This window comes from Lampetra planeri, chromosome 34 (assembly GCF_965212315.1).
Source record: "Lampetra planeri chromosome 34, kcLamPlan1.2.h2, whole genome shotgun sequence".
In the NCBI taxonomy this organism is placed as follows: Eukaryota; Metazoa; Chordata; class Hyperoartia; order Petromyzontiformes; family Petromyzontidae; genus Lampetra; species Lampetra planeri.
Window position 1 is genome coordinate 8,892,042 of NC_136140.1, and position 143,662 is coordinate 9,035,703.

Consider the following 143,662-nt stretch of genomic DNA (forward strand, 5'->3'; position numbering starts at 1 on the left):
CAGAGGTCAATCACTTGAAGAGATCTCAGAAGCAGTTCTGTGACTTCCACTTCCACGGGCCTGTTATGCAACATGAATGGCCGCGCTGCTCTGTGAAAGATCCTAGTGGACTCTTCGTCTCCCGAGGCGACGTCGGTAACAGTGGGGGTGAAACTGGGGCGGACATAGTCAAGGAGAAACAAGCAGCTGTCATCTTGAGCTTTCCAGATGGAGATCGGCGATGGGACGCCAGGCTCGTGAAGCTCGTGCATCCGACTTGGGGATCACGAGCACAGAGCTACGGCGAGACCGTGTGATTGATGTGGACGTTTGCACAAACAGGAGCGTACGATGAACCAGCGCGGGTTACACAATTAGTCAACGTTTTTATTGCTTTGGTCCAAATATTTTTGCTCATTTCCTTACATTTGAGTTTCCCCTACGACACGAAGCCAGCTTCCCTTATCCTACTTATCCGACAATCGCCCCCCCCCTTCCCAGACCCGGAAAACCTGGATCCACATTCACAATCCCCACACCCCTCCCCAGAAAACGCCACCATTCAAACTCGATCGTGTTGTCCACGTTATTATTTTTCACGATGCGCTACGGTAATACATCCAACGATGTAAGATTACTTATAACGACGACATCATATAACAACCGTACCGTCAATTTATTAATGGATAATTCCGAATTGCTACCACGAACGTCAGTTATTGTTATTCCAGACGTATTTTGTCAAGAAATAAAATACACATATATAAAAAGTAAAATGGACAAAAAATAAATCACCATGTGACGATCATTTTAAAAAGCGGACAATTCGACTATCGTTGATCTTGTACCGTACGATGTATCACAGTATCGCCATACCGCGGCGACCACAGTATAAACACAACTTCCCTCCTCAGGCTCCACAACAAATACAGTCCTAGGTTCATGCCTGTTTTTTTTCACATTTTAAATGTAAAAAAAAGTTGTGTTAATTTTAGTAAAAAAAATGTAAGATACAGATAAAGTTTTTTTTCTAAAGTGAGTATAGACGAAGGGCATTTATTTTCTCTCTTGCATCGGAGGGGTCGACGTAATCTCCCCCACTATCGTTGCACGTCGCTCACTCGCCCACATTGCTCACTCGTGTCACGGTCAAGGGCCGAAGGGACAGAGGGCAAGAGGACGGAGCGGATCAGCTGGTGGCACAGCGTGAGCAGTCGGACTCTCGACGAGAGACGCCGACGATCGTCGTAGATGGTTATTCGTCTGTCATGCACATCGACCCTCGGTCATGAGGATGACGCTAGATGGATGGATAAAACTCACCCCCCGCACCCACCCCCCCCCCCCCCCCCAGCGGTGATCGCGAGCACCAATTAGAACTTTTCATCCCTCTCCGGGTGGACAACTGTTGCTCTCCGTACACCCGAGCTCATCCCCGCGGCCTCATCCTCCCACATCCGACAGCTGCCGCCCCCCCCCCCACCTCATCCCCTAACCACCGCCGGGCACGGTGGACGGCTCATCAGAGAGCGACCGAGGGTGACCGGCCGGCTACTCCAGAAAGTACGTGGTGGTGTGCGTCGGGAAGGGGCTGGTGGTGATGAAGACGAAGATCTTGGCCACGAAGCTCGTGACCGTGCCCTGGCGGAAGAGCTTCATCTCCGCCTCGAGCAGGAAGTCGTGCGCTCCGCCTACGACGGGCCGTCGGAGCATCACGACGCCCGTGTGCGAGTTGAGCTTGCGCGTCGCGAAGTAGCCCAGCTCGTTGCCGGACGGGATGGACAACAGGATGCTGTCGCCCGCGAAGGCCGGCGAGGGCCCGATGCGGAAGATGTTGGCGGGCGTGCGCACGCTGTCGGGGAACGTGAGCGCGTAGTGGGAGATGCGCGCCGGAGCGTCGGCGCAGCCCAGGTAGTCGTGGCACGAGATCCGCTCGCAGCGCCTTTCGGGGTCAAGCATGGGAGGGTGGTGAGAGAACTGGTGAGCAGGAACGGCTACGTACGGTGCAAAAGAAGTTCAACGAGCATACATTCAAAATGTGCACCTCCGATTAGCACAGTTGGCTAGGTATGGTGCGAAAGAACTTCAACATACATATATACCTCGGAATAGTGCTTGGATGAAAAACTAGCACCGTGTGCACTTTTCTTAATGACCAAATGTCCTAACCTTTTTCCAAGCCTGTATCTGAACTTTAGGTTGCTCAGGGGGCTAAGGTGGCAGCAGAGGGCATTGCAGGAAAATACATCCATTGTTGCCCTGTACAGCGACACCTTGACTTTCGTCCACTTGACTTTCGTCGCTTCGCTCTTTCGGCCGTTTTCAACTATCACCACATTTCACATTTCGTCCACGCGGCTTTCCTCTTTCGTACGATTTCATCCCCAAACATTCCGCGACTTTCACGCCACGCGCCATCTCTTTTGTTTTTTAATAGAAGTCATTCAGTGAGCATCTCATATATTTGTGTTTATTCATATATTATTAATAATTTACTTATTTCTGTGATTATACTGGAAACAATGCATAGTTACTACAGTGATTACTTACGCAGGAATAAAAACATTTTAAGGTATAATTTTGTTTATATATTTAGTTTGGTTTATTTTTTTATTTTTGTTTATTTATTGTTAATTTTTATTTAATTTCTATTTATTTAGGTTTCGTGCGCATGTGTTATATACCTACTGTAGCTATTTGCATGTACGTTTCTATATTTACTGTAGTTATTTGCATGTACGTTTTTCGCCGGCCAAAATAAATTTGCAAGCTGAATAACGGCTCTGCTTTGATATTCGTCCATGCTCTGGTCCCTAACCAGACTAAAGTGCAAAGTATTGCTGTACTCTGTTCATCGCATACTGCTCCCTACATTTAATAACCCACAACGCCCAGCACTGTAAAGTGATGTGACCCCATGCGGTAGCGCGTTCGCCGCTTGTTCTAGAGGCTCGCGGTTCGAATGCAGCGGCCGGCCTCATGAACACAGCGGGGTGTACTATTCGCCGTAATACTACGCGCCGTCTGCTTCGCAGCAGGACATTCGCCAAAGTGGGCCATCGTCTGCTGGCGTCGCGGTCCGACGTTTTGCCAAGTAGAAGAAAAATTGACCCACGATGTACTCGATTGGAATATATACACGTAGCGATAATTATCATCAACCTGGACTGAAAACTTGGCAGCACCCTCCTGAGGACTTCCCCGGGTAAACACGCGTCAATAAACAGCCCCCAACGACCCGTAAGGCGCGGGGAGGCCCGCATGCCCCATCAGACTGACAAAAGGAGCCACAGATCACACAGGTGCACACGCACGTGCGCACGTACAATCTCGGGTTAGCTCGCACACTCACGTGTCCGACGCCCTGCGGTAGTTCGGCGGGCAGTCGTAGGAAAGGCACCGGAAGCTGCCCTGGATGTTGTAGCAGGTCTGGTCGGAGGAGCAGTTGTGGCTGCCCAGCGCGCACTCGTCCACGTCTGCAGAGCGGGAAGAGCGGCAGTGAGTCCAACGTTTTTTTTTTAAAACAACGGCGCTACGCCTCTCTAAATAAAATGTACGCTGAGCCGCTATCGCCTTCAAAGATTGATAGGTGAACGGGACACCCGCCCTGCAACCCGCAGACGTCTGGGAACGGGAAAGGGTTCAATGGGCCCCCCTGTCTCTGTCCAATTTCTATCTTTGTAGCCCTGCACCGGATCCCTTCCGGATCTCAGTGCAACCGGTTGCACTGAGATCACTCGGGAGGGACGTGCCGGCTGTGCCACCGGCCGACAGCAGGGCCTGTGCCACGCGCAGCCGAATTTTATCTCGGCCGATCGTTATCGTCTGCGATGTCATTCGTTCAGACTCGAGGCATTCGCCTACGTGTTAGGAGCGTGACGAGGCATCGATTCGTCGGTTGAAATTGAATCTCGCGCTCGCGGTGCGCTGGTCGAATCGCAAGCGTGCCAGCCAGATACTTTATAATGAATTCGTGGACTCTTCATGCAAACGTTTCGTTCAGAGCAAATTGCGCGAGCAAAATGTGCAAGCGAGACAGGGCAATAAAAACGCAATACAAATGAGAGGGTGCAAATGACACGAGAGAAAATGGAAGTCGCGAAAACGTGAATCGTGACCATTCCTCAACATTGCTGAAGACGCGTGGCAGATTGGAAGCTGCCTACTGGGAGCGTGGGAGCACGGACCATTCTACCATTGCACGAGGCAGACCTGGGAATAATCAAGGCTATCATCGCAGCTTTTCGGCACTGCAGCTAAATCGCTGGTGCTTGTCCACTTGCTCTCCATTGCTCGGCGCCTGAAAGCGTTTGTCTCAGTTGTCCAGGTGTGCTGCTGCAGCTGCTGCAGCTGCTGCTGCTGCTGTGCCACCTGCCGAAGGCGAAGAAGTCGCCCGATTATGAAATCCACCGTCCCCCCCCCGCCCTTCTGAGTAGTTGTCGTACCTCACGCGGTTTGCTTTATTACGTTTCTTTGAAGTTTCCTGCCCAAGGGCAGGTCCCTCCATCCTCCCCTCGCCAGCATTTATTGGACAACGCTGTCACTGAACGCAGTTTGACGTCATAGCCTCCATACCCTCAAGCATCCAGCTTGCTCTGGCTGAGAGCTAGAGATCATCATCATCATCGTCAGCCGTGTTGAATCCATTGCTAGATGGCGGCCGCGCCATTCCGTGTTGGTCACGTGCGCTCATTCGACCATACTTCCCCACTTTTGGGGAATGCACGTTTGTGAAGGAGGAGAATGGGGCAGCACAGGACCGGCGATGCAGAGAGCACCCGCCACTGACGTGATAGCCGTGGCTGGGATTCAACTCGGGTCACAACAGAGCGTTTCGTGAATCACGGGTGGTGACGTGGTCCCTGCTTGTTGCAGAGGTTCGCGGTTCGAATCCCAGCGGCCGCCCTGGCTATCACTGCGCTGTGTAATGACCGTAACAATACGACGACACGCCGTCTGCATCGCAGTGCCCGTTCAAGATTTCCCTGATTTCATTAGCCAAAGATTGTAACCATCGTGGACCATCGTGTGCCAGCGTCGGCGGTCAAATTTTTTGCCAAATTTGAAAATTATCCACAAATTACTCAACTGGGATTATACACAGCAGCAATAATTGCCTCCCTTATGAGTAGACTAATACCCCAGGTCACTGTTGCAAATTAGACTATCAGACATTCCTGCCCTCTGGAATTCTCACCTGGCTAATTAGCATAAACTTGGGAACTCAACTTTAACCATTGAACCACCGCTCCACCCATGTTCACATGTTCATATTAACCTTTATGAACAGCGCTTAACTCAATCAGGACTCCGATGCGCATTTGCCAGTGCGCGCCTGAACTAGAGCTAGCAAAGGTGCGTCGCACACAAACAGCTCGAAGGCAAGACCCTCACAGTGGGGCACCACGGTGGTGAGATGTTAAATACTTCACTTGGTATACAGGAGGTCGTGGGTTCCATCCCGACCCTGACGTCTGTATATTTCGAGTGGATATTCTCCCCCTTGATCGCATGGATTTTTCTCCGGGTTCTCCGGATTATCCCTCCACATTTAGAAACATGCGTTAAGAGTATTTGGTTGCTGTACTGTTCCACATGATAAGCCACTTCGTTGAGCTGTCATTTGTGGCCAGGCCATTTCTTTAAAAGAGAAAGATGACTCAGTGAAGCTTACCTAGTAAAATAAAAAAACAGTTTAGTTTAGTAAATAGTCATAGTTATTCGTTTTAGGACTCCCATCATGCTTTGCACGCGTGTGATCTGACCACCACATTGCGTGCACAATGCTTCCAGTCTTGTCTAGACCACCGACTCAAAAGAGTTTGTTTCCACAACCTGCACGTATTTTCCCAACCTCGCTGAGCTTTCTCATCATTAAACAGAGAGAGTGCCCGATTTGCATTTTGCGCGCAAACTATCTAGCTACGGCCACATTCCCGCGGCTGTAATATTTTTTTTCGTTTAACCGCGGACGTGCAATACTTTCCATCGCTGCGCGTCGTACGCGACAGCCACACCGGCGCATAAATCATCGCCCGTCTCGCGGCCAGGGGGGTGGGGGGGGAAGGCCAAGGACGGCGCGGGCAACGGGTGGCAACGACTTCGTGGTGTTGTGTCTGCCCACGACAGGTTTATTACGCCCTTCGCAGGGGCGCGCTGCGTCAATGGCCTTTCCAGTTCGCGGGGAATCTGGAATGCCGTGCAGATGTTGTGCCTGTTTTATCTCTCCGCTATCACAAGCCAACACTTCCTCTGATACCATCACAATGACAGGCTCTTTGGTTTCAGGTTATAATCTCAGATTTCGCACAATGCGTTTTTTTTTTACATTTTTTTTTTTGGACATGCTCAAGACGATGGCATTTTAAATAAAACAATGCCGTTAAGCGTGCGTTTTCAGTTTTCATTTAAACGTAAGGCAAATCAGCTCGATGTGTTGCGGATAAACTAACAGCATGGGTGTTACCGTTGTGTAATGGTTGGCGCACCAGACTTGCAATTCGGTGGTCGCCGGTTCGATTCCGTGGCGCAGTAATTGAAAGAACTTGCCGCAAGTTTCTTAAAAAGCCCCCCCCCTCTCCTCTGTCCACCCAGCAATGTTAATGAGTGTTAGGCAATCGGCAGATCGTATGTGGTGGGGTAAATCGTGGGTAATGTAACCGCTTTTATGATATCTGACAAGCGTGGAAGAGTAGGCCAAATACACACTAGAGGCCATACAACCATCAGAAGCATGGCCACGTAATTGCAGGGCTGCACCTTGACAATTTTTTTAAAAGCTAATCGTAAGTGTCGTTTTTTTCCAGCTTTTTAACGTATTATAATAATAACATTACTTTTTTATGAAGCTTGGCACACACACGTAACTTTCTTTGTATTCGCTGCGCGGGGGTATCATTACACTGCCAGTTACAGTCAGGGCAGTAAGTGACTCGGGCTATTGACACACGAGGAGGGCTTAATAGGGCGCTTAGGCAATTTACAGCACGTTGAACAGGGGGGGGGGCAGGGGGTGAGCTGAAGCGGGAGCCACACACGGCGCGGTGTATCATGTGGCAGGATCGCACCACGCGACGACGCTCACCTAGTCCATCACCTGCCACAACATCCTCCCTTTACCCCCCCCCCTCCTCCCCGCCGCCGCCGTGCCTCCACAGCCAATCTCTCAACTGGCCCTCCCCACACGCACACAACTCCCGTACAGGCACCATTATTACCACTCCTGCATCTAGCCAACACCCCCCCCCATCTCCTCCTCATCCCCACCGCCGTTCCAGCCACTTCACCCCAACACTAATCTACCCAAGCGAGCAACCCTCATGCCCCCACGCCACTCACCCGGCTCATTCCCCCTCAACCTCCTCCCACCCCCCAGCCTCTCCAGCTCCTCTCTGATGTTCACCTGTACTGTAGCTACCAGGGGTGGAAGGCAAATTACTCATTTGGGATTACAAGGGCAGCACCTCCGATTAGCTAACTCTACGGTGCGACAGAAGTTCAACATACATACATACTTATAGCAATCACCGCCGCCACCCCCCGTTACTGCTGGACTAGTGTCCACTTGCGGGCCAAGTCCATAGTCACCGTGTGCTGCGCAGGGACAGCTGCCACCGGGGGTGCCCTTTCGAATGCGATGTGAAGTCGCTTGTCGCGTGTCACCCGTTCTGATACGCCCCGGCGTGAAAGGGCATTTGATGAACCATCACGCAAAGCACAAACCACCACGAGAACTACCTGCATTCCCACAGCATCTTCTCGAACAAAGACGGTCACAGCATCGCGCGCTTTCAGGCGTATTTCTGCGGCCGTCTGGAACGCTCTTCCTTCCGACTTTAGGAAGCAACCGGAACTATGCACTTGTAAATCATCTCAATTGAAAACTCATTTGTTTAGAACTGCTTTTGAATTTAGTCTGTCCTTCCTCCCACACCTACGATTAGCACGGTTGGCTATGTATGGTACGAAAGGCGTTCAACATACATACATTGATAAAAAAAAACAATCATCTTAATTTTCATGAATGATCCACTGACTTCCAGCGATTCAATTGATTCGCCCCGATTCAGGGTCAAGATTCGATTCAAGAAAAACTATTATTTTACATTGTCGTGAATGTAGCAGCCACCAGTAGCTGCAGGGGTCAAGTAAACCTGTTGCTGGAGTGGAGAGTGTGTGGTTGAGAGGTAGAGTGAGATAAAAGGGGAGAGATAGGAAAGTGTGTGGTTGAGGGGTAGAGTGAGATGAGAGGGGAGAGGTAGGAGAGTGCGTGGAGGGGGGTAGAGTGAGATGAGAGGGGAGAGATTTGAGAGTGTGTGGTTGAGGGGTAGAGTGAGATGAGAGGGGAGAGATAGGAGAGTGTGGTGGGGGATAAAATGAGATGAGAGGGGAGAGATTTGAGAGAGTGGCGGGGGATAGAATGAGATGAGAGGGGAGAGGTAGGAGAGTGCGTGGAGGGGTGTAGAGTGAGATGAGAGGGGAGAGATAGGAGAGTGTGTGGTGGGGGGTAGAATGAGATGAGAGGGGAGAGATTTGAGAGTGTGTGGTTGAGGGGTAGAGTGAGATGAGAGGGGAGAGATAGGAGAGTGTGGTGGGGGATAGAATGAGATGAGAGGGGAGAGATTTGAGAGAGTGGCGGGGGATAGAATGAGATGAGAGGGGAGAGGTAGGAGAGTGCGTGGACGGGTGTAGAGTGAGATGACAATGGAGAGGTAGGCACGTCCGAGTTAATGTAGGTGCTTGCACACTGTGAGTGTGATGTAAGTTGATTTGATTGCTTTAGGAGCCAGTGGAGGGATCGGGTTATTGGGGCGACGTGGCCTCATTTCGAGGCATGTTGGGTCACACTCCATGGGCCCCCGCGTGGCAAGGCAGAGTGGCAGCGACCTCACCTCGGCAGCCTCGTCCGTTGGGAGAGTGGGTGTAGCCAGTGTCGGGGCACTCGCACTGGAAGCTGCCCTCGGTGTTCACGCAGCGGAACGCGCACAGCCCCTCCGCCTCGGGCAGCGAGCACTCGTCCACGTCTACATGGAGAGACGCCGTGCATGTTGACGTCGTCATCGTCGTCGTCGCCATCACCAACAGCAATAAAATCGCCTTCGTCGTAATCATTATCCTCTTAGTTTATACATGTAAATCTCAATCGTCAACACAATCGTATTGATCGTCATCACCACCACCACCACCACCCCCACCGACGTTAACATTTATCAACGTCATCATCTATCAATGTCATGATCATCAACACAATGATCACAATCATCATCAGTCTAATTATCCAACATCGTAATTGATCAAGATCATTTAGTATCGTCGTCATCGTCGTCATCAATCAACACCATCATGAATCTACATTATCATAGCTATCGCCCACATGACATGCCGGTTTGGAGCCACAGGGATCTCTGCTAGCTCAGCACGGAGGCGTCTCCCACCTGCCTGCAGGTATTCTGGGAAACCACGATCTGATAAGTGAATAATTTACAAACCCAGAGATCATCACAATACCTCCCTGATCTCATAAACCATCACGCGAACTCCGGTCATCCTCGCAGCGAATTTTGGCGAGCCATTGAATCAGGACGGTTACCGCATCGCGCGCTTTCAGATGGCCATCTGGAACGCTCTTCCTTCCGATATTAGGAAGCCACTGGAGCTATGCACTTATAAATCTACATTTAACATTTTTTTCCTTAGAACTGCTTTTTGTGTTTAGTTTGTTGTCCTTCCCCTGCCCGTCCGAGTAGCACGGCTGTCTAGGTGCGGTGCGAAAGAAGTTCAACGTACAGTACATCTCTCGTGGCCCCAGCCTATCCCGTTCACGGGCCCTGACCAGACGCTGACGTTGTCGCTGCCACTGGATTGTGACACAACGTTCGTGGTAGCAGCAGATGATTCGGCAGCATTTCATCATCAAAGTTGGCCAAACATTCCAATGTGGCAGGACCCTCCTGAAAGAAGAGTCTCAAGACTCGGCGAGCCTTTTCCTGGGTACAGGAATGGCAACACCATTGCTTCATCGGTGGGAGTGAATATAGATATTCCTGGAGGAACACATATTCTGGGTGGACAAACAGTACATACAGGGTGGTCCAAAAGTCAAGATGCATAGGGTTATTATAATAAAAAAAAGACAAGCTTAATTCCCTTAGTGTTTATGCATGCACGAATCCTATATTGAAATTAATTTAGGACTTTTTTTTCGTACTTGAGTGCACATGAGAACAAAGTGAATTTATTCCGTTCGTCTTTAGTCAATTCAGTTTAAAATTGTATATGTCATCTGAAAAGGAAGAAGAAAATATATATATACATCGAATAATGAGAAAGTATTAACTTAAGGAACAAACAATTAAATGTGCTAATACCAGTGTTAAAATAATTAAAGCAACCCTACTTGTGCTGACTTTTGGGCCACCCGGTACATTTCTCTTGAGGCTTGGGGCACAGAAACGTGCTCGGTGAGGAGTGCAGTGAGGGAGGCTGCGGTGAAGGAGGGCGCGGTGAGTGGGGGTGAGGTGAGTGGGGGTGAGGTGGGTGGGGGTTAGGTGAGGAGTGTGCGGTGAGGGGGGTGAGGTGAGGGGGGTGAGGTGAGGGGGGTGAGGTGAAGTGAGGAGGGTGAGGTGAGGGGGGTGAGATGAGGAGGGTGAGGTGAGGGGGGTGAGGTGAGGGGGGTGAGGTGAGAGGGGTGAGGTGAAGGGGAACACGGTGAGGAGGGTGAGGTGAGGAGGGTGAGGTGAGGGGTGGATGGGAAGGGGACGCCACGAGGACGGTGAGGAACACGCGTAGAGGACCACGCGGTGAGGAGCGTGTGGTGAGGCGGAGGGGGGGGGCGGCGAGGTGAGCGGTGGTGAGGCGGGGATGGGGGCGCGGCGAGGAGAGGGCACGGCTCGCGCGCCGGCACCTTGGCACGTGGTGTGGTCGGCGGCGCTGAGCTCGTAGCCCGGCAGGCAGTAGCACTGGAAGGAGCCGTACGTGTTGCTGCACTCCTGGCCGCACAGGCCGCTGGAGCACTCGTCAATGTCTGTGACACAGCGGTGGGGGGGGGGCAGGAGGAGGAGGACGACGTTCAACGGCGTTAAGGTCGTGGGAGTGGAACAAGAGGGCCACCTAGTGGCAAGGGAGGGAAAGAAGCGCCTGGACCCGAGATGGAAACGCGAAGGAAAACCGAACGTCCGCTGCATCTCAGTGGATGTATGTGCATGTTCGACGAACAAAAAGCTCTGCTAGTTTCCATGAAGAGCCACGCAAAGACAGGCGTTAGCAGGCATTGCCCAGTGAACAGGCAATGTCGAGCCAGCATCGGGTGACATTAAAGCAACGTTGAAATTTCGTACAGCTAACCCTCTACTCACTCAGCTAACCCTCTACACACTCAGCTATCCCTCTACTCACTCAGCTAACCCTCTACACACTCAGCTAACCCTCTACTCACTCAGCTAACCCTCTACACACTCAGCTAACCCTCTACTCACTCAGCTAACCCTCTACACACTCAGCTAACCCTCTACTCACTCAGCTAACCCTCTACACACTCAGCTAACCCTCTACTCACTCAGCTAACCCTCTACACACTCAGCTAACCCTCTACTCACTCAGCTAACCCTCTACACACTCAGCTAACCCTCTACTCACTCAGCTAACCCTCTACACACTCAGCTAACCCTCTACACACTCAGCTAACCCTCTACTCACTCAGCTAACCCTCTACACACTCAGCTAACCCTCTACTCACTCAGCTAACCCTCTACACACTCAGCTAACCCTCTACTCACTCAGCTAACCCTCTACTCACTCAGCTAACCCTCTGCTCACTCAGCAAACCCTCTACTCACTCAGCTAACCCTCTACTCACTCAGCTAACCCTCTACTCACTCAGCTAACCCTCTACTCACTCAGCTAACCCTCTACTCACTCAGCTAACCCTCTACACACTCAGCTAACCCTCTACTCACTCAGCTAACCCTCTACTCACTCAGCTAAACCTCTACACACTCAGCTAACCCTCTACTCACTCAGCTAACCCTCTACACACTCAGCTAACCCTCTACACACTCAGCTAACCCTCTACTCACTCAGCTAACCCTCTACACACTCAGCTAACCCTCTACTCACTCAGCTAACCCTCTACTCACTCAGCTAACCCTCTGCTCACTCAGCTAACCCTCTACTCACTCAGCTAACCCTCTACTCACTCAGCTAACCCTCTACTCACTCAGCTAACCCTCTACACACTCAGCTAACCCTCTACACACTCAGCTAACCCTCTACTCACTCAGCTAACCCTCTACTCACTCAGCTAACCCTGCACACACTCAGCTAACCCTCTACTCACTCAGCTAACCCTCCACACACTCAGCTAACCCTCTACACACTCAGCTAACCCTCTACTCACTCAGCTAACCCTCTACTCACTCAGCTAACCCTGCACACACTCAGCTAACCCTTTACTCACTCAGCTAACCCTCCACACACTCAGCTAACCCTCTACTCAATCAGCTAACCCTCCACACACTCAGCTAACCCTCTACTCACTCAGCTAACCCTCCACACACTCAGCTAACCCTCTACTCACTCAGCTAACCCTCCACACACTCAGCTAACCCTCTACTCACTCAGCTAACCCTCTACTCACTCAGCTAACCCTCCACACACTCAGCTAACCCTCTACTCACTCAGCTAACCCTGCACACACTCAGCTAACCCTCTACTCACTCAGCTAACCCTCTACTCACTCAGCTAACCCTCTACTCACTCAGCTAACCATCCACACACTCAACTAACCCTCTACTCACTCAGCTAACCCTCCACACACTCAGCTAACCCTCTACTCACTCAGCTAACCCTCTACTCACTTAGCTAACCCTCCACACACTCAGCTAACCCTCTACTCACTCAGCTAACCCTGCACACACTCAGCTAACCCTCTACTCACTCAGCTAACCCTCCACACACTCAGCTAACCCTCTACTCACTCAGCTAACCCTCCACACACTCAGCTAACCATCTACTCACTCAGCTAACCATCTACTCACTCAGCTAACCCTCTACTCACTCAGCTAACCCTCTACACACTCAGCTAACCCTCTACACACTCAGCTAACCCTCCACTCACTCAGCTAACCCTCTACTCACTCAGCTAACCCTCTACTCACTCAGCTAACCCTCTACTCACTCAGCTAACCCTCTACTCACTCAGCTAACCCTCTACACACTCAGCTAACCCTCTACTCACTCAGCTAACCCTCTACTTACTCAGCTAACCCTCTACTCACTCAGCTAACCCTCTACTCACTCAGCTAACCCTCTACTCACTCAGCTAACCCTCTACTCACTCAGCTAATCCTCCACTCACTCAGCTAACCCTCTACTCACTCAGCTAACTCTCTACTCACTCAGCTAAACCTCTACTCACTCAGCTTACCCTCCACACACTCAGCTAACCCTCCACACACTCAGCTAACCCTCTACTCACTCAGCTAACCCTCCACACACTCAGCTAACTCTCTACTCACTCAAGTAACCCTCTACTCACTCAGCTAACCCTCCACACACTCAGCTAACCCTCTACTCACTCAGCTAACCCTCCACTCACTCAGCTAACCCTCTACTCACTCAGCTAACCCTCCACACACTCAGCTAACCCTCTACTCACTCAGCTAACCCTCTACACACTCAGCTAACCCTCTACTCACTCAGCTAACCCTCCACACACTCAGCTAACCCTCCACACACTCAGCTAACCCTCTACTCACTCAGCTAACTCTCTACTCACTCATCTAACCCTCTACTCACTCAGCTAACCCTCTACTCACTCAGCTAACCCTCCACACACTCAGCTAACCCTCCACTCACTCAGCTAACCCTCTACTCACTCAGCTAACCCTCTACTCACTCAGCTAACCCTCCACACACTCAGCTAACCCTCTACTCACTCAGCTAACCCTCCACACACTCAGCTAACCCTCTACTCACTCAGCTAACCCTCTACTCACTCAGCTAACCCTCCACTCACTCAGCTAACCCTCTACTCACTCAGCTAACCCTCTACTCACTCAGCTAACCCTCCACACACTCAGCTAACCCTCTACTCACTCAGCTAACCCTCCACACACTCAGCTAACCCTCTACTCACTCAGCTAACCCTCCACACACTCAGCTAACCCTCTACTCACTCAGCTAACCCTCTACACACTCAGCTAACCCTCTACTCACTCAGCTATCCCTCTACACAATCACCAACTCCGCGCGTCACCTTTTTGCTCGAGTCCACACATTTTTTCTCAAAACACAAGCACCATAACACGAGATCACACACGTCGCCTAGTGCGCGCACGCACGTACGCGCGCGCGCGTGCGCGCACGCAACGCCACGAGGCTATCTCGTGTGTTTTCGAGTTGTATTTTTCTCCCCGCATGCTCCTTGAGCGACGCGCGGCAACGTCGGCGCTTGGAGACCACGATGTTTTCCTCAAACAACTCGTGCGGTGGATGGCCATCGCGACGGGCCCCAGCCGCCGGGTCACAACAAGGCGCGCGAGCCCGAGTCACCACGGCGGCGCGGTTTTACTCACAATGAAATGGCGAGGCTTTTAAGAGTTTAAAGACAACCGAGAAGTCGCCCACATTTAGTTTAGATATAAAGCAGCGCCGGGGCGGACTAAAAGGTCACGATGATTTACATCTAAAGGGGATTTTCTTTCACGCAAGTTGTAATGCCGCCTAGAAGCCAGCTGATAATATAATGGTGTCGCTGCGAGGGCACATTGGCCCCGCGTGTGACCTTTACCACGGCGAGAATTTTCTCGCCAAATGAGGGCATTTTTTTTTCTTCCGACAGGTACGCACGCGATAATAAAAAACAACGTTTTGCTGATCTGCATTAATGTTAGAGAAAAGAAAAAAAACCTCGCCGCTGATCTTCCATCGTAGAAAAAAAATGTATAATGCCTTAAATTCCGTATATGTTTCGCCCTGTCGCTTCGCGGTCACTCAAGGCTCGTTGACCGGGCTAGAAAGTGGAAAGTGGCCTGGGGTCTCAGGGATGACAGGTCAGAAATGCTCAGAAATTGACTGAAAATATCTTGAACTAAAACAAAATGCAATGCAGAATCCTCCTGAAAAAAAGCCCTAGGACTCAGTGTGGCAATCCTGGATAATCAAGTTATTTTAATATTGCTAGGGAGACTGAGTTCGGCTTGTGTGAGGATAAGTAAGTAAGTGATGATGCAGCGATTCATTGATCTAAGTCAATTATTACGCCTATGATGCTCGCGTAAAATTGTGCACGTAGCACGGAACAAATTAAACGATGAGTTACAAACGAGTCTGAACAAAATGAAAAACAATATGAAAGAGAGAGTGAAAATGAGACGCAAAAAGGTATTCTTGGATCATATCGCGGCGCTGAATTGTGTCGATCCATCGAACTTCTGGGGGAGGAGTGGTGAATGGTTACATACGTAGAGGGTGGTGTGGTTCAGGGTTGGGCGGCAAAAACCAGAGTGACCCAGTGATAGCCGAGGAGTGACCAGGATTGCAGAATTGGAGTACCCAGCGTTAGGTGAAAACAGAAAAGAGTACTCTTAGATTTTTTCGGTAAAGTCACGTAGGTAAAAATTAAAATTAATAAAAGCAAAATAAAAATCACGACGTTTCGGAGGCAACACAAGCTTCCGTCTTCAGGTGGAACCGTCACAGCACGATCACCGTATCTTGATACAGACGGAAGCTTGTGTTGCCTCCGAAACGTCGTCATTTTTATTTTACTTTTATTAATTTTAATTTTTACCTACGTGACTTTACCGAAAAAACCTAAGAGTATGAATCCTTGCAGTCACGAAAGCTTCAAATCTAGAACAGACAAGAGTAGCCCAAGCTGGGCTAGGGGTGGCGAGGGTTTAGTGTCCCAGGGTGAGGTGGCCCAGGCTGAGCTAGGGGTGACTAAGGTTTAGTGTCCCAGGGTGAGGTGGCCCAGGCTGAGCTAGGGGTGACTAAGGTTTAGTGTCCCAGGGTGAGGTGGCCCAGGCTGAGCTAGGGGTGACTAAGGTTTAGTGTCCCAGGGTGAGGTGGCCCAGGCTGAGCTAGGGGTGACGAGGGATTGATGGCCGAGGGTGAGGTGGCCCAGGCTGGGCTAGGGGTGACGAGGGTTAGTGTCCCAGGGTGAGGTGGCCCAGGCTGGGCTAGGGATGACGATGGTTTAGTGTCCCAGGGTGAGGTGGCCCAGGCTGAGCTAGGGGTGACGAGGGTTTGATGGCCGAGGGTGAGGTGGCCCAGGCTGGGCTCGGGGTGACGAGGGTTTAATGGCCCAGGGTGAGGTGGCCCAGGCTGAGCTAGGGGTGACGAGGGTTTGATGGCCGAGGGTGAGGTGGCCCAGGCTGGGCTCGGGGTGACGAGGGTTTAATGGCCCAGGGTGAGGTGGCCCGGGATCGATCTGGCAGGGGTTCCTGGCCCCTCGTGGAGAGTGTGCATACCCTCGCAGTTCTTGCCATCGGCCGCCAGCCTGAATCCCTCGCCGCACGAGCACTGGAAGGAGCCCTCGGTGTTGTCGCACGTCTGTGCGCACAGCCGCCCCGGGTACTTCCAGCACTCGTTAACGTCTGATGGGCAAACAAACACAAAGATAAAAATAACATTTCACAGACTGCTGGGGCCTGGGCTGCTAGCGAGCACGTAGCGAGCACCTATGATGGCCAACATGGCACACAAGGGGGTGGGTGGCCAACACCATGCCCGGCCGCCGTTGTCTCCCCAATGCAAATGTTTACACAGTGCCCCTGGTACTCATTTAAGGCTGAGTTGACCTAGGGGGAGGCCCAGGATCAGTTCAGATATCCATCACCGTTGTTGGCTGTGAGCGGGAACTGAACTCGGGTCGGTGGATACAGGGGCTTGTCGATTATGCTGGCAGGAAGGGTGCCGGTGGTGTGTAGGTGCATATCGGTGGCTTGCCAGGGACACATAGGAGAAATCCTGATGGCTTATGGGTGCATTTGTGAGTCGGGCCGACAATAGCAGCAGTGCCGGTTGGCATCAACGCGGGCGCCCTCACCGACGCAGGCGCGCGTTCGCACGTCGAACTCGTAGCCCGTGCGGCAGTCGCAGCGATAGGTGCCCGGAGCGTTCTGGCAGAACTGGTCTTCGCCGCACGTGTGCACGCCCGTCGAGCACTCATCCACATCTCCGGAAAGAAGAAAAAAACAAAGACAAAATAAATGCGCAAATAAAAAAATTTCCGTGGATGCCGGTTCTGCAACGCGACCCCACGTACGCTTGTGCTCGGAAGTGTGTGTGCGTGACACACGGTCACCGTACCCAAGCATCTGGCCCCATGTGTGTGGTGTGCGTGACACGTGGTCGCCGTACCCACGCATCGGACTCCATCGGGGGAGGCGTGGTATCCGCGCCCACACAGGATGAGCGTCCTCTGGCAGGTGAACGATCCCACCGTGTTGATGCAGTTGAAGCCAGGGCGGCACGGCGCCGAGCCGGATGAGCACTCATCAATGTCTGAAGCGAACGATGGTGACGATGAATAATAATATTAATTATTATGATGATCATTTGCAGCCCATTGTCAATTCACTGCCGGACGAGGGCCTCCTCAATCCTATTTCAGCCGTGGTGGTTCTTTGACAACACTTCACCAATCTGGGTTTGGTGAAACGGGAGGCCCAGGACGGGTTCAGATGTCACTCGCTACTGATTTATCAGTCGAGGCCAGGAATCAAACTCTGGTCACCAGGTTCATAGCGCAGTACGCTAACCACTGTGCCACTGCTCCATGATGCTGCTGCTGCTGCTGATGATGATGACGATTAGAATATCAATGGTGTTAACAGTTTTGCAATGATGGCAATGATGATGGTGACAACGATGGAACACTGGCGCACTGCTCACCGGCACAGTTGCCCACGAGGTCCTTGGTGAAACCTTCTCCGCAGTGATTTCGAGGTCGGCACAGGAAGGAGCCCTGCGTGTTCTGGCACTCGTTGCTGGGGCCGCAGCTGTGGCTGCCTGTCAAGCACTCGTCCACATCTGCGACGAGAGCAGCGGCAATGATCACAATCACTTGCTCAAACTCAATGGCATAGCTATCAAGGAGTGTGTGCAGGCGGTGCAACTGCCCCGGGCCCGCAGACAAGACAGAGGCTCAGGTCTAGGGCTACGAAGAGGAGCACTAGGCAGGGGTGAGTGCGAGCGGTTGGCTGGAGGCACACATTGATGTCGTTAGTGACCAGGCTAAAACCATTAATTCACTAGAGCAGAAAACCCGATTAAATCGCACTTGGTTCTGGATTCGAACCCAGAATCTCAGCAGTGCCAGATCAGCGCTCTGACATCTAAGCCACCTGGCCACCTCCACCAAGCATCATCTTAAAACTTTGGTTAAACATCGGTGGCTGCAACAACATCATATGGCTGGATGCCCCATAATCCAATATATATTTACACATATACACAAAGCGTGGTTCATGCAAACTGCACCTCAACACACCGTATGATACGAGCAGGAAGGCATCAACATTTTTCCAAGCTTTATGGTCCTATATCTATTAATACTACTTAAAAATATTGAATATTTTTTTTATTTTACCAGGTGAGGCCCACTGAGCTATACACCTCTTTCTTAGAAGTGACCTTGCCACAAAAAAATAGCTCAACCAAGTGGCTTATCATGTGGAGCACGCGGATAAAAATCCATGGGACCACGGGGAGAGAGCAACACGCAAACGCCAAATATACAGGAGTCGTCAGGGTCGGGATTGAACCCACGACCTCCTGTATACCAGGCGAAGGAGTTAAGATCTCACCATTGTGGCACCCATATCGCCATGTTTGGCCAACCGCATTGGGGAGAGAGAGAAATATAGGAGGCTGTGGCTCCGGCCTCTGGCTGCCGTACCTGTGCACTGGTTGTCGAAGCCCATCTGGAAACCGGGAATGCAGGGCACGTTGCGCTCGCACAGGAAGGAGCCCACCGTGTTCACACAACGCTGGCCAGGCAGGCACGTGTGTGACTCCACCAGGCACTCGTTCACGTCTGGCGAGACAGAGGAAGGGTGAGTAGGTGGCTGAGTGCAAGCACATCTGTAAAAAACAGCATTATAGCTCATCGGATTTCTCCAGAATAAATAAATATTCTGATTCTGTTGTCACCTGTCCCTGCTTTTCCCCTGCCCTCCTACCTCACCTTTCACTTCTCAACATCGTCTCCGGTTCCGCCTCTTTACAAAGCCCACGGTCAACCTTCGTTCCCTCGGAGGTCGCTCCTTCTCGGCTTCTGCTCCTGAGGGTCTGGAATTTTATTTCCCTAGAACTCCGTGCGGATGAGACTCTGCTGCTGCTGCCCTTGTCCAAGTCACGACTTTAGAGCCCATCTGTATTTTTTTTTCTTCATATGAAGCACCTGCAGATGCGGTTAAATTTAGATGCTGCTATATGAATGTAAAATGTATGGTGTAATTGTCCTGGTTTTCCAAAGTATCGTCATGTGGTTGAGGTATCAGCTGTCCTGGGAAATCTGTATTTCTTCACAGGACCCGGGGAGTTCAGTGCTGGATACAGCAGCCACGATTTCAAATGTGATTTGTAACTTTGATCCTTACCTGTATGTATCGATAGTTCACTGTTAATGTGCCATTCTACCGAGGGACTACTGCTGTGTATAGTCATGTTGTGGTATGGGTCTGTTATTTTGTTGTTTTTGCTGCCTTGCCCAAGATTGATAAAGCGGGGTTATATAATGTATTTATTGTGTATTTTGATTTTAGTGACCCGCTTACCTTTTTCTCTATTTTGCACTCCGATCGTTTTTTTTTTGTATCGTTTGCTGTTATTACCTGCTTGACCTGCCCATACTGGACACGTGTGAAAAAAAAAGCTTCACTGCTCATCGGATTCCTACCCGTGGCCTAAAGATTCCGATTCGAGATTCTCCGTTTTGTTTTGCCGGCCGCGAGGGGCCTGCCGTACCGCTCAGGGTAAGAATTGCACGGGGAATTTAGATTTTTTCACGGCTGAGTGCCGATTGGCCGGATGCCAGTCACCGGGGCAGTGCGGGGTCCAGGTTGGGCCCGCCACACTGATTAACTCATATTTGTTAGTTCCCTTGCTCAATTTGACTCCTTTTGTCAGCGCCTCCACCGGCCGCCTTGGAGAGATAGCATCGCGGGCGCGCTGAATGGCATCCAAATCAGCCTGCAAAATGCGATTTAATGAGTCGTGTGGACAAAAAAAAATTCAATTGTCGTTCCGTGATCAGAGTGAAGGGGTGTGGGGGTGGTCGCCCCTCGGGATCGGTGTTCGTGGCTGGAAAGGTCACCTTGGCAGGTGTGTCCGTCCTCTTTGAGCTCGTGGCCCGCGAAGCACGAGCACACGGCGGCCAAGCCCGTGTCGTGGCACTGCTGCGAGCAGGGGCCCCCGCCTGCACGCGCCGCCCACGCAAGCACGCGGAGTGAATACAAAGACAAAGAAGCTGCCGCGGTGGCGAGATGTTAACAACCCCGCCCGGTATACAGGAGATCGTGGGTTCAATCCCAAATCTGATGCTTGTATATTTGGAGTTTGCATGTTATCCCTGTGGTCGCGTGAATTTCTCCAGCTCCTCCGGATTTTCTCTCCACATTTAGAATCAACATGCGTTTAGAGTGTTTGGCTGATATCAATGTCCACGTGATAAGCCACTTTGTTGGGCTATCATTTGTGGCCAGGTTGCTTCGGAAAAAGAGCTGTATAGCTCAGTGGGCCTTACCTGGTAGAATACAAATAGTTTAGTTTTAACCCCCGCCCCCCTAAATAACCGAAACAGATTACTGGCATAAGTGCTGTTAGCGAGCACCTATGAAGGCCAGCATGGAAACACGAGAGGGTGGGTGGCCAGCACCACGCCCGGCCGCTTTTGTCTCCCTAACGAGGGTGTTTTCTTTTCTGTACACACCCAATACTCATTTTAAGGTTGAGTTGACCTCGGGGAGGCACAATACCAGTTTCCAATAATCGTCACTGGAGAGAACAAGCCCAAAGGGATGTTCCCTGCGGAGATGGAGTGATGAGATAATTCCCTGGGCAGGAGAGAACGTGGATCGTGGCACTGCAGGGTGCTAAAGGATGCAACTGGTGTGAGGAAACCTTCATCCAGCAGTGGATAAACCCATGGATGATGATGATGATTATGTGTGTTCTGAACTACCGGACATCTGTGAAAAAGAGCTGTATAGCTCATCAGATTCCTCCAATACAAATAGATATTCTGAATGATCTCCCACTGATTCTGAATGAGATGTGTGCACCTTGGCATCTGTCCACGTGGTTCTGCCCCTGGTGCAGCTCCAGTCGGTCCCCCCGATCCTCATTGTCTGCAAAGAGGGGGTCCTCTCAAACGCGAGCACCGGGTATTCTCTCATCGCACACAACCCACCAAACGCCGATCGTTTGAACGCTCTCCAAATACTCTAACTTCGAAAGCGTTAGTGCACTAGCTCTCCGTCCGTCTCTAACGGTGAGACATTGTGACTGCATGAAACAATGACCCGATATGAACAAAACCTCTCTGTAGAGTGGCTTTGCTATGAAGGACGTACCACATTGATAAAAGGGGGATTGGCCTCATACTTGGAAGACACAAACAACACAGCAAAAATAACTATTTGCAAATATGCGAATGCGTTGTTCCCTGACAGCTGGCCGTCGGCTTGCGTTACTAATTAAATACTTCCGAGGGCAAACACACATTGGATAACATTATGTAACCCATGCTTATCCTTAATTGATTAACAATTATTCATAGTAAGGAGGGTTAGGGGGGAAGCGGTGGAGCGGCGGTTAGCACACTTTTCCGTGTACCCGGCCAACTGAGTTCGAACCGCCCCACCGCCACCACCCCACCATTCACGACGTCGCGGCTCACCGGGCAAGCAGGAGCGTCCGTCGGCCTGCAGCCGGTGACGAGGGAAGCAGGCGCAGCGGAACGATCCGGCGGTGTTGACGCAGAGCTGCTGGCACAGCTGCCCCGGGTAGAGCGTGCACTCGTCCAGGTCATCGGCCGCCCCCGCCTCCGTCTCGCCGAAGCCGGCGCCGCCCGCCAGCGCTGCAACCGCGGAGGGAGAGGAGCACGCCACCACCAGAGGTTCATTGCGAGGAGCACGAAGACCGCGTGAGCCACAACACCGTCGCCTCGCTCCGTCGTCGTTGATGAGAAATGTAATTTGCCGGCCGCTGCCAGGGATCTTAATTCATTCGTTAACGTGAAGTAAATTTAACTCTACTCTTTGGTTCTTTTGGTAAAGTCACGTAGGTAGAAAAATAATAGATCACGACGTTTCGATCGCAACACAAGCAATCGTCATCAGGTGGGACAACCACAGCAAGAAAAAACTGCTGAAGTCAGCAGTTTTTTCTTGCTGCTGGAACTATTTCTGCTGGATAATCGCCTCGAGGTGGAACGCCTCGTTAGCGAGCGTGCCCGGTATGTGGTATGATGACGCATAGCAAACGCAACGGCACGTATGCACACATTTTACAATTCATAACGGATAGAGAATGCATTTATACGTATTTATATTGAACTTCTTTCACCCCGTACATAGCCAACCCTGCTGATCGGAGGTGCGATATACAAAGAAGATCTTAAAATTCCTCCGGTGTGCGACTGTGGTCACCCAGGAGTATGTAATGACTCATTGGACAATTCACAAATACGAAGGAGGCATCACAGCGATACAATCCGATACTCCTGACACAATTATCTGGCCCATAACCGCCTCAATGTAAAATTACAGCTGTTTTTCACTTCATCAGCGTCAGCCATATGAAGAAGACTGAAGATCAAATCCAGTCAGATACGTGAATAAAGTAAATAAATACGAATTTAAAGTTGAGAAAAACCACTGCTCTGGTGAATGTAACCCTTTCCCAGTCCGAGAGGTATGCAAGTTGCAGCGTGGGTCCCATTCACCGCTGAATCTCGGAATGTGCAAGATGTTAGCGTAAATTTCATCGAGAGAGGCATAGCTCCACTGTTTTAAAATACATTGTACTCACCACAGCGAACTGTAGCGACACGACCGCACTCTACGCTAGCTGGTGCCAAAACTGTGCCACACGCCCTCCCGCGTGGCCTTTTACGAAAAATTACGACAAATGCGTCCGTCAATCGAAACGGGTAAAAGGGTTAAGTGGTGCCCGCCGGCGTTAACACGCGAAGGCCCCAATAATCGCAGGGGGACGTTGCGCCAACTTCGGGGCCAACGCTGACGTGTTTCCCGGTGGGGGGCATCCGCCGAACCGCACCTTGCGCGTCCGTGGCGGTCTCGGGCTGGCGCGGTCGGCGTGGCCCGGCGCCCTCCCCCGGCGGGGGGATCAGGTTCTGGGCCTCTTCGCAGCAGCTGCGGAACACGCGGCTGCACGCGTGGCCCAGCGCCAGAACGTCGCCGCAGCCGTGCCCGCGGATGCGCGCGCGCATTCCCAGCGAGCAGCAGTCGCAGCATTGCTGGTGACCGGGGGGACCGGCGTGATGGGGGAAGTGAGGGGCCAGAGAAGGCAGACGAACAACGCGGACGGTCAGCCGCAAGGTGAAAGCGAGCGTCAAAAGGCAGCCATTAGCACAGGTGAATGGCACTGGGCAAGGGCTTGGACGTGTTCGCGTGTCACCCTTTTTAAAAAGGCGGTGGTGGCTGTGGTGGCGGTGGTGGTGGTGAAGGTGAGCATCGTGCTATAGGCGAAAGTGGTGGAGGTGTCGGTGATGAGGTAAAGGTGGTGGCTGAGGTGGCTGTGGTGGTGATGGTTAAGGTGATAGCGGAAGCACACGTGATGGGGTAAAGATAGTGGTCATGGTGATGTAGGCGACAGTGGTGTTGTTGTTGATTAGGTAAAGGTTGCCGTCACGTTGTCGTGTTGTAGGCGATGAGGTAAAGCTGGTTGCTGTGGTGTTGTTGATGAGGAAAAGCTGATTGCTGTGGTATTGTTCATGAGGTAAAGCTGGTTGCCGTGGTGTTGTTGATGAGGTAAAGTTGGTTGCTGTGGTATTGTTGATGAAGTAAAGCTGGTTGCTGTGGTATTGTTCATGAGGTAAAGCTGGTTGCCGTGGTGTTGTTGATGAGGTAAAGTTGGTTGCTGTGGTATTGTTGATGAGGTAAAGTTGGTTGCTGTGGTGTTGTTGATGAGGTAAAGCTGGTTGCCGTGGTGTTGATGAGGTAAAGTTGGTTGCTATGGTGTTGACGAGGTAAAGTTGGTTGCTGTGGTGTTGATGAGGTAAAGTTGGTTGCTGTGGTGTTGATGAGGTAAAGTTGGTTGCTGTGCTGTTGATGAGGTAAAGCTGGTTGCTGTGGTGTTGACGAGGTAAAGTTGGTTGCTATGGTGTTGACGAGGTAAAGTTGGTTGCTGTGGTGTTGATGAGGTAAAGCTGGTTGCTGTGGTGTTGACGAGGTAAAGTTGGTTGCTGTGGTGTTGATGAGGTAAAGCTGGTTGCTGTGGTGTTGTTGATGAGGTAAAGTTGGTTGCTGTGGTGTTGATGAGGTAAAGTTGGTTGCTGTGGTGTTGATGAGGTAAAGTTGGTTGCTGTGGTGTTGATGAGGTAAAGCTGGTTGCTGTGGTGTTGTTGATGAGGTAAAGTTGGTTGCTGTGGTGTTGATGAGGTAAAGCTGATTGCTGTGGTGTTGATGAGGTAAAGTTGGGTGCTGTGGTGTTGATGAGGTAAAGTTGGTTGCTGTGGTGTTGATGAGGTAAAGTTGGTTGCTGTGGTGTTGATGAGGTAAAGCTGGTTGCTGTGGTGTTGTTGATGAGGTAAAGTTGGTTGCTGTGGTGTTGATGAGGTAAAGTTGGTTGCTGTGGTGTTGATGAGGTAAAGTTGGTTGCTGTGGTGTTGATGAGGTAAAGCTGGTTGCTGTGGTGTTGTTCATGAGGTAAAGCTGGTTGCCGTGGTGTTGTTGATGAGGTAAAGTTGGTTGCTGTGGTATTGTTGATGAGGTAAAGCTGGTTGCTGTGGTATTGTTCATGAGGTAAAGCTGGTTGCCGTGGTGTTGTTGATGAGGTAAAGTTGGTTGCTGTGGTATTGTTGATGAGGTAAAGTTGGTTGCTGTGGTGTTGTTGATGAGGTAAAGCTGGTTGCCGTGGTGTTGTTGATGAGGTAAAGTTGGTTGCTGTGGTGTTGATGAGGTAAAGTTGGTTGCTGTGCTGTTGATGAGGTAAAGTTGGTTGCTGTGCTGTTGATGAGGTAAAGCTGGTTGCTGTGGTGTTGACGAGGTAAAGTTGGTTGCTATGGTGTTGACGAGGTAAAGTTGGTTGCTGTGGTGTTGATGAGGTAAAGCTGGTTGCTGTGGTGTTGACGAGGTAAAGTTGGTTGCTGTGGTGTTGATGAGGTAAAGCTGGTTGCTGTGGTGTTGTTGATGAGGTAAAGTTGGTTGCTGTGGTGTTGATGAGGTAAAGTTGGTTGCTGTGGTGTTGATGAGGTAAAGTTGGTTGCTGTGGTGTTGATGAGGTAAAGCTGGTTGCTGTGGTGTTGTTGATGAGGTAAAGTTGGTTGCTGTGGTGTTGATGAGGTAAAGCTGATTGCTGTGGTGTTGATGAGGTAAAGTTGGGTGCTGTGGTGTTGATGAGGTAAAGTTGGTTGCTGTGGTGTTGATGAGGTAAAGTTGGTTGCTGTGGTGTTGATGAGGTAAAGCTGGTTGCTGTGGTGTTGTTGATGAGGTAAAGTTGGTTGCTGTGGTGTTGATGAGGTAAAGTTGGTTGCTGTGGTGTTGATGAGGTAAAGTTGGTTGCTGTGGTGTTGATGAGGTAAAGCTGATTGCCGTGGTATTGTTCATGAGGTAAAGCTGGTTGCCGTGGTGTTGTTGATGAGGTAAAGTTGGTTGCTGTGGTATTGTTGATGAGGTAAAGCTGGTTGCTGTGGTATTGTTCATGAGGTAAAGCTGGTTGCCGTGGTGTTGTTGATGAGGTAAAGTTGGTTGCTGTGGTATTGTTGATGAGGTAAAGTTGGTTGCTGTGGTGTTGTTGATGAGGTAAAGCTGGTTGCCGTGGTGTTGTTGATGAGGTAAAGTTGGTTGCTGTGGTGTTGACGAGGTAAAGTTGGTTGCTGTGGTGTTGATGAGGTAAAGTTGGTTGCTATGGTGTTGACGAGGTAAAGTTGGTTGCTGTGGTGTTGATGAGGTAAAGTTGGTTGCTGTGGTGTTGACGAGGTAAAGTTGGTTGCTATGGTGTTGATGAGGTAAAGTTGGTTACTGTGGTGTTGATGAGGTAAAGCTGGTTGCTGTGCTGTTGATGAGGTAAAGTTGGTTGCTATGGTGTTGACGAGGTAAAGTTGGTTGCTGTGCTGTTGATGAGGTAAAGCTGGTTGCTGTGCTGTTGATGAGGTAAAGTTGGTTGCTATGGTGTTGACGAGGTAAAGTTGGTTGCTGTGGTGTTGATGAGGTAAAGCTGGTTGCTGTGGTGTTGTTGATGAGGTAAAGTTGGTTGCTGTGGTGTTGATGAGGTAAAGCTGATTGCTGTGGTGTTGATGAGGTAAAGTTGGGTGCTGTGGTGTTGATGAGGTAAAGTTGGTTGCTGTGGTGTTGATGAGGTAAAGTTGGTTGCTGTGGTGTTGATGAGGTAAAGCTGGTTGCTGTGGTGTTGTTGATGAGGTAAAGTTGGTTGCTGTGGTGTTGATGAGGTAAAGTTGGTTGCTGTGGTGTTGATGAGGTAAAGTTGGTTGCTGTGGTGTTGATGAGGTAAAGCTGGTTGCTGTGGTGTTGTTCATGAGGTAAAGCTGGTTGCCGTGGTGTTGTTGATGAGGTAAAGTTGGTTGCTGTGGTATTGTTGATGAGGTAAAGCTGGTTGCTGTGGTATTGTTCATGAGGTAAAGCTGGTTGCCGTGGTGTTGTTGATGAGGTAAAGTTGGTTGCTGTGGTATTGTTGATGAGGTAAAGTTGGTTGCTGTGGTGTTGTTGATGAGGTAAAGCTGGTTGCCGTGGTGTTGTTGATGAGGTAAAGTTGGTTGCTGTGGTGTTGATGAGGTAAAGTTGGTTGCTGTGCTGTTGATGAGGTAAAGTTGGTTGCTGTGCTGTTGATGAGGTAAAGCTGGTTGCTGTGGTGTTGACGAGGTAAAGTTGGTTGCTATGGTGTTGACGAGGTAAAGTTGGTTGCTGTGGTGTTGATGAGGTAAAGCTGGTTGCTGTGGTGTTGACGAGGTAAAGTTGGTTGCTATGGTGTTGACGAGGTAAAGTTGGTTGCTGTGGTGTTGATGAGGTAAAGTTGGTTGCTGTGCTGTTGATGAGGTAAAGTTGGTTGCTGTGCTGTTGATGAGGTAAAGCTGGTTGCTGTGGTGTTGACGAGGTAAAGTTGGTTGCTATGGTGTTGACGAGGTAAAGTTGGTTGCTGTGGTGTTGATGAGGTAAAGCTGGTTGCTGTGGTGTTGACGAGGTAAAGTTGGTTGCTGTGGTGTTGATGAGGTAAAGCTGGTTGCTGTGGTGTTGTTGATGAGGTAAAGTTGGTTGCTGTGGTGTTGATGAGGTAAAGTTGGTTGCTGTGGTGTTGATGAGGTAAAGTTGGTTGCTGTGGTGTTGATGAGGTAAAGCTGGTTGCTGTGGTGTTGTTGATGAGGTAAAGTTGGTTGCTGTGGTGTTGATGAGGTAAAGCTGATTGCTGTGGTGTTGATGAGGTAAAGTTGGGTGCTGTGGTGTTGATGAGGTAAAGTTGGTTGCTGTGGTGTTGATGAGGTAAAGTTGGTTGCTGTGGTGTTGATGAGGTAAAGCTGGTTGCTGTGGTGTTGTTGATGAGGTAAAGTTGGTTGCTGTGGTGTTGATGAGGTAAAGTTGGTTGCTGTGGTGTTGATGAGGTAAAGTTGGTTGCTGTGGTGTTGATGAGGTAAAGCTGATTGCTGTGGTATTGTTCATGAGGTAAAGCTGGTTGCCGTGGTGTTGTTGATGAGGTAAAGTTGGTTGCTGTGGTATTGTTGATGAGGTAAAGCTGGTTGCTGTGGTATTGTTCATGAGGTAAAGCTGGTTGCCGTGGTGTTGTTGATGAGGTAAAGTTGGTTGCTGTGGTATTGTTGATGAGGTAAAGTTGGTTGCTGTGGTGTTGTTGATGAGGTAAAGCTGGTTGCCGTGGTGTTGTTGATGAGGTAAAGTTGGTTGCTGTGGTGTTGACGAGGTAAAGTTGGTTGCTGTGGTGTTGATGAGGTAAAGTTGGTTGCTATGGTGTTGACGAGGTAAAGTTGGTTGCTGTGGTGTTGATGAGGTAAAGTTGGTTGCTGTGGTGTTGACGAGGTAAAGTTGGTTGCTATGGTGTTGACGAGGTAAAGTTGGTTACTGTGGTGTTGATGAGGTAAAGCTGGTTGCTGTGCTGTTGATGAGGTAAAGTTGGTTGCTATGGTGTTGACGAGGTAAAGTTGGTTGCTGTGCTGTTGATGAGGTAAAGTTGGTTGCTGTGGTGTTGATGAGGTAAAGTTGGTTGCTGTGCTGTTGATGAGGTAAAGCTGGTTGCTGTGGTGTTGACGAGGTAAAGTTGGTTGCTATGGTGTTGACGAGGTAAAGTTGGTTGCTGTGGTGTTGATGAGGTAAAGCTGGTTGCTGTGGTGTTGACGAGGTAAAGTTGGTTGCTGTGGTGTTGATGAGGTAAAGCTGGTTGCTGTGGTGTTGTTGATGAGGTAAAGTTGGTTGCTGTGGTGTTGATGAGGTAAAGTTGGTTGCTGTGGTGTTGATGAGGTAAAGTTGGTTGCTGTGGTGTTGATGAGGTAAAGCTGGTTGCTGTGGTGTTGTTGATGAGGTAAAGTTGGTTGCTGTGGTGTTGATGAGGTAAAGCTGATTGCTGTGGTGTTGATGAGGTAAAGTTGGGTGCTGTGGTGTTGATGAGGTAAAGCTGGTTGCTATGGTGTTGTTGATGAGGTTAAGTTGGTTGCTGTGGTATTGTTGATGAGGTAGAGCTGGTTGCTGTGGTGTTGTTGATGAGGTAAAACTGGTTGCTGTGGTGTTGTTGATGAGGTAAAGCTGGTCGCCTTAGATGCATAAAACTGTAGATGATAGTGGTAGCGTCGCTGCTGAGGTAAAGCAAGTTGCCCGTGATGTTGTATACATGTTGAACCTCTTTTTCACCGTACGCAGCCAACCGTGCTAATCGGAGGTGCGGAGGGAAAGGATAACAAACTAAACACAAAACAGCAGTTCTATGTGACTCGGTAAAGTGGCGCTGACCACAGCAGTGGCACAGGCGATGAGGTGAAGACGCAATTGCAAGTCATAAGGGTGGCTGCCGTTGCGGTGCGGGCAATGGCGGTGGCGTAGGCGACGGGGGAGAAGAACATTAGCGCGGGCGACGGCCGGGCACCTTGTAGAGGCTGGCCTCGCACACGTCGTTGGCGAGCGATGTGCAGGTGCCCCCACTGCGAGCCGCCACCACCCCCGCCTGGCAATTGACGTCGTGCAGGAAGGCCATGCAGCACTGCTCCTGCACCACCCTGCCTCGCAGACCGCACAAAGTTCCCCCGTGAGAGATTTCCAACAGATTGGTGAGGCAAGTGCTGTTAGCTTGGACATATGAAGGCCAGGCAGGCATGGGGATGGGTGGCCAGCACCACGCCTGGCCGTCTTGGTCTCCCGAATGCTGATATTTACGCACCGCAACAGGTAATCGTTAAGGGCTGAGTCAGCCTAGGGGAGGCCCAGGACCGGTTCAGATCTTTTTGTCACTGACGTTGGCCGCGAGCGAGAATAAAACTCGGGTAGCGCAGTGCGCTAACTGCTGTGCTACCTCGCAGGCCACACGTACCATGGCACAGATGCCTCTACGCTCGGCTCAAGTCAAGTTGTATTTGTGTAACCAGGCGAGAACTCAAGATAATGTCTCATTTGCGAGAGACCTGGGCGAGAGGGTTACCTCTGGCTATATCGACACCGTGCGACCTGTGGCCCTCTCTAGAACATTCGAGCACCAATGAAAACAACAAGTGTAATTTAAAGCGAGTAAGTGGACATGTGGTGCAGAGGTCAGAGCACCAGGCTGACACTGGTGAGATCTTGGGTCCAAATCCAGACAGCTGACTGTAATTAAACCGGGTTCTCAGGTCTGGTGGAGTTGATGATCTCCTCCCAGTCACCAATGACTGCGTAAAATAAATATATATCACACTAAATTTGGTTCTGCACTTAATTTGACTAACTTTCATCTTTGAAAGAAAAAAAATTCGATCTTGATTTGAAGCTTTCGTGACTGCAGGAATCCATACCCTTTAGTTCTTTCGGTAAAGTAACGTAGGTAGAAAAATAAAATAAAACCAAAAATAATATATCACGACTTTTCAATCGCAACACAAGCGATCGTCCTCAGGCGGAAAAAAAATCCAGCAGTGGAAGTGCTGAAACGTGATATATATTTTTATTTTATTTTTTCTACCTACGTGACTTTACCGAAAGAATCAAAGAGTATAACAAAATATCGATTTTACTTTTATGCGACGAGCATTACTTTTGGTGGCAGCGCGGATGGGCACGTGCTGCCCCTCCCCCCTCTGTATCAAACAGAAGTCACTTGAGGACATTTCAGAGGTTGCTCTGCGACATTGCGCTTACGAGGGCTGTTCCTAATCATGGATTGGACGGCTCTGGGAGAGATGTGAATGGAGACTTTATCTCATGACCTGATGCTCGTATCACAATCCAGGATTCTGTAGTTCTCGCCTGCCTTTTCCCCTGACGTTCAACAAATTGTCATAAATTCAAGAAGCAACGTTTGTCTTGTTTGTATTAGTATTATCTGGACTGTTCCGTCTCCTCTACACTGACTTCCGCTTTGTTCCGTCAGTATGGTTTGCGCCATGTCAGTTCATCGGTCTCGTTTGTTCCATCTCGTTCTAAGACAGCAGTCTAAAGGATAATGTGCAGAACGTTTACACACCTCAGACTACCCAGCAAACACGGGATGGTGGGACATTGGCCCAACATTGGTCCTACGGTTGCAACCATATGCCAACATTGGCACAGCATTGGCATGCTCACTGTGTGATCAACTCTAATACGCACCATGCAATGCCAATGCATGCATCGTGGGCTTGAGGACTGATGTTAATTCACGAATCAATGATTCATTGCATTGCCAGCGGAGCAATGCCATCAAACAAACACCGGAGTGAGTTACAGGAGCCCACACAGCCCATCCATGCGTCTTCTCACCCTGGCCAGAAGATGGTGCTATTGGTCCACAATCAAAGAGTTCCCCACAAACCTAAAACTACGTACTATATACAAGGTACTTCAAAAACATGTTAACACTTATATGGGACTAACGTTGTGAATGGAAAAAGAACGGATAATACACTGTAATATGATAACAAATGTATGTTAATAGCTTAAAAAAGTCAAAGAGTCTTCATAAGAGGTTTTTTGGTTAGATCGTGTAAATATATAAATGTATCGTTAAAACCTGCCACCACCCGACACAGCCACCTAGTAAGGGTTGTCACGTAAACAGAACATGCCGATTCGTCACTAGTACAGCACACCGGTGTGTTGAAGAGCCAGGCCATAACATTTACAAAATGAGTACGACGTTTCGCCAGTAATTACAACCAGCTTCATCAGGCAACAGCCAGATTAGTTGAGAAGTCTTAATGTTTATGCGAGCCCTTTGAACTTGTCCTTCCTGTCTATTGTGTTTATTAAAATAGCCGGAGCAACGGTAATCCCTATTGAAGTACGCTGCCCTTTGTAGGCAAGCATTTAAATAATGTATTATTCGATTATTCGCTTCCAAGCAGCACTAAGGCGGTAGCTATCCGAACGGTTAAAGTTATTTTATTTCTTTCAATTTCGATAGATTCTCTAATTAGTCTTGGCAAGTAGTAGCTAGTTTGCACAAAACTTCAACATTATCAAAATCAATTGAGTGTCCTTGTTGGCACGCGTGTTCTGCTACTGCTGACAGTTGTATTTGGGATAATTAAATATTTCTCTGATGTTCTTTTAGTCTCGTGCTGATCATTCGTCCTGTTTGCCCAACATAACATTTTCCACATGTGCAGTTAATCCTGTACACACCTTCTGTTGATAGCTTCGGTAATACATATTTTTTACCAGATATTGATTTCTGTATTTTATGTACCGTGCCAAATCTGACTCGGATGTTTTGTTTTTCCAAACATCTGGCTAGTTTATCAGTTACTCCCGCAATGGACGGTATTTTGATCATTTTAATTACTTGGGCAGTTTCAATGCTCTTGTTATTTGATTTGGTTTTGGTATTCAACGCCCTGTTGATTTGTGCATCATTGATGTGTGCATCATTGTAACCGTTCATTTGCAGCGCTTCTTTAACGTGTTGAATGTGCTGTGCTAGTGACGAATTGGCATGTTCTGTTTACGTGACAACCCTTACTAGTTGGCTGTGTCAGGTGGTGGCGGGTTTTAACGACACATTTATATATTTATGTGATCTAACCCAAAAACCTCTATTATGGAGTCTCCACTTGTTCGCCATCATTGTCAACACATGCCTGGAATCTTCTCCAGGTGGTCTCCAGAGCCCGGAGGCAGTTTTCTTGTGATATCGTTGAAAATTCTCAGAAGTGTAAAAAAAATGTTGAAGCACTCTGTATATAAAAGTGAGCTTCACTAATTTTCAGAGGGGAGCCAATTTTCACCAATAAGACATCAATGACAGATGCGGATACCTGATGCACACAATGTGAAATTTAAAACTCCCCAGGAGCATGCGACTGTGGTCACCCAGAACAGACCATATAACGAAGCAGTGCCCGATCCACAATACAAAGGAGCTTTTGCGGCGATACCGCTCCACTGCTCCTGACGTGGTTATTTGGCTTGACCAACCTGAACGTGAAACTGTAGTGGTTGCTCTGCATCTATGCGAGCCGTACAAAATAAGAAGAATTTGAAACCATTGGGGTTTGACAGCATGATGGGGTGTTTTCACATTGTGTATTTATCGGGGGCTGCACTAAAGGCCATCAGGGGCTATCAGTGGCCCGTGGACCTTGCAATGAAGAACACTGATATATATACTTCACTCCATAATGATAATTAAAAAAAAATACTCGTTTACAGCACTTTGTCAAAACAGTACACTTCTTGGTGAAGGTCTCCTCACGCTGTGTTAGTCATGGACGGTTGATTGTGTGACCATACTTCAGCAAGCTGATCAGTGTGAGTCGGGTCAAGCGGGCATCCAGGACCAGCTCAGATATCACTCACCAATGATGTTAGCCCTAACTGGGAATCGAAACTCAAGAAGCTGGGTTCCAAAGCGCAGCACGCTAAACGCTGCACCACCATTCCTTCATTCTGTACCCTGAGTCAAGATCAAGTGAGCTAAGCAGTGGGTTGAATGTTTTTTATTGTCTACAGATGTCTAGCTACAGCGTGTAACATTTTAATAACATACTGTATAGTATACATAAGCCTGCTATAAAGCAGCGGGCTCTACTGCCCACGAGAATGTAATACATTGGCATTGGATGCTTCATACAGCAGTGCGTTTGGCCCTAATGTAGTGGCATGTCGTGGTGGGTATGGGGCCCTGGGTACACGCAATGAAATGGGACCCCTGTCCAACGTGAACCCCTTATTCGTAGCCCAGCACCTGAGCCGCTTTGGCCATTGGGCCCCGTGCAGTTGCACTGCCTGCACAAATGATAGCTAGGTCACTGTCCCTAACACTCAAGACATTGGGCATTTGCACTTTATTTTCTCAGCTTTGTTTGAATTTTCTTTGGCTCCAAATTAATCCCGGACTCGGTGTCTAGAAACGTCGGTGTCTATTTACGATTCGCATGGGGCGGTTGCAGACGTTCCGGGAGGAGACGCTGCTACCGACGAGACATCGGATTCAAACCCAAGAAGATCTCAGCAGTGTCGACTCAGCATCTCTCTGATCCCCCGAAGGTACCCGGCCAGCTCCTGGATGTTGTTAGTTTTTTTTTTGGCCCTCACACATCGGGGTGTTGTCTTCATGGCTGCCGGCTCTGTGTGTCCGTGTACGTATGAACCCGGCGTCCCGAATTCGATTCCCGCTCACGGCCAACACCAGTGTGACGATTATCTGAACCAGTCCTGGGCTTCCCCTAGGTCGACTAAGCCCCAAATGAGTACCTGGTGCGGTGTGTAAACATCGCCACTGGGGAGACAAAGACGGTCGGGCGTGGTGTTGGCCACACACCCCCTCGTGTGCTGTGCCGGCCTTCATAGGTGCTAGCCGCTAACATCACTTGCCCCAACAATCTGTACAGGCTATACAGGGGATCGTTGTCTTTGTCTTTGTGTCACTCTGCTCTTCTTTTCCATCGGGCATCATGTTTTTTTGGCCGACGATGAAACTGGTGGAACGTTATCCTCCTCTCTGTGTCTGGTCAGGGCGATCGCTTCCTGCAGTGCTGCCCTTTCCTCTCTTGAGGCCTTCTTTACACGTCGCCGCACGCGTTTACTGCTGTGCGTTCATTGTATGTCTTCATAAGAAGGTGGCAACGAGGGGCGTGTGATCTGTGCGCGGTGGAGTTCTCTGCGCCTACCGCTGCTGGGGGGGGGGGGGGGGTGTGTGTTGAACTTCTTTTGCCCCGTACATAGCCAACCGTGGCTAATCGGAGGTGCGGGGGAAGGACAACAAACTAAATACAAAAAGCAGTTCCAAGCAAATTAGTTTTAAATCTAAGTCATTTAAAAAGTACATAGCTCCAGTGGCTTCCGAATATCGGAAGGAAGAGCGTCCCAGACGGCTACAGAAGCGCATCTGGAAGCGCGCGATGCAGTGACCGTATTTTGGGGGGGGCTGGCGGTGGTGGTGAGAGATGAGACAGAAGTGGTGGGGGGGAGGGGAGGGGAGTGATGCTGCACCTGCAGTCGTCTGCCCCCTGTGCCCCGGACATGGGGATGTTCCCGCAGCGACCCGTCTCGGCTGCCCACTGCTGCCCCGCCGCACAGCAGCTGTGGATGAGCTCCTCCGGCGAGGTTACTGGCAACACCGCTGCAAACACACACACACATACACGTGTGGGAACACTGTCACATGAGTAAACTCACGCAGCTATAATAACCACGATGTTTATTTACCCAGGAAGGCCACACTAAGTCTGGGAACTGGATGAAATGAAAATACAAACTCGGCGCAGAGAGGTGCCAAAGTCAAGAATCTAAACCAAACCCTTCTTGCTGTGACCACTGCGACAACCCGGACTCGTTTAAAGTCAGGGAACAAACATTTACATGAACTCAACACATTCGTCAATAACCTGGCCCTGAAGATGAAAATAAACATATCATAGGTGACGTTTTAGACAATATCCCCTCTTTATAAGGCTGTGGACCTTCCCATTGCAGGCTGTTATTTGTGTTTGTGCACCACTGCCAAAGCAGGATCGTGCCGCGGTGGCGAGATGTTAACTCCCTCGCCTGGTATGCAAGAGGTTGTGGGTTTGATTCCGACTCTTGACGCCTGTATATTTGGAATTTGCATGTCTCTATTCCCGTGGTCACGTGGATTTTTCGCCAGGTCCTCTCGTTTTTCACTCCACATTTAGAAACATGCATTTAAAGTATTTGGCTGTTGTAAATTTCCACATAAGCCACTTCGTTCAGCTATCATTTGTGGCCAGGTTGCTTCCAAAAAAAGCTATATAGCTCAATGGGCTTTACCTTGTAAAATAAAACGTATTTTCGTTTAGTTTTATCATTTTTGCACCGTTGAGATCCTGGGTTCGATACCAGGCAGCTCCCCATTATGAAACTGAGTTCTTGAATGAAGTGAGTTTAAGATCTCTGCCCGGTGACCAATGACTGCACACACATAAAAAAAAAACGACCATATTAAATCTAATTCAGCTGAATTCCGAGCCCTGAGAATGAAAAACATCGGTCGGGATGTCAAAATGTGACGAACATTACTCTCCGTGCCAGGGCGGGTGGGAAATTGCCGATCCCTGCTGCTATGTAGAACAGAGGTCACTTGAAAAGGGATGTCAGAAGTAGTTTTGAGATATTCACTTCTATGGTTCGTTCGCTGACTGGAAATATTCGACCGCTCCGCGAGGGATGCGAATTTATTCTGCGTTTGATGACAAGATGGAGCACAATTATTGTACATTTCAATTGGGAGGGGGGGTGGGAAATAAAGAGGGGGGTGGCTCTTGTCTGACAAACAAGACCTGTAAAAGAACACCCGTTTGCAATGATTATGTTTAGGCTTGTTTACCCAGGAAGGTCCTCACCGAGTCTCAAGATTCCTTTACAGGAGAGTCCTGACAAGTGTTTGCAGCAGTAGGTGGCGATGTTTCTCGGTGTGCAATCTCAATTGAGTGATTTTTTCAGGGCATATTTTCGGCACTGGGATATTTTGGTCAATACCGGTGACATTGTATGGTATTTTTTTGTCATGGGAAGAAACCAGAGAGCCCGAAGGAAACCCACGCAGAGCAGGGAGAGAGAGCACGCAAGCTCCACACAGAAAAGGCACCCGAGTCGGGAATCGAACCCAGGCCCCTTTATCCTGCAAAGTGTTATCACTTCAACAAAATGTTGTCGTTAATTTGACATTAAACAAGAATCAATCACCTTCACTATGAACACTATCTTATCACCCAAAAAACAACACAGGGAAGGAGGAGAAGTGATTTCTCCACTCTGATGGTTGTGACAGAGAAAGCCACTTATGCTGCCCCTCCCCGTATACTCCATACTCATATTTCAGGCCCCCTCTACTCCAAAGTGGAAGAGAAACATATGCAGCGGGCTAACACTGCCACCTCCATCCTTCATAGCGGAAGGTTCACTGCTTGAAATGTCAGCCGGCCGACTGTATTTTTTGTGGGGTTGCAAGGCAGTGTTAATAATAAAGGACATGATTTTTGTCGCGATCATATAACTGCCAATGCAGGAGGTTTTTTTTTAAAGTGACACCATCTTACAATTGCTTTGGAATGTACAAGTTCTACCAGTCGGGTTTTGGCACTATCTCATAAATTGGCTAAGATTACTGCCTGGTGGGAGGGCTAAAGGAGTGATTATCTATTTTTGTGACGTATGTTATGAAGAAGGGCCATTTCCCAAAACATTGCATGTTACATAATTGTTCCTTTTAGGGCCACAGTGTTATTGATTGCGGTGATGAGTTTTTGTTATTTGTGCTTATGCACCGCTGCCAATGCAGTATCACAAAAATATTCTAATAATGTAAACGTAGCGCGTGGTCTCTGAATGAGAGACCCCATGTAATATTACATGGCCTTACATGAGATTAAAGTGTAAACTTTAGTGAAGGGGAAAAGATCACATCACAATGAAAAATCAAATCAAACGTTTTTGAACTTTCCAACATTGGCAACCACAAACCTTGAAATGAAATCGCTCACATTTCGAGTAATTTTTTTCAATTGTTTTTGTGGAATATGCCAAGGGTTCTGTTTTCGAATGGAGAGCTGAGAAAGTGCTTCTAGAACCCGAATACATCTCAAAGATGGATTATGTCCTCAGTTTTATTAATCGTGACCTGTACCATAAAATTGCAAATCACGGTCCAAAGTAAAGTTAATTACTTTTGGAGTTACTACGAGGAAGTCTGGCCAGGACCCTTTTTTGTTTGCTCTCAATAGTTTTTTTTAAACGATTTGTCAACCGCTCCGATAAATTACGACGCTCATGCGCAACACAGTGTGGGGCCTTCTTAGGCCGAGCGAGCGTTCCAGCGGGACACAAAAGCCAGGCTGAGCTTTAAAAAAAACGCTCCTCAAAAATAACTTTTCATTCGGCTGTACAATATTTCTGCAGAAAAAAAGTGCGCATGTGGTATTTTGGTTTTTACAAAAAAAAAACCCACCCCAGCGCCACACAAAGCCCGACTGAGCTTCGCGAGTACCCAAGCCAAGAATCACAGATGGAAATGAAAAAAAACAGAAGGGAGTTCAGATCTGCTGCCTTGAACACGACAGGCATTATAACTTGAGGGAGCCCCGATTCATCCGTGAAAGTAAAAATGTTTTTAAAGACGACTGCAGTAAAAACTAAGACCACCCACGTGTACCTCCTCTACCTGAAAGCCCCCTTGACCACACAGGTCAGGGCGCTTGCTCTCACCGAAGCAGCAGCTTGCCAAAGAAACATATTGCCGGGCACTTCCTTAATTCATCAAGCTGCCACCTTTGCCTCGTAGCAGCCCGCGTGACCCCGGCGTCTCGCAAGGGACCGCCCCGAGGTCGACAGCGGCGCGTCTGCGTCCTCTCAGGGTGATGGCGCTCGAGCGGAGCGTGATAAGGTCCGTAGAGTACGTGAGGGGGGGGGGCGGGGGGTGCGGGGAGGGGGGGGCCTTGGCTAGAAAAACCACCACGTGCTCGTGTCACCTCGACTTGCCCGATTCATCGCTGATGACGATCGAGCCAGGAGGCATCTCCGTAGCTCGCGTCGCAACTTACAGGTTTAAAGACGAAGAGAAAATCAGCAAACTCATTTGAGAACGTTTCACTTATGATGACAAAGACAAAGATCGCCCGTATAGCCTGTTCAGACTGTTGGGGCAAGTGCTGTTAGCGAGCACCTATAAAGGCCGGCACGACACAGGAGGGAATGGATGGCCAGCACCATGCCCTTTGTCTCCCTCCTGGCGATGTTTCTGCACCGCACCAGGTACTCATTTGAGGCTGAGTCTACCTAGGGGAGGCCCAGGACTGGTTCAGATAATCGTCACTGGTGTTGGCTGTGAGCGGGAATCGAACTCGGGCCACCAGGTTCGTAGCGCAGCGTGCTAACCACTACACTACCACTCCCCACTTCTGACGAGATCGCATGCCCCGCACACGCGCACAAAAGACAAAGATCTCCCGTAGAGCCTTGAACAGACTGTTGGAGCAAGTGCTGTTAGCGAGTAGCACATCTGAAGGCCGGCACGGCACACACGTGGGTGGGTGGCCAGCATCAGGCCCATGATCTCTGTCTCACCACTGCGCCAGGTACATGTTTAAGGTTGAGCTGATCCAGAGGATGACCAGGACTGGCTCAGTCGGATATCACTAGCCACTGGTGATAGATGTCGCTGAGATTTGAGCTCAGGTCACTGGTTTCGTAGAGCAATCTGCTGATCACTGCACCATTGCTCCCCACAAACGTACATAGGCACACACGTGTGCATTGGGCACCATTACTGTTTCATTACTTTGGCAGCAACTGCTCTTTACACGCACCACTCCGTGCCAACATGTTTCAGTTTTTTTGGACTGTTAATGTGAGTTTGCTACAAAACCAAACAAATCTGGCCTCATTCGTTGGCTAAAACCCATCAGACTCCGTCGGCCCGTTCGATCCATCTCCCCCTGCTCCCTGTCAGAAGGCGTTTTATTTCTCTCCGCTTAAGAAAAAAAATCTGGCCGCAAACTAAAAAAAGGGCACTAAAACGGTTTATTTGGTGAAGAAACTTCTCCAAAAACATATTCCAACCTCATTCTTCTACGTAGCCGCGATCTGCGTAATCCACGTGCCCCACATCATCCGCCAAGAAACCGTAGCCGCTGGCGCGCCGAGGGCAACATCGCTACATCTAAGTTACCGCCACCGCCGCGACAATCGCGGCCACCGATACCACCGCCAACACCACCACCACCGACACCGCCGTCACATACGCGGCCACCGATACCACCGCCAATACCACCACAACCGACACCGCCGTCACATACGCGGCCACCGATACCACCGCCAATACCACCACCACCGACACCGCCGTCACATACGCGGCCACCGATACCACCGCCAATACCACCACCACCGACACCGCCGTCACATACGCGGCCACCGATACCACCGCCAATGCCGCCACCGAAGCCGTTACCTGCACACGCGATAAGGAGCTGCGAGACCCAGAGCGCAGCGAAGGCCTGCGGAGCGAGACCCATCTTGGCTACGTTTGTTCTGAGCTTGGGGCCGCGAGAACGCAGAACGCGTGATGGAACGCCGGGTCCTGCTGCTGCTGCTGCGGTGGTGCCGCTACTGAGCCAAAGATGGGGAGGAGGGTGGGGGTGGCGGAAAGTTTTGCGATGGGGGATGGAGCGAGGATGCCGGAGGGTAGAGGGTGGGTGGTGGTGGTGGGGGACGGGACTGAAGGGTGAATGGTGGCTGCTGCAGGGGAAGTAGGGAGGGAGGGAGGGAAGGTGGCGGGAGTTACTGGAGTTATTTTTTTTTAACGATCACCCACAAGCGGCCAATTGCCGACAAAGCCTCGAGGCTCTACAACTAGCACGTCAGTTTCCACGAGAAACGCACCTCCCTCTCCTCCCACGGTCTGGCTAGTCCATCTGGTATGCATAAGCAGCAGCAGCAGCATTTGTGAAGCCAATGGAGAGAGCTTTCGAGCACGAGGAAATCCATTTGGTTTGACACCTACCCCACCGACCACTGCTCGCAAAGCCGTCTGCAGTACAAGCCACGGCGTCCCCCCTTCAACCTCCCACAGCCTCCTAGCAGCAGAGATCCACACACCAACCAGCAATTTCCCTGCTTCCCAAAGCACCGTCCTGTCCCCCACCATTATGTCATTTCACTTGAAGCGGCCTGAAAACTTGAGCAGAGGCGTCGCAGCGAATTCAGTTCAAGTTTAGTTAAGCACAGGTGTGCCTCAAATCGGCAAATATAATCTCGGCTATTTTATGGCCCGAGAGAATGGTTCATACGAATTTGTTTAATATTAAAAATAAATCCCAGACTGAAGATATGACGTTGGCAGACTTGGCTATGTGGAGTTCACAAGGGCTTAAGTCCATGGTTGCGTCTCATTATTCACTCAGTTTTCGAGACTAAACGATTCAAATAATGACTACAAAATCAATTTCTGGCCTTGTTGCAACTTCAAATGTGGGTATTATGATTATAATTACTTTGATACGTATGAATGGGAAAACATTTTTAACAACCCAAGGGTTACCCCGGCAATGGGTCTGTAAATATTGCTTTAAAAACGCGAAAATAAATAAGTGCTTGCATAAATAAAGACCGGCTTTCATGTACAAACACCGCACGTAGTGGCCCTTTGGTGGCGGGCCAACAGGTGGTCCCGTTAGGTTGCGATCCCCGCACGCCTCGCTAACTCGCCAAGCACGGCGTCCATCAAGCGCACGGATGAGCGAACGCTTGGTACCCGCAGCGTCCACACAGGCAGCAAACACCCCCCTCTTCTCGTGGGGCGCACCTCGCCGCACTTGAAAATCAAACGACAAAATAGTTCGATTTAAAGCTTTCGTGACTGCAGGGCTTCACATTCATACGTGACTTTACCGAAAGAACCAAGAATATGACAAAATATTTGGCTGCTGCTGCTGCTGCGTTGGCAGAGCGGTGCGCGAGCACGATTAACAAAAAAAAAACACAAAAAAATACTCAACACATCGGTCAGTAACACTGTGGCCTTAAAATAAAACAAATGTAACAAATGTAATAGGTGACGATTCATTCATAGCACATTGCCTGAAACACGCTGTGTTATTGACGAACGTGTTGAGTTTTGTTCACTCGTAATAAAGTTGTTGCTGTTGTTTTTAGTTAGATACGTGCCAATTAGTTAACACTAATTGAGTGCAGTATCTTCACTATTTGTACCGTGCACCGTTTTTACTCTCGTCGCGCGCTCAGCGGCGGGCGGGTGGGCGGTCAGCCACCACCGTATCACTCTTCTATACAAAATATGCATTCGAAGGCATTGGTTTGGGTGTTATCTGCAAACCGCCGTCTCTCAGACAAAGCAATTGAATGGCTTTGTCGCTCACAACTCTAATGGTTGATGTAATCTATTCAAAAAAAGAAAACTCCCCTATCACTATGTATGTATGTTGAACTTCTTTCGCACCGTACGTAGCCAACCGTGCTAATTGGAGGTGCGGAGGAAGGACAACAAACTAAACACGAAAATCAGTTCTAAAGAAATTAGTTTTCAATCTAGATTTTAAAGTGAACCTGAAAGCACGCGATGTAGTGACCGTCTTTGTTCGATGGTTAGCCAAAAGCCGCTGCAAGGATGACCGGAATTTTTTGTGGTGGTTTTTATGCTTCTTGACGAAATCAGCAAGATACTGTGGTTCATTTGTGGCTACTACTGTGGTCACTATTCTCGTGAACATCACTCGTTGATTCCTCCACCCACGTTGAGGCGTTGGTAGACCAAGGCCAGTGTCGTCTCATTCGCACTGCGTTCAACCACCACCACCACACTGGAGGTCACAACAACACTTCTCTTTCTGCGTATTATTTTTGCACTCACTGCTCCACTTGGGAATTCTCTCCCATCATCTATTTTCCCAAGCTCCCACAAATAACCTTTGCTCTTTCCAATAAACGTACCAAACAAACGCACACCTTCAAAGAGTGCTGTTTGTTGCTGCCCACTTGGCTTTTTTTAGGGCACGCCGGGCCCTCGGTTCGCAGGCGGTGGTCGCGTCTGTTTTCTTGACGTCACCCCGAGCAACGTGCAACCCGGGGATGGGATAAACGGGTCCTCTGAAGTCTGCAGCTGCAGACCTCAGCCTGGGAGAGAGCGGCTTGCGCAAGCTGGAACTCAACACCGGCTACGCCCGGGCAGCATGAGAAGCCATCGGGGCAGAGCCCACGCCCAGTGGGCCCACGCATCCTCGCGGTCTCCCGCTCGCTCACGTGGCTCTGCTGCACAAAGATGCCCTGTGGAGCAGTGCAAGCTGACGCGGGCCCGGGTGGCGGTTGCGTTTTTGCCGTTTGGTCACGGAGGTTCCGCGGGTTCGAGCTCATCGGCCGCCCTGGTTAGTACTGCGGCAGGGGAATTAAGTGAAACTGACCGCCGTCCGCTTTGCAGCGGGCGTTAAAGACAGCGTGATGTTGTTCAAAACGGAGAAGGCCACGCAGTGCTGGCGTCATGGCCCAAGTTTGAAATAATTACCCACAAATTATCTAATTGGGTAAAGAGCTCTGCTGCCCCCGACATTAACATTGTCCCCTACTGTGAAACTACTGCAGACTATAATCGTGTTAAAACGTACTCATTCAAGGCTGAGTCGACCTAGGGGAGGCCCAAGACCGGTTGAGACAATCGCCACTGGTGTTGGCCATGAACAGGAATCGAACTCCAGTCACCGGGTTCGTAGCGCACTACAGCTCCCCAACCACACACCGTACACACACACACGAACGCATCCCAGCACGTATAGGCGAACACCACACACATTCACACGCCCAATACACACACGCACACACGTGGAGGTGGATCACACGCACAGACATCCATCAACCCCCTACACACACATACACACAGCCGCACACGTGGACACATCACCCACCCATTGCGCACACAGCGCAATGCACATGCACACATTCACCCACCCAATGTACACACACGCATCACATGCACACACACACACACAAACACTCAAACACGTGCAAGCATGTACAGAAGATGACTACAGAGACAGAGATCCACCGTGTAACCTACACAAGCTGCTGGGACAAGTGCTGTTATCGAGAACCCATTCAGGCCAGAACGGTACACAATGGGGTGGTGTGATCGCCTTTATCTCTCCAAGTGCTGATGTTTGCACACTGCACCAGGTACTCATTTAAGGCTGAGTCAGCCTAGAAGAGGACCCCTGGGCCAGTTCATATATACTTCTCTGACATTGTCCGTGATCGGCAATCGAACTCGATTCCCCGGTTTTATAGCGCGATGCGCCAACCACTGCGCCACCGCTCCCCGCGTGAGGAATTTGACCACTTTCCACCAGCACGCACACTCACGTGCAGATTTTTAAGATGCAGGAGACACCACAACGTTCTGCACAAATGTTCGGCCGCTATCAGGGTCCCAATGCTTGCAGCTTTTTATCCAGGCAATAAATCATGCGATGAGAATACAATGATAATACAATGGACCAGCGCTCGTATAACTATAGGGCACCCAGGTGGATAAAACGCTCAAGAATCAGCATGCAATGAGTGCTCCTAACGTTCTCAGAAGAAAGTATAACAAAAGTAATTCTGGGGAAAAGTAAAAAAAAATTCCCAAGAGTAATTGAGCGATATAGAGACCAGATTTTCATTTTAATGGAAGAAAGGCCGCTTCTAATGTGTCACTGTGTGTGGTCATATTGCCCATGGAGGGAGTGGTAGTGTCGTGGTTAGCGCGCTGTACTATGAATCCAATGACCCGGAGTTCGATGCCCCTCTACACGGCCAACACCAGTGACGATTAATTATCTGAACCGGTCCTGGGCCTCACCTACATCAACTCCGCCTCAAAAGAGTACCTGATGCGGTTTGTGAAAACATCGCCACGAGGAAGACAAAGGCGGCCGGACGTGGTGCTGGCCACCCACCGGCTCGGGCGCCATGCCAGCCTTCATCACTGCTACTCGCTCGGAGCATTTGTACCAAAAGTATGTTAACGCTACACAGGGGATTTTTGTCTTTGGTGAAATTGCCCAGTGGTTGCCCTGTGGCCAGGGACTGTGATCTCGTATCTCCGCCGTGTGACGAATGTGTCATCAGCGTGACTCGCTCGCCCATCGCACACTCACGCAGCGGAACAGGGCCAACAGCAGCCAACGCAAGCACACACAGCAGGCTCGCACGCGCACACACATACAGACAAAGATCCCCTGTATAGCCGACACACAGATACATGGGGAAAGTTCCGTTTGCGAGAACATTAAGCGTACACGAGGTGGGTGGCCAACACCACGCTTTGTCTCCGGAGCGGCGATATTACACATCGCACCAGGTACTCATCTGAGGCTGAGTCAACCTAGGGGAGGCCCCTTAATAGTACAAATAATCAATCGTTACTGGTGTCGGTCGTGAGTGGCAATCGAACTCGTGTCGCCGAGTTCGTAGCGCAGTGCGCTAACCATTGCGCGACCGCTCCCCCGCGAATACAAAGACAAATCTTCCCCCGTATGAACACACGCACGGACGCGCGAGCCAAAGGGAACCGCACATTCATGCCCGTGAATCAGGAGCCGCAACTTCTCGTCGCAGTTGCAGCGCGGAGATCACGCACACACACACACCGCGCCGCGCTTGTGACGCGCACGACGCACGGCACAAACAGCGCCCGTGCGAGCAACACGGACGGGACTTGGACTTGGCCCATTTCCCCCCTCCTCCTCCCTCCTCCTCCCCTCTCCTCCCCACTCTCGCTCCTGCAGCAGCAGCAGCAGCAGCGGCAGCAGGGTGCGACGCGTCGATTGCCAGAGGCCGTTGTGCGTCAGACAAAAGGGCTCTCTCATCCAAACCAGAGCCACGCGGCTTTAACAGCCCACTTTGGGTCACAGCGAGCCCTCCAGAACCAGCCTCCCCCGAGGTGGCCGTGTTCGGCCCAGAGGGGCCCAAATAAATCCCCCCCCCCCGTCCATCCCTGTGACCCATCGTAATGGGAGCGAGTGTGGTGCGTGTGTGTGGATGTGCACTGGGTTGCCCTGAAGAGGTAGGATGGATCACTTAATTAGAATCCAAATTGCCCTGTCTTTATTTCGTGTGAGTAAAAATAATAATAGTCCCCATTCCACAATTTAATTCCGTTGTCGCATCATGCGACGAATTATACGTTCGAATATCTCGCAGAGCAGTGAAAACAAGATGTGTCAAAGGGCGACCGTGGAAGCAGATAATAGCACAGCTACTTCTGAAACCCCTTTGAGTGACCTGTGTGATGATGATGGCCTTTGTTTTATTGGATAGAACATGCATGATTATAGTGATGATGACATTCATAACATCCAAGGTCAATGTTTTTTTGATGAGCAGATGGAGATGGGGCTTATAAATAAACGTCACATCAGGTGGCAAAACAGCAGTCGCACCCTTCTCAAAAAAATGTTGACATCCCATCATACAAATGTAAACGCACGGCACTTTTGTAAATCTACTACTGAACGAGGGCCACCCTACACGGTAGAAGTCATAGGGGTAATTTGACCATACTTCCCCATGTCCGTCAGTGCAGGTAGAAGGAGGGGGGCACAGAAATTCGAAGCATAGTACAGTACAACGCATTTCCCTGCACTGTCCTCTGCTGCTCACAACGGCACTGCTCAGCAGCCTGCAGTGCCGGCTTTAAGCGAGGTGGACGCTCATCCAAGCACGATCTAGGCTCACATCTGATTAGCTTCCAGCATCTGATGAGATCGTGAGGGGACCACGGTGGCGAGATGTTAATTACCTTGCCTGGTATACAGGAGGTCGTGGGTTCGATCCCGACCCTGACGCCTGCTGTATTTTTGGAGTTTGCATGTCTCTCTCATCATCATCATCATCACGGTGGCTAGGAGATGTTAACTACCTCGCCTGGTATACAGGAGGGCGTGGGTTCGATCCCGACCCTGAATCCTGCTGCTGCTGTATATTTGGAGTTTGCGTGTCTCTCTTTCTCCCCGTGGAGATGTTAACTACCTCGCCTGGTATACGGGAGGTCGTGGGTTCGATCCCGATCCCGACCCTGACGCCTGCTGCTGTATATTTGGAGTTTGCGTGTCTCTCTTTCTCCCCGTGGATATGTTAACTACCTTGCCTGGTATGCAGGAGGTCGTGGGTTCGATCCCGACCCTGACGCCTGCTGCTGCTGCTGTATATTTGCAGTTTGCGTGTCTCTCTCCCTTTGGTCGCATGGATTTTTCTCCAGGTCGTCCGGTTTTTTTCCCCCTCCACATTTAGAATCAACATCACACATTTAGAGTATTTGTCTGCTATAAATGTCCACGCGATAAGCCACTTCGTTAAGCTGTGATTTGCGGCCAGGTCGTTTCTGAAAAAGAGCTACATAGCTCAGTGGGCCTTACCTGGTAAAATACAAAATATCTTAGTTTAGATGAGGTTCTTCTCCAGGTGAATGGGTCACCGGCGTAGCGTACGCAATATCTGTTGTAACCACTCAACATGAATTCCTTCTGTTCCCACCGCCTAAAAGTTATTTGCGCTGTCAATGAACGGACTACGATTGTCATGTTTATTTATTTAGTCACCCGGCACAACCGCCCCCCTTACAGCGCTGACGTCCATCGGAACCCACAATTACAGCAATTCCATGTCACGCGTCTCTCGTGCTATTACACAAACACGCGGAGTGGTGGGAGGGGAAAACGTGCGGAGAGACAAGACCCACATCGCTGTGCTGTTCAACTTCAACCAGTCACCTCGGTGGATTTTTGTTTTAAAAAATAATAATAAAAATAACAAAGCTCCGTACCCCAGCAAACACACAATGCATGGACCAACGTTGCACCAACGATAGCCCAAATGTTGACCCAACGATGTCACGTTGACCGGCTAAGTGCACAATTCACTTGAAGGCAAAGAAGACGGAGAGGTGGGTCGCGATCGCGCGGACCGTGCGCAAAGCACTCGTGGAGCTTTGCGATGGGGGGGGGCGAGCGCCGCGTGTTTGTTGTTGGAAGTCCGAGCCCGAGCTGAGTGTCGCGTAACCAAATACTTCCCTGTGTTCTCAGCGCCTGCTCGCATTTCAAGAGGCTCACGCTGGCAAAAAAAATGTGGAAGTGCGCGTGGCGCGAGAGAAACGGGGAGAGAGGAAGAGCAAAAAGGATGCGGGGTACGGAGTTTCCGGAGTTCAGGAGTCATTCTGCTCGTGCTGCCCAAGCCGCGGAGGAAAGTGACGATAAGTCGATTCCAATAAATTATTGCGCGACCGATGAATTCATCGAGCATTGCGAGTGAAAGGTAAAATGGTAAAGGAGCGACCCTGCACTTGTTTGCCCATGCCATTGCCGCTAAAGGGCCTCTTAACGTGAGCTCCAGAGAGCCTCTTTAGAAGACATATGGCCTTCTCTTCCACCACGCAGGCCAGACGTCTTTGAAGGCGACGGAGGACGCAACCACATTTTAACCCACCACACACGACCTGTAACCGCGGGGGTGAACGCAGAGAGGATCCATTTGGAAAAAAAACCGTGTCCTTCTTTCAACCGCCGCGAACAAGAGAGAATCGCGCTCCCCTCTGCGCCATCCCACCATCGGCGCTCTTAGTCGCTCATTGCTTTGCGTCAGCGACTGTCACGGACACAAATAAATAAGCCAACGTGATGTTCAACAAAGAGCTCCCTCTCCAGACATACGAGCCACTCGGCCTCCCGAGCTCCACACCCAGTCACCGAGAGATGAGCGCTCAGCCGTCCGCCGCCGAGTCGTGCCGCACTCTGGTGAGCGCCCAGCACACGAGCCAGGCAGCCGCCAGCTCCCTCCCCGCAAGGAGAAGCCAGTTAATGTTTTACAGACACCGCAATAAATTTGACACGCACTTATTCACAGCTGGCTTTGATTTTGACAACTGCCAGCGGGGCCTCCAGGACAACTTCTTTTCATTGTAATATTGCCTGTTTAATGGTTTGCGCTTTGGCACCAGCAAACATTTAAATGCATCTCCTAACAGCCCCAAGGGCGCAGCTCGGCATGGAGTGAATCATAATGGCCTCCCTTGTGGTGGTCTTGTGGAAGCCCATATGGACCACGCGGCTTCCGCTGCGCATTTGCTAGTCAGCGGTTATATTCAACGCCGCACGATCGCGCTGCACGGTGATGTCGCCCAGGAGGGAGCGAGCCCTGATGATAACCGCAGCAAGGCATCTGGGCTGTGAGCCCATCATGAAGGTTCGTCCCGCGCCAGATGTCACAGAAATTGGCGATGCGAGGAATCAGGAATGAGTGACATTTGGGGGATAATTACCAAATGCCTGCTTCTTTCCATGCCGTTCGCAAGATCGCAATTTTATTCCCACTCTTCTTGTTTTACGATTTGGCGTCATGTCGACAGATGAAGTGTCGAATCGGAACTCTTGCAGAGGAGTGCATCCCCGCCTAGTGTGTGCAAAAGCAGCCCGCAGAAGCAGATTTCGCAGAACTAACCCAGATATGCCTTCAAGTGACCCTGCTAAAGAGGATCAATTTCCACATGACAGTCAAACCAATATTTAAAAAATTCAGTATTGTTAACATGATGGGTTTTTTTTTTATGAAGTCATTGATGACCCGGAGTGAGACCACCATCCCACTGCAACTTGACTGAAACCCAGATTCAAACCCAGGTTCTGGCCCGTGTCGGCTCAGCGTCTCTGACCGCTGAGGCACCTCGGCCACCTCCCCAGAGTGGGCGTCATCTGGCTCCTTCGCGTGACGATTTCTGGTGGGCTCAGCGGCAGCAATGCGTGAACTTGGCAGCCACATTTCTCGGCAGGGTCCATTAGCCCTCGGGCAAGCATGAATCACCTCCAGGAGGCCCCGCGGACAGGCTGCCCGGGGTCGCACAGCGCGCGAGTGTTGTACAGCTAATGAGCCAGCACTCATACACGGTTTGCTAAATTGGTCACATTCGTCAAGAATTTGTTTTTAATACTATCGGCCTCAACACCCGTTTCCCTGACCGCGGCGGTCACTAATAACGCCCTGTTCGTAGATCGCGCGAAAGGCAAGAAAGGGTTTCAACTTCAAAGCGAAACACTCGACCGTAGCACAAATTGCTCAACAATCCTTCCATTTACTGCTCCTCCCAGACCCCAGGCTTTCGACTTCTCGAGCCGAAGCAGGGCTCTCGTGACGCTTTAAAAAAAAAATGTAATATTCCGTTGGCGCTCCACAAGCGGAGGCAGTACATCACCGCGTACGCTCAAGCACACTCGAGGGCCGCTTGTTGTTGTTGTTCTTGTTGGAACAGCGCGAGCTCGCGAGGCACGTTCACTGGTGGCCACGTTAGTGACGAGGGAAGGGACAACGCGCGACGCACTTTGTCGAACGTGCTAGCACACGTTTGCGTGCGGGTATGGTGAACTTATTCTTGGTTCTTTCGGTAAAGTCACGTAGAAGGGAAATAATAAAGTAATAAAATAAATAGAGTGAGAATTTGTATTTTATTATGTTTTATTTTTCTTATTTTATTATTTCCCTTCTACGTGCCTTTACCGAAAGAACCAAGAATATGAATCCCTGCAGTCACGAAAGCTTTAAATCGAAATTCATGGTGAACTTCTTTTGCACCGTACATAGCCAACCGCGCTCATCAGAGATGCGATGCAAGGGCAGCAAACCGAACGCAAAAAAGCAGTTCTAAAGAAATACGTTTTCAATCTCATTTCTTTAGAACAGCATAGCTCCAGCGGCTTCCTAATATCAGAAGGAAGAGCGTTCCAGGCAGCCGCAGAAGCGCATCTGAAAGTGCGCGATGCGGTGACCGTCTTTGTTTGATGGCCAGCCAAGAGCCACTGCGAAGATGACTGAAGTTCGCATGATGGTTTGAGGCAAACCCTTTCATAAATGTGGCCAGTTTTCTACAGGGTTTCGTTCTTAATATCATCATCGTCCTCTCTCGTTACAGACGGCTGGACGGGCAAAGCAACTTGCATTACACCTTTCAACATGAATTGGACAGCGTTGCAAAAAAATCAACAAACGAAGCGTGGCGACCGTCCCCTAGAGCTCACCGCACGACACGGGCCCTCTGTCCGCCCGCACCGCTCGCGCCGCGTGGCCAGGGCTGGGTCAAGCCGGTGGCTCGTGCAAACACGCGCAAAAGGCTCTGCTGGCAAAAACAAAAAAAACAGACGTCCGTGGGAACATTTGCGGTCGGCAAAATTCCGTACGTCGCACGTTCCACCAACAACAAGTAGCGCTCAGCGCTGGGGACAGGCGCACGCGGTCACGTTGCGCGGAGTTCTTTACACGGCAGCGTTTGAACGACGATGGCAGCAAAGGCAACGAGGTGTCCCACACTTTGAAACCGATCGCCCTGGAGTGTAACGGACATCGAGTTCAGGCCACCGGCAGCTGTCGTTGGCACCGATTAAATGACGGGGGCTGTGGTCAATGAACTACGGATTAGCGAGATGAGAGCGAGAGACCTGTAGGCACATCGATTAGCGGGTCACGCGCACAGATGTCACGGTGGCGAGATGTTAACTACCTCGCCTGGTAAGCAGGAGGTCGTGGGTTCAATCCCGACCCCGACAACGCCCATTGTATATTTGGAGTGTGCGTGTTCTCCCCGTGGTCGCGTGGATATTTAGAGCGTATGGCTGCTATACATTTCCACGTGATAGGCCACTTCATTAAGCTATCATTTGTGGCGCAGGTCGCTTCTGAAATAAGAGCTACATAGCTCAGTGGGCCTTAGCTGATAAAATAAACATTTCGAATAGTTTAGTTTGTAATGCTGCGATGCCACGTGACATAGCAGCGCCCGCACGCGTCGTGACGCAAGAAGGCGTCATGTCACTCGACGACGCACAGCTGAGTGCATCGCTGAGGCCCGCCGGTAAAATACAGCTGAAGTGCTCCTCCCGCGCTGCACCCGTTCAAAGAAGCCGCGCGCAACCGCGGGACGCAACTGCCCTTGTTGGCGACGGTGACTTGAAGTTGGCCTCGCCTGAATTCCGTCAACAAAAGATCAAGCGCCCGCGATTCTCAAAGAGACGCTGTCCTGTGCCCTGCGATTGTTGAGCAACGGAATGCAGACTCGTCCCCAGATGGGGCTCATTTTCCCGTGAGCTCCGCCGCAAATAACTAACACATGCACGGGGAGGTACACACAAAGACAAAGATCGCCCGTACGGACATGCAGACCTGTGGGCCAAGTGCTGTCCGGGAGCACCGATTAAGCCCAGCCGCATTTGTCTCCCCAGGGCAAATGATCACACACCGCACCAAATGCTCGGTTAAGACCGAGTCTACAGGACCGGTAAAGATATTCGTAATCGATGCTGACAGTGCGTGGGAATCGAACGCAGTTTTGCTGGATTTGTAGCGCAGTGCGCTAACCACTGCAACGCCGCTCCCCACACACAACACGCAGACAAGGACACTTGAGGCAGCACAGGTTTGAGGGCTCTCCCCTTCCCGCGGATGTGAGACAGGTAACGGATCACCGTGCTGCAGTAAGCAAATCAACCCTGTAGAAAACTGGCGCCTTGAGACATTAGTGGAAGGCGCCTTGCAAATAAATGTTAATTATTATTATTCACCCACCACACCGAAGAGTTTACATTCACCGTGGATTCATTGGGTCTGCCTGTGCCAATTGATTCCATCTGTGCTGAGCCGTGAGTGTTGTCTGCTTGCAATACAACGGTGGGTTTTCTTCAGGTACGGTACTCGTGGCATTGACCAAACATCCCAGTGCAGCAGAACCCCCCTGTATGAAGAGTCTTGAGACTCGGTGAGGCTCTCCCCAAGTAAATCATTTGCATTGATATCACCATAATATTTTTCCAAGTTTAAATCTGCTCTTGTTACCAATTTATGAGCAAGGATCCGGCATGACATCCATAGCGCAGGTGGCATCTGTCGGTAATTACTGTGCACGTGTAGACATACAGCCCTTTTGTCAATCCACTGCTGGATGAGGCCCCCCCCTTGCCACGCGGGCCGTAGGGATTACCTGACCACGCTTCAGCGGTTGTGAGTGCGGGTTGATGAAGGTGGGGAGCACTGAAGTGGGAGAACATAAGCACAGTACAACCCAGGGTCTTGCTGCAATGCCCTCTGCTGCCCACAGCGTAACCACAGGCAAGCCCTGTTCATGCATACCAAGCACTCGCTGTCCAAGCTCAACGCCTGCTTAGCTTCGCTACAACCAAATCGCCCGGAATGCGCCCCCATCTCGTTATATAGTCGCCGCAGTTGCTGCCTTATTCGCTCGAAAAAAAAATCGGCACTCGCGATTCTTCGCTGCTTCGACTGGTCACGTTTCTCTCAAAAAGTGCCCTCGTGGGCCTGCTCGAGCCTCCGCGAACTCGTCCGAGGTCCCCCAGGAGAACCAATCTGGGATAGCGGCGCGAGACGATCGGATGAGAAGCGGGGCCAACGGAAGGACGCTGGAGAACGCGACCGTGGAGTTCTGCCGCCGACGTTCCGATTCAAAGCTTCATGGAGGGCCCCGCCGCTGGTCCGCACGCCCTCGTTCTGCCAAGGCAACTGCGGTGGCAGCCGTCACCAACCGCTTTAGTACGGCGACCGCTCGCTGCCGGGCACTCCTCTTCGATGAGTGTGGACATTAAAGGTGAGCACCCACACCCGCACCGCCCCCTCCACAGTGACTGTGAACACCCGAGGCACACAATGGACCACGTCGCGGAGAATAACTCTGCGCTCTGCTAGGCACGCTCTCCGGCGGGCTGGACGGTGTTCGTCGCACTCCCCCCAAAGCTCTCGCATGGCTCACAAACGTTGACCGTGGGACGTATCATTTAGACGTACCTTGCCATTCACGGTGCCGCTGCATTGCGGGTTAACGCGGTAAGTGCTGTGGTCCAGGACACCTGAACAGGTCAACGCTGATTATTGGACGCGTTAATGATGTTTCAATTAAAAGTGATCCATGTATTGAATCGTGCAGGTATCGATTGCATGTTTCCCACTCGAGGAGTTTGTAAAAGCCTATTGAAGACACACTTCTATATTCTATTGCCCACATTGTAATGTGTTTACCCAGTATTGCATGCATTACATGATTTCTGCATTGCATGCTTTCATTGTTAATTAGCTGTATAATTATTGACAGTTTTCATTGCTTATCTATCACTGCCGCGTGGTGCTCGTGAAGCACCTTGCTCCAAGTGATTGTGAAGGGAGCTATGCTAACTACAGACTGATTGATGATGCTCATTACTTTATGCAAATGATATGCTCACGTTCCATTTCGGCTAACGGGTCAAACAAAAACTATACAAACGCGACGTAAAAACTACCAAGGAAGTGGAAACCTAATGAACCTGCTCAAATAAATGAAATCTAACGTATAAACCTAAAAAGAATTGTGGCCACAAAACGTGACAATTCATCAAATCGCAGGAAGGAGTGGATCATCGTGGATCATCGTCAGAGGCCTGCACCTGGTCAAGTACAGACGACTCAACGTAAATAACTATTTTAATATTTTACCAGGCCCACTGAGCTATATAGCTCTTTTTCAATACCCAGTTAGACTGAGCCCCCTGGGAGCTCACACGGACGACAGAACAGTGGCAGCGAGTCATGGTCAAGGGTCACCGTGACCAGTGCCGCCGATTCCACCGCAAACTCCCCCATCGCTTTCTTCTGCCAGATTACGCCAATCGTCGCGATCGACACCCGACCTTAAACTTCTGAACAATTTGGCGGTGGGGGGGCTGGGGCGGGGGGGGGGTGTCACGCTGACTAATCACGCACGTTTCAGAGTAGCCGCTCCACATCTATGCACCATTTAGAACAAACACAAGGAGCCATTCACTGCTCCGAGTGAGCGTGGACCGAGGGCGTTGCTCACACCGCTCGGCCAGGAACACGGCGAATCAACAGTGCGACTGCGGCTCTTGTTTTTACCCCCAAATTTTTATTTTCCCCACCACTTCCGGTGCCGCAGTCAAGGCTGCCACGGTCGGTACCGGGAACGGGCGAGCGCCAGGGGGCTTCGTGTGCCGTGAGCAACGAGCCAGCTAACGCGTAGCTAAATAACGAGTAGCCCGTTAGAGAGTAGCCGGCTCACGAGTAGCCAGCTCACGAGTATCCGTCTAGCGAGTATCTGGCGATAGAGTAGCCAGCTCACGAGTACACCCCAAGGATTAATTTAGTGTGCGTACGCTCGTGTCTGCGCACGCTGTGCATGAATGGGGTGCGGCGCTGGTCAGCGGCACCGCGCTACAAACCCGGCAGACTTGAGGTCAATAGGTGACGAACATCTGAACCTGCTCTGGAGCCATTCCCCTCGGTCGACTCAGCCTGAAATAGCCGGTGCGTGCGGTGTACGAACGTCTGTACATTGCCAGAGGGTCGCCAACGCGTGAAAGTATATGTGGGCTAACTTTGTCTTCATATGTATGATCATGTATGTGAGTATGACCGTGTACAGGGCTTAATTTTTCACTGAAGGTTCTCCGGGTCACCGGTTCGACTGGAATAGGTGACACGTGACTCGTGGTAGCCACAGCCAGGACGAGGGGCATACTGGCAGGTTTTCGGCCTGAGGGCGGAAACATTTTCGGTTCGCCGATCCAGACAGACCCCCGGCAAAAATGAAGCCCGGAGTACGCCAAAGAGCAACGAGGCTTTTGAACATAACAAGGAGAGACAACGTTGAAAGTGAAGATTTGAGTATTAAAACCAGAATCACTGCTGAAATTTGCTAAGTGACAGAAACATAACAGAGTTGGGGCAGGACAATCAGATGACAGACGGGCGAGGCTCACGCTGGGAATGGAAGCCAGTAGAGAGAGGAAGAAGTAAAGAGAAAATGAGATGGCGAGACGAGATGAGAAGGTGGCAAGGAGCTCATGAAAAGTGGAAGATATTCGCGGAGGCTTTTCCCCAGCAGTGGCGGGGGGGGGCAGTGCGGAGGGAGGGGGGTTGGGGAGGGGAGGCTCTTGACCATTAACGTCTTCCTGTGGGAGTGAAACTGAAACACTGAGAAAAAACCAACGCAGAATAACGGGGTAACACCCCTGACTTAAAGCTTTCGTGACTGCCGGAATTCATATTCTTGGGTCTTTCGGTAAAGTCACGTAGATAGGTTCAAAGAAAATAACAAAAAATAAAATAACCAAAAACTACTTTTTTTTCTCCTGATGACGATTGCTTGTGTTGCGATCGAAACGTCGTGGTTATTTTAAGTTATTTTCTTTGAACCTATCTACGTGACTTTACCGAAAAACCCAAGAATACGAGATAACACTCGAAGCTCCGCGCGCGTCGAAGCCGCACACTGACCCAATAGCTTTCACTGCGGTCATTTGAGATGTTAACGGCTAAGAAAGCAACAACGGACTCGACCGCAAAAAAGGGGCCTTCAGACTGCCTTAATAGAACATTTGCCGGCAAAAATTGCAGCGGTGAGGAGACGCTCGGTGCGCAAAGGCCCCTGCCTCCCGCCTGCCTTCTCTCCAAATAACCTCACAAACCGCGTGGACGTCAATTCTAATAACAATTTGGAATTCGTCACGTGCACATTTTTTTTTGTGTTCACTCTCAAAAAGAGAGGGAAGAGAGAACGATTCTGAGGTGCGGGAAACCGCGGCCTGAACCGGTGCCATTCAGTGCCCAAGTCTCTGTGTCCCGATGTCGGGATGTTTTGGCAACTCCAATGATGAGTTGTTTTTTTGATACACACGTGAGAGGAAAACCGGAGTGCTTGGAGAGAGAAAAAAACATCCCACACGTGCTAATGGGTGGGAGCACTCAGTCTCCGTCGAGATGGAAACGCCGATGGAAATTAGCTCACTCGCTGTACTGCCATCGCACCCTGGCAAAGCCACGTGATGGTGACCCTCTGCACCCACGGGTAGGGAGGCAAGTTTTGCAAACGCGTGTGTGATCCGCCAACCCCTCGCTGCCTCCACAGCGCTTGCAGGGTGTGAGGAGGTGGTGGTGGTGGCCAGGTGGTGGTGGTGGTGGTGTGGGAGCAGGGTCGACTGAGGGCACCGCCATGGGCTATTTCACACCGTCTCAACAAACACCGCTCCCTCGCCGCGGCTGCCGAGTTCTCACTCCGCGCTGTTATTGCAGTTGTCATCGCGCGGCGTGTGACGCCGTGGACGGAGCGTGCTGGCCCCTTGGCGTGTCACGCCGTACACGTGCGTGGGATAGTGTGAGCGCGTGGGATAGAGTGCGTGGGGTAGTGTGAGTGCGTGGGATAGTGTGAGCGCGTGGGGTAGTGTGCGTGCGTGGGGTAGTGTGAGTGCGTGGGGTAGTGTGAGTGCGTGGGGTAGTGTGAGTGCGTGGGGTAGTGTGAGTGCGTGGGGTAGTGTGAGTGCGTGGGGTAGTGTGAGTGCGTGGGGTAGTGTGAGTGCGTGGGGTAGTGTGAGTGCGTGGGATAGTGTGAGTGCGTGGGGTAGTGTGAGTGCGTGGGGTAGTGTGAGTGCGTGGGATAGTGTGAGTGCGTGGGGTAGTGTGAGTGCGTGGGGTAGTGTGAGTGCGTGGGGTAGTGTGAGCGTGAGTGCGTGGGGTAGTGTGAGTGCGTGGGGTAGTGTGAGTGCGTGGGGTAGTGTGAGTGCGTGGGGTAGTGTGAGTGCGTGGGGTAGTGTGAGTGCGTGGGGTAGTGTGAGTGCGTGGGGTAGTGTGAGTGCGTGGGGTAGTGTGAGCGTGAGTGCGTGGGATAGTGTGAGTGCGTGGGGTAGTGTGAGTGCGTGGGGTAGTGTGAGTGCGTGGGGTAGTGTGAACGTGAGTGCGTGGGATAGTGTGAGTGCGTGGGGTAGTGTGAGTGCGTGGGGTAGTGTGAGTGCGTGGGATAGTGTGCGTCATGATGGTGAGCGGGCCCGGGTAAAACTACGTGGCCGGGAGTCGGAACCTTTCCCTGTACACCTTGGGGTGCGACAGGGATGTCCTCTGGCTCCCACATTATTTAACATCTATTTCGACTGCGTAGTTCGTGAAGCCTTCAATAGCTGTACCGGGGGAATTACCATTTGGTACAGATATAATGGGAGGCTGATCGACGCCCGGGTGCGATCAAGGGATGGCTCCCTATTGGTCAACCACGTTATGTATGCCGATGATTTGGTAATAGCTGCTCATTCAGAAGAGGAGTTGGAGACGCTGCTGCTGAGACTGGAGCGTGCCACTAAGAGGTGGGGCCTTACCATCAGCCCCACCAAAACTAAGCACCTGCCTGGGTATTTTGTACCATCGGGCACTCCACCCCCACATCTCCCAATCGGTGATGGGGCAGTTGTGGAGAGAGTGGAGAGTTTCCCATACCTGGGCAGTGTGCTTATGACCGGCTCCAGTTTATCAGCAGAGGTCTCACTCCGAATCAGTCGAGCGGCAATATCTTTTCATCGGTTGCGTAACGCTGTGTGGAAGCTACCTGGTCTGTCGCTCCGCACGAAGCTTCAGGTCTTCTCGGCCACGGTCATTCCCTCCCTTCTCTACGCTTGCGAAACGTGGACCCCCCTAGTGGAGCATCTTCGCCGGTTGGAAACATTTAGGCTGGCCTGCCTACGATCCATCCTGGGTTTAACCAGGCTGGATTGTGTGAGGAGCTCACAAGTCCTTGAAAGATCTGGGCAAAGTCCCATCAGTGAGCTCCTCCGGCAGGCAAGGCTGCGTTGGCTGGGTCATGTAGCCCGCATGCCCAGCCACCGCATGCCTAAACAGCTTTTGTTCGGCCGGATCGAGGGGGCTAAACGGGCGCGGCACGGGCTAGAGAAGAGATGGAGTGATGTGGTACAGGAGGACGTGGAGCTGAGTGGACTTGCCGATGACTGGTACCAGCGGTGTCAAGATCGGCCTCAGTGGAGGAGGCTCGTGAAGGACGCTACTGGGCAGTTGGAGGCAGTCGCCCTCCAACAACAACGGAGGGCGGAGGAGCGACGCTCACAACAACGAGCGGAGCGCCGGGTGGCTAAAGCACAGCAAGTTGGCACAGTAGGGGGCACAGGTGGTGCATCAGCCAGTCATCTCGGTCATCTCGGTCAGTCGACCCGTGGCACCTGGGTCTGCCCCGTGACCTCCTGCCAGCGGGCGTTCGACACTTCACGTGGCCTCAGGGTGCACATCGCCTGGCACAAGCGTCGTGGTGACGTCACCGCCACTTAGTGGCGAATGGCGGTTGTTGTTGTTGTTGTGTGAGTGTGTGGGGTAGTGTGAGTGCGTGGGATAGTGTGAGTGCGTGGGATAGTGTGAGTGCGTGGGATAGTGTGAGCGTGAGTGCGTGGGATAGCGTGAGTGCGTGGGGTAGTGTGAGTGCGTGGGATAGCGTGAGTGCGTGGGGTAGTGTGAGCGTGAGTGTGTGGGGTAGTGTGAGTGCGTGGGATAGCGTGAGTGCGTGGGATAGTGTGAGCGTGAGTGCGTGGGGTAGTGTGAGTGCGTGGGATAGCGTGAGTGCGTGGGGTAGTGTGAGTGCGTGGGATAGTGTGAGCGTGAGTGCGTGGGGTAGTGTGAGTGCGTGGGATAGCGTGAGTGCGTGGGGTAGTGTGAGTGTGTGGGGTAGTGTGAGCGTGAGTGCGTGGGGTAGTGTGAGTGTGTGGGGTAGTGTGAGTGCGTGGGATAGTGTGAGTGCGTGGGGTAGTGTGAGTGTGAGTGCGTGGGGTAGTGTGAGTGTGTGGGGTAGTGTGAGCGTGAGTGCGTGGGGTAGTGTGAGTGTGTGGGGTAGTGTGAGTGCGTGGGGTAGTGTGAGTGTGTGGGGTAGTGTGAGTGCGTGGGGTAGTGTGAGTGCGTGGGGTAGTGTGAGTGCGTGGGGTAGTGTGAGTGTGTGGGGTAGTGTGAGCGTGAGTGCGTGGGGTAGTGTGAGTGTGTGGGGTAGTGTGAGTGCGTGGGATAGTGTGAGTGCGTGGGGTAGTGTGAGTGCGTGGGGTAGTGTGAGTGCGTGGGATAATGTGAGTGTGTGGGATAGTGTGCGTGTGAGTGCGTGGGGTAGTGTGAGTGCGTGGGATAGTGTGCGTGTGAGTGCGTGGGATAGTGTGCGTGCGTGGGATAGCGTGAGTGCGTGGGGTAGTGTGAGTGTGTGGGATAGTGTGCGTGTGAGTGTGTGGGGTAGTGTGAGTGCGTGGGATAGTGTGCGTGTGAGTGCGTGGGGTAGTGTGAGTGCGTGGGATAGCGTGAGTGCGTGGGGTAGTGTGAGTGTGTGGGATAGTGTGCGTGTGAGTGCGTGGGGTAGTGTGAGCGTGTGGGGTAGTGTGAGCGTGAGTGCGTGGGATAGAGTGCGTGGGATAGCGTGAGTGTGTGGGATAGTGTGAGTGCGTGGGATACTGGTGACCCGGGTTCGATTCCCACTCACGGCCAACACCGGTGACGATTATCTGAACCGGTCCTGGGTCTCCTCTAGGTCGACTCAGCCTCAAATGAGTACCTGGCACGATGTGTAAACATCGCCACTAGGGAGACAAAGATGGTCGGGTGTGGTGCTGGCCACCCACACCCTCGTGTGCCGTGCCGGCCCTTTATATGTGATCGCTAACAGCACTTGCCCCTACAGTCAGTTAAGGCTATACGGGGGATCTTTGTCTTTGTGTGTGAAAGGATATGCAGCGATCGATGACGTAGTGGTGGTTAGCGCACTGCGCCGCAAACCCAAGTGACCCAAATTCTATTCCCAGCCATGGCTAGCATCAGGGGCGCCGCAGAGTCGAGATGTTAACAACCTCGCCTGGTATGCAAGAGGTCGCCGATTCGATCTCGACCCCGACGCCTGTAAATTCGGAGTGTGCTTGTTCTCTCTGTCTCCCCGCGGTTGCGTCGATTTTTCTCCGGGGCCTCCGGTTTTCCCCTCCACATTTAGCAACACGCGTTCAGCATCTTTGGCGGCTAAAAACATTTGCACGTGATAAGCCACTTCCTTGAGTTATCATTTGTGGCCAGGTCACTTTTGAAAAAGAGACACATGGCTCAGTGCACCTTACCTTGTAGAATAACAATTGTTTGTAATTGTATAGTTATTATACGAATGAGTCACTTTAAGATGTTTTCTTGTTCATGTTTTTGTTTTTTGTTTGTTGCGGTTGCACCCGATTCAAGAGCCTAATGGCTCACAGGGCGATACCAAATAAATGAAACTGAAACTGATATTTCGATTTAAAGCTTTCGTGACTGCAGGGATTCATCTTCTTGGTTCTTTCGGTAAAGTCACGTAGAAGGTAAATAACAAAAATAAAACATAATAAAATAATTCTCACGACGTTTCGGCCACAACGCAAGCAGCGTTGGTGAAGACCAGGTCTGTCGGGGAGACAGCGTCGGGGAGACAGCGTCTGACGCTGTCTCCCCGACAGACCTGGTCTTCACCTGAGGATGGCTGCTTGCGTTGTGGCCGAAACGTCGTGAGAATTATTTTATTATGTTTTATTTTTATTATTTTATTATTTCCCTTCTACATGACTTTACCGAAAGAACTAAGAAGATGAAACTGATATCTTAAACGGTCCTGGCCCCACCGCCCTCATCATCTCGTGCTGACCATCACGGTGAAGTATGGTTAAACAACTCCCGCGACTGGCACAGGGTGAGGTGGCCTTCCTCCAATGGTCGTCATTCGAATGTGTTCATAGCTGTTTTACAACTCAGTCTGCTCAATGTCTCCTAGGTCGACTCAGCCTTAAGTATATCAACAGCATTGCGAAAAGAAAAGACGGGCAGGCATTGTATAGTGATAACACCAAGCCCTCGTGCACCTTTGCTTGCCTGAGTAGGTGCTCGCAAACAGTACTTGCCCTGGTAGTTTGTTAAAGGCTATATGAGGAATATTTGGCTTTTGTAAATGGATTGTGTAATGCTGCTGCTGCGTTGGCAGTGGTGCACAAGCACCATAAACACAACTTCAACACATTCATCAACAACACCGTGGGTTTAAAATAAAAAAATATATATATATAATAGGCGACATTTCAGGCAATGGCTCTTCTTCATAGCACATAGAGAGGCCAGCGAGATGGAGTTGATGACGAGGGTTAGAGGCTGCACCTAACACCATGGGGCCTGATGTGAATTACTTTTTGTTTTTAATCTAGTGGCCAGTCTTGAAAATTGGCACGTGAATAGCCACTAATACAGGGTGCTTCAAACATTTTTTAACACTACCGAGAATTGTCAACAATACCAGGAGAAATGTGCCTCCGGTCTCTGAAGACCACCTGGAGAAGATTACAGGCACGTGTTGACAATGATGGCGAACAAGTAGAGACTGTTTGACTTCTTGAAGTTACTAACATACATCTGTTATCATGTTACAGAGTATTATCCGTTCTTTTTCCATTAAAAACGAAAGTCCCATATAAATGTTCACATTTTTTTTAAAGCACTTCGCACCTCCGATTACCACGGTTGGCTACGTACGGTGCAAAAGAAGTTCAACAAACATGGACACAATTGAGAAACAGGCAAACCCTTCGAGAATCAAACGAGTATTACTCCCACTGAATAAACCCCATTCATATCTTAAAGTAAATTTGTAAAAAGGTGCCTCTCGTGACACACCTTTGTGCGAACATTCTCATCGCGTTGAACGTCGCGAGCTGGAGTGCCACGCTCCCTCATGACCCCAGTGACCCCAAAAGCACGTGGCGATGTTCTTGCACGAGCGGCAAATACCTCAATACGTAAATACATCGGTGGGGTGTTTTGCTTTTCCGCGCAAGCGCTTGAGAAGACGTCCCTCTGTGTTACGGCTTCCAAACTTTGACGAAGTGCGTTCGACAAAACCTGTACGTGGCACATTCACCCATGACTGATGGCATCATTATTGTACTCGTAATAATTGAAATTAAGCAAGCTACAACTGCCAATTGCATTGTTAAAAACGGATGTCCCATATATGCAATTATGGTTCATTGCATTCCTGTTGCCTCACGTACGTTTAAAAACCCGAGTGTGTGTTCAACTTACCACTAACAGAGTGGGGTGAGGTAGGGGAGCGGTGGTGCAGTGATTCGCGTAATTTTATGATTGCAGCCGCTTGAGATTGATTCCCAGCCACGGCTCAAATCTGTGGCCAGTGATTTATGAATTGGTCAAAGGTCGCTCCCTTCACCAACCAGCAATGACCAGGGTGGTGAAGTATGGTCAGCGTGGCCAAGCAAGAGCCCACGAACGATGTGGTGCGGGGCAGTCATTCATCCAGCAGTGGATTGACAAAAGAGCTGAACGCATTAAATATATAATAAACCACGAGCTACGAAGTAGTGTAATTGATGTACCACATAATCAGTTGTGCATCCTGGCAAGACTCTGCGTAATTAATTACCTAATTAGGTTACTGAATTATCGAGCCACCAGCTCTAAATTGTCTTTTCCTCGTGAGCCGTTTATAATCAGGTAATTAACAGCTAATTTACAACTGGCTACAATTACAGTGTGGATTTATACACGAGGAGTCTAAAGGGGCAGCTGCATCTCAGGATGAAACAGTGGGACATAAGCATCCTGGGCAAAGGATGTCTTCGTTATTTTGCTTGAAAGAAGCATTCAGTCATGGGCAGCATAACTGAGGAAGGTGTTGAGTCGGGATTTGTTCGGGGGGTTGGCAGGGAGGCAACAGCCCAGAATACTGAGGGAAGGGAGTTCCAAAGTCCAAACTATGGGGGCAGCAGAGGGGAGGTCGACAGCGCGGACTCTCACTGAGCAGAGGCTGACCGGCCTTTGACATTCGCAGGCGTGGTTGCGAGTGCAAAGATTACCTTGGAGGCGAGTAGGGTGAGATGGCCCATAAGAGGCAGATGAGTGTGAGGAGGAGAGTGTAGCGAGATGATAGGGGAGTAGAGTGAGATGAGATGGGGGAGGTAGGAGAGTGCGTGGAGGGGAGTAGAGTGAGATGAGAGGATGGAGGTAGGAGAGTGCATGGAGGGGAGTAGAGTGAGATGAGAGGGGAGAGGTAGGAGAGTGCGTGGAGGGGAGTAGAGTGAGATGAGAGGGGCGAGGTAGGATAGTGCGTGGAGGGGAGTAGAGTGATATGAGAGGGGAGGGGTAGGAGAGTGCGTGGAGGGGAGTAGAGTGAGATGAGAGGGGAGAGGTAGGAGAGTGCGTGGAGGGGAGTAGAGTGAGATGAGAGGGGAGAGGTAGGAGAGTGCGTGGAGGGAAGTAGAGTGAGATGAGAGGGGAGAGGTAGGAGAGTGCGTGGAGGGGAGTATAGTGAGATGAAAGGGGAGAGGTAGGAGAGTGCGTGGAAGGAAGTAGAGTGAGATGAGAGGGGAGAGGTAGGAGAGTGCGTGGAGGGAAGTAGAGTGAGATGAGAGGGGAGAGGTAGGAGAGTGCGTGGAGGGGAGTATAGTGAGATGAAAGGGGAGAGGTAGGAGAGTGCGTGGAAGGAAGTAGAGTGAGATGAGAGGGGAGAGGCAGGAGAGTGCGTGGAGGGGAGTAGAGTGAGATGAGAGGGGAGAGGTAGGAGAATGCGTAGACGAGAGTAGTGAGATGAGAGGGGGGAGGTAGGCAGGTCAAGTAAATGGAGAATCGTGAAGATTGCAAGTTGCGACCCTGCGTTTGATCTCGGATTGGACTGGAGGCCAGTGGAGAGCTTAGATTATCTGGGTGGCATGCTCGTGTTTATGTGTGCAACCAAGGAGTTTGGTGGGATGTTAGATCAACTGGAGTTTGGAGATGGGAGATTTGGGGAAAAGAGAGACTTGAGGGATTTGGGGAGGCGGTAGAAAACTTGCGGTTGTCGATTATGAATATTATGAAGGCATGAGTGCGGTGTGTGTAACGGGTTCACGTGAATCCTGCAGCCACAAGTGGCCGCTACCGACAGTTATAACTATTGCAAACAACAAATATTTATTGTTGAATCGAATTGTGACCCTGAATCGTGACAATTCACCACATCACCAGGTGATGGAGAGGGGGCCGGGGGCATGTGAATGTTGACATCCATACTCAGTCGGGGCGCCACAGTGGTGAGATGTTAACGACCTCACCTGGTATACGGCTGGTCGTGGGTTTGATCTTCACCCTGATGCTGAGTAGGCACTGCTGGAGTTTGCATGTGTTCCCCGTGGCCGCGTGGATTTTTCTCCGTGTTCTCCGTTTTCTCACTCCACATTTAGAATCAACAATCACGCGTTTAGAGTATTTGGCTGCTTGAAATTTCCACGTGATAAGCCACTTCGTTCGGCTATCATTTGTGACAGCCAGGACGCTTCTGGCAAAGTGCTGTATAGCTCAGTGGGCCTTACCTGGTCAAATAGAAATAGTAGTATCACGCTGAATGGGCACGAACGCTGCTGCCCTCACTGAGCAAATTGACCTTTTATTCCAAGCGGTCGCCTTCCCTTGACGGTGACAACGACGGCTTTCACCGGGCAAATCGTCGCAGCGCCCCGCGGACGCATCTGCAGCCCGACTTTCTGAGAGCCAGCGACGCAAATCCCACCGCGTGGAAATGCCCCGCGGCTACGAACGCAGCTCTCGCTCCCTCCGCCACTGCTCCAGCTCAAGTCACGACGTGTGAACCCCCCCCCCCTACCACTCCCCCCGGTGGCCCAGCCGAGACTGGGCCACCGCTAAAAAAACTAAAGCAACCGCGAATAAATAAATAGACAAATAAGTAAATAAATAACAAGCAAACCCGGGGGAGGGGGTGGATGCAAATGACACGACGGACAGGAAACAACAAAGACGAAAGAAAAAGTAAACGTGTTTGTTTCCACACATCCGCTTGAACTGCGACTAAAGTTGCTACCCCTTGCAACGGGCTTGTATGGCGGAGTACTCGGACGAGAGCGATGACACGCAGCAACGTGGTCAAGCGAGTTGCCTTGGCCACGCTTCTTCATCACGCTGGTCAGAGCCAGTTGGTCAAGACGGGGGAGCATAGGGAGCAGCAGTGGAGATCGCTGCGCTGCCCTCTGCTGCCCACCAAGTAGCCCCGCAGCAGCCCTGGCAACGCTCTGACGTGCATGTCGGTCTCTAAACGAAACTAAAACTATTTTTTATTTTACCAGGTAAGGCCCACTGAGCTATCTACACCTCTTTGTCAGAAGCGACCTGGCCACAGGTGATAGCTCAACGAAGGGGCATATCGTGTGAAAATTTATGTCGGCCAAATACTCCGAACGCATGTTTTCAAAACGTGGAGGGAAAAACCAGAGGACCCGGAGGAAAATCCACACGACCACGGGGAGAACATGCAAACTCCAAATATACAGGCGGCAGGGTCGGGATCGAATTCACACAACCTCCTGTATACCAAGCGAGGTAGTTAACATCTCGCCACCGTGGCGTCCCAAAGGCTGAGATGGAAAGTTCTTGGATAGTCACCCATTCAAGAACTCCACAGGCTCAAACCTCCTTAGCTTGCTTTCGAGATCTGGTGAGATCTGACGGGGAGAGGTTATTGAACAACTCGAGGCGCGAGACGAGAGAGGGGTGCTGTTAGTGCGGCTTTCGAGAAACAATGTTCCACTGTGCTCACCTCCCTGGCAGGAAACCTCTGACAGTGGAATACTCCCCTTCTGAAGTTTGTCAAAGTAATTCATTGGATGGATTTTTTTCCCTTTTTTTCACCCAGAGGCTATGGTTGTGGGGTTTCGTTTTTGTGAGCAAATGGAAATGTTTACCCGCTCCGGCTTGGGCCTTTACTGCGTCGTCGAAACGCAAGCCGCCATAAAGAAACGGAGCGCTTTAAATTTAAGAATAAATCAAATAAACCGTACATCAATGGGAGCTAAACTGCATAGCTAGCACGGTAATTGCCAAGACAAACATTCTAAAACAGCTCCCAACGCGACGTAAAAAAATCATTGCGCAAAGTTACCGAGCTGAGAAATTGAGTGGCGTGCTCACCGATGCAAACACGGCCCTCCACCCACGAAAATGTTGTATCGCTCTCGCGTTACCCTCGCCAATTACAAAAGGGCCTCGCTCAAAACTTATTACGGCCCCGAGGGGCGCCGGTCAGGATTTGGTAGTGGGGGAGAGGGTGGGGGCGCCCGCTGCGACACTCACCGGGGCTGGCTCCGCTTGGCGGTGGTGCGGTCACCTCCAGATGGGGGGCCCCCGTCGGAGGTGGGGGCGGCCGCGTGGGCCTCCACGTGCCTCGCTGTCCTCTCGCCTCGAGCTGGGCCCTCGCCTCGGCCTGCTTGCGCTTGTTGCCCGGCGCGCCAGACTTCCGCTCCCTCGCGTCGTGAAGGTCGCCGCGGCGTGTCTCCAGGGGGTGCTTTTCCCCGTTCGCTCGTGACCTTTTGGGCGCCTTCGTGGCTTTGAACTTCGACGGTGATTTCGGCGACGGTTTAGACGATGGTCTTGACGCCTCCTTGTTGCCGGCTTTGACGGCGCCAAACTTTTCAGAGAAGGTTTGGTTCCTGCCTTGCTCCAAGGCAGTAGTCTTCTCTTCCACGTGGCCGGCCTCCTCCTCCTCCCCACTCTGCCCATCCTCCCTGCCGGCCCCACCGTGTTGCGCCTGCTTCCTGGGCGCCGTTGTTCCGTCTCCGTGCAAGGGGAGAATAACCGACGCGGGGGTCGGGCTATACCTAAGCGAGGTTTGTGGCGCGCGCCCGCCGTCGCCGCCGTCGTTCAATCCTCCGGCCGGCACCAGCGGCTCCGGCGTTGGGGTCACGCTCTCGACAGCACCTCTCGGTTCTCCATTGGGCGCCATGCCGTCCTTGTAGAGTGGCAGCACGAGCGGCGGGAGACGTTCCGCGCTCGCCTGGGAGACTCCGCCAGCCGGCGAAGCCCCCCCTGTGTGACCGCCACCGTTCTCGTTGTCGCTGCTGCTCTTGTCGTCGCCGTCACGGTCGTGGTCGCCGTCGTCGCCGCGCTCGGTGCCATCTCCGCCGGATCGGCATCCGGGCTCCGGGTAGCACAGGAGCTCCCCGCCCACGTCGGGGCAGTGGCACACGCGGCAGTCGGGCAGGCGGACGGTGAAGCCGGCGTCGTACTCGCGGCCGTCGGGCGCCACGCAGCCGAGGCGCGCGCACTCGGGGCACGCGTCCGGCGGCGCCCGCACGTCCACGCAGCCCGGCGGCAGCTCGGGGCATGGCATGAAGCGACAGTCGATGGAGCCGCCCCCTGCCGGGCACCGGCACTCCGTGCTGCCGTCGTCGACGAAGTACGAAGCCCCTTCCGGGACCTTGGACGCACATGCGGGGGAGAGGCAACACTCCACGAGGTTCACATTTAGTACGTACATATGTACCTTGAACTTATTTCGCACCGTACGTCGCCAACCACGCTAATCAGAGGTGCTGGCGGGGAAGGACAACAAACTAAACACAAAAAGCAGTTCTAAAGAAGTGAGTTTATCAATCTAGATTTTTAAATGCATAGCTTTGATGGCTTCCTAATGTCGTGGTGTTATTTCACTCGGACAACTTTTTCGTTTCTTCCATGTCACTTAATTTGTACAGAACTCCTCGCGTTCAACACCACGCGTCTCCGTCACAACTCCTTCTCTTGTACTGCTCGTCTGTACAGCTAGCCTGCTATGTTTCCCTCTGCTAGCTTCTCCACTGCTAGCCTCTCACTATACACTCCGCTAGCTTCTCCACTGCTAGCCTCTCACTATACACTCTGCTAGCTTCTCCACTGCTAGCCTTATCACCCTCACACTTAGGATTCCTCGAGCCTCTCTACTGCTAGCCTGTCTACCCTCACTCCTCCAACCTCGCCCCTGCCTCCAGCAGGGGATCAGCCAACACTGCTGGAGAGGACGAGGTGTGGAGAGTGGGGACCCGGACTTCTCTTGAATTCACTCTTGTCTTCACTCCAACCAACTCAACCCCTCTCGCCTCACACGTTCCCCTTTTATCCCCCTCCTCATTAAGTGACCCCAGATGGCCCTCATTAGGCCAGCGTCCTCCCCACACCTCACGCACGTGGTTTCCCTATTATCACCACTATCTCTCGCCTCCGTGGCGCCTACTCCGCGTTTGCATTTGCAGCCAGCCAATCACTGCCCTCTTTCCCTAATTGCTGGCATCTCTTTGTCTGCTTTCACCCAGGCCACCCGCCTGCACCTGCTTGTCCTTAGCTGACCTCACTGTCTGCAACCCCGTACATAATGCAACTGCTGTTTGCAAACCCTGCACGCAATACGCCATTACACTAATATAGGATGAAAGAGCATTCCATGTGGCCATAGAAGCGTATCTGAAAGCGTGCGATGCAGTGACCGTCTATCATGCACATTTAATATGCCTGCGTGATAAACAGGGTTGTGCGTGGTATGGTAAAATAATCCTTGAGGCCAGCGTAACGTGACGAGACCCTAGTATCTGGCAGTGTGTTGACAAAAGAAGGCTTTACCTGCCCATGTAAGGTTGCAAGAGATGTAATGTGTCTGTAATTGAGTAAATACGTCACGGGATTCACGTGAATATTTTTTGTCACAGCAGAGGTGTGTTAAGGGCCCATTCTGACCGGAAGGAACTATGGGGACCAACATTTGTTCTCCTTGCTAATCTCAAGGAGGAAGACTTTCCTGGAGACTGCAATAGCCGCGTAGGTTTTGACAGTCGTGCTGCTCTACGGCTCTCCGATGTGTTTTCTGGTTGTACCACGCGCTGTTCGGCAATATGGCCAACTTTTCGATGCACGTGCCGAACTGCATCCAGTTCCCAAAGAAGCTGTGGTGGCTATGCACGCGGCCTGTAATACAGCACTGTGGAGGTTGCGAGGGTTGATGGATCACCACACAGATGTTGTGAAACTCCCCTCCCGTGGGGATCGAGGGGGTGCCATGTCCTGGCTCACCAGGGCAAAGCAATAACCACCACCTGTTCCATCTGTATGGGACAGAGTGTATCCTCCTTCCATCGCAGTATGGGGTTCATTCTCATTAGTAAGGGGATTGTTGGTGCAGTGGTTATCGCTGGGTTATGAACTCTGACCTAAGACTGATTCCTGGCAAACGTTAACAGTGGTGAATGATACCTGGACCGATCCTGGGCTCCCCACCCCCTGCCTTTACAAATCCCTACTGACCAGTGTGGTGAAGTATGGTGGAAACAACCCCCACAACCAATACACGTGGAGCGGCCTTCATCCCGTTGTGGCTTTGACAAAGGGCGAAACATTCTAATGGGAGGTGACAGCGACTCATTAGTGTGGCATTTGTTGTGGACTGAACCCAGCAGTATGGGGTTCAGTCTCGTTAGCAATTCACACGGACACCCACACGCAGGGGTGTGGGGACCCTGCCCTGTGAAGGCATGCGAGGAGACGGTGAGGGCCCAACTCCTGTGACCACCAAGGAATCGTTTTTCCCCGGTTGAGAGTGAGCGGCGGTGGCATTGGAAGACTTGCTGCACGCCGAGCTCAATTGTCAGCCATTTGTGGATCAAATTTCTGGTGCTCCGGTTTCCTCACACATGTATAAACCCTCATTAATGGACTAAAAAAACGATTTAATATATTGAGGACTGCAGAGCTTGGGCAATTGGTGGCGCCGGCTCACTGCGTAGCTGCTGATGCTGCCGTCCCGCTCGTCCAGAGTTCCTCTTCGCGCCTCTGAGTCGTTCTCTCTCTCTCTGAGAGCGAGCGAATACTTGTGCACGTTGTAAGTTGAAAGCATATATACACGTAATGTTCACCATGAGCTAGATTACCCTGGCAATGGTCATATGTGACTGCTCCAATGGGTCGCCCATGCCAAGATCTTCGTCTAGAAACCAAGTGCCTCGACAATACATGCCAACACTGCATTATGCAACGCGATAAAACACCCGCTCTGTACCTTTATAGGATCTGGCCCCACGGCATTGGCCGCCCTGCTATCGGGATACTGCAATTCTCAATTATAGCAAAAAATCATATAGTCACCGTGATACTGTATGTGTATGGGTGTGGGGAGCGGGAGTATAGCGGTTAGCGCGCTGTGCTACGAACCCGGCGACCCGAGTTCGATTCCCGCTCAAGGCCAAAACTAGTGACGATGATCTGAACCGGTCATGGGCCTCCCCTAGGTCGACTCAGCCTCAAATGAGTACCTGGTGTGGTGTGTAAAGATCGACACTGGGGAGACAATGGTGGCCGGGCGTGGTGATGGCCACCCACCCTCTCGCGTGCCGTTCCGGCCTTCATAGGTGCTTGCTAACAGCACTTGCCCCAACAGTCTGTTAAGGGGGATCTCTGTGTTTGTCTGGGTGTTTTCCATCATGACAGAAATACAGAAAGCCAATGTGGGGATATGAGCTACGGTGATGGAATGGGCTCGCACTGACCCTGCTGGTTAATATTTAGAGCCCTTTTGTCCATCCACTGCTGGATGAAAGCCTCCCCCCGTACGTGGGTCAATGCGTATCAAGGCAGGCAACGTAGATGCGGGAACATAGTGCAGTACAACAATAGATGTCACCGGACTGCAAAATGCAATGTAGTCCCCACAAGCAGCCTGTAAACGTCTGTGTTTTATGCATGTTAATCGCCAATCCGAGCACTAAGCAGGCTCAAACCTACTTAGTTTCGGAGATCTTACAATATCGAGCACGTTCCGGGGTGATTCGCTCATGAGACTCTGGTCGGGCACGAAGTAGCCAATCACATTTACAAGCTGCGAGAGCCCAAATGGCGCTCATGTTCAATGTTACGGTTTGCCGTGTTCTGCATGCCATGCTGTAGTCCCGTAAACCGTGAAATGGGCCACGTTTAATCAGACAGGTGACGGCATATCTCTGCCACGCGTGACAAAACGCTGGTCAATTCTCTCAGCACAGCCGAGACGTGCAGGCCAGCACAAATCCTCTTTACGATTGATGCGCAAAATGCACTTGAACAATCGTCATCAACTGGACGTCTGTGAAAAAGAGCTTCAGGGCTCACTATTCCTCCACCACAAAATACATATTCTGATAAACGCGTGCCTTCCCGGTAACCCACAAGATCGCGAGCCAACGTTCTTAACCACTGCCGAACGAAGGCCCTCTCAACGAGCGTCCGCGCCATCTCTAAACGGGTGGGGGCCGCACGTGCGGCTGGCTGCAGGGGGTTCGGCGTCGGCGTTCACCTTGCCGTTGGTGAACCCGGCGGCCACGCAGTCATAGTACTGGTAACCGCGGCAGGCGCAGCCGTGGCGCAGGCACGTGGCGCAGCAGGCGCCGGGCTCCAGCGTCTCCTCCACGCAGCGCTCGTCCTCCACGCACTCCACGCCCGTGCAGTCCCCGCCGCCGCCGAGCGCTGGACCCCCGGCCCGAACACCGTCGCCGCCGCCGTCACCGTCGCCACCGCCGTCACCGTCCGACGCCGGCGCCGAGTCGCCGAGCGCCAGCGCGCAGCACGGGCGGAACGCCGACGGGAGCACGAGGTGGAGGAGGAGGGAGAGCGCGACGCCGGCAAGGAGGCCGGCTGGTTGGTGCGGCTGGCTTCTCATCGTGCTTGGGCGGCTAGGGAGCCTCAGGGGCTTCCCAACTTTTGCGAGTGGCGTCCGTCTGAATTAGCCAGGGCAGAGGGAAAGCCAAGGGGATTGCGATCAGTTCAACACTGGTGTTGGGGACGTTAAGTCTCTGGCCGCTGCGTCAGCTTTGACGATGTTGGTCGTCTCCACGTGGAATTGCGTCCATACGGCTCCATGCCAACCCGCTGCCGGGTGAGGGCCTCGGCACACAGTGAGGGCGGTGAGGGTTGTGCGACTCTACTTCACCACGCCAGTCGGTGCAGGTTTGAAATACAATAAGGTGAGAGTGCAGTACAACAGTGCGATATTCTGTACTGCCCTCTGCTGCACCCAGCACGTAGCCCCGCGGCTGCCTACAGCGACCTTCCCCGAACCTCCGATTAGCACGGTTGGCTACGTACGTTGCGAAAGAAGTTCAACATGCATACAACGTGGAGTACATGGCACCCATCAGTCCAACAACTGCCCGGCGGACTGAACCAACCCCACTCAGCTTCTGACATCAGACGAGATTGGGCACGTTTCGACTGATTTAGTCGCAGGCTCTCTGTATGTACTGGGAATTAAATGGGCACGCGGCCCTTGTTTATAGGGCTGCAGGCGAGTAGAGAACAAGGAATAATGGAATCAAATGCAGCCCTCGTGTGTATGTGCACACAAAAGGCAAAGACAAAAATCCACAGTATATCCTTAACAGACTGTTGGGGCAAGTGCTGTTTGTGAGCATCTATGAAGGCAGGCACGGCACACGAGGGTGTGGGTGGCCAACAACACGCCAGATCGCCTTTGTCTCCCCAGTGGTGATGTTTTTACACAACGCACCAGGTACTCATTTGAGGCTGAGTCGACCTAAGGGAGGCCCAGGACCGGTTTGGATAATCGTCACTCGTGTTGGCCATGAGCGGGAATTGAACCTGGGTCGCCGAGTTTGTAGCGTAGCGTGCTAACCTCGACACTACCGCTCCCCACTTTGTATGTATGTGCACACATACGCATACACACATGCATTAATTAGTATTATTCTTGTGCTTGTATTCCAAGGAAAGCCTCACTATATCTAAAGACTTTTTTTTAAGGAGGGCCCTACCAGGTTTTCACAGTAATAGGCGATGTTGCTGCTGCTGTATGTAATCCCAATTGAGTAATTTTCAGGTTTTTTTTTGTATAATTGAGATGTTCGACCAATACCAGTGACATTGTGTGTGTGCCATGGTGGCAAAATGTGAAATACCTCGCCAGGTGAATAGGGGGGTTTGCATGTTCTCCCCGTGGTCGCATGGATTTTTCTCCGGGTCCTCCGGTGTTTCCCTCCATATTTAGAAAAATGCATTTAGAGTATTTGGCTGCAATAAATGTCCACATGATAAGCAACATCGTTGAGCTATCATTTGTGGCTACGTCGCTTCTAAAAAGAGCTATATGGCTCAGTGGGCTTTAATTGCTAAAAAATAAAAAATTTGAATTTTTTTAGCTATGGGAGGAAACCAGAGCCCGGAGGAAACAGAGGGGGGGGATATACAAACTCCACAAATAAAGGCATCAGAGTCAGGTATCGAACCCAGGACTTTAATGCCGCAAGGCACGTGTGTGTACTTGATTACAAACGTAAACACTTTCAAGCATGGTGTGTTTACGATGCCCACGGACGTTAGAATCAGTGGGTCAGTAGAATCCTTTAATCTGCCATATAACGACCAATCCGATATATATCTTGGAGTATTTAAATTTGACTATGCACACGAACATCCCACTCCTGTTGGACGCAAGAGCCTCAACATAAAAATGCAATGAAGAATATGCAGAAAGTCGCCTGGACCATAACTGTCTCAGAGTTCTTGCAGTTATTCAATCTCAGCCAATAACCCTCAGGGGATTGAACAACAGCACTCCACAAACACTCGACTTTTTAAACAACGCCATCCAATTGAGTTATTAGACGCGCGCGGAACCCATCCCGTTAAAATTTCACCATCGAGACGTTTCGCGAAATGTGTTTTATGTTTATTTTCTTGCGCATCATTAATAGGAACTTACCCAAGGCTGCACGCGGACTCCAAGATCGTTCTTTCAAGACATGAAATATTAACTGTGCCTTGCCATCCTTCACAAATGCCAAATCTGAAGCCATCTGCAAGACTTATGCACCAGTGTGAAATGCCTGTTGTGTTTGGCTTTGCATTTTGAGCACATATTACTCGAGCCGGTGCAGAATTTATTTTTGTCCGTCTTTCTTCACAGAGACAGACGACACGTAAAACGAAATGAACTCGGAGCATCTGAGATACTGACCAGAGACCCCAATATAGCAGCAAATCACATGGCGGGACAATGTGAAGCCCACATGAGTGACCAAGGTTTTTTTCTTTTGAGACATCAACTGAGCCAACAGGAGGAAAGAAACAGAACACCACTAGGCAATGTCAACACTCCCCATCAACTAAAATACAATTTTTTATCTAAGATTAGATTAAATCCAGCCGGCTCTCTGCGTGACGAAAGAAAACTGATCTCGGGCAATTTTTTTCCCTCTTTCACAAAACCACTTTGTAAGTCAGCAAATTTCATTTCTCAAAATGCCTCGTGTATAATGCGCCGCGAGGAGGGTTGGTTCCAAAAACGATCGCACCAAACCAGTTTGTTACCCTTCCTATCAGCGGTGGCTGTTGACGGAAAATAATATTTTCTTACACACCACCAGGCATTCATCGGACAACAAAGCCAACGCGAGAAGCGGCATACCGGTTAGGAGAAGGCGTCGCAGCTCAAGCGTCCCTCCACCTCCACGGGGCTGCCGGCGGGTGCTTCAAAACAAATCTGCTTCTGACTAAAATCCCCTCTGAAGAGGTGCAGACGAAGCCGTGACGAGAAGGACGCAGCCCGCGCCACCGCCGCCGTGCGCTTGGACAGATGACAGCGACTTGGACGCCCGCTGGACACCCGAGAGGCGTACGTCCTGGCGAGCGCAAATATTTTCAACGCGACGGGGGTAGATGTGTCACTTCCCTCCCTCTCCCCCCTCTACCCACCAAAGACGTGGTGCTCAGGAAGGCCGGCTAGCTAGGTGCGGGGAGGGGGGGTTCCGAGCGAGGGCTCCGAGACGGTGGTTGTGGTGGTGGTGGAGTGGTGCGGAAAGGATTTTGGGAGCTGTTATTTTTTTTGGGTGGAGCAGAGGGCGTGAGTGTTCACCCGCCGTTGGGATTTGCCGTCTCCACCTCCTAAATCGCCACCCCCCCCGCCCCAACCGACCACACTCCTTGCCCGGCCAGTGGAACGTGATGACCACACGTGAGGCGTGGCACCCAGTGGTGGCCCTGCAAGGAGGCACGCCCAGAGGGTCAATTGTTACGTAAGTTCAATCAGAGCGGCGTTGTTATCTGAAACGGCAATTACAGTTTTGAATTGCAATTCATTACCAACGATGCAATGAGAATTGTCATTGATCCCTGCCTTGCGAGATGCCCGATGGACCAGAAGTTGGTTAACAAGAATCAACAAATTATGTAAAAAAAAATCACAGCTGAACTATTTACTGGCAACACTACTGCATGGGTTTTGTGGTTGTGCTGTTTAAGTGTCCGACGTGTTTTTTGGGTTCCCAGTCAAAACATTCCAACGTTGGGTCGACGCTGGCATATGGCTGGAACAATTAGGCACGACGTCGATGTTTCGCTCCGCATGATGGGAGCTTCTTCAACTCAATTCCGGAAGAATCTCCTGGGACGTGGCGCAAAACGTCGGACATCGTGCCGAACAACACGCGGCTGTGACCCGAAAATGCTTTGAAAGGTGCATGCTAAAACTGCTGCAGCCTTCTAGCAATGCAAACATCATCTTTAGTTTTGCACAACAGCCTTCTTCAGTACAATTTACAAGGCTGCATTATTCCTTTGCCGAACCCATGGCATCTGTACCAAATCCATTAAATCATTTAAAAGAAAAAGCTTCTCACGTGGGGCCACACACACACACGCACCACCCAGCACACAGGAACGACTGGCAGAACACACGGAGCTTTATGTACACTAAAAGTACACACACACACACAGCCCCGTTCTGTATTGTGTGGCGCGTACAGGCAAGCGGTTTGCAGTGCTTTAAGTGAGAACGGGTGTATTTGTGCGTGCAAGTTGCATACAATGCGAGCTAATGTGGAGAGTGTAGCACCAGAGCCCGGCGCTTGCGAGCGTAGACTTCACTCCGCCTCCCAATGTTTATTTGCGTTTCCTTCTCTCCCACAATTAAAGGGGCGCACGCGTAAACAAGCCTCTTCCAGAGCTCATTAATAAAGAACTCCGTCCATTGGGCTAAGTGGATGTGTGGCTCTCTGGGTACACTGACATGTCCACGTAAAGCAGCCTTTTTGTCCCTCCACTGCTGGATTACATCCCCCCACCCCCCAGGACGTAGAGGATCATAGGGAATGGCAATTTGACCATAATACACAACGCCGAGCTTGTAAAGACCAGGAGTATAGACATGATAATATTAATTACTTATTTATCCAGGGAAGCCACACTGAGTTGTATGACTCTTTTTCAGAAGGGGCCTCCTACATTGGGATTTTAATCTGAGATGTGTTCTGCCAATTCACAAGTGGGAAGAAACCGGAGGGCCCAGAGAAAACCTGTGCATGCGAGGGGGCAACGCTCTATCGCCGTACAGATTCAAACTGATGGTGATTAGCCCACTTGATGTACCGTCACATCTTGGCTAGCCAGGGTATGATACCTCGATGCTCTTCAGGAGGGAGCTTTACAACATTGGGGCGATCCATCAACCCTCATCTTCACAGTGCTGGACTACAGGCCACGCGCGGAGCCACCACCGCTTAGACGTATGGCACAGCAGTTGATGTTGCTGGCCCATCTTCAACTGCCCACTGCATAACCCCGAAACCCCATGACAACGCATTTGTGTAAAGTGGTAACCCAACCGAGTGCTGTCCAGGCTGGGGCCTGCTTAGCTTCCGATATCCGATGAGCTGGCGTGCATTCCAGGTGACTTGATCATGCTCTTTTATAGCGCTGTGTACACATCGTAATAAGCAACATATACCAATGTGCTGAAAGAAAAACTTTTAACAAGTGTCTAGAGTATTACCTGCTATGACACACGAGGCTCCAGACACATGGACGCTGGCAAAGCACTGGGAGATGGAGAGAGGAACGCGCAAGTTAGAGGCATCATATTGACTGGGCAGGATATGTCCCTGGAAAGGATGATGGCCCGGTGATCGAGACTCAATCCATTGAAAATCAAAGGAGGGAACACACCTGAAAAGACATCCATCAAGAGACGGATCAATGAAACCAGCTTGGGTGCAGGAGCCACATGGGTTGTTGCTTTGCACAGCTTCGGGAGGCCTTCACGAAGCAGTGGATAGATCGTGGCTGATGAGTATAATTATCGCTAAATAAGTATGTTACGCAAAAAATACGTACAGGTACGTATGTACAAATTCCTTAAAGTGGGATGAAAACTCGTGCACCCATATTCAACACTCAACAAATTAACTTTACAACATTCTCTGTAACAATCCCCAAACTTACACACAGGCCCTTTCCATGTCCCATCCCCACCCAAATCAGATAAAAACAAAATTACACTACTGTACACATACATACATTCATCCAGTGATGGCCCGATACGGACAGCTGCAACTGGACGGGCCCCAGAAACATGCGGTCTCACTGCCGGAGTTAAGCAATCGAATATGCGCCCATACACAACTATTCAACGTTAAGAGCATTCATCACCCGGGCTTGCTGTACCACGTGGAATTGTGTTCATGATTAACCACGTACAGCCAACCGGACTCCAGCTTTTAAGATGCTGCCAGGTTCCCCACGCCGGCGCAGTGGAGGCCCTCAAACCGCACATCGCTTACACAGCGGTTCCACCCCCACGAAAATGAGAGCCTGGCATCAAGCGCATTAAAGTTGAACTCGGTGTTGTGTCCGGGCATATCAACAAAATATGTTTAGGTCCATCAGCGGGTCAATATTAGCCGGCAGCAAGCACTTGTTTAAGCAAACAAACTCTGGACCATCCATAATACGGGTTTTTTTGGGGTTAGATCGCGTAAATATCATACAATCTGAGTACCACGTTTCGCCAGTAATTACAACCAGCATCATCAGGCGACAGCCAGATTTGTGAAGTCCTGCTGTTTCGTTCCTTAACTAGAGGAGAGGCATCGATGTGGTGACCACACTTGTGCCCTCTTCTTCTCTGGACCAGTTCCAACCTTCTGGGTCTCATCATCAGCAGTGTCAGGCTTGTTGAACAAATGCTGCTGGATCGCCAGATGGTACTTTATCAGCAGCATAACTAGCGTGGGGGCAGGGTGTGCCTTGATCCCCCCCCCCCCCCCCTGCTGGCCAAAGTTACGAGTTGGGCCCCCTTGACAACCAAGATGAGTGCCCCAACAGCGTTAAATGTTCGAGACCGTGAGCGTAACGATGTGATAAGGCAAGAGGAGCAGCGATATATCGCCGAGGTGCGACCGTGCTAATCGAAGTTGCGGGCAAGAGCATTTAATAGATTGGATCACGTTCAACAAACCCCAAAAAATCAAATCCCATCACGCTTGGAGGTAGCTCAGCAAGCATGGACGTCCAACCCGGAAGCGTGACATTGTTAGAAAGGGGGGCATGCAACACACTCAGTGGAGAACCCAGTACAGTAAATGTTAAACGAACTTTATAGGGTACACATTTCAAAGACACGCTTATAAATGTAACGCTGAGCCGCAGAATAATAGCATATGCATATGTGCACATGTTGTTCCCGGGTCTGGGTGTTTGCCAAGATTGTGAACTTTAAGAAAAATCACCACTGGTGTTACATATGGGGCACTGTGGTAGCGAAATGTTAACTCCCTCGCCTGTAATACAGAAGGTCGTGGTTTCGATCCCGATCCCGACCCTGACGCCTGCTTTATTTTTTGAGTTTGTTCTCCCCCATGGTCACGTGGATTGTTCTCCGGGTCCTCCGGTTTTTCCCTCCACAATTAAAATCAACATCACGCATTTAGAGTACTGTATGAGGCTGATATAAATGTCCACGTGATATTCCACTTCGTTGAGCTATCATTTGTGGGCAGGTCGCTTATGAAAACGAGGTATATTGCTCAGTGAGCCTTACCTGGTAAAATAAAACAAAATTTAAAAAAATTTGTTAAATATACCAACATTTTTGACTTCATGAATTTAGAAGGGGGCTCAGCTCCTACCAAGCCCGCCAGTAACACTCTTGGGCTGCGTTTAGAGTATTTGGCTGCTTAAAGTTCCGCGTGATAAGCCACGTGGTTGAGCTATCGTTTGTGGCCAGGTCGCTTCTGAAAAATACCTACATAGCTCAGTGGGCTGTTGCACTCAGCTCCTCCAGGCTTGCCAGCCAGGCAGCCCATCTCTCCCCGCTGCAACAAAATGAGCAGAGCTTGGCGTGGTCATCAGCGAGGGAGAAGTGTCTTCCTTGCCTTTGAACGGCTGGAGTGAGCGTGGGAGCACCTAAGCACTCATCTCATCGGTGTGCGAAATCGCAGAAGGGAGAGTGTCGCGAGGTGTGGGCAGACGCGGCCCTGTGACCGCAAACAAAATGCGGCATTGAAACCACACTGCCGGCCAATTGGCCAAGCCGCTTCGGGCAGTGGTGTCACTCACAGCCCCCCCCTCCACCCCCTCCTCGCCCGCCACTCCGTTCATTGCCAGTTCTCAAGTCAATCAAGGGAGAGGCTGTTTAAGCGGGCAATTAGTATCGGGGCATTGTGGGGGGTTGGGGGGGGTAGCGTAATTGGGGGCTCTACTGACCGGCTGCAGCTGTGTAACTCGTCACTGAACGGGTGACATATGAAAGGGGTTCAGTGCGACGGGGTGTGTGAATGCGTCACGACCAAGAGGCACCAACAGCAGCAGCAGCCTCGTATAGTGTGCGCCTGGAACCTCCGCGGATTGTGAAACGAGTTCAATTCATCACACCTCCCAACCCAAGCCGTCCGCCCCAACCTCTGTGATTATTCCGTCCGCGCGCGTTCCACGTGCGCGCGCTGCACACGTGACGCTGCGTGCGAGTCGTCGCCCGATCGTGCAAGATGTTGTGAGCCTCATCAATAAAAGGGGGGGGGGGGCGGGCGTTTCGCATGACCCTATACGATAGCCAATGGGGTTAATCGATCGAATGGATCGCTTGCAAATGAACCGACGCGATGGTTGACCCTCGATGAATCAGAACTCGTCAGAATCAGAATCTCTATTTAGACTGGAGGAGGAATCCGATGAGCTATGAAGCTCTTTGTCGCAGATTGTCCTGCAGTCCGGGCGGGTCTAACATGGCTCTCGGAGCAGTGGCTGCGGTCACACTCGTCAAAGCCTAAGTTGATTGTTCCTTCACTAAACACAAATAAAATACACAATAACATGATTTAAAAAAAAGTTCAAATAACATAATAAAAACAATAAAAGCATGTTATTTCCCTTTAATACTGAGGATTGAGGTCAACGGTGATGACGATGGCATTGATGATGATGATGAAGTAATGGGTGAGGTGGTTGTTAGAAAGAAGAGGCGTTTGGCCCATCCTCTTGGTTGCACGCTTAGGGGCAATGATTAAGGGCACAATTAATGCAAATAAACAATAACTTAAGGTCAAGAAACGCGGAATAATACGTAGCTGTACGCCAACGTACACGCACTACAACAGTCACTATGCGAGAGAGAGAGATAGGGAAGAGAGTGGTGGCAGGAGCTGGGAGATGAGACGATGCGGGTGATCTGAAATCCCAAGTGCCGGTCGCCGTGCTCAACCGCGGATACACAAAACTCCACACCGTGGGTAGCAAATTGGTATGCCGAAGGAAAACCGTGGATACATAAACATCGTGGATGCTAAAGACGCCCTTTGTGAGGGAATGCTGTATATAAAGGCGACGTTTGGGGTTATTGGGCTTTCTTCGTTGTTATGCAGGAGGTCCATTACCTGAAACGTCGCATATTGCCATATTCTCCAGATTTTAAGAAAACTCAGAGAGTTTGACGCAACACTAACGCGTGGCCGGTGGCAATAAAACAATGCAAATGTGGTCTCACACGCACACAGTGATCGGATTATAAGCAGCACGCCCAACGTTGTCTTATAAATCGGAAAGTACAAGATATAACGTGTCCTCTGAAGGGCGGTGCTATCGATGAATGCGTTGAGTTATTGTTATCAGTCTATGGGGATAGCGTGAGGCACAGTGCAGCACGGAAGGGGCTTGTTGCGTGCCCCAGTCGCCCCCTGCCCCCCACCGGCCCTGGACACTAACGGGAGCTCCATTGCTTCTCTCGCGATGCACAGCCGTGCCCGGTATAGGGGCACGCCGCGGCATCTGGTTTTCATTTAGAGGAGTCTGCAAGCGGAGTCTGCAAGCGTGGCTTCGTGAAATTAACTTTCGCTCCAATGCCGAGTTCAAAGAGAACGATCTTTGTGGGAGGATGAACTCGAAGACCCACTTAAGAGTGCGGTTGTAAAAAATATTGTGGGTTCCTTTAAGTGTCTTCGTTGCCTTTAAATAGACGTCTATCTAAGCTCGTCTGTAGATTCAGGCAACTGTGATTCATCGATGGGCGTATTGTAAAGGCTGGGCTGGCTCAGGTGGCTTTATTCACACCTTTAACTTTCTTATTATATCCCCATCTCATCTTTTGGGTATTCCTCAAATACTTAGCGTCTTACGTACAAAGCTCCTCGAGACTGGACCCACAAAGCTTCATGTTGATCAGTTAACAAGCATCCCTTTGGTGGAGTCATCCACAATTTAACACCAGACTGCTTCTCCTACTGACAAAGCCAAATATTCACTTCTCCTTGAACTCTTTCGGCCAGTTTGTTAATTAACTTTAACTCAGCACACCTACTATTTAACAATACTTTCAACTGCTAAAATTAAGTTTTCGTTCACTCTCGAAGAGAGATAACGACTCAGAGGCACGAGGAACCAGACAAGAGGGGAGCCATGCGGCGAGCTGGCACCAACAGTTGCCCAAGCTCTGCGGTCCTCTAATATATGAAGATATTTTCAGCCAACTAATGAGTGTTCACATTGTGTCGTCACCTAAAATATGGGTAGCGTGATGACGTAGGGAATGGTGCATTGCGACATGAACCCGGCGGCCTATATTGATTTCCGGTCACGGATAACATTAGTGGTGATATTTAAACAAGTTGCGGCCATGCTCTTCACCAACCCGCACTGACCAGCGTGGTGAAGTATGATTAAAAAACCACCACGAGTCGCAACGATGGGCCAACGTTGGCGCGTGGTTGGCATATTTTGACGAACGTTGGCCCAACGTTCCATTCGCCAATGGAGGGATTAACAAGAAATGATGTGTACGTGTACAAGTACCGAAGATGCAAACTCAAGAAACGTTCCGCAACCACCACAGCTCTTACCATGTATGTGCGTTCCTGGGCTGTGTCCAACACAAGTTCGACGTGTGACGAATGAGAGGGGAAAAAAGATGTTCATTATTATGTTTTTGTAAATACCGCTTAGACGAGAGCGGGTTGGCGTACTTTGTGAAGATGAACTTGACAATGAAAGGTTAACTTCCTCATGTTTACAAACAAGACAGTTGCTTAATAAGTATCTAGCATTTACCTGCAGTGACATACGGTTCAAGTCGTGGTAGTTACGACCACGTGATGTTAGGATGGGCTCTACCAAGTGCGGGTGAGAAGAGAGGGAATTGTAATGACGGTACTTTTCATCGCGATGGGTCTACGAAATGTAACACGTTTACAGTGCTGTGTATCCATCACTCGTTTTTCATGAAAATTATTATGGACAATTGAAATATTTGAAACGAGGGAATTGTTTTTAGGTTTTTTTCTTAGGGGCCGTCCATAAATGACGTCACGCACCTCGAGGGGGGGGTTGAGAAATGCGACGTCACATCAAAATTCGCAACTTTAAATAAATATAGACAACACGTTCTACTTAATTAAAATATACTTTTTAATAAATGTTTTCTCCTACAACATCAGAAAACAGCGCCACATTAAATACGCACTACAATGACAATAGTTTAAAGCGATTTAAAGCATGTTTTATTTTCAAAATGGAAAGATGTTTTTGGGGGGGGGGGGAGGCAAAGCTTTGTGACGTCATATTTGAGGGGGGTCTGACTTTTTGTGACGCCGTGTGACGAGGGGGGGGGGGGGTCAAAAATCGTCCAAAATCGCATGACGTCATTTATGGACAGCCCCTTATCTATTTCCTGGAAAAATCTATGTAAATATAAAAATTCTTTCGTGGAATAACATTCTACTTAATAATGAATGAGCACAACAAGCAATAATTAAAAGGCAGAAAAGGGCGTTGTTGCAGGGTTAATACATACTCAACACAAATTTGCGTTACTTTGTCGGATACCTCTTTAAAAAAGAACGACTAATTAAGGCACAACTAAGAACCGTACGTAAACTGTTCAGAATATATGAACTTTACACTTTTCTACAGCATATACACCTGTCAACGATGTTTGGAACATATCATCGAAAGGAAAACATCAGTGTTGCGATCATATCGGAGGGATCAATATCGACCTCAAAACATCAATGCATCAGAACCAAAATATCAATGTTACCGATGTTTTTTGCTGCCGGTGTGTAGAGGATTTGACCGCTATAAATGTCCACATGATAAGCCACTTCTCGTTGAGCTACCGTTTGTGGCCAGGTCGCTTCTGTCAAATAGCTGCATAGCTCAGTGGGCCTTGCCTGGTCAAATGAAAAAATAAAATCTTGACTTAAAGCTTTCGTGGCTGCAGGAATTCATCTTCTGGTAGTTTTTGTTGATTTTATTATTTTTTGAAACTATCTACGTGACTTTACCGAAAGAACCAAGAATATGAAACTAAAATTATTATATGAAACTAAAATTATTATTTTTATATTCTCTGGGTCTTTCGGTAAAGTCACGTAGAATGGAGATAATAAAATAATAAAAATTAAACAATAAAATTATCACGACGTTTCGATTGCAACACAAGCAATCATCATCAGGTGTGAAAACCACAACAAGAAAATTTGAAAAAAGTGGTGGTTTTCTTGCTGTGGTTTTTACACCGGATGATGATTACTTGTGTTGCAATCGAAACGTCGTGAGAATTGTATTGTTTTATTTTAATTATTCCCCTTATACGTGACTTTACCGAAAGAACCAAGAATATGAATCTCTGCAGTCACGAAAGCTTTATATAAAAAAAATGGTTTCGTTTTAATAAATCGCACGTGGCAAACAGTGTGACGTCACTCCACGATACGCCCCGCGCGATGACGTAACGACGCCTTTACGTACGTCATCACGTTGCACGCAACCAACGCGGTGACGCAGCCAACGCGATGTTTGTCCAATCGGAGGCGGGCGATGGCGTCTGGCGGACTGCTATGAACCTTCGCTGTGTGAGCCGAGCTGCATTCGCCGCCACGCAGGGCGCGTCGTAAACCCGACAAGGTGCTCGCGTTTGCGGCCGCGATTGATGAGTTCCAAATGATCCCCTCGAGTGGCGCGTACGAACTTCAACCGCGGGCGCGACAAACGGCGGCTCGCCGCAAGGCCTAGTTACGACCTCGAGCCTCGGTCTCGCCTGAGTTGCCTACCGAATTCCGGGAGGCGTCGCGGCCCCGTGGGGCGGAGCGCAGCGAGCTCATTACCCTGTTTCAAATTGGCCGCCTTTTAGCGGCTGCTGAATGAGTTAAATTGTTTTAGTTTCTTAATTGTAGGAACACACCAATGAATCACCCTAATTCGGGACCGAAACCTCATCTGGAGATTAAATAAAGTCGGTAATTCCTCAGAGTCTCGACACGATTTCAATGAGGGTTTTGAATTAGGCTGTTTGGTTGCTTCGGATGAGATGTATTTCTTGTACAAAACAACTGAAGTACGTGAAGACGACTTGGTGCGCATATACGAGATAACGCTCAAACGTTTGCAGAGACAGCATTACAAATACACGCCTAGTCGCAAGACTTCATTCTAAAGCACTGCGTGACTAAAACGTGAATATTAATCCATGCTCAATTACTTTTGCTGTTGTCTTCACATTTCTGTGTCGTTTTGCTGTAGACTTATATTTGAGAAGTCGGCATCCGATATAAATGCTAGAGACTTGACTGATCAATCAGTCTCATCGTCACGCTTTCCCATATCGCATCTGGTTGGTAACGCCCCACCCCTCCCATCACTGATGTTGATTTTTTAAATCTGGCTCAGGTCCGTCAAAGATGAGCACGGTGCAATGCTAGTTTTCATATTGATATAATGATCATTTGGATGTTTGTTTTAGCGTGTTGTCATTTCATATTTTTGTTGTTCTGCACTGGTTTTCAGATCTACCGATCTTAATTGTTTTTAAAAAGAAAGTCAAGTCTCCAGTGGCCTATACCCAAGAAAGATGTCAAAAATGTCCAATGTTCGAGTTAAGGTGGAAAAAGGTGAGTCTCATCGTCCAATTGATTGTATAAACGCGTAAGGGCATATTATACATTTGCATATTAAATGAGCTTATGATGCTGGCTTTTGATAGTGTATTTTTTTTTACCTTTCAGACGGGGAGCCTTCAGCTGCACGAAACAAGCTGGATGCAGTGCTGCAGTTCCTTGTAGAGAAAAATGACCAGGAAAGGTAATTGCGACACTTCACTGGTGGTGTGTATGTGTAAAATAACTGTATTGAGATTTGAAATCATGTGGCTTGAACAATCATAATGTAGCAATATGTGCAAATTTAAAGACTGGGGTGGAGCGGTGGCGCACAAATTTAGCACACTGCGCTATGAACTGGGTGATCTTATTTCAATTCTTCAGCCATTGGTTAGCAAAAGGCTGAACATTATCATATGCTGTCAGGAGTGTGAACTGAGAAATAGAGGTTCTAATGGTTTTCATGCTGGGTGCAAAGTTTATCATTGTGATTATATTTTTATTTATATATGAGTACTTCACCCTAAATGCCGGAAACATTACTGAGATTAAACTGTCTGCAGAGAACAAGAAGAAGGTGAACATAGACTGGGTCAGAATGAATTCAACACCAAGTAAGATTTTATGTGCAAATAGTTTTACATTGTTACACGAGCACACATTCCAAGCGTAGTTAATGGTATTTACGGATATGCTTTGGTGTTGTACATTTTCCCTGTGGGATTGCTTATAAACAAATAACTATGTAAATATTGCCTGGCCAGTAATTACACTCATATTGAATCTCTTCTGCTTTTACAGGGACACTTCACCTACTGGCATCAAACGGTGAGTAAGCAAAACATTATTTGGGAACGTGTTATCAGTTATCTTTGAGATGTTCTGACATTATTTACTATTTATTCTGACTACGGTACCTTTTATGCATTTTAAATAAACAGAAGCACAAGATTCCCCCATCAAAAACGGAAGAGGAGAAAGGATGTGGATGATTTCATTTCAGAAAACAGCCATCCAAAACAGAGTATGTTTATTTTTACTAAATTAAAATACAATTTCATAATACATCTTTTAAAAATGTGCAAAACAGTAATGTTACTCGGTTGACTGCGGTTTTCTTCACATACACTCATTTGTCTTGTGTCGTTTTTCTTCTGGACAACAGACACGTACGTGATGAAATTGTTTGACCGGAGTGTGGACCTTGCTCGGTTCAATGAGACGACGCCCCTCTATCCCATCTGCCGTGCCTGGATGAGCAACAACCCCGGGCACAAGGATGACGGCACTGGCCTCACCACCATCACTGATTCCACCGAAAACGACAATACAGGCGTGCGTTACTTTTATTCCATATCCATTGTGAATTGCTAATTGCAGGGTATATGATGATTCTGCAAGGAAAAATGGAAGGTAAGAGGGGAAGAGGAAGACATTTGACCATTTGGGAAAGTGTGGGAAGTTCAATAGGACTGTTTCTTAGCCTGAATATTGTAAAATAAGGAATACACATTTCATGGACAATTCCTCAGTTATGAGAATGGTAGTTAATTGTATAAAAAAGTGTTTCAAAATTAGATACAAATTATTCTCAATTTACACACAATCACTGTGATAGTTAAATTCATAACATGTTTCTTAATTTAAATATTGCTGAATTGTATTTGTGTAGTGGTTTTGTGTTGTGTGTTTTTCTGTTTGAACTAATTAGTACATTTGCTGCACCTGGAAGATCAGGTGACAGAATTCCTGAACGGGGAATGTGTGGAAGTGTCACGACTGCCTCCACCCACTCCAGCACCAACAAATGAAAATGGAGTTCACATCAATCTACGCATCCCTTCCCCCATTCCTCAACCGGATGAACACCTTAACATCCGCATGGTGTGTGTGCACAGAAGCTATTTTAACAGGCCATGTCAGTATGGTCACATCAACATAGGAGCATGTGTATGCTTCCTCCTACAGATTTACAAAATCTCTCACGTGAACACATTTACAGTGTCCAGAAGCCATATAATTATATAATCCCGACTAACTTCGTTTCTAACTCTTAAAATCATCGATTAGGTTAAGCATTCTAAATATGAGAATTGTGCTTTTGAGTAGATATTTCCAGACAAGATGTGTTTGGCATGGTAAATGAATGGTTACAAAGTTAATAAATGAATCCCTGTCCATGTTGGTAAAGCCACAATATAGTGTGAGCACATTTCTAATAATGCAGTTGCCAAACATTTTGTCTTTGCAACCAGGGTGGGTTAAAATCACACGTGAGCAGAAGCAGTGGAAGCGGGAGAGGGAAGTTGTGATTGTTATAAATATTATCGTGTTGCTTCAAAACCTATTTTGTGCTCTCAGCCGGAAGAAATGGCACCACCAAATCCCATTCTGCTGTACAACCACATGGAACGATGGAAGAAGATCCGGCAAAAGTGAGTGCAGCCCGTTGAATTTGTGTTTCAGAAATTGGTCAAATTATAAGTGGTTCAACTTGGTTGATGTTCTTTATTTGTTTGGTCCACTGTCATGGAAGTTTTTTTTATATGTATGAACTCGGCTTATAGACTTTTATACCATAGGACCCACAATCGTTTTCAACTCTTCTTGATTTCGTTTCAGGTGGAGAGTGGCCTCCCACCACAACCAGATGCGTTATGCGGAAAGCATGAAGATACTAAAAGAGATGTTTGACCGACAATGATGATTCTGTGTTTTAATTGTAAATTGCATTATCACATTTTATACATCTTCAATCAACTGTATAAAAATGTCTTTATATACATGCAAATGTATACATCTGCTTCTGTAACATATTTTTTATGTAATTAAAATTTTTAGAATGTTAAGTTGACCCAAATAAACCATTTACATTTTTCTTGTACTAGTCTGTGTTTTTAAATTACAAAACATCTGATTAGCGTGGCTGGCTACGTACGGTGCGATAGAAGTTCAACATACATATGTGGAGAAACATGAGTTAACGAACGACTCAATGAAAGAGTTAACGAACATTTAAATGAGTTAACGAACGACTGAAATGGAACCAACGATTGAATTAGAACGACTCGAGTTAATAAACGACTCGAGTTAACGAGTGCGTGCGTTGAACCAACGGTTGAAAAAACGAGTTAACGAACGACTCAACCCGCACCTCCGATGAGCACGGTTGGCTACGTAAGGCGCGAAGGAAGTTCAACATACGCACGTGAACGACTGAGTGAATCAGTGGTTACGTATTGAGTCAGCTGTTACACCCCCCCCAGGGCCCACAATGCATCGCGCTTTGGCAACATGGCTGCGCCCAGCCGCCAGGGCGCTTCACGTGTCCATCCCTGCGCACTCTTCCACTCGGCCGTGGAAACCGTCTTGAAGGCTTGGCCGGTCTTGCAGGTACTCGTGTCACATTGAGGGAGCCGTCGCCCCCTTCAGTTTTCGTTGTAGGTTGACTTGTGGGCTTCGCGCGTGCGTTCGGGCCTAGCAGAGCGACCCTCCGCTGTCGCATAGTTTTCCTGCTGAATTCAAGCCACCCCTGGCGGTAGAGCCGCAATGTTCGCACCCTGGTTAAGCCGGTCGACTCAACGCACCCTTATAATTACACTTAACCACACATTTTTACATAGTCTCAGGTACGTAAAGTAAAAGACGAGATTGGTTTAAGGAAACGTCTATTTTTTGTTTAAAATCCTGTCTTGCCACCGATACACTTCACCCGTTTTAAGTGAGTAAGTCAACGAGTGAAAATTACTCGTTCACAGGATTGGCAAGGAATCCACGTTCAGAAACCGCCTCGAGACTAATCGAGGTTTTTCAGAGTAAATGCATGAACCGCATAACATGTGTAAGTGGGTTTAATACGTGTCTCTGTGTGTGCACCTTCATACTAACGTCTCCTTTTCCCTCTGCCCGGTAACCTCCTAAGCCCCTCCTCACCCGCCCTCCTGCAATAATTTTAAGAAAAGTCCTGTTGATGCTAACGTCTTCCTGTTCGTATATGGTCTTGGATGTGTGCTGGACTTCTTTCGCACCGAAATTAGCCAACCGTGCTAATCGGAGGGCTTGGAATTAAGCCTCGTTTAATTAATTAAATTAAAGATATAGTGTTCAGTCGGAACCACGTGCAAAATAGGACGGTTTCGAGTAGAAACGTTGGCTTCGTCGTTAGCATAAACCATTGTCAATCTACTGTTGGATGAATATTTCTCATAACCGTCGACATCAATCCCAACCTTGTCGGATTGTAGACAAGAGTGGAGGGAGATACACTGGGACATCGTTTCACCAATGAGGTGTGGCAAACGTTTCAATTATAGTGGGATAATATCAGTTATGGACGAGTGGGATTGAGACGGCGTTTTCAGTTAAGGAGTTCGTCAAATTTCAGTGTGGTGTAAATAAAATAAGTACCGGCGGCTTTTTCTATTGATTCGCTGGTCCATGTCATAGGAATGTGAAATTCCTCACCACTGGCTTGAAGGCTGTAAAATAAAATCAACACTGCTCCATGCTTATCAAACAGGGAGGCATGTAACCTTTTGCTTGTGCTTTTGGCCATCTCCACTCTCCCTTGCAGATAGCGGTGGAGAATGGTTTCGGAGGCGTGTACAGTCAGCAGAAAGCTGAGTGGATGGTGGGTGTTGTGGAGTCGTTTTTCTACGAAAACGGTACGGAGTTGACTTCATTGCTTGTGCGGCATTGTTCTTTCTGGAGTTCTGTATCAAGCAGCATGTTATTCCTGCGGCGATGGAATGCACGAGGGTTTGGTATACATACATGTAATATCCCCTTCGTCAATACACTGCAGAAATATGGCCTCCCCGTGCCGTGTCGGGCATGGGAGTTGTTTGACCAAGATTCACCACGCTGGTTAGTGTGAGTCGGTGAAGGGGAAGAGCCCAGGACTGATTGAGGTATTGCTTGCCATTGATTTTAGCTGGGAATTGAACTCTGATTGAATTGGCGCAGTGCGTGAACTACTGCGCCACTGTTATCCTCAAGCACGGTAATAATGATGGTGCCCATTATTTACCCAGGAAAGTATCACTATATCTCACTTTTTAATGTGTGTGTCCTTTGGCATATATGACCACCTCCATTTAAGGAGTGTTTTGTACGTGTTACAGTTGAAACAATGTGAATGATCCTTAAATCTCCACGTTTATTTTCACCCAGAACTGGGGAGTCAGTAGATCATCAGTGAGGGTAGTGTGGGTACTCTCACCTCTTAAGAGACATCTAGTCATCTGGGTAGAGTAGGCCCAATACGCCCTAGAGGCATTCTGTAGAGATCCCCCTGTAGTGGGAGGACCTTTCCTCGAGCAATAACTTGAGCCCGACAAAGTCTGGACTTTGTACTTCCCAAAAATTGTGGAACAGGTGGAGGTTTGAGAAACTCGCACCAACTGGGCTGTGAAATGGCCAGGATATGATAGTACGATATTAATCGATGAACTACTATATGATTGGAAGACATGAATGTTTCATTCTGCAGGCAACTTGGAGTCCTTCGAGGTGGAAGACTTCATGACAGATATCCTCAACAATGAGTTTGACACAGTCATCGAAGATGACAGCTTACCACAGGTACCATGGATGATGCGCGAGAAGTCCCTAAGCCTACTTTAAAGCACTTTATATTACAATTCATTATAGATGTGACCTGGAGTTCTGTGTAAAATTCAGTGTAAAGAGAAAGTTGTTTGAACTCGTAGCAATTTCTATCATGCTGCATTGGTTAGAGTTGGAACGTAACCAGAAAATACATTTTCAGGCCTTGCATAGGATGAGTGGAATTTCATTTCAGGATTAGATAAACAAGGCAATTCCTTTTAGATCATGTAAGCAAAGTGTTTTGTATATGTAATGAGGAAAAGGAGGTCGAGGTGGGTGGATGTCTTTACTAGACATCTGTGAAAATGAGCTTTATAGCTCATCGAATTCCTCCAGTATAAGTAAATATTCCGATTCTAACGTGTGTGGGATGGAGTAGTGCAGGCTATTCAAATAGTCATTGTGGTGGGCATGTAGTTGTCGATAATCAATGTCAAAGACATATCCAAATGGTAGGGTTACTGTAAGAAGGGACCTTAATTACGGAGTCCAGTGGAAGGTAGCGATTTCAGGTTGCTATGGCATCAACCGCATGGGCCACGATGACCCCTGGATCTTTCCTTTGTACGTAGACGTTAAACAATGAGCGCTTGCTGTTGTCTGGGCGTGCATGCGCAGGTGTCACGACAGCTCTGCACGCTGTTTGGCCTCTGCACCGGCGGGCGTGCGAATGAAGCGACGCAGTTTATGGAGACGCTGAGCCAGAAGAGCTTCAACCACAAGCTGAACGTGACTCGCGTCGGAGACAGCGACGACGACGACAACGACGACGATTCTGGTGGAGCCAATGACGAGGTGATCACGCGGCATGTTTTTAATATCAGCTGCTGGGTCTTATGGCCAATTGTAATAATATAAAAAAAATGATATTGTAAATTTTCGATTTAAAGCTTTCGTGACTGCAGGGATTCATATTCTTGGTTCTTTCGGTAAAGTCATGTAGAAGGGAAATAATAAAATAATATTGATATAAAACAATAAAAATGCTCACGACGTTTCGACTGCAACACAAGCAATCATCATCAGGTGTGAAATCCACAGAAAGATTTCACACCTGATGATGATTGCTTGTGTTGCAGATGATATTGTCTCATTCATGCCAACGTCATCCCTCAGTTGGTGGTTATGTTTGTTCCCCTCGCAAAATTTGTAATCAAAACACGTTGAAATACGTGATTTTTGTCAATAATAGATCTGAGGCTTCTTCAAATTTTGTGAATCCTTTAAAGGCTATTGTTGATTATTTTGTTTAAATTTTCAATTTATTTGTTAAAATTGTGCTCTCGCCATCGCGTCCTGAAATGCCTCACAGAGATTGGCTGTGGAAGAGATTTTGCCCAGCGCTGCTCCTGCGGCTACCTTTTCATCTGATGAGATTGTCACGTGACATAATTCTCGGAAATTAAATTTAGCCAAATCAATTACACAGTCATATTGATGGATTTATTTTGTATGCAGTAACTCATGACCAGGGGCTGAGAACCTCAACTCTTAAGGGTCCGTTGCTTTGCAAACTAACGCCTGCGCATCTTGCCCTTACTCAACTCTTCAACTTCAACTCTGCTCTCTCAGGCCATGGACTGCGCCGAAGCGGCACAGCCGCCGCCGTCGTCGGGAGAAGTAGCGCAGCCGAGCGCGCCGAGCTCCAGCGAGAGCCAGCGCAGAGCTGAGCCGGGCGAGGACGGCTGGACAACGGTCCAGCGGAGACGGAGATAGCACGAGCGCTCATCCCCCCGCCTCCGTGTTTTACTTCATGTGTTCAGAATCACTATTGGAATATTTATTTGTACCGGAGGAATCCGATGAGCTGTAAAGATCTTTTTTCACGGGGACAGGTCAGAACGTGACCGCAAAACACAATACAAAAACACGACGGGAGTGCAAAGGAATGGTAAACAAATCACTTAATAAATAAAAACGAATCTATTTTTATCTTACCAGGTAAAGCCCTATGAGCAATTAACTTTTTCAGAAGTGACCTGGCTGAACGAAGCGGTTTATCATGTGGACATTTATAGCAGTAAAATAATCTAAATCTTCTTTCGTTTGGCTGATTTAGATGTTAAACAACAACTGCAATTGCACATCCAGGTGGTCAAGCCAGATAACCGTGTAATAATTTAAATTGTCTAGACGCATGTTTCTAAATATGGAGGGGAAAACTGGAGGGCCCGGACAAAAAATTCACACGACCATAGGGAGAACATGCAAACTCCAAATATACAGCAGGCGTCGGGGTTGGGTTTGAACCCCCAACCTGCACACCAGGCGAGGAAGATAACATCACAGTACCGTGGCACCCCTTACATAGATATATATCAAGTATATACGTTCAAATCCCATTAGTACATTAATTCCCAAGCTTGAGCAGGTGCAAATGTATGTACATACAGGTAGGTCCTCTACTTCGATGGAGATGCGTTACGACGACCCCATCGTAAGATCGAAATATCGTAAGTCGGACCATCGTAACTCGGGGACTACCTGTACTTGTGTTGAACTTGTTTTGCACCTTCCATAATCAACCGTGCCAATCAGAGGATGTGGGGGAAGGACGACAAGCTAAACACAAGAAGCAGTTATAAAGAAATGAGTTTTCAATTTAGATTTAAAATTGCATACCTCCAGTGGCTTCATGATATCAGAAGGAAGTGCGTTCCAGACGGCCGCTGAAGTGCATCTGAAAGCACGTGATGCAGCGGGCTCCGAGCAGAGTGTGCTGCGGTTTTATTACATTGCACACACTAAGATGCAGCTATAAATCATACGGAGTGTTTCCCGAGCGCCCGGCTCGGTGCCCGAACGTTCGGTGGTTGGGCACTTGGTTAATTTGCGCTCGCCGCTGCTCCGGTACTCTTTACAATCCCTGCCGCATGTTGATTTGGATGTGGTGTGTGAACGGAGTTTGAAAAGCTGTTGTACACGTGTGCAATAGGGGGCGCTTCTGCCATTTGAGTGGACTTTTTCAAGCCCACCCCATAATGGTGGTGCACATCGTGCAAGTGTAATGCATTAGTCCTAAATCTTGCGCGTTCATTAAAAGTGCGTCGTGCTATTGGACGGGCTCACGGTTTGTATTCCCGCGCGGCCCATGGAGACGTAAGTTAGAGTTACGCGGCATTCGCGGCGCCGTACATTTTGCGCGATTGCCATTAGCCTTATTGGCAACGCGAGTCGCAGGACGGGGCTCGCACGTCGATGTTTGCTGCGTTTATTTACGACGTATTGTAGGAGCGTTACCAAATACGTTACTCGCGCAAATTAACGTTGCGTTAAAAGTGCAGCCCAGCCATTGGGACGATATACAACGCGTGTTTTTGTGGTGCATTAACGTGCTCACTGAGTAAATTCCAGCAGAGTTGCGATTTACTTTGTGAACGAGCAAACCAACAAACCGAATGCAACTGCGACAGCCGGCTTTATTTATTTACGCGCATTTTCACTTTTTCTTTTTTAAAGCCACGCGTGCACAAGTCGAGGAGTCGTAAGGCACGTGTGACCTTGGTGTGTTGAGCTGATGGATAGATCCAAACCCCAATCCTGTCCCACCCCCAAAGCACCAGCACCCTCCCGAGGGCACGGCTAAGTGATTGATGGACCGCTAGCATCGGTGGCGTGCCACTCGCGACCTCGTCTATCCATCACGAACCGGGCCGAACAGGAGGCCAGTTTTTGCCATCGCCGCTACCACACGCTGCTTGCCAACGTCTCTCTGCAGAGACTTTTGATGCGGCGGCAAGTTTGGGTTCGAGGTCCCCGGCAAACCGGCGGCCTGGATCACGCAAAGTAGAGACCGCGTGCCAGCAGCTGTATGCCTCCATAAAGAACATTTCATTAATATGATAATGGACGTGCCTGTGTTGCGGGGATTTTGCACAATTGGTTTATGGCGGGCGTAAAACATTGCTCTTGCTCGTGTTTAGTATCGAAAGGTGTTCATGCAATATCTGATGTACTAAAGATATTACTCCCCACGTTCATATATTTTTTACTACCGTTTTGTTTTGCCGAGTCTCCTTTGCAAACTGGATTTTTTCATTACACATCCACTGGCTTTTTTTTTTAAATAAATAAATTTGATTTATTGGAAGCAACGCTTTTGATTTGTTTTTAATTTTTATATCTAACATAAAAAAACAGCTGCTGCTGCTGCAGAGTACAAACGGAGGCAGCAGGAGCCGCCGCAGACGTTGAAGGTTTCTGAGAAATCGTTTCAACTGCTGGGCTCTGCTCCACATCTCAGGCCTTCCTGCCACAGTTCGTCTTGACGACTTGCTAGACCAGTGGATAAATGCAATTCAAAAGGTGCGATTGACAAAAGAATATGATGCATATATATAGAGCATTCACATTTCATTGGTTAGAATATTGTCATGCCACCCTGTCATAGGTGTGATACACGGGGGAGGAGTTGCAAGATTGGTGGTGCAGTGGTGATCGCTGGGTTATGAACTCTGACCCGAGATTGATTCCTGGCAGTCGTTAACAGTGATGACTGATACCTGGACCGGTCTTGGGCTCCTCACCCCCTGCTTTTACGAATCCATACTGACCTGTGTGGAGAAGCATGGTGGAAACAACCCCCACAACCAACACATGTGGATAGGCCTTCATCCCGTTCTGCGTTTGACATCGGGTCAAACATTATGGAAGGGAACAGTGGCTCATTAATGGGCATTTATTGTGGAGTGAACCCAGCAGTATGGGGTTCAGTCTCGTTAGCAATTCACACGGACACCCACATGCAGTGGTGTGGGGACCCTTCCCTGCGGAGGAGACGGTGAGGGCCCAACTCCTGTGACCACCAAGGAATCGTGTTTTCCCGGTTGAGAGTGAGCGGCGGTGGCATCGGAGGACTTGCTGCACGCCGAGCTCAATTGTCCAGCCATTTGTGGATTAAATTCCCGGTCCTCCCGTTTCCTCCCACATGTATAAATCCTCATTAATATACTGGGGAAAAAAAACATCTTAGTATATAGAGGACTGCAACGCTTGGGTAATTGTTGGTACCGGTTAACCGCCTGGCTTCTACCTTCAAGCTTGTTTGGTTCCTCAGCGATTGTGAGTTACATTCTGCATGAGTGGTGTGATGTGAAAGTAAACATACATAAAGGCATTGATACAATTTACACATTAAATAACCGGTACTTTATTTGAATCACCCTATTTCTCTGTGCTTGTGCGTATACAAACCTCTCGCGAATCCACTGCTGGATGAGAGCCCTCCCCGCACTGTGCGGGTCTTGGGGAAATTGGGGCTATTGCACCTTCATGCTGATCAGTGCGGGGTTGGTGAAGGGATGCAGCGTGCACGTTGGACCGAAGTACATTACAACAATTGATATATTTCCCTCTGCTGCCACGCAGTCGCTTATAACAACTTTTTTTTCGCATGGTGGTAATACTCATTTACCACCTGAGGCCGTCACTTGTTTTCCAGCGCGCTCGCATAACGTTGAACGATCGCGTTATGAACTCCAACATGGTATAGCGCGACAGCTGAGGAATGGAAAGGCAGCGAGACGCGTCCGAGCTCCGCGTGGCTATCGATGCGTGCCACTCGACAGACCCTCCGAGTCGTTGCTGTGAAATTGACTGTCACAAGGTCACCGCCACGACTGACACCACCACCACCAGCAGCAGCGGCGGCAGCAGCGGCAGCGGCATAAACGCCGTGCGGGGAACTTCAGCGAGATCAACAGCACGAGCAGAGCACGCGGGAACGCCATCAACGGCATACGCAGCAGTAGATGCAGCAACAGCAGCAGGAGGAGGCGTAAAACCATAATTCGCAGCAACAGCAGCAGCAGCAGGAACGGTAGCAGCAGTAAGTGCGGCAGAAGCAGCAGCGAGAACACCAACGCCAGCAGTAGAAGCAGGGGAAATATCTGCAGCAGCAGCAGCAAGCACACACACAGTGAGAGCGTGAAGCTGCGGGCGCTTGAGTCGTGCCCCCGCGTTTGCTGGTATTGCTGACAAATCACCGCTGGAATCGCGATGGAGCGCAACGAACTCGGGGCTCCATCCTCGCCGCTAGCTATGACCAGTGCCGGAATTTCCGAGTAGCAAAAGTTGCTACATATGTAGCTACATATGTAGCTACGGGCCCCACACTTTCAAGGGCCCCGTGCTAAACGCTTTCAAGCTATCAATTCCGGTTCAGTGATTCTGCACTTGCTCTATTACTAGAGTACTACACTGCCTTCAACTTTTATGAACAACTGGGTGTTTAAGGTTAGAGATGTGTCTATTATCTGGCTGTATAGCAAATGAAAAAATACTATTACTTTACTATGCAAGTACAAATTTGTGTTTTAATATTTACGTGTTTTGTTTATTTAGGGCCCCTTTCTGACATATGCGACAGGCCCTGCACTAGCTTCATCCGGCACTGGCTACGACCCCTCTCACCCAGACCAACCCTCCTCGACACGTGGCGGAGGCCACGCGAGTCGTTTGACAACGACTCCTCTTCTCGCCGGCGGGAATGAAATGACAGATCGCTCGTGAAAATTGCGCTTTCGAATTCTCACCAAAATCATGGCAATTCGCCAAAGCCGCGCGTCGCGTCGATCTTCGATCTTGATGTAGCCGGTCGGGGTGATTGTGGCGGTCGTGATAGAGGGTGCTGGAGTGTGTATAGGACTGTGCGTTTAACTTCTTTCGCACCGTACGTAGTCGACCGTGCCAATTGGGGGTGCGATGGCAGGACAACAGGCTAAGCACAAACAAGCAGTTCTTAAGAAATGAGTTTTCAATCTGGAGGATATCGACGGAGTGGCAGCTACAGGGCGGATTAAGCCCGGAGGGAACGTCCACCGCGGAGACGGGGCGATGGAATCGGCACGTGGGCGGCAGGTTCCAGGTGGATTGTCGCATCGAGGCACGGCGACGGCTTGGGGTGAGGCCTTCATCCAGCAGTGGAGATAGTCCATTGCCGATGGTGATGGTCGACACCAGCGTTCTTCTGGTGACCTTAATTCCGGCCCCTTACGCGCAGCCCTCGATATAATACACAAGATGTGAAGACACCACCACCTTGCAGGCGGGGTGGCGGCCAAGCGAGGTAGTTGACATCTCGGCACCATCGAAGCACACCGCCCCGTACCACTCACGACCGCTCCCAACATACAGAGACAAAGAGACGCACTCACACCACCTTGCAGGCGGGGTGGCGGCCAGGCGAGGTAGTTGACATCTCGGCACCATCGAAGCACACCGCTCCGTACCACTCACTACCGCTCCCACCATACAGAGACAAAGAGACGCACTCACACTGCAATTTAACGAGACGGATTGCATCAGCACCGCGAGGTGAGGCTGCGGGACGTTTACGGTTAAAATCTGTTCTGGCGTGGATGGTTAAGACCACGTGTATTGGTCTTTTCATCAAGAATTCGGGGCTTCGTGTGCCACGGCGCAGTGGATAACAACGTCTATGTTTGCTTACGCTGGGTACATCGAAGAGGGATTGCGCTCGTGGGGATATGACGGCCCTTTGATGATCGGATGTGAATTCTCTCTATCGCTGAAGAAATCCCATACCTGAGTATTCAGCGTATGCATATGCACAGTGCGTTTGCCAATCCACTGCTGGATGAGGGCCTCCCCACGTCTCCCCACATCGTGCTGGTCGACTCGGCATCATCCCTGTAATCTTCAATCGAGCGTAATCGTCACGATCAACCTCATCAATCATTGTCATCATCTAAACATTATCATCACAATAATATTCATCTACACGTGTATGTATGTACTGGATGTTGAACTTATTTCGCACCGTACGTAGCGAACCGTGCTAATCGGAGGTGCGGGGGAAGGACATCAAACTAAACGCAGTTCTAAAGAAATTCGTTTTCAATGTAGATTTACAAGTGCAAAGCTCCAGTGGCTTCCTACTATCGGAAGAGCGTTCCAGACGGCCGCAGAAGCGCATCTGAAAGCGCGCGATGCAGTGACCGTCTTTGTTCGATGGATAGCCAAAAGCCGCTGCTGCGAGAATGACCGGAAATTTATAATCAAAATTCTATTTTTTCATCACATTATCATTTTCGATCATCGCCATCAAACATTACCGTGACCACCAAACCCCGTTTCTGAAGTGTCGCGAATGGATGGTCTCAGCCCGTGTGATGAGCATTTCTCTGAAGCAGAAGGACACTGGGGTAAACGTGTCCCGTGGTGTGTGTATGAAATGTCACTTGAGGTTTCAGAAGCACCAGCGTTCTTCATTGCAATGCCCGCTAGCCACTCGCGGACCTTGGTGGCCTTCAGTGCGGCCCCTGACGTGCAGCCCTCGACAGTACACAAGATGTGAAGACACCACCCCTTGCAGGAGGTGTGGCGGCCCTCACACTGAAGTCTTATCGGCGAAATCCCCCCCACTCCCCTCCTCTGAAAATTAGTGAAAAACATCGGTCTACACCCACTCATGGCCCACACGTGCCAGTTGTAAGTGCACTCATCACACAATGGCTCATCACAATGAGCGCCTTAGACGGCACTGTGCTGTCAAAACTGATGTCCAACTTCCACATGCCGTGCTCTAGAACACACACTGGGTTGCACCGCTCCGCGAGCTTTCCGAGTGAACACGCATGGCACGACGCCAACAGCACAATTGGAATACATACTCTTAGTTTATTCGGTAAAGTCACGTAGGTAAAAAAATTAAATTAAAATTTAAAAATTATTAAAAATCACGACGTTTCGGAGGCAACACAAGTCTCCGTCATCACTTGTGTTGCCTCCGAAACGTCGTGATTTTTGATTATTTTATTTTTATTAATTTTAATTTAATTTTTTTTACCTACGTGACTTTACCGAAAAAACTAAGAGTATGAATCCTTGCAGTCATGAAAGCTTCAAATCTAGAATTGGAATACAATTGACGAAGGACGGAATAAAATAAAATAAAAATTCAAATCAAACGTCAAGACTTTTTATAGAACAGAATTCCATCCAGAGACACACGAGACAACTGTGCCGGTGGGAACAGTGGCACAACCGCGGGTGGCATGGGCCCTGCTGCAAAGAAGAATTCGCGGGAGGCCACCCCTCCACCACCCTCCCCCTCTCAGTTAAATTTCTCTCCGTCTTCGTAACGCGTTGCCTGGGTTACTCCTGGCCCGCAGTTGCGCTGCCTGCTCACTCTCTAGCCACACCAATGGGTTTAGGAGGACAGAGCAGCGACCGCGGGGTCAGAGACAGATGACCCCGGGTGGGAGGGGGGTGGGTCAGGGGTCAGGCCCCGGTTGACAGTGGACACGCACCATCGACGCTGATCTCCACCACCGCCACGGCCTTCGCCTCCACTCAGCGTGGCGGCGAGCGCTGGGGTCGGGGACTCCAGTCGGCGTCTCGTGGGGACCGCTACGCCCCGAGGGGTTTGCGCCTCATGATGATGAAGGGGGAAGGCAATGTTTGTGTCGCTGTAGCCTGCATGGGGTCTCGTCTATCCCTCCCACCCACCCACCCCACCTCCTTCCCCGCTTCTCGACCCCGCGTGGAAATCGCCACACGCTGTGTGCCTTTTTGTAATTGTTTCCGTCTTCATTAATCTGCTTCCAAATTAATTGCGTCTCTCCTCGGCGGCGATGATGCGCGGTGAATGTGGATGACGCGCGGTTTATTGGGGCGCGCGAACTGTTGAGAACATCGCACCCTTTGCCTCTCTTGGGGAGTTTGTTCCGTTCCGTGCTTCTGGCCTCTCCGACCTCGTCGATGATGAGAAGACTCCGTTAAAAGGGGGCCTCTGTTGGCATTTGAGGCGCAGAGCGGGTCGCTGAACTCTACTTGAATGCCTTAGATCGCTGACCCCTCTCCACTCTGAGAATGGGAACATTTCCTTCAACGTCAAACCAATGCAAATTTGTCTGAAATATCGTTTTCAAATTTGCCATAAAAATGCGAGTCCCCAGCTCTTTGCTGGGTAAAAGTTTAACCGCGCAATTTCAGTCGTGATGCGGGGGGAGGGTGTGTTTGGCCATACTTCACCACGCTGGTCATACTTCACCACGCTGGTCATACTTCACCACGCTGGTCATACTTCACCACGCTGGTCATACTTCACCACGCTGGCCATATTTCACCACGCTGGTCATACTTCACCACGCTGGACAGTGCAGGCTGGTGAAGGTGCTGCGTCGGACCCCCAACAATGGTTCAGACAATTCTCGCCACTGGCGCGTTACAGCTTTGGTCGGGAATCAAACCGAGGTCACCGGCAGTGCGCTAACCACTCCGCCGCCGTTTCACCCTGTACAGCATATTCTTAGGTTTTTTCGGTAAAGTCACGTAGGTAAAATTTTTTTATTAATAAAAGTAAAATAAAACAAAATAAAAAATCACGACGTTTCGGAAGCAACACAAACCTCCGTCTTCAGGTGGAACCGTCACAGCCACGACAGCTGTATCAAGTAACAATTCATTAAAGTGCCCTTTAATGAATTGTTTTCGCACAAAGGGGAAGAATCTCACGAAATCATTGACAATGTATCCCTCTTACCCGGCTCGGGCGAGGGATATTCAGAAGCCCGCCGAAAATTGTCGACCTCCGCCACGCAGCCGAGGCAACTCGCTTAAGCCGACTTGAATGGCAAAGTAGGTCACATCAGCCAGAGAGAGGCGCGCAGCGCCTGCCCACGACAACAGAACGTGGTGCGTAGGGCGCGCGGGGGGGGGGCATGGGAAAAGGGTGGTGGGGGTGTTGTGGGGGGCCCGATGTGACATCGTAACGGGGATTATGAGACGCACCCCCGCCATAAGCTGCGCCTTATTATGGGATTTTGCCTCCGGGTTTCCATTGACAAGTTATCAGCATTCCCACTTTACGCTTGTGTTCGGATTAAAGGGGTTCGCTGTGCGTGTATCAGGGAGCTGCTGCCACAGTGGTGGGGCGCTTTTAGGGGCGCCGCGGTGTCGAGATGTCATCTTCCTCGCCTGGTACACAGGAGGTCGTGGGTTCGATCCCGACCCTGACGCCTGCTGCTGCTGTATATTTGGAGTTTCCATGTTCACTCTTTTCGCGTGGATTTTTTCCGGGTCGTCCGGTTGTTCCCTTAGTATTTAGAATCAACAACAAAACGCGTTTAGAATATTTGGCTGCTATGAATTTCCCCGTGAGAAGCGACTTCACTGACCTACCATTTGTAGTCAGGCCGCTGCTGAAAAAATAACTTCATAGCTCAGTGGGCCTTACCTGGTAAAACATATATTTTTAAAAAAATAGTTTAGTTTAGCATTTGGCGAGCAGACCGGGACGTGCAATGCGCAGAGGTCCCCGGATTTGATTCCATCTCCGGGCGCTCCCAGTCGAAACAACGGAGCGAGTTTCTCCAATGCCCCCAGCCCACCTATGTCCACCGTACGGATGGGCGCACCGTAAGACGGTCAGTCGATCGGCAGCTCGCATCCGTCGAGGAAGAGTGCAGGCACTCCCACCCCCTTCCAACATCGCCTCGCCGGTGTGGAGGAAGTTGGCCACACACCATCCGGAGGGGGCTCTCCACAGCTGCTCCTTCCGCCAACAGTAGCGCGGTTAAGACATTGCAGGGCTGCACCTTTTGCCATTACTTTGCTCCAATTGAAAACTCAGCAGTCTTGTATTATTGCGGTTGTATTATTACGGTTGTATGGTTACGATTGTATTATTACGGTTGTATTATCACGGTTATATTATTACGGTTGTATTATTACGATTGTATTATTACGGTTGTATTACTACGGTTGTATTATTACGATTGTATTATTACGATTGTATTATTACGCTTGTATTATTACGCTTGTATTATTACGATTGTATTATTACGCTTGTATTATTACGCTTGTATTATTACGATTGTATTATTACGCTTGTATTATTACGATTGTATTATTACGGTTGTATTATTACGGTTGTATTATTACGATTGTATTATTACGATTGTATTATTACGGTTGTATTATTACGCTTGTATTATTACGATTGTATTATTACGGTTGTATTATTACGTTTGTATTATTACGCTTGTATTATTACGGTTGTATTATTACGGTTGTATTATTACGATTGTATTATTACGCTTGTATTATTACGATTGTATTATTACGGTTGTATTATTACGTTTGTATTATTACGCTTGTATTATTACGGTTGTATTATTACGGTTGTATTATTACGGTTGTATTATCACGGTTGTATTATTACGATTGTATTATCACGGTTGTATTATTACGGTTGTATTATTACGGTTGTATTATTACGATTGTATTATCACGGTTGTATTATCACGGTTGTATTATTACGGTTGTATTATTACGGTTGTATTATTACGGTTGTATTATTACGGTTGTATTATCACGGTTGTATTATTACGGTTGTATTATTACGATTATATGATTACGATTGTATTAATACGGTTGTATTATTACGATTGTATTAATACGGTTGTATTATTACGGTTGCATTCAGAACGAAGTGTGGGCTCTTCATATATTGTTTGCCTCCCTATTATTTTGCCGTTACCTTTCGTTGAAGCTGCTCCGAGCCTGTTTTGTAACGGTGTTGTCATTCGAATGTCCTTTGTGTGTCGTGTGTGTGGGTGGGGTTTTTTTTCTTCTTTGTAAGGGGAAACGGTATTGCAGTGGTTGGGCGCACCGCGCTACGAACCCAGTGAAGCTTTACCACAGTTACCGATATTTGTATGCATGCTGTGTGTGTTTGTATGTATGCTGTGTGTGTTTGTATGCATGCTGTGTGTGTTTGCATGTATGCGTGTGCGCGCCGGCTTTCATAGATCCCCCGCTAACAACGCTTGCCCCAACAGTGCGTTAAAGGCTACACGGGGTAACTTTGTCTTTGCGTATATACGAAGAGCGGTCGTGTCGTGGTGAAGTGCACGGCGCTACGAACCAGGGGACGCGAGTTCCATTGCTGCTCTCGGCCAGCGTCAATAACGAACCGACACTGGGGCTCCCCTAGGTCGACTTATCCTTAAATGAGCATTCGGTGTGGTGTGTATACATCGGCACCAGGGAGACAAAGGCGGAACGGGCGTGGTGTTGGCCACCAGCCCCTCGTGGGCCGTGCCGGCCTTCACGGGGTGTTCGCTAAGAGCACTGGCCCCAACAGTCTGGTGATGGCTATGCTATGGACCTCTCTGCTGTCTGGTGTGTTAACACATTCCTGCGGAGGGAGCTGGTAGGAACGTTGGGTTGCTCGGTCAATGGCCAGGGTCAACGGCGGCGTGGTGTATTCCGCAAATATGGCCGACTGTGAGGGCGGGGCACAAGCCGGCGTGAGTAGGTTAAACGTTGAGTTTTCTAAGGGCACCACGGGGTGACCATCCCCTCCCCACCCAGTCCCACCCTCCCCATCCAGCCCCTCCCCACCCTCCCCGCCCAGCCCCACCCTCCCCACGCTCCCCACCCAGCCCCACCCTCCCCTCCCCACCCAGCCCCTCCCTCCCCACCCAGCCCCTCCCTGCACGATGGACGGACGGACACAATACTCCCCTGTGGGCTGGTGTAACCAGGAGGTTCCTACCAGTATCATTCTTCTGTCTGGTGTGTTGTCGTTCGTGTCGATGACAACGTTTCTGGAGCCCACGGTTCGTGCGTAGCCGGCTGTTGACGGGTGACTGGTGACACATTTTCCCCCCAGCGATCCGCACATTTACGCAAGGTGGCAGATTGTTCCCAATTAAAAGTAGTAAAGATTCCACACCGCCGGGTAAATGTGCCACGGTGCTGGCCGCAGCAATGGCCACGTACAGACCTCTCACCATGTCCAAGGTTATACGGTGGGAGCGTCATCTTTGTTACGTATCCACCCGAATGAAAACTAAACTAAAACGGCTTTCATCGTACGGATACAATGCAACATATATCACCCGACACTTGAAATAAGAGAGTAATGCTTTAATAACAACAATGATCAAGTACAGACCTTTATAATGATGCAGTCAATCCACTGCTAGATGAAAGTCTGCCAATGATGTGCGAGTCGAACGGCGGGGGGAGTATGGTGAACTTCTTTCGCACCGTACGTAGCCAACCGTGTTAATCGGTGAACAACAAACTAATTACGAAAAGCAGTTCTTCAATAAATACGTTTTCAATCTAGATGATGATTTATAAGTTACATAGCTCCAGGGGCTTCGTAAAATCGGAAGGAGGAGCGTTCCAGACGGCCGCAGAAGCGCATCTGAAAGCGTGCGATGCTGTGCTCGTCTTTGTGCTCGTTTGACCATACTTCACCGTGCTGGTTAAGTGTGGGTTGCTGAAGTGGGGGGGGGGGGCGATGGCTGGGGCGTAAAACCACTGCAGAATTTGTATTTACCCCACGGATTCCGGTAGTGGCTGAAACCAAACTCACGTCACCGGACCACCCCTCCCACCAACCCTTATACCGCGACCACATAATTATAATTTGTTGATGGCGGTGGTGGCGACGGACGGGCGGTGTCGTTGCTGCGTTCTTCCCGTTCAAATGAGTCGCCGGATCTGTAATCGTCAGGGTGAAAAACCCCAGCGTTGAGGACGTGTGATGTGGGCACACGGGAACGGTTTTGAGGAACGCGCTCTGTAAGGTCACCTAAACCCCCTTTTCCGAATGTCTCTCTCTCTCCTCTCTCTCTCTCTAATTGGCATCGTGGTGTCAATCTCCCATCGCCACGCTCGTGCCAGACACGCGCACGCGCTTCGGAATTATCACGTTACGATGCAAAATAAAGGGGGGGAAAAACCGCTTCAGAAGGTGTCGAGCGGAAATGTTAATGTATGCGTGCGTCTGGGAATATTTTTTGTTTAATGATCTCGCAGGATAGTCTTAACATTCCTGGGAGCAATTTTTAAGGCGTCTTACTTTCGCAAAGACAGACTGCTCTCTCAAGGTTTAATTGTATGCGTGCGTGTTATTTATTTGTAGAATTATATTGCAAATCAGTGGAGAAACTTTCGATGTTAAGCGTTTCTCTTTTTTAATCAAAACGACATGGCATAGTTATGCATGAGTAAAACCGTCCATCAGATTGCATATTCTTAATTTCCAGGCTCGCTGGAAATGATGAAACGCGGACGATTTACGTGTGTTTTAATTGTTTTTTGTTATTCATGTGTGTCTCATTATCGCTATCAGTCTTCTGTGCCAGATAAATAAAACTATACTCTCGTTATCTCTGTCGACTATTGGCGCAAGCGCTGTTAAACAGTTTAACACGTAGGCTTTCGCGACCAATATTGTTCATAATCAACGATTTTTGTTAAACAGCAGCTACTGAGGCCGGCACCGTAGACAAAGGAGTGTTGTTCAGAACCATTCTCGACCGCCTTTGTCTTCCCCATGCGGATGTATTTACACACAGCACCGGGGTGGGATACGCATTTAGGCTCAGCCGATTTATTGGGAGGTCCATAGCAGGTTCAGATTCCACTTGATACCCATGTTAACCATGGCCGGGAATTCAACTCATCTCATCCGATTCGTATTGCGGTGCCAACTGCCCCCCCCCACAAACACACATAATCAAAACGACATGGCATACTTATACATGAGTCAAACCGTCTATCAGATTGCATATCCTTAATTTGCAAGCTCGATGTAAATGATGAAACGCGGGGAATTTACGTGGTGTGTTTTAATTTGTTTTTAACTTATGTAATTTGATTCGTGTTGCAGTCCCAACTGCTGCCCCCCCCCCGCACCACACCGCTCGCACAAAGACAACGATCCTCTGCATCGCCTACAACAGACTGTCGGGGGACACTCTGTCAGCGATCACTTTAAAGGCCGGCACGGCACACGAGGGGGCGGTTGGCCAACACCACGTCCGGCCGCCTTTGTTTTCCGCAGTGCTGATGTTTTACACACTTCACCCGATACTCATTTAAGGCTGAGCCGACCTAGGGGGAGGCCCATGACCAGATGTTGGTCGCCACTTGTCATTGGTCTTGGGCAGGGCATCGAACTCCAATCGCCGGCTTCGTAGCGCAGTTGCGCTAACCACCCACTGCACCACGCACACCGACACATGCTGACACGCGCGTACAGACGCGGCGTGTGCATTATAGGGTAATGTGGGTGCGTGTGTGTGCGTAGTCGACTCAGCCTCAAATGAGTATCTGGTGCGGTGTGTAAACATCGCCACTGGGGAGACAAAGGCGGTCGGGCGTGGTGTTTGCCACCCACCCCCTCGTGTACCGTTCCGGCCTTCATAGGTGCTCGCTAACAGCACTTGCCCCTACAGTCTGTTAAGGCTACACGGGGGATATTTGTTTTTGTATGCCTACGAAAGCGCCGTGTTATAATCTGCTGCCGCACACAGGTGAACGGAGAGATGTTTTTGCGCTCTGTAAGTTTGCCATCTCGTTACGTTACCAGCAGCAACAGCGTTGTCTCTGCGACACGCAGCTGGTACGGGAGATCTGCTTCTCGAATTGGTTGCGGCCAGCTTTGAACAAACAGACAACAATAATAGTCATAAACTACATTTCTAACGCGCTCGTTTTTCACACAGGGGCCGTCCATAAATGACGTCACGCGATTTTGGACGATTTTTGACCCCCCCCACCCCATCGTCACACGGCGTCACAAAAAGTCAGACCCCCCCTCAAATATGACGTCACAAAAAAACCATGCTTCAAATCGCTTTAAACTATTGTAATTGTAGTGCGTATTTAATGTGGCGCTGCACTCTGATGTTGTAGGATAAAACATTTATTAAAACGTATATTTAATTAAGTAGAATGTGTTGTCTATATTTATTTAAAGTTGCGCATTTTGATGTGACGTCACATTTCTCAACCCCGCCCCCCCTCGTCACACATCGTCACAAATGTCTGACCCCCCCCCCCAGGTGCGTGACGTCATTTATGGACGGCCCCTTAATTGGATGCAGTGTGTCATCGAAAACTCGGAGGCGCAGAGCCAACGCTAAAAGTCCCTCGTATATCTGAACAGGTGACAGCCTGAACAGGTGACAGCCGGAACAGATGTGAATCTGAACAGGTGATACTGAACAAGTGATAACCTGAACAGCTGAGAGCCTGCACAGATGCGAGCCGTGAGCTGCTGCTTGAAGGTGGATGGATGATGGTGCCTGGCTGCTGCTGGAGAATTCCAGACGGCTGTCGGTGCAGCTTCGGATAAACGCCGCTCGTATCAGCCACGAGGGTTCCTGGTTTTTGGGAACGATAAACATCGCTCAACAAACAAATCATCGCAAAATAAAAAAAACAACCACCTACCCTCCACCCCTAAAGAAAAACACAAACACGGCATTTCATCCGTGCCGAGTGACGTTCAAAGAAACTGTTACAGCCGTGGGGAAGTTTGGTAAAAAAAAAAAACCTCTCTCCTCGTGACCCGACGGACCTAAGGCAGCGTTCTTCATTGCGAGGCCCGAGGGCCACGGTGACCCCTGGTGACCTTTAGTGCGGCCCCCTAACGCGCGGCCCGTACAAATACGTGCATACAACCCTTCGTGTCAGAGAACGGCCCAGCGAGGCAGATATCGCAGAGCTGTGTGCCATATCCCTTCAGGTAAACTATAAGATTATCAACAAAAAAAAAAAACTATAAACGATTTAAATGTCGATTTAAAGTTTTCGTGACTGCAGGGATTCATCTTCTTGGTTCTTTCGGTAAAGTCAGGTAGAAGGGAAAATAATAATCCCATATCTGCATTTCCCATAAATATGCTAAATTCTTCTGTTGATATGCAAATTCCTTTGTCAAGGCGCCCTTCCTCCCCTAACCCAGCTTAAATATACGCTGCCAAGCTTGGTGGTGTTAATTCAGACGCTGTCTTTCCGACAGACCTGTTCTTCACCTTGCGTTGTGGCCGAAACGTCGTGAGAATTGTATTTTATTATGTTTTATTTGTATTATTTTATTATTTCCCTTCTACATGACTTTACCGAAAGAACCAAGAAGATATAAACGATTTATTTTAATTTTACCAAGTAAGGCCCACTGAGCTATGCAGCTCTTTGTCAGAAGCCACCTGGACCACGAATGACAGCCCAACGAAGTGGCATAATCACGTGGAAATGCATCGCAGCAGCCAGATAACTCTAAACGCGTGTTCTTTCAAAAATGTGGAGGTGAACCAAAAAAACACCGGAGGGGAAAAAAAACCCGCGCGACCACGGGAAGAGCAGGAAGACACCGGCTCGGAGGAGTCTCCATTCTGGCCACGCGCCAGACTCATTAGCGGACATCTCCCGCTCCGGGTCGCTCGAGTCGAGGACACTCGACGGCCTGAATCCGTCGCGCTCTTTGATTTCGACTCGGAGCTCGTCGGCTGTCCCCAATGCGCCCTCGGGTTGTTCGCAATGATGCCCGACGTTTCGCTCCCCGCGCTGCGAGCCGACTCAGGAATTGAACGAGGGTTCCTGATGTCTGGCAATTGGCTCCAGGTGGTAGATTGCTGCGTGGCAGGATCGTGATAAAATTTGCGACCGCTTTGGGCAGGCCTCCATCCAGCAGTGGATAGATCATGACTGCTGCTGCTGCTGCTGCTGATGATGATGATACTGTTGACGATGGCAGAGCGAGCATCCATAAATGTTGCTCACTCCTTACACAGCACGAGGAGGCCGGGGGCTGTGATCGAGATGTATAACAAGCGTACTGCTGAGTGCATGTCGTGTAAGGCGAGGAGAAGAATTGGAAATCGCAACACATCGTGCATCCCGCGTTGCAAGATTTATTTTGCCATTATTATTATTGTTGTTGTTATTAAAGGAACACAAATGCCCTGCAGTCAACATATGTCACGGCTGAAAGTCAATGTACGATACAAAGAGAGAGAGAGAGTGAGTGCCGTGGGAAGGCTCTCAATGAGGCTCACAGCAACAGATGCAGTCCATAGAAGTGTAAATAAAACACGTGACCGGCGCACACTCTCATCAGCTACCGCATTGTGACAGCGCCTTCACGTTCAAACGCGGCTCCGTTGCCGTGGCAATGCCATTTAATTTGTTTCTTCAACTCCTTTGACAATTGTTCATTAGATTTTCTTGTTTTTATATATATACAAAGATAAAGAGCCAATGTCTAGCCTTCAACAAAGGGTTGGGGCAAAGTGCTGTGAGCGAGTAGCACCTATGAAGGCCGGAAACTGTGCACGATGGGGTGGTGTGGCCAGCAACACCACGCCCGGCCGCCTTTGTCTCCCGAGTACTGATTTGTTTTTCACCGCACCAGGTGCTGTACTCATTTAAGGCTGAGTCAACCTAAAGGGAGGGGGGGGGGGCTTTCGTCGTGAGTACGAATTCGGGTGGCCGGTATCGTAACGCAGTGCACTGACCACAACACTATCGCTCCTCGTATATGCACAAAGACAAAGATCCACCGAATAGGCTTTAACAAATCGTTGTGGGCAAGTGTAGTAAGGGAGCATCTCTATGAAGGCCAGCACACACACGCATACATACGTACACACACACACACGCAACCTACTGAAAAACATAGTCGACTGTGGTAACCTCATTGATCTGTACAGGATAAGAACATGGCAATAATAACGTCAAAGTTGTGTTTGAACGCTTGTCACATGAGTCATTTGTGTAGAATTCCAATGTCGAAAATATTAGATTTTTGTATTTTAACAAACGACTTAGAAAATAAATGTACATATATAATACAGGAGGATACACTTTTGCATTTACCCAGTTAGAACCATTGGAACAACCTTGGCCCGACATATCCATGTTTTACCGGGGTATGTGCGTACATACATATATATACAGCACATGTATCTCAAAGTCAATAATTTCTGCTTCATCAATTATATACGCTGCCTGTAATGCACAGGGCTGTCTACAAAGGTATCGTCGTCATCCACTATTAAATATTCATAATTCCGCGGCAGTTTGAGCGAAGACAATTCAATTATACACACATACAAGATCCCTCCCGATAGCCTCACCAGACTGTTGGGGCAATTGCTGTTAGCGAGTACACACGCGGAAACAACAACCGCCCTTCAGCACGAAGCGGAGGCGGTGCCGTGACCACGGTGCCAGGCCAGGTACACTTTGAAGCCACGTGAAGTGTCAGAAGGCCCGCTGACAGGAGGTCACGGGACAGACCCAGGTGCCATGGGTTGACTGACTGAGATGAGTGGCACATTCATAAACCGTGCTCCCCCACCGTGCTTACTCCCTGCCTTTAAGTCCCCCCCCAAAGGCACTCCGCTCGTTTCTGTGAGCGTCGCTCCTCTGCCCTCCGTTGTTGCTGGAGGGCGACTGCGTCTAACTGCCTAGTAGCGTCCTTCACGAGCCTCCTCCAGAGGCCGATCATGACACCGCTGGTACCAGTCATCGGCAAGTCCACTCAACTCCACTCACGCAACACCCACTCAGACACACACGTTTTTGGTGGTGTGAAGATTTTTTTTTTTTTATATAGAACGAGTTTCATTTGTCTAAACCAGGGGTTGGCAACCTTTAAAATAAGAAGAGCCATCTTTTTGTTTGTCTTTGACGCATCACACGCAGAGCGACTTGGACTCGCACACAGACACACAAGGTATGCAGCAGATGACAACACACATTCTGACTTAAATAAACAAGATAGGTTATGGAATCAACAGCGTCTATTCCATCCCACCCCCCTCAGTTATTCTTTAACAATGCAGTTTGACTGTACATTTCGTTGTCACCAACACGGTAACATTGCGTCTATGAGAAAAGACGGTCCGGTTTACGAATGGTGCTTCAGCAACGCGTCGTAGCGTCGTAAAAGCCGGGACCGCCTTTACCATATTTATTTTATGTAAAGAGTCAAATAAGGTCAGGTTGCGCGCAAGGGGGCAGCCGAAGAGCCGCATGCGCTTCCAGAGCCGCAGGTTGCCAACCCCTGGCCACTCTAAACCTCCACGCGATCACCTCGGTGATGCACGTCGAATGGAGATGGTTTGAGATCGTGCCACTGCGTGTGATCGCCGTCATCGTTTTGTGGCGGGCGGTGACGCGGCGTTCACGGTTTGCCGCGCCCGTTCGTGGATTCGAATCCAGCAGGCCACCCTGATTAATACTGCCGGGTGCATGGGCCATGTAAATACGCGGGTTTGTCTGCCTCACCTTGCACGTGAAACAATCCCATTCGAAATAGGTGCGGTTTTTTCTTTTGGTGTGTGCCCGCGTCACGAGATGCTTTTGCCAAATTAGAGAAGTGACACCGCAAATGTACTTCATTGAGCTGACGCACGGCAGGAGCAGCGCCCTCGCTGTGAAACTACTGCAGACTGAGTGGTGGCCCTGCGCGTGTACACTGAAAGTACTCAATCGTTTTAATCTCGGGTCTGATTATTATTTTGAATAATCCTGTTACGTGCTGTTGAATATCAATCGAGCATTTGAGTAAAAAAAAAAAGTGTAGTAATAATGGGGGGATGCGATGGCAACATTGCAGTGTAGTTCGTGCACTGGTTGCAAACTGCACTGGACGAAAAGTGCCATGAACCCTGCGACATGAGTGCCATCGAATATCCAGAACTGGTCCTAGCTCCTAATCATCGTGGTGAAGTCGGCGCTAAAGAGGGCCCCTCGCCCCCCAAGACTGACACAGCATGGGGAGGCCTTCATCCAGCAGTGGATTGACAGAGGATGATAATTATTATACTCGATCTCCAGTTCGAACTGCCGATTATAATTATTTACGAATGGATGGCACCTCTTTAGACAACCCTGTATATTCTGAAGAAGGCCTGCTGTCATGAATATCAAGTTGCTTGTTGTTGTTATTCCTTTTCCCCATCGCGGCCATAAAAAAAATCATTGCTGATTTTTTTTTGGTATTTTATTTTGTATTATAATTTCCTATACAAAAGGCATTCACACGAACAATAAACAACCGGCACGGGGGCCTGCAACGGGACGGTCAATGACCTACCTGCTCATCTTCTTGGTTCTTTCGGTAAAGTCACGTAGAATGGAAATAACAAAATGATACAAATATAACATAATAAAATAATTCTCACGACGTTTCGGCCACAACGCAAGCAGCCGTCCTCAGGTGGAGAACAGGTCTGTCGAGAAGACAGAGTCTGTCTTTTCAGGTGGAGAACAGGTCTGTCGAGAAGACAGAGTCTGTCTTCTCGACAGACCTGTTCTCCGCCTGAGGACGGCTGCTTGCGTTGTGGCCGAAACGTCGTGAGAACGTCGTGAGAATTATTTTATCATGTTTTATTGTATTATTTTATTATTTCCATTCTACGTGACTTTACCGAAAGAACCAATAAGATGAATCCCTGCAGTCACGAAAGCTTTAAATCGAGACCTACCTGCTCTGGGGTGGGTCATTAATCCCAGGTGCGTGTGAGCGTCTCAGCGATCGGAATGGTTTTTTTCTTTTCTTCAGACGATGGACACTGCAGCTCTGCGTCGTGACGAGGAGTCGGTGGTGGGAACGCCGCGGTGCTCCTTGTAAGGGGAGCCCGATTTGGTAACGGTGGGGGGGGGGGCTCTCGTGAGAGAGAGAGTGTATGCCTCGCCAGCTATCGCGTCTGTCTCTCTCTCTCTCTACAGGGTGCATAAAAAAATGGTTTAAACGCTTGTGAGCATTTGCAACGATACCACAAGAAATGTGCCTCCGGGCTCTGGAGACCACCTGGAGAAGATTCCAGGCAATGTGTTGACAATGATGGTGAACAAGTAGGAGACTCTTTAACTTTTTGCACCTATTAACATACATTTGTTATCACGTTACAGTGAATTATCCTTTCTTTTCCATGAAAAACGATAGTCCCATATGAGTATTAACATTTTTAAAGCACTCTGTATGTAGCGGAGCGCTCTGTGATGATGTGCAATCTTCTGTTGTTGTTGTTATTATTCATCTCATAGTGGGGTTTTGTTTTTGAATTCCTGGCTCAGTCAGCGCGCAGGCACGGCCTGTTTGACCACCGTGGATGGATTAAAGTCGTTAATCCAGACAACAATAGCAACAACAACAACAAAACCATCGATGGTTCCGATCCACGGCCACTTCAAAAGCACGCGGGGTGGCGTGGAGGGGGAGACAAAACAGCTCTCACTTTCAGCAGCCCTTGAAAGTCGTCCGCGAATTAGCGTCCTGTCATTCTCTCCACGACGGCGACTTTACGCAAATCTAAGTGAGCGCGACCTCTCGTCTGACTGTGCTTCGCGGCTCCCTTGCATCGCGCGTGGGCCGCTATTTCAGCTGCGCTGCAGCCAGCTGTGGCTCCTCGACGTGTCCACAGCGACGGCGGCGTCCTCGCGCGAACGCCGCCTCTCGCTCTCCCCGTCGCCGCTTTCGGCGTCCATGAGGGGCAGCCGCGTGTCCCAGAGCGGGGTCGGCCTCGGCGCTCTCAGGCGGCGGTGAACGCTGGGCCACGCCTTCACGTCCATGCGCCTCTCGGCGTGCGTCTTCCTCACCTTCAGAGCGCCGCACGTCAACAGGCCCAGCAGGCACATGGACGCCAGCGCGCCGCCCACGGCGAGGGCGAGCGCCCGGTGCCGCTTGACCGGAGCGGGCGCTTTGGCCGCCGGAACCTCGGCCGGCGCCGTCGTCAGGTTCACGCAGCGACGTAGCGTTTGCCGGTGAGCGCCCAGCGCGGACAGGCACGCCTCGTACGCCGTGGAGGGCCACAGGTGCGTGAGGTTGTACTCGCGAACGCCGACGGGGACCCGCGCGGAGAACGACACGCGGGGTCCTTCCGGCCTCGCGGAGGAATCCGGCTGAGGTGGCGACGGCGGCGGCGGCGCTGACCACCAGCGGAGGTCGCAGGACGACCCCGCGACGCCGTGGCCCGCCCTCCACGTCAGCCGGGCCGAGCGCGACCCCACCGCCGTCACGTCCAGCGTCAAGTCCGCGCCGCCACTCGCCTGGGCGGGGCGCGAGCCGTCCACCTTCACCATGACGGCCTTGGTGTCGAGGCCCTCGGAATTGCGCGCCACGCACGTGTAGAGCCCGGCCTCCTCGAAGCGCGCGTCCAGGATCTCGAGGGTGCCCTCGTCGGAGAGCCGGTAGCGCCTCCACGCGCCGCCGCCCCCGCCGCCGCCGCCCCCGCCGTCCTCGTCGTCCTCCCTCGCCACTCGCTCGCCGCCCGGTGTCACCCAGTAGACCGACGCCTCGGGCTCCGCGAGCGCGCGGCAGTGGAGCGCCACGGCGGAGCCGGCGCCCACGAGGACGTCGGCGGGGAGGACGCCGCCGGGGATGGCCGGCAGGCAGCTGTCGGCGAACTCGGTGGGGCCGACGTCGCGCACGCGGCGCCCCGCGTGCTCGGCGGGCGAGGCGCAGCGCATCCCCCACGGCTCGACGAAGCGCGCCGGGGGGGGTCGCTCGCCGCTCATCCAGCGCGTGATGCAGTCACAGCGCAGCGGGTTGCCGTGCAGGCCCACCTCGCGCAGGCCACGCAGCCGCTCGAGCGCGCGCCGGTGCAGCGCGCTCAGCCCGTTGTCGTTGAGCATGAGCGTCTCGAGGGCGGGCAGCACGCCGAACGCCTCCGGGTGGACGAACGACAGCCGCGGGTTGTTGGTCACCTCCAGCCGCGCGAGCTCCGGCAGGTTCTCGAAAGCGCCGCCGTCGATGGACACGAGCTCCAGCATGCTGTTGATGCACAGCTCCTTTATGTGCGACATGTCCCTGAAGTCGCCCGCGCGGATCACCTGGATCGGGTTCTTGTTGAGGTCCAGGAATTTGAGGTTGGGAACCTTCTGCAGCGCCCGGCTGGGCACCCAGGCCAGGCTGTTGTTATAAAAGGACAAGCTCTCCAGGTTGTCGAGGCCCATCAGTGCGTTCTCGGGTATCGACCGCAGCCCCATGCCGGCCAGAACGAGGCTCAGCAGCCTCGACAGGGGCATGAAGTTCATGTCGCTGAGGCCGGCGACCGGGTTTTCCCCAATCATCAGTATCTCCAGGTTGGGCGTCGCCTCGAACCACCTGCTGTCGACGCTGCGCAGCTCGTTGGCATTGAGGTGGAGGCGCATGAGATTGGCGAGGCCGGCGAACGCGCCGGGCGCTACGCTGCCGATGCGGTTGTGGTTGACGTAGAGCTCCTGCAGGCCGGCGAGCTCGCGCAGGCAGCCGTCCGCCAGCTCCGTCAGGGCGTTCTCCTCGAGGTGGAGCGACACCAGGCGGCTGTGGTTGGCGAGGCCCGCGTCGCGCACGCTGCCCAGCTCGTTCTGCGAGAGGTCGAGCTCGCTGAGGTCGAGCAGCGGGCGCAGCTCGGCGCCCAGCGACGCGAGCCCGTTGCTCTGCAGCAGCAGGACCTGGGTCGCCGCGGGGAGGCCGCGGGGAGCGCGCAGGAGGCGCGCGTCGTTGCAGTCGACCGTCAGCGCCTCGCGGCACGAGGAGCGCGGCGTGAACCAGGGCCGCGGCTCGCAGGCGCAGGCGCGCGGGCACTCCTCGGCGCGCAGCACCGCCGCCCGCAGCGCCGCCGCCGCCGCCAGCGCCAGCACGACGTGGACGCGCGAGACCGAGTTCGGTGCCGAAGCCGCCATGGTTTCAATGGGGGGGGGGGGGGGGGGGTGGATGGGGCTAGGAAAATGCGAGATGGCTGGACGCGTTGAGCGTTGCGTGTTTAGCGCTCGGCAACGGAACGCTTTTCAACGACTTCTCCGTCTAAATGGACCCGCCGTGGCGGAGGGCTGACACGGATTCGTTCTGCTCGGCAGCTCTTTGGCGGCATTCGAGAGGGGAGAAGCGGCAGCGTGTCGAGAACGTCGTGGGGCTTCCCCCCGTGCCTGTGCCGTCCGGCAGCCCGACGTTCTCTGCCGGGAGGGCGGCAGCCCGAACAGCGCCCACGGTGCACGCAGCATGCCCCACGTGAGTGGGGGGGGGCACCTGCTAACACACAACACACACGCACACAGCGTCAGCGTCTCGTCGCTCGGGCCACGCTTCAGGCGTTCAACGCCTGCACCGTCAAACTCCACTCCCGACCGCTGTCATAGGTCAGCCCCGGGTCAACTGTCGCGTCGGGCAGCCGCAGCAACTCCACTCGTCGCGATCCTGTGCAATAAGTCGGAGCTCTTCACAAGCAATCTCTCAACACACGTTATCGCTGTCAACATAGAACATTGGGCCAACGTTGGCCCAACGGCCCCAATAACATGGCAACCTTGGCCCCACGTTGCACGTTTGCTCATCTCGCCCGGCTATGGGGGAAAACATAGTTCGTTTCGCTGGCGAGTTTCTGCGGACTTCAAAATGCACATCTGTCCATCGACGCAGACCGCGCCCATTGATGATTTGATCTGAGAGTCAGCGCTACAATCGCAGTGGTGGAAGAGTTGAAAATATGAATTGTGCATTTTCTTTGGGTCTTTCGGGAAAGTCACGTTCAAAGAAAATAACAAAAAAAAATGTCTTTGAACCTATCTACGTGACTTTACCGAAAGACCCAACGAATATGAATTCCTGCAGTCACGAAAGCTTTGAGTCAAGATTTAAGTTGTGCATTGTTTTACATTTGTCGGCTGAGAAGTCACCTGCCATGATAATACTTGGTTTGGTCAATTTCATAAATAATAAATGATACAATAAAAATGTGATTTCGAGGCAGCAGCAGGAGGGCAGTTTTGTAACCATAGGATACGAACTCCCATCATGCCCTGCACGTCACGTGACATCGCCGTACCGCTTGTATAATACACGCAGCCGTGTTTTAGACCACCAACTCAACATCGTAAGTGGCCACATTATTTTGGACAGCAGCAAGTCAATGTGACAACAGTTTACCGGTTTCGTGCCTGTTAGCAATCATCAGTTACATCTTAGCCATCGCTGCCTGCCGCTGCCTTGCATCGCTTTATGCGAACAAGCCGTGGATGCCCAGTGGCGAGATGTTAACTGCCTCGCCTGGTATACAGGGGGCCGTGGAGTTTGCGTGCCTCTCTCCCCGTGGTCGTGTGGATTTTTTTTCGGGTCCTCCGTTTTTACCCTCCGCATCTAGAATCATGCGATCAGAATATTTGGCTCCTTTAAATTTCCACGAGATTAGCCACTTTGTTGAGCTATCATTTATGGTCAGGTCGCTTGTGATTAAGAGCAATGTAGCTCAGTGGTCCTCACCCGGTAAAATAAAAAATAAAATTAAAAGGCGATGGGGATGCTTTTTCACCGCCAAGGCAGTGAGAAATGAAGCAATCCGAATACTTCCTGTAAATGGTGAGAAAGCGGTCGGACAGAGAGAAAAAACAATGAAGGTGCGAGCGGGCTGGAAACCAGCGAGAGTTTCTCATCATTTGCACAGAGAGAGAGAGAAGAGAGAGTTGAACTCATTCTGACTCGGAGAAGGAATTGACCGCCTTTGGGTGGTCTCCAGCAGCAATTATTTATCGAGGCCGCCCCTCTCGATTTACAAACTCCCATCGAGGTGACGGAGGAGACATACACGGGAGATGCAGAAGTGGGTGAGCGAAATGCGGATGGAAAATAAAGATGTGGTGAGACTGGGGAGAAGAGGCCTGCAGACACGATCGAGAGATGCATCGGTTATGTTAATTAACTCATCATGCTTGAGATTTAAATTTGATTCACAATTTTTGCCTATCGCCTGATGACGCTGGTTGTAATCACCAGCGAAACGTCGTGCTCGAATTGTAAATGTTGTGGGTTTACTCTCTAATACACCGATGTGCTGAATTAGTAAATAATCGGCACGTTTTTTTTTTACATGACAAAACTTACCAATTGAGTGCTGGTGGGTTTAACGCGATTTAACAAAAAATACCCTTTATTACGAATGATATTAGTCGCAGAAGCCTACGTGTTATATCGATACATCATTATAATTTTATTTTCATGAATCAGGTGAACCCTTGCAACAGCTTGGGGTTCTAACATTTTGCTTTGGCCTGCTTACAGCCTCACGCCCGCCACGGCTCATTCATGCCGCACAGCAAAACCAGGGTTTTTTTTGCGTCTGTCTCGTGAATGACTGCGATGGGATTTGTTGACGTCCTTTGCGTGGCCACAGAGAAGCAGATGGGGCCAGCCAAGGGAGGCGGAGGAGGCTCCTGCGAGGATGGCTCGCTTATCGACAGGTCGGGGCTCGCAGAAACGCTTATCGGCAGAACCAGCAGCAGAGGCAGATACTGAGAAATATATATTTTTTAAATAGAAAATAATGTAAAGCTGCAGCCGGGAGTCTTAATGGTTACTATTCTCGGTGACCTCAAATGCCACGAAACGGCATTACTCCGTATAATTTTCCAGCAGCTTTATTGCACCGAGGCAATTCTTATTGTCATGTTTTTTTAATTGTTATAATAATAATAATGTACGTGATGGCAAGCCGTGATTTATCCACTGCTGGATGGAGGTCTCCCCAAGCCGCCGCCGCCACCCCCTGCAGATCCTGAAATGCAATAATATAAAACATTTTCGGGGGCACACGGCCCGAGGGTGGAGATTTTTCAGCGTTCTCCGACGATAAAGAGACGCCCTCCGATGTGTTGCGCGCTGAATTGCACCGCGAATTCAAATAAATCTGGGTTTGCCGTCCACGATCGACCTCAGTTATTGAGTGCAGCGAGCTGATGGCCTCCACCCGGACACAAACGACTGCACGCTACATTTTGTCGAATAACTCTTTTATTTATTTACGCACGTGACGCCTTTCTGACATAATTCTGCCACTCAACGCGCCATCATCATCATCAGCATATTCAAAACTCAAGATGAAAGCATGTGAGCTATAAGCCCAGAGACGAGGAATAAGAATACAGCACGTTCATGGTGTCCATCCCTAAACGTGAGCCCAGAATGGTAATGACCTCGCTAACCACCTCCCCTCCCCCAATGAAAATCCCTTCCCCGCCTGCTCCGATGAGTCAGGCGTGCCAGATGCCGTTGACGCAACTGGTAATGCTCCGTCCAGAATGTCAGGGATGTTGCAATGTATGATGTGAGGGAGGATATGGAATAAAACAATATTTAAAGTTATTTAACAAAAATTCTCAACACGTAATTAGAAAGATTCTAAACAATCAAATAGAAATTAACAAACTGTCTGCAGTTTTAAATGTAAAGAGTATTTGGCTTCGGATAAATGTCCACACGATAGGCCACTTCATTGGGCTATCATTTCTGATAGCCAGGTCGCTCAGTGGGCCTTACCTGGTAAAACAAAATAAATTGTTGAAAGTGAAAATTAAAGCAAGCTGTGGCTGTGAGTTAGTGCAAAGAGCTGTGTTGTTATTGTTGAGTTGGGAGTGCAAATGTCGTGATGATGGAGTCGAGTGTGCGGATTGCTTCGGGGAGGTTGTTCCAGAGTTCGTGGGAGCTGTAAATGAGAATTTAACTGTCCAACCCCGTGTTTTTTTGCGTGTTTGGTTGTTGGTGGTTGAAGTGGGTTGGGATGTGGAGCGATGTGATCTGTTGTTTTGCTTGATCTATATGAGGTTCATGATATATATTAGGTAGCCACTGGAGCTATGCACTTTTAAATCATCTGTATTGAACATTCATTTCTTTAGAACTGCTTCTTGTGTTTAGTTTGTTGTCCTTGCACCCCCGATTAGCACGGTTGGCTGCGTACGGTGCGAAAGAAGTTCAACATACAACGCTCTGCGACGCTCTGTATGTTACTGTATATTTGGGGTTTTCAATGAATCTGAGAACCAAAAATTCACCCTCTGATAATTAACAAAACAAACAAACATAGGGGGTGGGGTGGTGGTGGGGGGGCGTTGTGAAGTGAGCGCTCGATCACGCGTGGACATGCAGCGGCTCTCGTTGCGCGACGTCTCCTCCCGTGGACCTTCGCAACAATGCACCGGGTGATGCACTGCTCACTGCTCTCGCGAGACGATCGATGCCGGCATCACAATTTTAATAGAATTGGAGAAAACTATGAAATTAATCATTATTATGATGATTATCTCAACTTGTAACGCACCATACGGTATTAGCGCACTCTCAAAGGGAGGGAACGACTCGGAGGCACAAGGAGGAACCACAGACTAGCGGGATTGGCAGCAGCCACGCCTGAGCCGGTGCCAAACGGTTTCCCGAGCTCTGCGGTCCTCTACATATGAGGGTGTTATTCGCCATTGAATGCGGGTTTTCACGTAGTAGGAAACTGGAGAAATGCGAGGAAACCCACGCATGCGATGGGGGAAAAACTCTACCCCGTACAGATGGAACAGGTGGAGTCAACATCTTTGCTGCTCCTCGACATCCACGTGATGAGAGTTTCACAATTATTGTGCGGGCAATCCACCAACCTCCACAGTGCTGGATTGCAGGCCAAAATAAGAGGAAAAATATATAAAACTGGCGTATCGGAGGATGTTGGTGAGGTGGGCGGTGAGTGGGGGGGTGGGGGTTATTTTCATTGTGTGGGGCCAGGCAAGGCACCCCGAGGAGCTGACATTGTATTGCATTTCTATTAAAGGCATGTGGCTCAAGGTTGAGATGCGTGGGCCGGGAGCAGGCATTATAAAGTAGCCTCGCCACCAAACTCGGTGACCCAGAATAAGTGGTTCGGCACCATCTGCGCCGGAGCAGCGATGATGCATTAATGCTCCCCCACATCACATTCCGGCCGCGCGAAAAAACATCGCGCTGAATATTGCAAGCCGCTCCATGCAGCCACCGGAATATGACATTTGCTGCCTGTTCATTGGGTATTGTTTTTATATCTATATATCTCACGACACATTCTCAAGGTTCGTGTTCCATCATAATAATCGTCGTCGTCCTCGATCAAATATTAAGAGGGAAAGGTGCAGCTCTGCAATTGCCTGCTGTGATGAGATGTTAACTACCTTGCCCGGGAAGCAAGAGGCCATGGGTTCGATCCCGACCCTGACACCTGCTGTATATTTAAAGTTTGCAATGGATGCGTGGATTTTTTTCCGGGTCCTTCGGTTTTTCCCTCCACATTTAGAATCAACATCACGCGTTTAGAGTATTTGGCCGCTATAAATGTCCACGTGATAAGCCACTTCGTTGAGATATAATTTGTGGCCAGGTCGCTTCTGAAAAAGAGCTATATAGCTCAAATAAAAATAGTTAAATAACAGTTTTTTTGTTGTTGTTGTTTCCTGCTTGTGCTGCTTCTGGTGGAGGGCTCTGCCACAGACGGAGCGGCTACTTAGCCCCCACTTCCATTCAGTGGTAAAGGTGCAGCCCTGCAATTGCTTGCTCGTGTCACTGCCGGTTGAAGGGCTTCCACGAGAGGGAGGTCTCGAGAGCCTCCTGTGAAGGTGTTTCAGACGTCTACAAAGAGGTGGGAGTATCTACACTTGATCCCATCACGTGTGACTTGCCGATCGACTAACGGTGGTGTTCCCCAATTATAATATTGGGTGGATATTGGAGGAGAGGGTGGCTGGTTTAAGGAACTTGCCCCATTGTTTCGACTTCCGCGCCGGGAAATCGAACCCGGCGGTGACCTCTGGATTACAGGCTGTAAAAAACAACAACTTTCAAATATTATACCAAGTGCAAAAGGTACAAGGAACGTAAAACATCGTGTGCCTGATGGTGATTAGCTTTGGAAACTTGCAGTCCCTTGGGAGTCTTATACTTTTTTCGTGTCTGTAAAGTTGCCAAAAACGTAAGTGAAGATATATGAGTAGAGGCTGTGTAACAACATAATTTGGTTCTGAAATAACGAGTTGTGGGTTTTTTTTATATTTTATAGAAGGCATTGGGAAAAAATGTGCCATTAAACATTAATAGCCTTTTTCCAGTAATGCATTCGCTCTTAACTCGAATTTTTCTTCGCATTCCTAGCGCGTCTCTTTTTTCTTCTTCTCTCCACGTTTCCAAGACAATGAGCGGCAAAGCCAGGCAGGCTTAACTACTTTCCAGCGGGTCATATGATGCGATCCACCCTCGACGCCAGTGGCGTCAGCTACAGACCGCTGCGCGCCACGGCCCACGGCTCAGAAGAGCCCCGGCCTACGCTGAAAGGGGAATGCAAAAAGCCCCCCCCCCCCACCTTATTTAATTCCTTGCATCAGCCCCCCTTCCCCCATTTGCACCCCTCCCCCCACCCGATTTCATTCCTTGTGTAATGCGGGCGTAAGCGACCTTCCGGATGTGACGTCACGAGGAGGCGGAGCCAGGTGACGTGGGTGAAAGGTTGGGGTCCTTAAGCGGGTAAACCGGAAAGAGAAGGCAGTCGGGTTGTGAATGGAAAAGGGTGAGGCCACGAGGGCGAATGAGAGGAGGGGGGCACCGCCGGCGAGCGGGAGCCGACCCCAGAGTACAGCCAGGAAGGCTGTGTGTTAGAGGCAGCGGTGTGGCTGCAGAGAGTCGCAGGAGCGACGAAGAGAGAGAAGAGTACAGCCAGGAAGGCTGTGTGTTAGAGGCAGCGGTGTGGCTGCAGAGAGTCGCAGGAGCGACGAAGAGAGAGAGACAGCACGAGTCTGTCAGAGCGCTGCGGAGTAAGCAAGAGCGAGAAGAGCAGCAGCGATTACAGCCAAGGGGGCTGAGAGTGAGTAACAGCAGCGGAGCTGCTGTGGGGCTGCAAGAGCGACAAAGAACAGCAGCGGGGCTGCTGATGGTGACTGGAGTGACATCAGAACCAGCACTGAGAGAATAAGAGAGACAGCCGTGTGGGAATGCAGTACGGACCAAATAAAGGACACTGAGCCAGAGATCGTGGTCAAGTCTTTTATTACACTGGTGTCAGAAGTGAAACGGCTTGTCAAGACGGCTCGGAAGAAAGAATATTCCTGTGCCATCATCTGCTACATCATCCGACTTACGATTGAGACAGATGGCGCAGCTGGAGACCTGGAAAATCGTGCTGGCGAAACCGTGTGAGCTCACCACGCCGACGACGGCAGTGGGGAGAGCCGATGGTGGTCTGCAGGCCGACGCCTTGCCTGCGCTGCCAGCGCTATCTGCCACGCGGCACGAAGACGCCATCTTGGGCGTGGCAGGGGAGAAACGGCGGGAAGCCGCCATCTTGTCTTCACCGCGGCGGGGAGACGCCGCCATCTTCAACATTGCGGCGGAGAGGCAGCCTTGCGCTGCCATCTGGAGGTGCCGCGGGGAGAGCAGCCTGCTGTGAGCTGCTGTTTTGCGAGGGGGAGCTGCGAGGAGAGGACGACGACGCTACAGCTGCTGGGGCGGGAGCTCTCCCGTCCTGGCTCGGGTGCGTGACAACGGAGCAGTCAAGTCGCCGAACGAGTTCTGCGAGACGACTCAAGTTGCCGCCCTGCCGTCCTCTTCTTGCTGCAGCCCCGGGCGGGTCGTAACGATACGCAACCGGCCTTTACACACACCTCACCCATCTTTCGAGGGCCGGGTGGGGGCGATTTTGTTTTCTCTCATGACTCGATTGTGCGGAGCGCGGTTCGGACTGTGGGTATGTGTGTGTAATAACGATGAACGCGCTATCTGCTTGTTGCTCGGTGTCAATTAAAGTGTGTACGTGTGTTGAGAATGGACGGAGAGTATGCTGTGCTTGCTGAGTGTTAAATTGTGTGTGTGCGCTGCGGTGTGGAGTTGTTATATTGATGGCGAAGTTAATTATTAACTCGGGAGCGTCGGGTATCTTGCGCTGTATCATCTCGTGGGTTACCTTGTGCGATGGGCTTAATTGAAAAATATATATATATTTTTTTGGTGTATTGTGCTGCGAGGTGCTATGTGCGATGTGGTTGTTGCAAGAGAGAGAATATTTGTGTTGTTGCTGCAATGTTACGACTGGATTAATGGTGTGTTGGTTACCTGCAGATCGGCTTGCTATTGTGCTTAAATGTGCGCGTGTGATCGCGATATGCTGACTGTATGTGCTGTTACACCGTTCTGTACGGTTATGGGGTGCGATGCATTGATTGACTATTGGGGTTGGGATGTTATTAATTGTGCGTACCTGTTTGGAAATTGGTAACAAATTCGAGGGGGACCCTATTATTTGGTCGTATGGATGTTATGTACACGCGATTTTGTGTATATTATGGGTAACGGCACTTTGTGAGAGAGAGAGCGCGCTTTGAGGGTGCGTGATGACGCCGTTGTGGGTGTCTCAAGGGTTAATGCTAATGGGACCGTAAATTGGCGCCAAGTTGCGGCGCGTATTCGGTTGGTCGCATGCAGCCACGAGTTGCTTTGCGAGTTGGGTTGTGTAACCAATGTGGTTGGTAAAATATTGGTTAAAAATTCCCCGATATGACTGCTGCGCGCAGCAAGCTGGGGCTGTGCGTCTATCGTTGTTGGGATTGTTACAATAAGACGGGGGAAGCAATTTGTGACCCCCAGCAAAGGGAAGCTGGGGTGCACGAATGGAGAAAACTGGCCACGTGTTCGCACGTTGGGCCGCCATTTTGCGCACACGCGGGGTATGGCGTCGATGCGCTTTGCGGAAAGGGCCGCCATTTTGAGTGCGCGCGAGATATTGCGCGAACGCGCTGGGCGAAGGGGGCCGCCATTTTGAGCGCGCGGGAAAAACCTCGGTGGGGCAAATATTCCATCTGTTATGCCTGCCATTGTTGATTGGGTGATGCACGAGTGGTGGTCACGTCGGCCTATGGCTGATGGCTGACCTGACAGCCCGGAGGCGAAACCTCCGTGGTATGTCTTAAACTAATGGGCCGTGTGCTCATATGGCTCGGGGAGTCATGGTTCAGTTGTGCGGTGGCAGACTGAACCTGGTGTGCCGGGGGCTCACGGGTTTTGGGTTAGGGCGTTATTGTCTCTATAAGAGAACATTACCCCGTGGGGGGGGTCGTTGATATCTGGCCTTGCCGAGGGATTGATCTTCCCTTGGCTATGAAGCACATTTCAAAGATTGATGGAGCTCGTTGACGGGGTTGCAGTGGCAGACGTGTCTTATATATTTGGACGATATCATTGTCTTCAGCCGCACATTTGAGGAACATTTAACACGGCTGGAGACAGTGTTCACGAGGATGCGCTCTGCGAATTTAAAATTTAAACCAAAGAAATGCCACCTACTGCAACGGTCTGTCCGTTATCTGGGGCACATTGTGAGTGCTGAGGGGGTGTCCACGGATCCGGAAAAGACGGCGTGCGTCCGGGATTGGCCGACTCCGGCCACCGTGGGGGATGTTCGGCGGTTTTTGGGATTTGCCTCGTATTACCGAAGATTTGTGCCGGGTTTTGCGACGATTGCGAGGCCCTTGCATCTCCTTACGGGTAAAGGACGGAAATTTGTTTGGGGACAGCCGGAAGAGGCGGCCTTTCGGAGTCTGCGTGATCTATTGGCTACGGCTCCGACATTGGATTATCCCGATTTTGATCGCCCTTTCATTCTTGATACGGACGCGAGTGACACAGATAATGGGGCGGTATTATCACAGTCTAAAGGGGGCGTAGAGCGCGTCGTGGCGTATGGTAGCCGAGTCTTGTCGCCTGCGGAAACACGCTACTGTGTCACTCGTAGAGAACTTTTGGCGGTTGGTTTTTCCTACGGCAATTTCGACCGTACCTTTACGGTCGTTCTTTTATTGTGGGTACGGATCATGCGGCCTTGCAATATGCACTTAAAATGGACCAGCCATCGGGACAGTGGGCACGTTGGTTGGACACGCTACAGGCATTTTCCTTCCAAATTCAACATCGGAAGGGAGTGCGCCATGCGAACGCTGACGCACTTTCCAGATTACCAGGGCGCGCCCCTTGTAAATGTGCATCGGGGACGCATAGGTGTTCGCCGATTCTAAACCCCCCTCAGCCGCTTACGTTGGCCGTCGAGAAGTCGGATACTCCGATGGAACCGGGACCGACTGACAGGGTTTTGAATCTGCCGCGGTCTGTCTGGATTCGGGAACAAATGATGGATGAGTTGTTGTTGTCCATGCGGAAGCGGTCTATGAGGGACAATGGGAGTCCGAGTACGGCTGTGGGGCCGCGAACCGCTCTCCGAGATGGTCTGCTTATGTGGCGAGAAGGGTTCCAGGAAAGCTGGCGTGTGGTGCTACCAACGTCCTTGCGATTCGAGTTGATGAGAACTCTCCATTGTGACACACTATTGCATTTAGGGGTGCAGAAGACTTTGTTGACGTTGCAACGTCATTATTTTTGGCAAGGCTGGTGTGTGTCCATCGCTGATGGGATAGTAAGGGAGGAGCATGGCCGAGTGCTGCTCATCCCCGAAATGGCACTAGCTGAGAGTATGGTAAATGGATGTTGCCGTGGGTTGACGACCACGGTGAGGGTTACGGCGAATTAAACGTTACCGCTGGGGAGCGTGGCTCTCTCCACGCGAGGGTGTGCGATTAGGGGTTTTGTTGGTTTGTTGAGAGTGACTGTGGGTACATGCTGTGTACGTCTGAGGTCTGTGCTGGTCCTCAAGGGAGGACTGCTGGTGGGTAAGAGCAGAAATTTTTTTGTTGTTGTTGTTTTCACGTGTAAATAATATTGCTGTTAAAATGTAAATACTGGGGCGTCCATCGCGGTTATTTGGGTAATTATTGGGGTTTTCTTAAGCGGCCCGGAATTACATCATCTCCACTATCCTGGGGCCGGGTGGCTGTCGTGTACGACATGCGGATGTGCGTTGTTGTGCTTTGTGCTGTTGTTGTTCTTGTTGTTATATTACATGCTTAGTGTCCTTTAAGGGGGAAGGTCGGTTCACCGCATTACGCTTTGGTATTGTTCAGCCGAGGTCGGCTGGGTTTTTTCTATGGGGGAGGGTGGTGTAATGCGGGCGTAAGCGACCTTCCGGATGTGACGTCACGAGGAGGCGGAGCCAGGTGACGTGGGTGAAAGGTTGGGGTCCTTAAGCGGGTAAACCGGAAAGAGAAGGCAGTCGGGTTGTGAATGGAAAAGGGTGAGGCCACGAGGGCGAATGAGAGGAGGGGGGCACCGCCGGCGAGCGGGAGCCGACCCCAGAGTACAGCCAGGAAGGCTGTGTGTTAGAGGCAGCGGTGTGGCTGCAGAGAGTCGCAGGAGCGACGAAGAGAGAGAAGAGTACAGCCAGGAAGGCTGTGTGTTAGAGGCAGCGGTGTGGCTGCAGAGAGTCGCAGGAGCGACGAAGAGAGAGAGACAGCACGAGTCTGTCAGAGCGCTGCGGAGTAAGCAAGAGCGAGAAGAGCAGCAGCGATTACAGCCAAGGGGGCTGAGAGTGAGTAACAGCAGCGGAGCTGCTGTGGGGCTGCAAGAGCGACAAAGAACAGCAGCGGGGCTGCTGATGGTGACTGGAGTGACATCGGAACCAGCACTGAGAGAATAAGAGAGACAGCCGTGTGGGAATGCAGTACGGACCAAATAAAGGACACTGAGCCAGAGATCGTGGTCAAGTCTTTTATTACACTTGCACCAGGGCGGCCCGCCTCCCACACTCCCCTCCCACCTAATTTTATTGCCAAAATTGAAGCGGCGGCGAGCAGCAACTCCGCCAGGCGGGAGTGTGCATCCTGGAGGCCGGTGTCGGAGGCGAGCGGAGCGTCGGCCATCGCCGCGAAGTGCTGCATCGGCGGCATCTCTTCGTCCTCGCCTTCCGAGGCTTGTGGCTCCGGTACGCCGTCGTCTTCCCGATCTCGCTCGTGGGTACGGGTAGTCTTCCTAGTATCCATCCTTTTGAAGACAGGTTTACTTCTGACGCCAGTTGTAATGTAGTAACTTGGCGGGAGACGACCTTACGGGTAGCACACTCTTTATTAACACCAACTTATATTACACGGGTGGCTAACTGCAGCCTTAACCCACGGGGTTCCCCTGGCTACACCCACACGGGCTCTTACGCCCCGTAGCTTCTCGGAACCCGCCCGGCTGGGGTGTCCGTCTCGACTCTGGGTCCCACAGTCTCGCCCCACATGGACGTCAGACCACGGGTCCCACAGTCTCGCCTCCGAGCCACACAGGGCCCCGGCCCTCACAAGGACAGCGGGACTAGGGGTCTCAGGGCCTACCTCTGAACTCCGTCTTCGGTCTTCGACTGGTTAACAACTTCCCGAGTGCTCCCGCGCGTCCCCCTTTATAGTCCTTCATGCGGACGTCGCTGAGAGCACCCACCCCAGTTGACCAATCACTGCGCGCTGCCCACGATCCTATTTCCCACCTTGTGTCAGCGCGCACAACCACGCACCCCGCGCCGCCCCGTGATCTATCACTGTCGGCGCGCGTCAACACCACCACTACACTTGCACCAGGGTACCCCCCTACACCCCCTCCCCCCATTTCATTCCTTGCACCAGCCCTCCCCCCCCCCCCCATTTCATTCCTTGCATCAGGGCCCATGCCAACCACACTATGCCGCTGGTATAAGTGCTTCCGATTTGATGGTGACGATATATTTTCGCTAAGAAGCCTTGAGAAATTTGTCAGAACCTAATAATAAAAATCATTATTTTACAATGCTCCTTTCATATCGAAATATCTCAAAGCGCTGTACTTTTCAAAAATTCAAGCTGCACTCAAAAGTATCGATAAAATCGAATAGTGATATAGTAAAATCTGATAACAACTACACTCGCAATATCGATGGGATGTAGACAAACTACCTCGCTGCCATTCCTGGATAATTGATGAGTTGTCGCGATTCACGGTCACTGAAGAATCAAGTATTTGTTTATTTAGCATTGAATTGAATTGTAGTGCCTCCAGTGGATGCACGATTAACGTGAACTGAATCCACAATATTCAACAATATATTTTTTCAATAATCAGCAGGCCTCTATCAATGGGAGTTGTTTGACCATACTTCACCACGCTGGTCATTTTGGAGCGGTGAAGTGAAAAGCCCAGGACTGGTTAAGACAGGGGTCGGCAATCTACGGCTCCGGAGCCGCATGCGGCTCTTTACGGGCTGCTTCTTGACAATATGTACGTATGTACAGTATGTACTCAGATGCATTGCGGCTCTTGAAATACTGAATTTTGTACCGAATTGGAAAGAAATGGCTCTTCTTGTTATTTTGGTTGCCGACCCCTGGGTTAAGATATCACTGGGCACTGATGTCAGCCGGGAATTGAACTCGGCTCGTTGGGTTCATGCAGCATAGCGTGTCTGCGCGTTCTCCCCGTGGTCGCGTGGATTTTTCTCCGGGTCCTCCGGTTTTTACCTCCACACTTAGAATCAACATCACGCGTTTAGAGTATTTGGCTGCTTTAAATTCGCACGTGATAAGCCACTTCGTTGAGCTGTCATTTGTGGCCAGGTCGCTTCTGAAAAAGAGCTTCATATCTCAGCGGGCCTTACCTGGGCAAATAAAATAAATACAAAATAGTCGAGTTTAGAGTGCCACATAGACGAGCTCCTGCTTCCGGGAGAGAAGCGGTGGATAAGGAGCCTTGGTGCGGCTGACATCATTTGGGGGTGGGGGGATCATAGCGCGAGATCGTGGCAGAGGTACGCTGATCTCGGCGCCACGTGGACAGCAGGGGCGAGGTCAGTAACCTTCAAGATGCTCTGTGGAAAAAAATTAAAACCCCATCCCGATCGCTACTAAACCACGCGGAGTATCCTCGTGATGGTAATTGTACACCGGTCTACCAAAACCCAGACTATGTGTGGACTTGTGAAGCTAATGGATTGACACACGCACACGAAACTGAATGCACCACCCATCACCGTCCCAGCGTAAATGAACAATTCCATTTGTCTGACAAATGCGGTGCTCTCTAACACACCGGCGTGCTCTACTAGTAACGAATTGGCATGTTCTGTTTACGTGACAAACTGTACTAATTGGCTGTGTCGGGTGGTGGCGGGTTTAACGACACATTTATATATTTACGCGATCTAACCCAAAAAAAGTTTATTAAAATCTTCGAGATTGCTCTGCTATGCTCCACCCAAACGTCTCCCGAGATCGTGGACGTGCCTGAAACGAACGTCACGAAATCGCGGTACTGTCAGTGTGGTTTATTTCGCAGACACATACGCGTGCGTGTGGGTCTGACCGACGCTACCGGTCAGTTGGAGGCAGTCCCCCACCGACAACAACGGAGGGCAGAGGAGAGCGAAGTTCACAACAACGAGCGGAGAGCCGGGCGGATGAAATGCAGAAAGTTGGCACAGTGGGGTAGAACGGTTGGTGCATCGGCCAGTCATCTCAGTCAGTCAACCCATAGCACCGGGGTCTGTCCCCTGACCTCCTGACAGCGAGCCTTCGACACTTCACGTGGCCTTAAAGTGCACTTGGCATGGCACAGGCACAGTGGTCACGTCACCGTCACTCAGAGGCGAATGGCGGGTGTGAGTATTGGTATGCGTGCGTGTTTTCCCATCTCGTTGAGCAGATTACTTGTGCTTGATGATGTATCGGGATTAAACAGCAGCACTTTAATTGTTTCACCATTGACCCGATTTCCATTGTCTGTTCGTTTATTTATTTACACGTCTCTTGCTCGATCTGCCGCCAGACCCCATGTGCCAGTCCCGGTCGCCGTAGGGAAATCATTCCCATGTAGATGTTGAATGAATGAATGAACGAGCTTATTTTCAATTTGCAGTGTTCGATGGTAATACATCGTAATGCCACATATGTTGAGCCTCAACAAGACTCTTGTTTTCAGAAGGGGCCTTACATTGCGATCTTTAGCCAATTCCATTAAGCAAGTGTTTGGTTTCATATGGGGGGAAACGAGAGGACCCAGAGAAAGCTCACACATTCAAGGGGGTCATACTAAAATCTCAACACAGATGTATCGAATAATCCATTGTTGCACCTCGAAAGCCCAAGAAAGGAAGCCCTTCTATCCCCAGGCAGTCTCATAATCACGGATTACTAACAGCAAGCATCGCAACTTTATCATCAGCCATGGTCAATCCACTGCTGGATGAAGGCCTCTCCCACGTTCTCGTCACTCCTCACGATCCTGCAACTTGGCAATGGAGATCTCGTTGCATCTCACGCACGAGCACTTAACCTTTGCCAGTGGCGTCAGGAATTCAGTTCATTCCCAGCAAAGTTGTAACCCCCCACCTCCCGATAGCCCCCATTGTGAAATCTCTCCCACGCGCCACTGTGAGTGGCCTGTGCACGTTACGATTTGTACTCTTTTTTTTTACTTTACACGGACCGAGCGGCCGGCCCTTAGCGGAAGCGTCCCTCCCCTCTCCGCGCTAACTCCACTCCAACCCCGGCCGCGTGAGCTGCCGAGAGGCTTTCGCGGTGCAGGCGGTGGCAGCATTTGCAAAGGCGCGCGACACACACTACTGGACCGGACATCCGCGAAAACTATCGGACAACTGTGGAAAAAAAATGTAAAAACTTTATGGCTCATCGGATTCCTCCGGTATAAATAAACGATTCTGAAACCGGAGGACGTATTGATCGGATCTCACCGGCCTCTCTCGCTCTCATCTCGCCATTGCGTTAAGTGTGCTTCTGGTTGCCTTATTACCAGCAGCCCTTTGGGAGCGCCGCGTAAAGAAAGTCAATATCCCTCCGCGACGCGCCGAATGAGCCTAATTGTCTCGTCCTGGGGTCCTTAACCGCCTCGTGTCCCTTTATCAATTAGTAGAAGTCCCAACAGCGATGCCCCGACGGTCTCCCTTTGTCGCGTAATAATATCTCATTTTAAATTACACGTGCCATAATGGGCTCGTTTCACGCTTGTTGGCACCACGTATACATTATTTGATTGTTGTTGTGGAAGAGGAGGGAAAATGATGTCGAATGCTGCGCGGGCCTTGTTAAGGCAGCAAGCAAGTTGCCTCTCAGCTCAACAGCATTGCCCTGATGTGTGCTCGGTGATGAAACAATATTTGTAATCCCCGCATTGATAAACACGGCACATCCGCGCGATGAGTAATCTCTAGGCGGTTTGTGATGAGGGTGGGTGCGGGGAAATCATTGGATTTCACAGTCTCTACGCAATTATAGTTTTTGGCCGAAATATATCCGAATTTTTTGTTTCCGTTTGAAGTGCAGTATTTGGCGGGGAGAAAAAAACCGCACAGGCACCCCGCTGTGGCGAGATGTTAACTATCTCGCCTGTTATACAGGAAGTCGTAGGTTCGATCCTGACACTTACAGTATATATTTGGAGTTTGCATGTTCGCCCCGTAGTTGTGTGGATTTGGGTTTTCCCTCCACATTTAGAATCAACATGCGTTGAGATGATAATATGTTTTCCCCTTGTTTCTGGCAACAAAACAGGTGTTAAGATTTTTATTTAAAGCTTTCGTGACTGCAGAGATTCATATTCTTGGGTCTTTCCGTAAAGTCACGTAGAAGGGAAACAATAAAATAATGAAAATATAAAACAATAAAATGCTCAGGACGTTTCGACTGCAACACAAGCAACCATCATCAGGTGTGAAATCCACAGCAAGAAAATAAAAAAGTGGCGTTTTTTTCTTAACGTCAGCACCACGGACAGCGATTTGGCAGTTGTTCAGATGGACGAGTCCATCTATGTTCGTTTTGTTGCCAGAAAAAAGGGGAAAAACCTATTATCATATTTTGGTACTGGCAAAGGAGGTCTCATGATGCGTTGAGATAATTTGGCCGATGTAAATTTCCACATGATAAGCCATTTCATTGAGCAATCATTCGTGGGCAGATCGCTTCTGAAAAAAAATCTAAATATCTCAGTGGGCCTTGCCAAGTAAAATAAAAAAAAGAGTTAATAGTTTTCGTATTACAGAAGCTGAGCGTAATCCAACCCCAGCATGGAGAAAAATAGTCCGAAACTTTATTTCACCCTGTTTTTAATTCTTAAATTGTATTCAATCACATCGGGACTTGACGAGACCCGGCTGGATTCAACCGTTAATGATAACGGATCAGTCTGCGATTCAAAGGTTTTCCCGGAAAGCAAAAAAGCGATTGCCATATATTTGGCAATTGCCCTATATTTGGCAATTATCTATTTCACTTTACCTTCATGTTTGCTTCTCTCAAAGATGCATGTGTTACACGAGTAGAAAAAAATAAGCGAATAAAGGACCCTTGGGCAAAAAAATTGACCGTGTTCAGACTTAACTGTTCCACGCAACCGCCTTTTGATGAATTATTCTGTCGGCTCCCCGGCAGCCTCACCGAAACTTTGTAAGCACTTGAAATTGCAGTTCGAAAATACTTCGCTATTGATGTCATCTTTTTTTTCCTCCTCCTCCTCCTCCTCCCAATAATGGTGGTCGTAATGGCTTTCTGTGCTGAAATTTATCACAGTGAGCGTGGCAGACAGTCGCGAAGCATAACGCGCCTTCAGTAGTCCCGTGGCGTCCGTGCCCAAGGTTTCATAGTCCGAGCTTTTGTCCCAGGATTTGGTTTCTGGATTCGAGCCCCCCCCCCCCCACCTCTCCAGCACCCTCTCAACCGGACTTAAATTATTTCCCGACGTCAGGGAATGCGGTCCCCAAGAAAACGTGTGCACCCCTGTAATGTGTGTGACCTCCCCCCCCCCTATTTTATTTGTGTGACAAAGTAATCTATGATCAAAGTTAATAATTCTACAACGCTGCATTAAAAAAACCGAAATGCTTAATTGTAAAACCGCTTTCCAATCTTACTTGTCAAACAATTGGGTTCACTTTGGTTTCAGAATAGTTTCACGTTCCCCTATCTCCTTATTTGGCCCAAATATGTATCCTGAGCAATATAGCTTTTGACCCCCTAACAAAATGTGTTTGCCCTGGAAGTTCAAATAAATTGCTTGTGCCACGACTGCTCCTCCAGCATTGTCAATGACCGCTTGTTTTATTCGCTTAAAAAAATTATTCCGTGAATTTGCGAGAGAATGTGGCTTCACGCGATGGTGTCTGTCTGTTGTTGTTAACATGCAAGTTATCGTTTTCCTTAATAGATAAACACTTAAAAACAAACGAAGTCATACATCTTAATGGAAATAATAACGCCAAAAAAGTTTTGCTCTCGCTGAAGCCTTGAAGCGAGCCCATTTCTTTTAAATCTCCCATTACTAAGCAACCCAAATGAAACAAAGATGTATGGAATTTCGAATTGACAATTTACTCTCGTTGTGGAAGCGCAGCGCTGTGCACATTTCGGCTGATGTTTTCATTAGACCCGGAGGACAATCTTCACTTTTGTTCCCCCCCCCCCCCAATTTGTTTTGCCTCCTGTTGACCTGCCGAACCCGGCCGCCACGTGCGACTCCGCGGGGATCGGCGTCTCAGTGTTCCTCACTGCTCAGTGTTCTTCACTGCTCAGTATTCTTCATCACTCAGTGTTCTTCACTGCTCAGTGTTCTTCATTGCAAGGCTCATGGGCCACTGGCGGCACCTAGGTGGCCTTTTTAGAGCAGCCCCTGACGTGCGCCCCCCCCCCCGCCATCATCATCGTGCTTTCACAAATCCCCAATGGTTTGCAAATGTGTGGTGGCCCTCACACTGATGATCTCTTATTGGCGAAAGTGCCCCCCCCCCGCCTCCACCTCTGAAAATGAGTGAAGAATAATTGGTGTAGTGCATAAAGTAGCCTTGCTGCAAAGACGACGATCGCACCTTGTGAGTTCTCGCCGCGTCATACCTCGCACGCGTCATACCTCGTGGGCGAACGTCCAGACGACTACGTCGTTTAGAAAAATCGTTGCTTCATTACGCAAAACGGTCAATTGGCTTCTCAGCTGTTTATTAATGTCGCATGCGGGCTTAGAGATTTGTCTCGGGGGGGGGGGGGCTGTGACGGCCACTGCTGACCGCGCAGCCTCTCTGATTAATTTGGCGGTGGAGCGCAGCTTTTGGGGGGGGGGGGGGCGTACGCGGCGTCGTCCGTTTGTACGGCCGGTGAGAGCAGCGGTGGCGAAGCTGCCGAGTGTGCAGGCGGTGCAACTGCAAAAGAGCCAACGGACTCGAGGGGGGGGGGAGGGGGTGAGCTTAATTGCTCACATCGGGGCCCCGGACACCGTCGCTATTAACGCGGCGAGAGTTGCATGTGTGTCTGTTTATTGAACGATCGTGCTGATCGGAGGTGCGGGGGAAGCACAACAAACTAAACACAAAAAAGCAATACCAAATAAATTAGTTTGCAATCTGGATTTGAAGCTTTCGTGACTGCAGGAATCCATTCTCGTTGGTTCTTTCGGTAAAGTCACGTAGGTAGAAATGAAATAAATTAGTTTACCATCTAGATTTGAAAGTGCACAGCTCAAGTGGCTTCATCATATCAGAAGGAGGAGTTTCGTGCGGTGAGTCTTATTAACGTTCTTCCACACGAGAACAATTGTACAAAGTTACCGACGCGGCTCGCTGATCTGCGTACGCACGCACGCACGCGCGTACGCCTTCACTGCGGCAGAGCGACTCTGCACGCGGATAGCAATTTGGCAACGGCGGTCGCGCGCAATCGCCGAGTCGGAGCGCGCGCTCCGCAAGCTCATCCGAGCGAAGCGCCCGAGCTGCCGCTTGGCTCGCGAGCGTCCCCCAGGGATGCGATGGCGCTCGCACGCGGTTTGGCCTCAAACGCGGTTGTGGACGGCGGCGACTTTTAGCCCCGGCAACAACAAGAAACACACCGCCCCCTCGCTCACCGTGAAACCGTTGCCCCCGGACGCATAACAACTCTCGCCAGGGGCTCGGACGAATGCCAAGTCGGCAGATGACGCCTTTCGTGGGTGAACGCACCCAGTCCTCCCCCCCCCCCCCGCATTCCCCCACCAACCTCTCCTGCAGCTACACGCCGTGCTCAATGGTAAAGGTGCAGCCCTGCAATTGCTTGCTCGTGGCACTGCCGGTTGAAGGGTTTCGACGAGAGGGCGGTGTGGAGAGCCTTATTAGAAGGTGTTTCTGTTGTTGTTGTTGCTTGCTCTGGCCATGCCGGCCAGACGTCTACGAAGAGGTGTAAGTGCCCCCACTTTACTCCACCACGCGCGGCACTGCCCATCGGCAAAGGTTGGTGAATTCGTTAACCCTCATGGGTGGACAAAGGCGGTGGGAGGTGACTCTGCCACCGTTTGTTTAAACGTGCCCCTCCAGGAGATCAATTCGAACCGGCAGACTCTGGATTGCAAGTCCACCGAGTTGGTCCGTTTTTGTGAGTCTTTAGTTTTGCTGTCCTTCCCCCGCACCTCTGATGAGCACGGATGGCTCCGTACGGTGCGAAAGCAGTTCAACATGCATACATGAAAACCGTGGCAGCATCCAAATTATTAATATGGCATTACCCATTAATTACGTTTCGTCATGTTTCCTATGCATGTTGACATCCTCAACATAATAATTATGGTTCTGCGATGGAGCTATCGATCAGGTGCCGGCACGCGAACTGAATATTGACGCGCCTTCTGTAAACACGTTGGAAATAAAACCCAAGCATGGGGTCGCTCGCTCAAAAACGTCCACGCTTCTTAGATAGCACCCCGCAGTGGGAAAGTCCACATTTCTGTCGCGATCGGAAGAATATTCCCGCCTTCTTGGTTCTTTCGGTAAAGTCACGTAGAAGGAAAGTAATAAAATAATAAAAATACAACATAATAAAATAATTCTCACGACCCTTCGGCCACAACGCAAGCAGCCGTCCTCACCTGAGGACGGCTGCTTGCTTTACCGAAAGAACCAAGAAGGTGAATCCCTACAGTCACGAAAGCTTTAAATCGAAATATTCCCGCCGTGAAAAAAATAAAAATACTCACGTGACAAGAGGTGTCGCGGCTCAATCCGGTGCAACTGTCAACTCCCCTGTCGGTCTGTGTTTCGCCGTCACGCTTTCGTTTTTATTAGGAGTCCACGTCCCGTAGGAATTCACCACCTCCGCTGTTGCCTGAGACGAGCCCCGGGCTGGTGACGGAGCTGTTGACAGCTCTTTGTGAGGACCCATCTACGAATCTTCCCTCAAGAATGATTGTCAGACGGGAAGTGTTGTCCTTTTCCCCCCGAAAGTATTTGTATTTTCTTCATGTAATTATAATTATTATTGTTGTGCCTACGCTTGATTAACCAGGATAGCGAGCCTCATTGAGTCTCGTGGCTTTGTTTCAGGAGGGTCTTGTCAATTTTTCGGAGTAAGCGAGGGGGGTGGGAGGCGATGATTGCTGTGTTTTCCGGATGTAGTTATTTGTGGGTAATATTTCAAATTGAGAAGTAGAAAAAACTGGGACCTTGACCCTGGCAGGCAATGGCCTACTCTTGAAAATGACGTCACTGGATCTTTAACATTCACCGCTGATCGGACGTTTAATTTCTGACAACACACGAACACGTGCATAAAAACAGCACTCAGAGTTTGTGTATTATGCAAAGCGAAATCCAACGACGGTAGTTCCTGAAGGAGTGCATTGTGGTCCCCTTGTCTTTTGTCGCCGTCAAAATAAATGTGAGCCAATGTGACCGACTAGCAGGTGGCAGTTACAGAGTCAGACAACCGTGGGCCGGTGTCATCCTAATTATTTGGACGTACAAGGACAATTACACGCTCATTTAAACAAAAACAAAAAATATTTATCCGGCGAATTGGTCCGTAGCTCGTGAGTAAGGCTTAAAAGTGCGCAAAGAAGGATGTTTGGAATTACACGCAGAGGCGGTAAAGAGAAGCACGTGGGTGAGCGCACGCTGGCAGGCGAGCGACATTATCGTGAGTGTAATGGGCGGCAGGTGGACTTGGGATGGACCCAGTGGCGTAGTCGTCACGACATTATCAGCTCTGGGGGCTGCGCCAATCGGTCAGACGGGAGCCCCCCAAATATTTGACTTGCGCAATTTGCGAAAGGCAAACGTTACCGCTCTGATAAAAATAAAAAATAAAACGAAATGAAGCGTAAAATAGGCATTTTCATTAATGTACATTTAAACCGCGTTTTAAATACATTAAAACCTTGGATTGTGAGTAACTTGGTCTGCGAGTGTTTTGCAAGACGAGCATTTTTTTTAAATAAATTTGAATTTGATACACGAGCGAGGTCTTGCAATACGAGTAGTACGTGTACACGCTTTGTCTGCCGAGCGTCACGTGATTACAACTGATATACGAGTGCTTTGATATACGAGTGCTTTGGATTACAAACACGTTTCCGAAACGAATTATGCTTGCAATCCAAGGTTTTACTGTACGTTTATTTTTGTTGTTTGACACTCTTGTTGAAAACATATCACGCGGTGGTTGTCAAGGGGGGCATCTTCTAGTAGCTTCGGCCACCAGCTGGGGCGAGGGAGGTGGGGGCAAGGTACCCCCTGAATGGAGGGGGAGAGGGGGTAGGGGCAAGGCACCCCTTGCCCCCCACTCTCGTTACGCTACTTGGGGGCAGGACGCGGTCGCTATCAGAGATGACGTCCGGTTGGCGAAGACTTAACGACGGAAGGGGGAACGCGCTCAGAGGGGCCGTCCACTGCTGAGACGGAGCGGTGTAATCGAGGGCTCGCGTGTACCCAGGAGCTTCATCCAGCAGCGAATAACCCGTGGCTGACTATTAGGACGTTTTTGATGAGATGTTGCGAATGAAGCGGCAGCTTGTGAGAACGGAGAGGAGGCAATCTGCATTGCTCAAGAAGCAATGATAATAACATTGGGGGGAAAAAAAACATTTACGAATCTAAATTAAACACATGTGCGCGGCGTAATTAAAGCGGGAAAAACACCGCGGGCAAATGTAACGCAGATGAGTTACGGAATTACGAGACCTGAACGCCGTGCGAATGGGCCAAAGGACGGCTCCGTCCTCGTTGTGTGTTCAGTTTGTTGTCCTTCCCACCCCGCAACTCCGATTAGCAATGGTGAGTTACGTACTGTGCGAAAGAAATTCAACGTACAGCTCCATATGTACAGAGAAGGTGTTAATCCTGCGAGAGAGAAGGGACACGGAGGGGGACGACCGATTTGTCCACGAGTTATCTAGCCGCGTTAACACCGTGCCTCCTCTGTCTTCTCCCGCACGCGTGCGCAGCCATCGTCTGCGCTAAGTGCACGAAGCACAAATAGCAACAACAACAACACAAACACCACGCATTCGTCAATAGTTGTGTGTGGCCTTAAAAGGGGGAAAACGTGTATCATGGGGGCGATATCTTGGCAGTAAGAGTTGGAGACCTGATTTACACCATGGGGCCTGGCAACAATCTTTTGTTTGTTAAATGATGACCAGTTATTTAATTGGCATGTGAATAGTTACCTAATAGTAGCTATTGTGTAACAAACAAACCCTTCAATAAGTGCAAAGTATTCCTCCTCCGAAATACATTAATTTGTGTTCAAAGTAGAATTATAACATGTTGCTGACGCATTGCATTGTGGGAATATTTGCTCTTGTGAACACACCGCACAATCCTATGAACTAAATGTGTGTCCAATGTTACGTATGTACAGAGTATATACACAACGAGTCTGTCTATGCAGATATTGTTACGTGTGTATGTGCTTATGGGTGTATTAGGATGCAGTGACCAAGTGGTTAGCACACTGCAACTACGAACTCGGCGACCCGAGTTCGATTCACGCACACGACCAATAACAGCCTGGTGCTGTGTGTAAACATCAACAAACATCAGCACCGGTGAGAGAACGGCGGCCAAGCGTGTTGTTGGCCACCCCCATCACTGTCGTGCCCTGTGTTGGCCTTCATAGGTGCTACTCGCTAAATAGCCCTTGCCCCAACAGTCTGTTAAAGGATACACAGATGGTCTTTGAATCAGGATGACCAAAACATGTTTTGAGAGAAAAAAAAACAGTGACTGCTTAAGAATGAGTCCCATTTTGACTTATAACGTTCGTGACTAGAGGAATTCGTATTCTATGGTTCTTTCGGTAAAGTCACGTAGATAGAAAAAATAATAACAATAAAATAATACAATTAAAAATGAAAATTAAGTGAATAAAAAATATCACGACGTTTCGATCGCAACATAAGCAATCGACGATTGCATGTGTTGCGATCGAAACATATATAATTGCTTGTGTTGCGATCTAAACGTCGTGATACATTTATTATTTTTTATTCACTTTATTTTCATTCGTATTATTGTATTGTTATTATTTTTTCTACCTACGTGACTTTACCGAAAGAACCATGGAATATAAAAATGAGTCCCATTATTTTGTACAATACAAAAACATTGATACAATGGCGATGATGGAGAGATGAGCGCTTGAAACGGCTACATACAGAATAGAGATCAGACGCAGGTGAAATACACCATTCCTACTGTTGAGAAAAGTACGTGGGCCGGGCAGGACACATCGCTAGAAGTGGACGTGGCTGATTGGTCAAGAATAACGTTGGAGTGGAACCGCGATAATCGGTTGGCTACGTACGGTGCAAAAGAAGCTCAACGTAGGGTACATACAAAAGATGGCTGCCATGGGAAAGCCAAAGGATCTCTGCCACCAAGAAGACGGAGCGATGAAATCAGCTCGTGTGCAAGTGCTGGGTGGAATGTGATGCATCGCGTGTTCGTGAGAGATGGCAACGGATTTTGAAGTCCTTCATCCAGCAGTGGGTCGATCCGATGACGATGATGATGATGCGGCTGGTAAAAGAGGTGCCTAACATCAAAACACTACGCAAACACACATTTACGAGTACTGCAGGAGGCATTATAGTTACATCATTCGTGCATCAATTGGTTAATTAAAGGCACTAAAATATAGGAATGGAAATTTCCCCAAAAATTCCAGTTCATAAATTGTTTTATTGTTTAGCGGCCGACCACGCAAGATTGTGGATTGACGGCATCACGGTGGACTTGGGAAAGAGAAACGTAGGCCCTTGGGATGCGATCCGCCCGTGGCAAGCGAGAGGAACGAGTGGGAGAAATCCATTCCAGTCTCATCGTGAGCTGCCGTGTGACGACCAACGGAAGAGGCAAGAGAGAGAGAGATTAGAAAAAGAAAATGTTGTGCTTAATCGGACGATCACAGTTTGAGTTTACACGCAAGTGTGGATAGGCATAAACGTATTGCATCGACACACCATCTGGCTTATGGTGCTCAAATTCCACGGGGGATCTTTGATCAAATCCACTAGAAAGCAAAGAGGCCCAAGCCAGGTAGGTGTCCCCGCCCTCCTCCTCATCACCTGCCTCGATCTGCGGCCACTCAACTCACCGAAGAGACCCACCCTTACGCGTAATGCGAGAACTCGGGGTGGCAGCAATTCGCGGTGAGCACGTTCAGCAAAAGCGTAGCGCGCCCCGAGTGGGTTCAAGGACGCTCGGATTTTAATGAAATGAAGAAACTAAATCGGGCCACACCAAATACTACACATGCGCTAACTCAGAACTCGACACACGTAACGATTGCATCGCTCTAATAACGCTCCTAAAATGTATCTTGACTATTAGAGAACCCGTTGCTCTGCAACAAATTCATAAATCAGTTGTAGTTTTCATACTCTTCTCACAATCCTGTACTCGGAGCACTTAAAATAAAGTTTTTCGTGAGGTTTTGTTTTACGTTCTTTTGGATTTAAAGACTATTTTGGCAAAATAATTGCATTCGTAAGAGCACAAATCGAAAAGTTAGAGAAATTTAACATGAACCTTTGCCATCGCTATTTTTCGCCATTTCAACTCCCTTCAATGTTTATTTTTTACTCGGAAAATGATAAGTAGCCAATTACACAGCTAGTTTTAGTGGTAACGGCCCGCAGCCACGAACAGAGTCATTGTTGGGGAGGAGAAGAGCCCAGACAGCAGCCAGCCAGGAAACTCGAGGTTTCGATCATTTTGTATCTATTAACCTACTTTTTCTGCTAACCAAATTATTCGTCTATTAACCAAATGTATTCACGCTACTGTGATGTAATTCAGTTATGAAGCTTGTTCAACAGGTACCGTGTTCTACAGACTTCCTTTCCCCTGCATTTTAACGTGAACGCGGGGAAGGTGTGCGTCTCAATGCGGTAGCTGTGTGTGGGTGTGCGTGGGTGTGCGTGGGTGTGCGTGGGAACAGATGTGGAGAAAGGTCGCGTAGCGGTTAGCGCGCTGCGCTACGAACCCGGGTCCCAGAGTTCGATTCCGCTCACGACCAACACCAGTGACGATTATCTGAACCGGAACTGGGCCTCTCCTAGGTCGACTCAGACTAAAATAAGTACCTAGTGTGGTGCGTAAACATTGCCCACGGCGGAGACAAAGGCGTGGTTCTGGCCACCCACCCCCTAGTGTGTCGTGCCGGCCTTCATAGGTGCTCGCTAACAGCACTTTCCCCAACAGTCGCTTAAGGTTAAAGCAGCTGCAGCGGCACAGAAAATAATTCAATTACCCAAGACGCGTGTTTGTTTATTCACTATACGGCAGCTCAGTATATTATTTGCATGCCTGGTTTTTTTGTGTTCGTTTAAATGGGTTGCTTGTGTTGCCTCCGAAACGTCGTGATTTTTATTTTATTTTTATTTTACTTTTATTAATTTGAATTTTTTACCTACGTGACTTTACCGAAAAAACCTAAGAATTTGAATTCTTGCAGTCACGAAAGCTTCAAATCTAGTCGCTTAAGGCTTTTCGGAGGGTCTTTGCCTTTGGGAACAGATGTGTATAACTGCATTAATACTGGGCACAGGTTCGGGCTGCATCTCACTATCTGGAGAACCTCATAGTCAGTCTGCAGATCGCTCTTTGTAAACACGTGACGTGCCCTAAGAAAACGTTATGTTTGTATCCTCCAATCCGGCAGGCACCACCACTGGTGGACTTCACGAGCTGGGCCGTCAAGCCGCACAACCACAGCCCACGAGTCAATAATGAGATTGGTCGGGACCACCTGGGGTGGTAAATGCTCCTCGTGTTCACCATTGTCATTGCCCATCATGGGTAAAAACCTTTGAATAAACGCTTAACATTCAGGCTCATATTCTGTCAATGTTTGATATGACAATATTTTTCTTTTCAAAAATGATATTCCCTATCAAACATGCTACTTTACCCTTTCCCGTTTTTTTTCTCATAGCCAGCTACCATATTGACCTTGCTATCATATAAATTTGTTATTGAGAGTTAAAATCCTTGAAGAAATGTTTTGATAGAATTTGCCACCATCCTTGGAACCTATACGACATGTGTCGAGGTAGCACCGGCCAGGGGACTCACAGAGACTGTGAAATGAACAACGCTACGCAGTTGAACGAAGAACTTCATTTGCCCCTGGGCAGAACAGCGTGCGTCTGCTACATCCATCAATCAGCCGAGGTCGTTACGAGCCAGACAGGCC

The 143,662-nt window shown here is 49.9% G+C and overlaps 4 protein-coding genes across 6 annotated transcripts; 2 read left to right on the forward strand and 2 right to left on the reverse strand.

Moving 5' to 3' along the window:
• Positions 1 to 345: 345 nt before the first annotated feature.
• FBLN2 (fibulin 2) lies at positions 346 to 74,786 on the reverse strand. The gene is made up of 18 exons (XM_078610667.1): positions 74,392 to 74,786; positions 71,266 to 71,686; positions 66,270 to 67,392; positions 34,785 to 34,914; positions 29,272 to 29,401; positions 23,269 to 23,467; positions 21,887 to 22,066; positions 21,270 to 21,335; positions 20,303 to 20,404; positions 18,884 to 19,021; positions 17,878 to 18,015; positions 17,344 to 17,487; positions 17,030 to 17,158; positions 16,452 to 16,577; positions 10,883 to 11,002; positions 8,871 to 9,002; positions 3,332 to 3,455; positions 346 to 1,921 (listed from the first exon to the last, which is right to left on the reverse strand). The coding sequence occupies exons 2-18, from the start codon at positions 71,626 to 71,628 to the stop codon at positions 1,531 to 1,533; spliced, it is 3,735 nt and encodes a 1,244-aa protein (XP_078466793.1). The 5' UTR covers positions 71,629 to 71,686; positions 74,392 to 74,786; the 3' UTR covers positions 346 to 1,530.
• Positions 74,787 to 83,992: 9,206 nt separating this feature from the next.
• LOC144730106 (protein lin-37 homolog) lies at positions 83,993 to 88,001 on the forward strand. 3 transcript variants are annotated; one of them, XM_078610668.1, is made up of 10 exons: positions 83,993 to 84,152; positions 85,032 to 85,135; positions 85,250 to 85,325; positions 85,687 to 85,737; positions 85,925 to 85,951; positions 86,065 to 86,147; positions 86,289 to 86,458; positions 86,861 to 87,007; positions 87,485 to 87,558; positions 87,746 to 88,001. In XM_078610668.1, exons 2-10 carry the CDS (start codon positions 85,096 to 85,098, stop codon positions 87,825 to 87,827), a joined length of 750 nt encoding a protein of 249 aa, XP_078466794.1. In that variant the 5' UTR covers positions 83,993 to 84,152; positions 85,032 to 85,095; the 3' UTR covers positions 87,828 to 88,001. The 3 variants fall into 3 exon arrangements, with proteins under 3 accessions (XP_078466794.1, XP_078466795.1, XP_078466797.1); XM_078610669.1 differs by having other exon boundaries at positions 84,057 to 84,100; XM_078610671.1 differs by lacking the exon at positions 83,993 to 84,152 and adding an exon at positions 84,766 to 84,858.
• A 374-nt stretch (positions 88,002 to 88,375) lies between these two features.
• Positions 88,376 to 94,823, forward strand: TSR2 (TSR2 ribosome maturation factor). The gene is made up of 5 exons (XM_078610672.1): positions 88,376 to 88,516; positions 89,697 to 89,787; positions 90,615 to 90,706; positions 91,352 to 91,528; positions 92,306 to 94,823. The coding sequence occupies exons 1-5, from the start codon at positions 88,418 to 88,420 to the stop codon at positions 92,447 to 92,449; spliced, it is 603 nt and encodes a 200-aa protein (XP_078466798.1). The 5' UTR covers positions 88,376 to 88,417; the 3' UTR covers positions 92,450 to 94,823.
• Positions 94,824 to 113,899: 19,076 nt separating this feature from the next.
• LOC144729978 (leucine-rich repeat neuronal protein 1-like) lies at positions 113,900 to 116,185 on the reverse strand. Its single transcript, XM_078610405.1, has one exon. It carries the CDS (start codon positions 116,183 to 116,185, stop codon positions 113,900 to 113,902), a length of 2,286 nt encoding a protein of 761 aa, XP_078466531.1.
• Between the last annotated feature and the right edge of the window lie 27,477 nt (positions 116,186 to 143,662).

What these genes read in the sequence shown, in the direction of transcription:
- FBLN2 (XM_078610667.1), bottom strand. Translation starts at nt 71,628, where the DNA reads ATGAGAAGCCAGCCGCACCAACCAGCCGGCCTCCTTGCCGGCGTCGCG. An exon ending in CCACGTGGACAGATGCCAAG is followed by an intron (nt 20,405 to 21,269) that starts GTGCACACATCT and finishes CGGCGCGTGCAG; the next exon opens with GCGGGGGCCCCTGCTCGCAG. An exon ending in GGACGGACACACCTGCCAAG is followed by an intron (nt 19,022 to 20,302) that starts GTGACCTTTCCA and finishes CTGTCTCGCCAG; the next exon opens with ACGTGAACGAGTGCCTGGTG.
- LOC144730106 (XM_078610668.1), top strand. Translation starts at nt 85,096, where the DNA reads ATGTCAAAAATGTCCAATGTTCGAGTTAAGGTGGAAAAAG. An exon ending in TCACCTACTGGCATCAAACG is followed by an intron (nt 85,952 to 86,064) that starts GTGAGTAAGCAA and finishes TTAAATAAACAG; the next exon opens with AAGCACAAGATTCCCCCATC. An exon ending in AAACAGCCATCCAAAACAGA is followed by an intron (nt 86,148 to 86,288) that starts GTATGTTTATTT and finishes TCTGGACAACAG; the next exon opens with ACACGTACGTGATGAAATTG.
- TSR2 (XM_078610672.1), top strand. Translation starts at nt 88,418, where the DNA reads ATGGCTGCGCCCAGCCGCCAGGGCGCTTCACGTGTCCATCCCTGCGCA. An exon ending in GTCGTTTTTCTACGAAAACG is followed by an intron (nt 89,788 to 90,614) that starts GTACGGAGTTGA and finishes TTCATTCTGCAG; the next exon opens with GCAACTTGGAGTCCTTCGAG. An exon ending in CTGGTGGAGCCAATGACGAG is followed by an intron (nt 91,529 to 92,305) that starts GTGATCACGCGG and finishes CTGCTCTCTCAG; the next exon opens with GCCATGGACTGCGCCGAAGC.
- LOC144729978 (XM_078610405.1), bottom strand. Translation starts at nt 116,185, where the DNA reads ATGGCGGCTTCGGCACCGAACTCGGTCTCGCGCGTCCACGTCGTGCTG.